The following is a 144,179-nucleotide window of genomic DNA, read 5'->3' as shown; positions in this document are numbered from 1 at the left end:
TAAACAGAAGGAAATGGGATTAATTCTTTCCAGTAAAAATTCTGAGATTCAAAAATATATTTATTGATGCTGATTTTTTGTGTGTCTAGCTGTTCTAATGTTTACAGCTGTTTAAATTCCACACACTTTATCAGAAAATAATCAACAGATGAGCTTTGAGTTTTGTAAGATTTACACTTACATCTCGTGAATCAACAGCAGCATACATAATATCCATCCATCCTTTGAAAGTAGCCTAGAATTAAAACAAAGTTGTTTATCTTCCGCATAAAAATTCATAATATGTACAATAACTAGGTTATTTGTTTATTTATCTAGACCTCCGCTTCTAATAAAATCTCTTCTAAATTTTTAAACCACACTTGACAATAGAGGCATTATAAATATTTTTCATAGTAATACTAGGTTTTAGTAATACTAGGTTTTTAGATTATTTTCTTTTTAGTTATTCAAATAATATTAAAAACCAGGCTCTAAAGATCTCAATAAGTCAGCAGTATTTTTGGAGCTTTTGGAGCTACCAATGTTTACTTTGCAGATGAAGCATGATACATTTAGACAGACATTAATTCTGGAGATATTGAGGTAGGATCTACTAGAATTGTTCATGTTGCTTTGTTAAGTTTACAACATAAATTGATGGAATCAGTAATATAACTTCTGGACAGAAAAGAGCATTCAGATGAATGTGTCTAAGTGGACCTGATATTTTTAGAAATGTTTTAATCCCATGTAGCTAAAAGGAATAGACAGTTCAAAGTAAAAAAATACATTGGTTCCTGAGAGATTTGTTTTACAGAAGACCAAAAAGTGAACTGTGAAAGAGATGTAATTGACATCTGTAAAAATTTGGCTGAGTTCCTACAGAGACTTTTTTTCAAGTAAAGAGTAAAAAAGATCTGCCATCATTGCTCTAAGAAGATGATTTTTATGGATGCAGGATGTCCATTTTCTGAGGAACACCAAAGTTGGTGTGACATGCTAGTTGAAAGTGTGAGTGTGCAACCACTAGCCAGGGTTTCCAAGCTTATCACAACAAAGAGAAAAGAGCTAAAAAGCCTGTGAATTGAACAAAGTGCATCACTCCTGAGGAGGTTCTGGAGAGGAACCATCTCAAGGAGTATATTTCCATCTTTTCTTGCCAGAAGTAGTTTTGGTACTTTGGTACAGCTGCCAGTTTCCACAGCAGAAAACTTGCACTCTGGAAGCCTTCGTATCCTCCTGAATCTTCCAGTGCAATACCAGTTACTAAGAAGGTGTGCTTCAAGCCAAGCTTCACAAATCTGTCTGGCTCAGCTGCAATTGCCAGCCATTCGGTGCACATTGCATAGCAGTATTAGGAAAGGATCAGAGTTAGATAAGAGCAATAAATACAAAAGAGAGGAGGAAAAACGTTAATGAAGGCAATCAAATGAAGACGTGACACAAAACATCCTCAAAGATCCCGTAATCTCTGTGAGGAAAGTAAAGGTCAGAAGGAATATTTGAAAAGGAAAATTTAAAAAATCAGAACCAAAAAGAAATAATAAGAAGAGAAAAATAGAGAGAATAATGAAAGTTTCACAGTAGTGAAGTAGTTATTGAAGACCTAGACTGAAGTAGTTATTGATGACCTAGAATTTCTGGATGTGTGACACAGATGACATTCATACACAGCTTCAAGAGAAGCAGTTTTTCTTACACGTTTTCAGAGGCAAGGGTAGCAATGAGATCTGAAGCCAAAGAATCAGAGTCATCGTTCAGTACTACTACTCAGCATGTAAGAGTCACATTGCCTTTACAGAAAAACATTTTAACTTAGGTAGTTAATTTTGGAATTAAGGTCAGCTGGAGATACTGACCTGTTCTGAGATAGAAGGGACAAGCATATAATTCTTAGATAACTATCAGAGCTGTAAAGACATTTTCATTCAGTGAAGCTGTATGTTGAGTTAGAGACAAGTGATTCTACAGAGTTCAATCATTTAAATGTAATTATGCGCTTTTTTGCTTGTGTTTTGGATCAGATCCCAGCTTTCAGAAGCTCCATTCTAAGCAAGGAACCTGTAAAGAGCTAAGGTCTTTATTCTAGGTAAGGAGTATATTTTATTTGTGTCAAAGATATAAAGGCAGTTCTGAACACAGTGCATAAGATAAGGAATTGAAGGAGAAATGCAATTTACAGATTTTGAATAAGTAGCAGTAATTCATGGAATGATTATGCTATGCAATTACATCCAATACTTCACAAGGATAATACTATAAGTAACATAATACTTATTTTGTATACTATAATGACTCTTAATAAGCATTAAAGAATATGATAGTTCTATACTGTGTGCCACTAAAGAGATTCTTTTATTTTCTACACTTACTATTTTACATTATTGTTATCATCATCATGAGACTGTATTCCATAGTCTTGGAAAGGAAAATTACTCTACTATCATTAACAAAGAAATTACAACAAACAATGTAATAGAGTTTTGTGAGCTATATATTATTGCTATGAAGAACTTACTGTTCTACTTAACATTCTTAACTTGCCCATTTTTCCTAGATATCTTTAAAAAGAGCAAAAAGAAAATAAATACATTTACTTACTACTTGAAGCAGAGCAAGATATCCAGCTCCTACATTATCGAAGTTTACTTTCACATTCTTCCATCGAGCACTTTGATTGCTTTTTATGAGTTCCGCACACTGAGTATAATTGTTGACATCACTGATATCAAACATCTCACCAGTTGTGGTGTTGACACAGTGATAGAATTTTCCAGCAAAAAGATTTACTCCCATGATGCTGAAGATTAGCCAGAATATAAGACATACCAGCAATACATTCATGATAGATGGGATTGCTCCTACAAGGGCATTTACAACCACCTAGTGTACAAATTAGACAAAATAACAACTTAGCTTATGGAAAGAAAATGAAAAATACTTTAAAATACTTTAAAAATGTCAAAACAGTATTATTATTATGGGATGAACAATTAAAATATTACAATTAAATTTGTGGGGGAAATTTTAATTATGGTTTAATAAAATGCTAATGAGATTGCAAAAAGCAAGAATTAAAATGAGATGGAAACAAAGTCAATGCAAAAGTCTGAAAAAAAATCAAAATGCAAAAGAAAACCTGTTAGTAGCAAGATGGATTCTTAGAATTTGTGTGCTCTAGAGAAAAAGAGAGAAATAAATGTTAAATTCCAGCAATATAAAATAAAATCTATAAATAGAAAATAAACCAGAAAAAGCTCAAAGAATGATGATGCGGAAGACTGAATAAAAATGTCTGCATGTAAAACTATCATTACTAATGATTTTATTCTTAGAAATATTATGTATATATTTCTATTAGGGTATTTTAGTGTCCACATAGAATGCAATAATTAAGGATATCTTATTTAATCTTTATTAACAGCATCTGCTCTAAGTCTTGGTTTGTACATTGCCTGGGTCACTACAGTTGCTCTTACACTTATCCTTCTTTTTATTTTTAATTAGTTGCATTTAATTCCCTTAAACTACTGTGGGTGGGCAAGTGGCAGTAAAATACCATATACAATCCTTGGACCAAAATTTTCTTTTAGTTATTGTGGTTCAACTAAAAGAAAGCTGCAGATATTCAAACAATAATTTTCTAGCGAATCAGTAGACACTGCAGTAGTCTTTTGTGTATAGTTTTGAAAAAGGCAGTAGTTTTCATTTCACTGAGTTGACCAAAAGTAGTCTAGCATCAATAGAAGTTTTGCTTATTTATTAGATAGGCACTTAACGTGTTGTTTGGATTGCAAATCATGTAAAACAAAGTGGTGATGGTGATGTGCACTGGACACACTTCCCTACACTGGCAGTCATGGCCATCTCTAGGATATCAGCAGCCTTGCCTAGACAGGAACCACATTCTTTATTTGGCAAATGAAGACCTGTGACTGAACTATAAATATATATTGCAGCATTGGGGTATTTTGAGGTGAAAGATTAAAAGGAGATTTCTCAGTAACAGTTTCTTGTTAATTTTTTATGTGTCAGTTTTTTCAGTCAGTAGCATGGTCTGCTACAGTTTATAATGGGATTTTTCCAGCAAGGTTTTTTGTTGGTTGGTTGGTTGGTTGGTTTTTGTCAGATTGGCAGAATATGAAAATGAAAATCTCCTCAACATGAGGGTTTTAGCTCTCTTTACATTTATATGAAGTAAAAAGTCTCTAGTTGAAAAAATTATATCCCATCTCTCCGATTCTATGCTTCCAAACCTATCCTTATTTTAGGTATCTGTTCAAAAAAACTTTCCATAATACGACAGCATTTACTGTGTGATTTTTTTTCCCCAGGCAGGTACATAGGAAGACACAGTGAAGCTTTAGTTTCTGGTGTATCACTTTTATCAGCTGTTATCAGCTTTTTCACCTTTTGTTGGTTTGTTTTGTTTTCTGGCTAATCATATTCCATCCTGAACCACTGACAAACTAAAACAGAATTGAAGTTAGCTACAGAAACTGAGTGAAAAAATTCCCAGATAAACTGCACAAAAAAACCTCCAAGACTCTACTATAAAATTTGTCATGTCTTTTTGTTTTTCTAGGTCCACAAATCAATGAAAATTTTAACAGTCAGGGGTCTGGGAAAACACAACTATGCAGCGGTAACCAGGCAAATTTAATGAGCTCAAAGTCTAACTTCTAAATGTAAGGCGTACATAGGTCTTGTTTGTAAGGACATGTTAAAAGGCCTTTTTCCACACATTTTTGCATGCCTTCCCTTTTCGGAGTTCTTTGAAGAAAGCGTGAGTGTAACCATTAATACATTAATTTTGTTCAGTCATTCATTTTATCTCACCCTCATTCCTTCAAATCGTGACAAGGCTCTTAAAGGTCTTAAAGCTCTTAATGTCCGTAGCGATTTAATGGCACCAAGTTCAGAATAGCCCAGAGCATTGGCTATTAAACTAACCAATGAAACCTATCAAATACAGAAAGAAAATATTTTAAAAATAGTTCAACACTGTTTATTTAAAAGAATATAAATTCAAGCAACAAATCAACAGTCACAAGTTGTAGAATGCCACCATTTTCATACTTGTCAGAAAGGCAAGAGGTCTCATAAAAGTGAGGTTGAAACTGGGTTATATGCTATTAAATGTCTATTTATTATGGTTGAATAGAGTTTAACAGTCATATGGAAGCATACTGTTGGTGAAGGATAAAATTTTCAGGAATATTTAAAGACAAAATAGCCTTATTTTCTGTAACTTCATTAAGGTTCAACCTTTCAAACAATTTAAAACTCTGAATACATTAAACTATTGTATTAACGTCTGTCAGTATTGTGAATATCTATAAGTGCTAATGATATAGTTAATATTGTAGTATCTGATTACAAATATTTTTTATAAATATTACTTCTAAGTGAAACCATTCATAGCAAGAATAACCAGGATATCTCTGAAATATGTATTTAAAGAGGTGGTACTTTCTCACTTTCCTGGCAAGTCTCTGGGGGTTTTTTTCAATCTTCTAAGTATAGGAAAATATTATGGGATAGATATTAATAGCTGTTCACCTTATAGCAGTACGAGCTTTATTATCTACAACAGTATTAAGCTTCTGATGCATGTTATTGGGATTTTGTTATAAGACAATCCACTTAAGTAAGGAGCAATTAATTTACTTCTCAAATGAAACTGAGCTTTAGACAGTGTTAATATGAAAGGAATTCATTTTCTTCAAGCAGTTTTGGAGACAAGTGTGAGGAAAAATCGTACCTTACTCATATTTTATTCATTTCTACCACCAAAAGCATAGATGACATGTAAATTAACATAGGCATATTTCGCTCCTTAAGAAAATCCCTCAAATGTTCATTTCTGTACCTCAGTTTAAAGAATTCTTCAAAGACTATACAGAAATAGGCATTCACTGATAATGGTGGTAATATTTTGCATATTATATGAAAAGTCGGTTTCCTATGTTACTTATATCTGTAAAGAACAATTAGATGACTCACAAACACAAGAGTTACAAGATCACATCTAAGAAAGACAGTCCAAGAGCAGATACAAATCAATTATTCATTGCTATGTTGCTATGTATATTATCTAACAGAAAGTAGTGTTTTAGTGAATTCGTATTGCTGGACACTTCAACTGGGTTTCATGTCAGAATGTAATTCTTTTTAGCAAAGGAAAGGATTATTTTATTGCTCTAATGGATAAATGGAACTTACTGTGATTTATAAGCATATTAAGAAGAAAATCTTACTGACTTTTTTAGTCTGTAGCTGAAGTCTTTTCACTTACAAGAGATAACATTATTTTTCAGCCATTATATTAACTATTGACATTAGTTAATATTAATAATTATCATAAATACAATTTATTTTTCCTGTGACACTACAGTGAGAGAGATCTTTTTTATTCCTAGCCATGCATAATATGTTCCAGAGATAACAAGACATGGAATTTTCTGTGTTTTTAATAGAATATTCATTTATTCACTCAAATCAACAGGATACCCAGGCATAACAATAAACCTCTGTGCAAAGACAGCACATTTTATGAATTAAAAATAAACAATGAAACAAATATTTTAAAAAAGTATCTCTCTCACTGGGGGAGTGAAGTGTCATATGAAATTGAACTCATATTAATGGCTCCTTCATTTTATACTTTTCTCCCCAAATTTGCACTGTGCCTTACCTATCTTTCTCAAACAAGATCCCTTCCAAACTGTTAGGTAGCAGCAGCTCCTGAAAGCCTTCAGTGACACTGTGTATTGGCAATTCTTAGGTTCAGACTGTACATTTCTTCAATCTTGTTTGTGCTGCCTATTTTAGATTATTGGCAGCTTTCTTAGCAAGGTGATAGTGCTCTTACACCATAAATGTAAAGATTTTTCTCAAATAAATACTTTATCTATTCGAAACAATGTGTTTTCCTCTGGACAGTTCATATAAAATACAAAGTTTTGCTTGGAAATCTATTGTATATAGAGCTGTTCTGTACTTCTCTGGTAATCTCAGTCTTGTTAACTTGATCTTCTCTTATCTGTTCCACCTGTTTTGTTGCTAGTACATGAGAAAATAAATGTCTCTGTACACTGATAAACAGATAATGCATGCAAATTCAGCAATTTTGAGAAACAAAAATGAACTCAAAATGGTAGAAAGATATGTCTCCTAAAATTAAAGGACTGTATGCCCTCATTTGTGTTTGTCTTCTAAAATCTGTTGCAAAAAAAACCCAAAAAAAAAACCCCACCAAAAACGTTTAGAAGCTGAGCAGTGACAGCCCTGCTCAAGATCTTTGGTCAGGCCATACAGTAGGATGGCATGATAGAGTGTTAAACTGAGGTAGGCAGATGTACCAAGAGTCATCTGTCACAGTTGTGACAGAGCTGAAAATTACCATTTTTTAGTGTAATTATCAAAATCGAATTTAGTCACAATCAGTAAGAGCAACTATATTGCTCCTTATCACAGTGAGAGACTCATGTATATGAGATATTAAAGGTCAAAGCCCTAAAGGACTATCTGTGTTTACTCTCGAATAATTTTAGAGAATGGAATTAAACAGTGTGATTAACTTTAGTCGCTTCTAATGAAGAAGGAGAGGCTGGTGTTCTCACTGGCAGAATGCCACCGAATCACACCTGTTTAAACTGCCAGTTAAAGCAGTGCAGAGTTGCTTTTCTATAGGAAGATAACATGAGCTCACGTTTCTTTCAAGTAAGAAAGAAATTGCTGAGTTAGCCTTAAACACAGTAAGGCATTTTTTTACCTCTTGCTAGAACATTGAAAAAATTCCTTCAAAAGCAGAAAGTTCCAATCTCACTTATTCATGTTTTTCTTTATAAAATTACAAACTATGGTAAAAAGTTAGCAACATAAGCTGCATTACTTATAATGATGTGTTTTTACATTTGCAAGCCTGCTCAGATAACAGCATCTTTGAGCCTAAGCTAGGAAATCATAGAGTATGGCTTAGAATAATCTGGTTAGGTTTAAGATACAAAAAGAATAATTAAAACATGAGTTGTAGTTTATCTAAAAAAAAAATCCATTTTTAACACAATCCTGTAAGACTGCATCTCTCTACTTCATTAACATCCTCTTAGGAAAACCATTCACACTGCTTCGTTCTAGTGTAGATTTTCAGGACAGAGCTAGAGATTAACTATGTAACAAAACTAACTCGGGAAGGTTAGAAAACAGATGAGATTGTCCAGTTTGAATTATGGGCCAATCTAGTTAGGAAGTTTTTTTTTCCTGTGGGATTTACAAACATGATAAATTTCTATATATATATGGAATAAGTATAAATGAGACCAGAATTTATGCAAATATCTCAATAAATATGGTAGCATGGGCAAAAATTACTACAAAAACGACAATTGTCCTGAGATGCCATCTCTCAGTTCCACAGTGAGGACATGTATTGCCAATGAACTGGGTCAGATAATGTGTGAGGCAAGAGACCAAAATATTCTGGGAGCAAAACCAGCTTTGATCCCTTCCGACAACATAAGCAAGGCCTTTGCACAGAAGTGTATCACAGCTGGGAAGGCAGCCAAGAAGCCTTGTATTCTCCTCTATCATGAACCCTGCCAAGTCATAGCTGATTTAGCTATTGCAGATTGTCAGTCCATTAAAACCAATTATTTTTTTGAGCAAATAACCACTGTCTTTCTGTTTTTACTAGAAATTATTACAGGATAGTTTTCAGTGAGAGAGTTCTGAGAACTTAACTGAAATCTGTAACAAGTGAATTGTTTCATTTGTTAGCTGCAGTATTTGAAGAAGAAACTTGAACAATGAACTGTCTTATTTTCTAAGGAATAAGGTAGCATGGTCAGAGTCTAATAATGATGGCATGCTTAAAAACTAGTTTTTTACTCATAAAATCTCAAGTTTGATACATCTGTTTTATGAAAATACTAACCAAGAATGGACAAACTGATAGGCAGCCAAACTTTTCCTTTTGGCATATGAATGGAATTTAAATAATGCCTCCAAATCACTGCAGGCATTACTAATGCAGTATAACTATAATATGGGAATTATTTTTGCACATTTATAATATTAATCTAGTACTAATGAATTTTACAACACAGAAACTGTACTATAGGGAATTTTACAATATTAATTTGTACTTACATCAACAATCAGGAAGTCCAGCCAGCACCAGGCATTAGTAAAATATATTTGAAAACCATACGCTACCCATTTTAAAAGCATTTCCAAAATGAAAATATATGTAAAAACTTTGTCAGCATATTCCAGCATGGTCTTGATAGTTTTGCGTTGTTCAATATATATATCTTCAAAAGCCTATTAAAAATATATTCAGGTATTACTACTGTTTCACAGAATATGCATGATAAAATTAAAGAATAAACAATAAAAAATAGAGCAGAGCTAATATTTCCCCTTGTTTTTCTTCATTCTCTTATTTTATATGTTTTCCATCTTTAACCATACTACTAATTGGAACAACAGGAGACCTGTCTGGAGTTGAAAAAAAAATTTAAAATTCTATTTTACTAATGAATGAAGAAAGAAACATCATGATTTTTTATCCTCTGTGGTATTAGAAAACTTTCACATAGACACAAACCCCCCATTTTCTTATATATCTGTTCCAGATATTTATATTGCTTTCCAGAAAGCACTTAGATCAAACTTATATCTAAAAAATCAAATTAAAAAGCAATGTATTTGCTAGAATGTACAACTATGCACATTGATATTGTAGCAAATGTTCAGCTTGAGTAAAGCTGGAAAGGTGGGTAATGCAAATCTTTTTGGATAGTGGTCGTTATGTTCAATTTGCTGCTGCACTTTTCCATATCACCTAAAATAGGTCTTCAAAATAGGAATAGAATGAAGTAATTATTTCATTTTTTAGCATGGTCTTCCACAAGCAAAATTCAAAAAGTGGCTCAGCCTAGGAGGAATTAAAGAGTTAAACCCATAAATTTAGCTATATATTCACAGCTAACAATAGTCCTTTATACTCAAATCTCCTGACAAACATGCTGAAAATTGGCAAGCAATTTAAACTTACTAGTGCTCCACTGCTGAGGAGAATCATGAATACAATGAAAGTCTCAAACCAGTTGTGTTCAACTATGCTGTAGCAGGTTTTTCTAAGATTCCACCAAGTTTTTCCTTTGCCATCTTCTATACTTACTTGACAACATGGAAATTTCTGCACACAGCCTGCATTAGATTAAGAGATGTTAATATCCAGAAACCAATTATTTCAAAGTCAATATTTACTGTGATATATATTATTAGTGGTTTTTACTAATTTTATAAGATTTTTAAAAAGTAATTTTAAAAGTAATTTTTTAAAAGGGGAAGGCTGAATAGGCTGTCACATCACACAGGATGATGAATATCTGAATTAAGAAAACTAATCTGGAGAGAAACTAGACAATAGTATACTTAATTATGAAATAAGTCAATCCAGAAAACATCGGTATTTTTGACTGTTGGCATGTAACTGTTCTGTTTGTTGATGGACTCACACAACAATTTATTTCTTCCAATTTCAAGGGCCCTTTCAAATAGCTGAAAAACATTTTACCAATAGAAAAGTTAAGGAAGTTTCTTAGTTACAAGTTGTAGGCCGATCATATCATATCAGTATGATATGAAGTTACTTAAAGCCAGGGAAAACCCTGTTTTTTGATCTGATTTCCAGCATTCTGGGCGGAAAATATTTTCTTTTGATTTTTGAGGACATGAATGCACACCATATTTGAAACCCTCAAGAACCTAAATATACCTAGTAACAGTATCGTTTTAGTAATACATCTCTTAAGTCAACAGTTATTCTACAACCTTCAGTAAAACAGGCTTCTGGTTCAAGAGCTTCTTCACTTTCAATTTCTGCTTGCTCGCCCTCTCCAGGAGGAGCAATATCAACAGTGCTGCCTTCTGATGAGCTTGATGCATTTAGTTTCTGTAAGTAAAGTTCCACAGAACAATTTTTTCTCATTAGATACATATTCTGTAAAAAATGGTACTGAAACAAATCATGCCAGTCTAACTTTAAAAAATGGCAAATTTATAGATATGCATCATTGAAAGTAAAACCACAGTAATGACATGTAAATTTTATAGTTCTGTTTCTCGGTTTATCTTCTCATAGGGAACAATTAAATATAATTTGGCTACTAACCTGATCCTTGTATATGACTGGTGAAGTGTTCTGAGTAGCAGTAATACCAGAGAGCTCGCATGCACCACATTCTCAAGTTATTTCATTTTCTTTACTATTATGCTGGATTACACTGAAAGTGTGTCTTAATTTTCCTAGCAAAATGAACTAACACAGATCTGCACATATGTCTTCATAAAGTCCAATATTAATAGTACTTTCAAAAAAATACGTGTTATCTGGATGAAAAAGGTGTAAATTTAATTGTATTTAATGGCAAATTTCTGCACAATTTAACTTTTGCAGAAAGCACAAATTACCAGAGCTGAAACATCTTCTTTGCATTCTGGTCTCCTGTGCTTATTGAGACCTCCTGTTGTACTTTCCATGCCAAATTTTTCTATCATTCTGCTGCTTTTTTGTACAGTGGAATACTATAGTCCTTACTACAGTAAAAGCACTTCTAGATCTGAAAACTGCAAAAACTGGAGAGTGATAGAAAATAACCCAAATTAAGAAAAATTTTACCAACTACATTAAAAATCCAATCAGATCATACAGTATCAATCACACAAGACTGCCCATAATTTTGCCCTTTTAAGAAAACATACTTTGAAAGGAATATCCTGCTAAAGATGCAAACAGCAAATGCAATAATCAGACATAGTGTTTGTAACTTGTTTTCAGTTGACAGTACTGTTGTACTGTTGTAATTTTTTTTTCATCCGAAATACTTTCTCTTTTACTGTGCAATAAGGCTTGTAATCAGTAAACAACATTAAAGTGGCAGTGAAATTCTTCTGATTTATCACACATAGCAGTTGTTCATAGAAGTTTCACAAGGGATGAAGAATGCACCTCTCACTTAAATACTTTAAATTGTACAGGTACTGATGTAACAAAAAGGCATTCCAGCACTGAGCAGATTTGTGCTTTTAGCTAAGCAGAACTGATTATGTCCTTTGGAGGAAGGTCATGTTTAGAAAGTATGAAGACCTTTCTATACAATTTTGTTGAGAGAGTGCTTAATGTCAACTACTTTTCACATTTCATTTCCAAGATAGTGACATTTTTAGAATATAAGAATCTCCTACTGTTCAGATTTTGAAACAAATAATAAACAGTAACTTGTTTCATGAAACAGGCACTTCCATGCATTCTCTTCCTCTTCAGAGACACTCCTGAAAATTAAAACTACTTATTTAACTCTTCAGTTGAAACCCAGTCTCTTCAGGAAAATGTATTGGCAGCTAAGGGCTTTTTCTGCCAGAAATTAAGTAAGTGGCACATATATCTTAATACAGCTTTGTAAGGAATTATTTCCTCATATTTAACTTTTACATTATATGAATGATGTTTCAAACAAAAATCATGTTGAATGCTGGATAATTTCAGGGATAATTTTCAAGAAGCTGCCTTTTGTATACACAATATGTAGTCAATATAAGGTCTCTCAGACCTCAGGTCCCATGGTTGTTACTGCATTGTGACCAAAAATAGCGTGTTTCACTTCTCATACTTCATCTATGATTTCCAAGATTTATATATGTAAAATATTTACAGCCATGTTGCCTCTATATGGAATACTCTTATTACTGGTCTTGTAAATCTGTGAGTCTGAGATAAAATACTGTGCGTCTCCTTGTGAGAGTATTTTAAATTTCACTTTCTCTGTTACATTTACAACCAAAATATCCAATAATGTTCACTATATTAAGCATTATTAGCACAACCTTATTATCCACACATAAGTCTCTCTCTCTTTTAAAAATAATACTTGTGAATTAAATCTCTTATTATATATCATTGAAATACCAAGAAATAAGAAACCTTCCATTGAAATGATAGGCAGTTTCTTCATTAAATAAAACCCAAATATTGTAAAAATAATATTCTGTCACATTCAACTTAGGAAAAGTAAAACTATTTCATGGCCTAATCTGCCATCATTAAATAAATTACTGACATAGTAGTAGCAAGATAAAGGTTCATAGTAAGCATCTGTTAAATCTGTGAGTGTAAATTAAAAGGCAAAATTTTAAACTGCATCTTCCCATGGAAACTCTGCTGCAGATAGTTCTGTCAGCATAGTTGCTAAAAGCCAAGTGACAGAAGTAGAATTTATAACCAGTACAAATAAAAACTACGATAATTGTTTTCAGTAATTTTCACATAAAGCATTATTTTCATTATTCTTCATATAAACTCAAACAACAGCATTATTAAGAGAAAAACCTCATTATATAATAAAACTCCTCTTCTTTGCTTCAAGACCCTAAAGTAGGAAAGAACCAATACATTTTAAATAAAGTGACATTAATGATATTCTTTCTAGCAATAAAGCTAATAAAACTAATAGGAAGCTTGAGATACACGATGGATTAGCACAATCTTCTTATCAGCTCATAAATGTGATTATCAACCTCTAGAAGACACCATGCCCTGTAAATATTTATTTGCATCTTCAATGATATCACATTTTCCTCTATAAGGAAACACTTGAAAGCAATTGCTTATGATGCAGCATTCTCAAGGCCCGAATCAGCAGAACAACATGCTTGACTAGAGCAGAAGCCTGAGCAATACTGTGGAAGTCACACACAAAAATAAAAAACAATCAGACTACCTCAGTGGGATTATATTTTTCTGAAAGCAATATTATAAATATTATTGTGTAGGATAGAAAAGAAAAAATGCTTCATCACCCACCCAAATACTTGGCTAATGTATGTATAATCAGCCTCCATAATGTTCTTTCAGAGCAGTGCATCTCTTATCAACAGCTTCGATCATTAAAACAAGCTTTGACCAACAGCGTGTTAATGTGCCCATTTACAAGAAAATGCATTCACTTAAGACCCAGTCTTGCTCTCATTTGATTCTATTATAGATTTCAATAAGAGCAAGAGCAGGCTACTGAAGTTTTAAGCTTTACAAACGGCTTCATGATTCAAGTGACAATAAAATAAAAGGATTCAGCCATTACAAATTGCCTTTAGTAATTCAGCCATGTGGTTTTATCCTTTCAGTCTTGAAAGCTGCACTGTAATTGAGTGAAAAAAATATAAAATAATGGAGATTGATAATTCCAAAGTGATCCTAAACTGACTTTAAATCTCAGATCTTAGGATATTTGACTTTTGTACGATGTTAAGAATGTAATTTTAAAATCTTAGTTTTATTTGGTGTTTCAAGCATATCTTGGTTTAAAATTTACTCATTAAAATCTGAGAATTTTCAGAATGCCCACCAATCTTAATTTTTTTGCATTTCCAGGCCATTTAGACCAAAATATAATATAGGTAGATCATGCCCCACTATAATCAAGAGTATAAAATGAACCACTTGGTGATCCTTTTGAAGCCAGCGAAACTCTGCCTGAAGGAAACAGCTTTCAATCCTGCTACAGGACTGAAATCTCAATCTCCTCCAAATTTTGATGGCTAGTTTTACTACAATCATTTAACCTCCTTAGATTCATGTAACTTTGGCTCCTGTGCAATAATTCCTGTTGCTATTCTTGAAGGCTCTGCCAATTACTCATCAATGGAGGGCATGTCTGCCTATAATGAAAAAATCCCTAGGATAAATAGATATACATGCGATTTTATAAAAAGGATGCTGACTACTCAGTAGTCTTTCTAATTTACACAAACAAGTTCCCTAACTCATTTATGGAACACTATCATGAAACACATTGCAAACACCACTATTTATAAAGGGGTTTAAGATAGGAGGAGTTGTAAAATGTTTAGCTTTTGAGGGTTCTTTAAGGAGTTATTGCCTAAGTATAATTTAGCAATTATCAAACTGTTTGTCTTGCTTCCAGTTTATAAAACTCAAGATATGCACTGTCCAAATGAATATAGACTGTAGTTTGTAGCATCTTGAAGATCTGCATTACAGTGCATTGTAGATTTAAAAGTATAACTGTAATTTTTACACCAGTAGCTACTGCAATAATTCAAATGCTATTCATTAAGGAGTTGAACTCATGGCAGTAATTATTTCAAAATCACTTAAGACATTTCATTAAATATTTACATTTATAAGGGCTGAATCAAAAAGGGTTGTTTTTATTTTTTAAAAACTATGCATGCTCCCTTTTTCTTTGGCTTCTTTAGCATAAAACATTCCAGTACTTTTATGATCCATACTTCAAAACCTGAAGAGCATGCAGTTATTGCAAAATACTGTATTTAAATATTCAGAAAAAACTATTAGCAGAGTTAAAAAAAGTATGTTCGGTTTGCCAATCCCACCTGACCATGCTGTGATGTGAGTCCCATGACTCAGCAGAGAGCAGCTGTGCATGTTTCTACTCTTGCAATGGACAGGGGAGGTACATAGCTGAATAGCATGCAGGCCAGTCAAAATCCATTAAAAAGTGATTATATATATATATACATATATATGTATAACTTGCTTAGGTAACCTGTGTGAAAGTGGTGACACGTTGCTCTACCTGGTTAAAAAGCACCAGAGCTGCATTCTTGATTGCTCCAGCTTGGTTTTACCCCTGTGAGAAGTAAGAATGGTAGGTAGTGAAGTTCAAGACACAGGATCACTAGTTTTTCTCTTTTTTGGAATCTCTAATTCATACATGGCTTTAACACAATTAAAACATAATTATTAAATATTTTATCATTAGCTGGAAAGAGGGAAATACATACCACCTGAAATATTCAACAAACTTTTCTACATAACTTGTTAGTTTATTTTAGAGAAATTAGAAATATAGAAGCTAGAACTAATACTCTGCCCACAAATATTGTAATTCATAAATAAAAATGGAATTAATAAAATTAACAAAGACATGGTTAGCAGATCTGGAGACTATCCCTGTATTTATATAGTCCTTAATGCTTATTTATTAAAATTTTAAGGGTTTTGTTTGTTTCTTTCATGTCTTAGTCTTTGTTTAACTGGCCATGTGATTCTCTTTTTTTTTTTTTTTTTTTTTAATGTACATACAGGAAGCAAAATACTTTGAAAATGTATGCTTTCCCATTCCTCCTTCATTCTCTAATAATGGTAGAATGGTAAAACTCCTTGATCTTGATGAAAATAAGCATTTTTAATTTCTCTTCAACTTAAATGTGATGAATTATCACATTGTGTAAGTTTCTAGTTTAGATTTAGTGTGCTATACAATTCTGAATCTATAATCTTTATCTCATTGTTTCAAAAGAGGATTGTCTGGACAGTGGAGCATCAGTATCCAGAGAGAGATATGGTTAGTCCATAACTTAAATAATTTGTCACTTCTGAAGAACCTGTCCCAGAACTGGTCAATTCTAGAAAAAAAAAATTAGAATGTTGGACATTTTAAACATGATTAAAAAATCATCCAACGGATTGATGACATCCTGCTGAGTCTGTTTTGGCTAAGGAATTTATTGGAGCCCAATGAAAATGCTTATCTTTTGGGAACACGTTAACTCTGTTCTTGTCTTTTTCACTTCATCTAGACACAAAGGCCTGAATGAAGCCAATCAGAAAACTGAATTTATTCATTGTTTTAAAATTCACTAGATTCAATGATGAGGGATATTTTTAATTTTCTCAAAATCATCTGTTTTGATCATCAAAAGTCAATTGAGTAGCCTTTGTTAACAATCTGAATTTGTATTAACTGTACATAACACTGTAGATAGAAAGATTTTTGGAATTTTGAATTATTGAAGCCTGTAAGTATATGTATTTCTTTAGTTGTAAAATAAGTTTTCCATAACTGAGAATTATAGTTAAAATTATTTTCCCATGTTGAAATGCAAAACTATATTTGTAAAGTTGTCAATCAGCTATAACGAACAGTTGTTAAGTGGTATACAATATACAATAGTTAGGAGTCTTATGTTTTGTAAGATTAACATAGTTACGCATTTCCCAACAGAAATAGCATCCTCATGCTAATGTTAAAATCCACGGAATTACTACCTTCAGCTATTTCTAATTTTTTTATCTTCAAAGCTAATGATCTTGAGTATCTTTTTTTCAGAGCAGAAATCTGTTTATTTTCTGATGATTATCGCATTGGGTATTGCACCTCTCTTTTTTGATTATTAAAAAAAAAATCCTCCTTCAAAGTATCAACTAAATGTTCACTTCTTGCAAGTACTTTCAGCCAATTATTACTCTAAAGCAGTAAGTAACTTTATAATCTAGTAAGTGGTGTCATTCTCTCTCATCCAAAAAGAGATTTCCTCACATTTCTAGTGTTACGTATTAGAACGATCTTGTTTAGTTCTGGAATTTGCAACCAGGTTCCAGAATAGGTTCTGGCAGATTTTGGAGGTTATTAACTAGCAAATTAATTAGAAAGTGTTTCCATGAAAGCAGGGAAGAGGAAAAAAATAGAAAAGAGCTAGCCTTCCAAAAGAAGGCTAGAGTTATTTTCTACTATAGTATAGTTGATTAAAAAATAGGAAATATTACAATTTGTTCCTCACTCATGCACAATTACAACATCTATAGTAATTACCTGCTCCTGGTATAATCCTTAGAAAAACACAGGCTATGCCCTACTTCTAGCATGACAGACTTCAAATAATCATTCTGCTCTTAACATCACTGACAGTCAGTAAGACACCAGAAGAAAAAAGATTCATTTTACAGTTCCTGTGCAGATCTAGGTTTCCACAGCTCTGTGGTTAAATAAAATGTTATAGGGGATACTGCCTCAGGGTATTTTAAGTGCTAAGTACTGCCACAGTTATGGCAGGGAAAGTTCTGACCCATCTCTTACCCCTCCTTTTGCAGACCAGGCCTTCTAGCAGGAATGTTTTCTCAGTGGGACCCCTTGAGAGGCAAAACAAAGCAAGTGATGGTGTACTGTTCTAGAGAGGTGACTTAAACACTGCACCAATGTACTCTTTATCTTCCTTAAAAGACAATCAGAAGGCAGCAAAAGATTTAACAGTACTGTTGACTTGGTAGGAGAAGATTGGGAAACTTCACAAATTCCTGTCACACACCAGAACTTCTGTTCCTATATTCCAAAAGCCGGTGGATTTTTATACACACAATAAAATAACCCCACTTTATTATTTCCATAGAAATCATTCAGAAGGAATGGAATAAGGAATCCAGAGCAGAAAGTGAAATTAATATAGAATTCACAATTTTCAGGATACTGTCTGATTAGATACTGTTCACAATATGCACACTTGCTGTATGAATACATCAGACATCAGACAGTTAAACAATAAACAGTTGTGTTTGAGCAGAACTTGATGGAAGTATTATTGCTCCAGTTTCCCAATGGTATCGAATACTACAGTCTACAAAAATACTGAAGCAGTATGGAAGTCCTAAAGCTATCTTAACCCCATTGAAAATTTCTCCACAATTTCTTAATATAAATACCATCCATCATTTACTGCTAGATTTCCCACAGCCACCTGAAATGTTCACTGTCAAATTGCTTATTAATTGGTTTCTCTTCGTGAAGACATATAGATACCAGTCCATTTTAAAAAAGACATAATCCCTTTTGATTTATTATCATCCAGAACCTTCAGGATGGCCTTAGAAGATAAAGGCACGATGTCTGAGCCAGGCAAAGCTGGGGTTGAACAGAACAATTGACTTACAAAAGTCACCTTGAAATTGGTACTCAGAGCTTGTCAGCACATCAAAAAGGGCTTTTATTACATTTTCTTGGGGTGTACATGCATCACATATTCACCTGGAAAGCAGAGAAGTTTCTGCCTTTGCATTGCATTTCGTTTTTTCCTCAGCTGTTCTGACAATATACGGCAGTATGTTGTAAACTGAGTCATTCAATCTACCCCACGGGAGAAATAAACCAATTATACCTATGGCACAACCAGTGACCTGCCTTCTCTGAGGCAGAGAAAGAGGCAGAGACTGCCAGGGGATCACTAGCCAAGTGTGGATGGGAACTTCCCAAGTTCCTTTAGTGCAGAGGCTAATATGTCATGTAACCACAAATTCAGGATCTGCACTGCCCCTCCCAATTTCTTAATGCATATTACAAACCTTTCAAAAAGTAACATATTCGAAAAATTTTTAGGGTTGTAACTTCACGGAGTTAATAGGAAGGCACTCATAATTGTATTTATCAAAGTTAGCCACAAGACAGCAGAAAATATATAGTGTAATGTCATTTTAAAAAACATCAGAATATATTAAAGTAATAAACATCAGAATATATTAAAGACTTTGCTAAAGGTTCATTGGAAATGGAAACCAACTTTTATTAGATTAGCATATATGAAAAATACTTAACTTTCAGACCCAGAATCACTCTGAATGTTTTGGGGGTTTTTTAATACTAGTTGAGCTCCTAATTTACACTGCTTTACACTTCCTGTATCTCTTATATTCTAAATTTAGCATGGATAAGCACTACTGCTATACTACCTTATACATCTGCATTGAAACTGTTTGTCTCATAACTGAGCAGCTCAGACGATAGAATATCTCGCTCTTCATCTTACAGTTGTTACATAGAGCAGCACTTTTTGCAGCTGCAAATAAACACACACTCTTTATGTTCTCTAGCAAAAAACCCCATACCATCATTACCTGGATCATGGCTATGCATTAATGTACTGTGGTGTAGTTTGATATTGCTGAGGAATACATCATTATTGCAAATATGTAAGATATACAGCTATGATAAAGTCATGAATGCAGGCCTTCTTTATAAGAGAGCTTTCTTCATGGTAAACAAACTCTTTTGGACTAATGAGTTATTACATTATATCACAGCTTCTAATCTAATTGAAAACAAATTTATCTATAGTTCCTGATCCCTGAAACTTCACAGTTCCTAATTTTCTAATGGCACTGAATAGAATTAGATTCTGCTAATGCATTTATTAGCTTGTCATTGATCACTACCCCAATATACAAAGTTTTCCTTAAGTATCATTAGCACCTGATCATAATCACTTCTGGTATTTGAGCCCCTTAGATTTTGAAACACACGGCATTGGTTTTTTAGACAAATTTCTATCACTTTTCACAATAATAACAGCGTAAAGCCTTCAAGTAAGCTGTTTCAGCATGCATCTATATCACAAGGTCATTCTGTTCTCCAGGAAAACTTGAGCTGCTGCTTTACCATGACATTCCCTGGTACCTAGATTACTTTCTTTCAGCCGGCCATGGTCTCTGAACCCAAATTCTGTACAAATATTACTCACAAAACTTCTTACATAATCTAGAATACATTCCTGATTTGTGTTGTCTCAGGATTAATTTTTAGAACTACCCTAAATATTGAAAGAAATATGTTTCCTTTGGTATGCAAAGCTCCTTAATTGTTCTTTAGCCTTCTACCTTTATTCCATTATATCTTATCGCATGTAGGTATTACAGAAAGAATGCTTTATCAAGTGATTACTAGTCCTAAAACCTCATAAAACTGTAAAAGAAATAATCATATTTAAAATCAAATATATTCCAAATTTTAGTAACAGAAATACTAAAAATTTAAACTCCAAGGTTCCCCTACTATATCATTATATATTTTTTCTTGAATGGTAATACATAAAATTCTAAAACTTAAAATATATTTACATGGGATATCACAGTTTTTTAAAAACTTCTAAATATTAAGTCATTAAAACATCTAAATGTATGACTACAATTTAATAGGATATGAAAAATCCTACCTGTTTGCTTTCTTCCATATCAGATTCACTGCTAAATTCTTCTGTATTTAAATTTTCAAAATCTGATTCTCCAAGTGCAATGGGCACTGTCACAGTGAGGCCTGGGTTGTTTATGAATGACATGTAATCATTTTCATCAATTACATATTTTTCCACACTGCTGCCTGTGCCTACACCACTGGTGGTTCCATTCCCATCTTTAAGGTAATTCAGATCTTTGCTTATTTCAACAGCAGTATGATTGGAAATACAGCTGTCTTTCTTGTTGTTTAGCTCTTCAAGTGCTTTGATTTCCTCTAAAGATTTCTGCTTTCTAACAAAGGCTTTTCGGATGAACTCCTGTATCTTTTTTTTAACATAATCTATGCCTTTCTGAATTCTTGCCACAGCAATCTGGAGATTGTTCATTTCATTATCATCGTCTGTAGCAGCAAGGTTGTCTGAACTAAATGAGCTCAGCAGCAAGGCCAGAAATAGGTTCAATACCTAAAAGATGAGAGAATACAGTTATATAGTAAATACAATCATATCAGAAGTGTTAAATTTGGCAGTGCTAGATTAACAGTTGTACTTGATGATCTCAAAGGCCTTTTCCAATGTAAATGATTCTATGATTCTAAAAAAATCAGTAGAGCAGGTTGTGGATCATAAATAACTTTTTGGGGTTCTGCACATTTTTGCTGGTAAAATGTCAAGATTGCAAGGTCAGGTAAATGACTAAGATACAAACATTCTGAATTCTATTCTATAAAATTTAAATCATGTTAAAAGTATCACTAAAGGAAGAGAATTTTGATAGGAAATTTTGACTGCAAATTTTAGTAATAAAAGAAATTTAAAATAAAAGTGTAAATGGTGCATTCCTTTTATAACACTTATTTCTAAAAAGTTCTCATCAGTTCAATATTTTCCTATTGAAATTTTGCATTTTAACTTGTCAGCTTGAATTTAAAATTTTCTACAAAGGTTTCTTGTACAGTGTTGAGTTAGAAGCTTTTTAACACCTTTTTAAGCCAGATGACAAATCACTCTGGGTTTCATTTTTTTTACACGTAAACAATCCAAAAACTTTGGTACTAAAAACTAAACAGCACCTCTTTTCAGTACTAAAAATTAGCTGCAGCACTCCCATTATGGGATGATGGATTTGATATTTTAGTTTCCTTCTAAATGCTTGTACCCATAGTAAGAGTACTTCAATGAATAGAAATGTATGAAAAAGAGGAAAAGAGAATCTTCATATGTTTGTACCCAAAAATTAACACATTCAGATCAATTGTTTAATTCTAAACAGAAGGATAACAAACATTTTCATTGCCCAGCTGTAAGTCTGCGTCAGAGTTAATGTTAAAAAAATGTTCATCACGTACCACGAGGTTTCCAATCACCATGACCAGCATGAAAACAATAAGGCACATGGTTTGGCCTGCAACCTCCATGCAGTCCCACATGGTTTCTATCCATTCTCCACATAACACTCGGAATACAATCAGGAAAGAGTGGAAAAAGTCATGCATGTGCCAGCGAGGAAGTTCACAGTCACTGGAGATCTTGCAGACACATTCCTTGTAGCTTTTCCCAAACAGCTGCATCCCAACCACAGCGAAAATGAACACAATGATGGCCAGCACCAGGGTCAGATTCCCCAGAGCCCCCACAGAGTTGCCAATAATTTTAATCAGCATGTTTAGGGTTGGCCAAGATTTTGCCAGTTTGAAAACTCGAAGCTGCAAAACAAAAATGCAGATGAACCATTAGTGTATTTAGAAAGTAGAAGCTAGGCCCATGTTGTTTAACAGAGCGTACCAATTTCTGTAGATTAATCTTTTCTTCAGTAGAACCACATTATTATTTTAGTGTAAAGCAGGGAACACAAAGTATTTGCCAAAAATGCATTGTTTTTAATTTCGTTTCAGTGATGCACATATTAAAAAAGTCATAATTTGTATGAAATTTTATTTTACTATTTTTAAATGTCCACTTACAGATGATTCCCAAGCAATTCTTAAAGAAATTTTAGAAGTTTCTACTCTTTTCATCCCCGTCACTACACCCTCTTTGCTGGCTTGGTTCCACATTTCCCTCAGCACCACACTAACACTTCCATGCTTAGATAGAGGCCAATTTTTTAAGCAAAAACTTGATGCAGACATTGCAATGTCCATTCAAATTGTAAACACTTAACTTAAAAATAATATTCATTACCCAAACTATTATGTTATGTGAAGTTGGGTACCATTGCAATTAGTGCTAAATAAGTCACTTCTTCCTGCTATGTGAATTAGGAGATAAGATTTTCGAGTAATGTGGTAACTATTGGTAATAAAGACTTTTAAATCATTAATCTTGTGCCTCTAGTAAACGTATTTATAAACTAGTTTGTGCACAATAGTAATTGCTATTAAAAATAAATTTCTAGTAGAAGCTCAATAATATTTTGATTTAAATGTTATCTCAAAGTCAGCTTGTTACTACTGTTACATGTAATGGAGTGACTAAAAGTTTATTTTTGGTGCCCATTAAAATAAATGTGAAGAGAGTGCTTAAGGTCTTTACAAGTAACACAAAGTAATGCTCACAATATAATGACTAAAAATGATATGATTCTTTTTGCTGGTGACAATGTGTATGTTTTCACACATATTTAGCTTTTGTTATTCTTAATGAGATCAGTGTAAAGATTCACAAAATTCTTAAAAGGCAGTAGTTAGTGTTGCATTGGCAAAGGAAATGAGTTGGATCAATAGGATAATTTAATACTAAAAGGTATCAAACAACTTAAATTTGTACTTACCGTAAATGGCTTGCAAATTAAGCATATATGAAAAATAATGTGAGTCACTGAAGTATGTAATATATATTTACAAAATACGATAATTATTACAGGCACCAGCACTTTCATTTTTTGAGTGAGATATTTGCATGCAAATATTTATTATCAAGGTATTTACCAATCTGAATGACCGAAGAACAGATAATCCTTCAACATTTGCAAGACCAAGCTCCATTAAACTAAGGCTAACGATAATACCATCAAAAATATTCCAGCCTTCTTGGAAATAATAGTAAGGGTCCATGGCAATAATCTTTAGTACCATTTCTGCTGTAAATATTCCAGTGAATACCTGAAACAAAATGTAATGAATTTTTATGAGAAATTTATTTTTTAATCCAATGTGTTCTCTTACCTGTTACTATAAAAGACAACTGATTGCTATCTCCAAATGACATCTAAGTATTTCTAAAGACTGGAAACAAGTAACTAAATCAGGATATATAGTAGGACAGAAGTTTGATAAACATATAAAAAGCTATTGAAGCAGTCAGCAGCTCAGCTTCCTGGTATGTGCTGGACTGTTCATCCAGCAGATGATAATGTGACCTGGTGTTTTAAGTCCTCTTTGATGAGGATAGTTCCAATAAGAAGACTTGACAGCAAGTATTTTCCTAGCTTGTCTAAAAAGATGATAGATTCTAATGTCAGACTGTCTAACTACAGACTCTCGAAAGTCTGTCTTGTAGAGAGGGGAAGTTGAAGTTTCTTGTATGGTGCTTTTTATAAGAATATAGAGGTTTCACACGTAGTTACCATGCTGTGGGACAGCTATTTCCTTTTAGGAAAATGAACTTCAGCATGATAATGTTATTTAAAATATCTCCAAGCACCAAATGTGAAATTATCAATGCATCTTAGTGTTTTTAAGTTCAGAATTTAACTCAACGATTTCTTGCACTGCATAGTGATCTGTGGTTTGTGCAGCACAACAAAAAGTTTGGGATCATACCTTTCTTTTAAAAGTATTTTCACTGTAGTGTAACTGAAAAAAAATCCAAGAGAAAGTCTGATTTTGAATATTTTATCAATTTTGTACAGAATAAAAATATTTTGTGTGATGTTATATCAGTACCATGGTAAAAATAGCATAATCTACCTTAACGTTTGAAAGAAAAAAACCCAGGATAGATGTCAAGAAATCTGGCATTCCAGTGAAGACTGCACTTCCAAACATATTCATTTATTTCATTATAGTAGTTAAAAATATGTATTCATGAAAGATAAAGGCTCCAGTAAAAAAAAAATCACTTTACCTGTGAAATTCATACCATTTCTAAACTGATTATAAAAAGATATTCTGTAATAGATTTAAACAAATACAATACATTTATAAGTTTCTTCTTTCTTTTATATTATTTTCTTTCTTTTATATTTTTACATGAAGGAGTGCATGACAAACTACTTACCAGGTTCCCCACAGAAAGGACACTGCTAAACTGATCTGTCATTGGGTAATGTTCCATGGCCATAAACAAGGTGTTTAAAACAATACAAATAGTTATAGCAAGGTCAACAAATGGATCCATCACAACTAAATTGACGACATGCTTTACTTTTAACCACGGACTCCAGCAATCCCAGATCAAGAAAGTATTTGCAAATCTGTACCAGCAGGGTGGGCATTTCTGTCTGGATTCTTCAAGCTCTGAAATAAAATAGAAAAAAAAATAATATTACAAATGTATCTTCTGGAAGTTTTTGTTTAAAAAATGGAAGAAGATTATATCAATCAAATAAACTGCTCTCGCTAACATGAGATTTCCCTCACCCATGTTTATCCACCTTGAAATGAGGCATTTAATTTATTTAAGATCCTCTACCACCAGTGGACTGTGATTTCCATTCACTAAAGAGTAAAACATCTGAGACAGCTGTCTAAAGGGAGAAATGTGTTCATCTTTCACAGGATAGCAGGGAGAATCTAGACATTTAGTTTAGGTTACTTGACTTGCTTACAACAGATACCTTAATTTCAGATATTAAAAGTCAACATGACTCACTCATTACTGACCTACTATATATAAACAGGACAAGCTTCATAAACGATTCACATTTTTGTGGTATGGAACATGAGAACAGATTTTGATTTGAGATACTAAAAGGGTTATATTTGCTACTACGCTGAACCACTACAATATCAGCTAAATGATTTGGAGTGCATACCTATAATTTCTTTTTTGAATTGATATATTTAATATATTGCACGCCTGTTTTCTTATTTTTAAATTATAATTTAATTTGCTTTGAAATGTCTTGTATAGTTGCAGTGGCTATCGACTGAGCAACAGAACGACATATCTGTATTAGCAAAACAACTGTTAAGCAACTGCTCTCAATTAGAATTTTTGGAAACTATTTTTTCTTCCATTTCACTGTCAATATTGTCAAAGTTACAGAATAATAGTAACTTATTCTAAGTTGATAATAACAAGGATGAATATCTTATGCAATGGGATGTTTGAAGGCAGCATAGAAGGAAGACTGTTGATTGTTCAAGTAAGAAATATTTAGACTACAAAATATGTAAGAAATGTCCACAGCAGTTTTGATTAAATTTCTGCATAGTGGCATCAACCCAAGTTTGAAATTTCCCATTTTTCAGGCATCCCTTAGAGCATAGAGAGAATTCCATCATCATGATGCTTATGGATGATTTTGCTGCAATAGGTGCTTCAGAGTCTTGCTAATAAAGATTTACTGCAAAAATATACACTTTGAAGATAGTGGATTGATTTCTGCCTCTAATATTGCCCTATTTGGGTGGAATTACTGGAAGTTAAAAGCTTTCAAACTACTGAAACAAACAAGTTCTCCAGGTACAAAACGATATGATAAGTAGCTAAAGTTTTCTATAGTATTTATGAACCATAACAAATTCAGTACTGCTGAAGGAATATACAGATTGGATGCTATAATCACATTTCTGAACATGCAACTCAGAATGCTGAAAGGCAGAAAAGGACCAGCCTTGGACAAAAGTGAGCACTCATTCTGGATGCTGAGTTGGCACAGACTCCTTTGCTGCACATAGCAATTCTGAAGTGGTGGAAACCACAGATATGGGGAAGGATGTGAACTATCACGAAAATTTTGTTTACACTGACACTTTTTTTTTCTGGTCAGGAGACTAGAAGGACTAACTATTTAACTGGAGGAAGAATGCAGCACTTTCTAAGGAGATATCCTGTTTACAGAGAGGAAAACCAAGATTTAAAAGGTACCAACAGAGCACACTTGCACTAAAGTAGGAAGACATAAAGATAGATGTTTGTAAGAACAATTTTCTTTAAAAGAAAATAGGTGATGTAAGCCTATTATTTCTGACTACAATTAGTTTGTGATCTGTTTGTTTATCTGAGAGCAAAGGGCTTCAGAACTCACTTTAAAATTATATTTCAATGCTGGCTTAATAACATGGTAAAGTTTCTTGGTAATTTCTTGTCTTTTTAGAATATATGTTGAATCTGCAAGGTTGGTCTGATTATAACACTTGCCACACTTTGCCACTATCCAGTAGACAGATCCTTCAAGCTTATAAAAATACTTTAATGGCATATGTATGGAGAGTGAGCATACTTATTTTCCATTAAAAAAAAAAGTCCCCAAAGTATGCTTTTTCATACAAAAAATATAATTTTTTTTATCTTTGATAAGTATGAAAATTTAAGAAACACTTAAGACACTTTGTGGACATTGGCATGGGTTGATTACCCTCGGGTTTTTTCCCTTTATATTTCTCACTCTAATTTCCTTTTGTCTATCCTTGGATTTAAAGCCTAAGAGAAATGACTTTTCTAACATATCACTGCCTTTATCATGGCAATTCCTGGGTTATCTTAATTGATTTTTCCTGCTGGAAAAAAATACCTATATTTTCTGTTTGAGGCTCTAGCAAACTCCTAGCTACCATTATTTTCTCTCTGTTAGTCCACTCAGTAGAGTAATATTTTGGAAAGTGTCATGAAACATGGTTAAGCATTCAGATTGTGTAAACGACCTTAGAAATGCTCAAAAGCCTTTTGTATCTGATGTTCAGATACTCCACATGTCCAGTTTTACATTTACAAAGGAAATTATGTAAATAATTTCTCTGTACATGTAGTTAGCAGAACTTCAGTGAACTGCCTGTCAGACAAAATGCAAAAATACCTTCCATTGTATTTGTAAGTATGCTGGCTATGCTCATTGCTCTTTGTCTTGCAGCAGACTCTTCCAGCATTTCCATAGAAATTTGGTATGAACTCAGTCTTCTTTTCCTTATCTCTGTTTCTGTAGTGGTGCCCTGTAAATGAAAAACTGAGGAATTAGACCATCCTTTTCAACAACCAATTAACAGTATTTACTGCATAAATATTGTAGTGATAATCAAATCAGCTTTGTGCAATGTGCTGTGCTTTTCACTGAATGTTTCTGTTCTTGTCAGGATTTCTTTTTTTTTTTTTAACTGAGGAATTCAGGAATTTTTACAGTACTACAACTAATCAACTGGAGGACACAATACCAACACAGTGTGGGACCAAAGGTGGTTCACATTTCAATGACTGGCTGAACAAAATTTTTCCTCAGTACCTCCTTGATAGTGATGATAATAATAATAACAATAATAATAATAATAATGATAATAATAATAAGAATAATATGTATGGAAGAACATCTTAGTTTTCAGAAGTCTTAAACTGAGACTAAAATGTTATGTAAATTCAAAGGTACATGGGAATTGTACCTACTTTTCTCATTAAAGGTATGAGAAAAAAGCCTTTGAGAAAATTCAGAGTGATGTTTCTAATAACTATCATGACAATAGTAACCACCTTCTGTTTAATTTTATAGGAGTTTTCCTATACATATTTCCAAGCTATAGCCTTATTTATATATTGAAAATCTCTTTTGCTGAAGTGAAACTATATAAAAACTGTCAAGTTCAATTAATCTTTTTTTCCCTATGTGTTGTTCTCTTGCTGAAAGCAAGAAGAATATAATACTTTACTAAGGCTTAGACATAGGAGGTTGAGGACTTCTTTTTCCTTTATGTTCTCTTATTTAGAAAGTACTACAAATTATTTCTTTAAGAAATTATAAGGAATGCAGAGATGAGGAATAAGAGAAAATTCTGTGCCTGAACCAAAAAGTAATAAATACTGGCTTATTTACAATTACCTCTGGTATAAGCTGACCAGTAGGTGAAGTTAGAGTTGAAGGTCCTCCAACCAAGGAAACCACTCCATTGCAATCCACAGTGCTGTGCATCTTCCCATTTACTGGAAGGGCTGGTATCATTCTAGATGACACACTGCCCTGACTAATGTTACTGTTGCGCCTTTCTCCATGTCGATTTGGAACAAAGAGAGAATCTCTTCTGCTCTCATTGTCTTCAAGAGTGCTGTGTTCATCATCAGCAAAGTCATTTTCAGATCCTACATCCTTTGCATGACCTCTGAAACTGAAAATGCTGGTTTTGCTGTTGCGCCTTGGTGAGAACAGAGAACCACGAATGCTTAACAAAGACTGTAAAAGATTTTAAACAAACCAAACAAAACAGCATTAGAACTAAAGTTGCATGTTCTTGGCTTTTCAAAGAATAGTTATAGTGCTGGAGGAAGGATAGTCACTTCTTTTCTTCTATAGTATTAGTGTGTCCTCTAGGGGAATATGTTCACCAGGGGAAAAATTCTTTAAGGTAATGTAGCAGGACTGAGGAAAAGTTGTGCAGAAGACATAAGCAAGATTGAACAGTTCTGAGTGAAGAAGGTGTATTGAACTGGCATGGACTGTGCTGGACACAGTTTTCAATATCACTATCAAGATTTTGAAAGCACTTGTCTTTTATTCCTTCAATTACGGTACAGAGCTAAGAGTCTTTTACTTCTCTTCTTCATCCCCTGGATTCCTAGGGATAGCAACTAATAATGCTCACCCTCACTCTTTTCTGTTTTATTTGGTAGATGGAGAAGTGATCTTAAGTTTGCCATTGAAATCCTTCTAAACTGATGTAAGGAACTTGACTGACCTCTTCCCAATAGTCTCAATAGTGTGGGAGTAACTAGAAGACAGAGGGGGCAGCTTGGGGAAGCTTTGGAGGTACAGCAGCAGCACTCTTAGGCATAGCTCTCCAGGGGTCAGAGTAGGTTGCACACACCTGCCAGAAGGTATCACTTGGTTATCAAGCAGCTCAAAGCTAGTATTCACCAGGGACACCATTACCTAAAGATATTCTCTTACAAGAGAAAAATAAATCAGTGGTTGTTGGTAATTCATCTTTTAATTACAGTAGAATGAAGTGTTCTTCTCTCTTGCTACATATTTTATTAACAGCATTCATGAATAAATAAAATGAGTACTAATTGTGGAGAAAAGACACCTGGCATGCAGCCTTCTTCAGTTGTGCATTTGTACAAATCTTCACATCTTGATTCATCAAAATCTGGTTTGAAACTATTGTCCCTTTTTCACTATTTCTGTAGGTGGAAAGTCCTCATATGCAATAGCAATGGGTTTGATCCCAGGATAATTAAAGTGAAAGTAAAAACTGTCCTAAATTATATAAACCTATGTTAATACTTTGAAAATCAAGCACTGTATATATACATATATTCACCCATATGCATCTCTGTATATGCATAGTCAGATACATAAATTCACATACATTATGTGTGTGCTGAACTGGTAGAAATACCTATTATAAGGCTGGCAGGTGTTTACCATTACAAGATGTATTTTTTCTGCTCTTCCAGCTATACCAAATTTTAATAGTTTGGACTGAAATTTTCTATGCTGGCTGTCAGCCTCAGGCTGAGTTACTTGAAAATTATCAGCCAAATGATTTTGCTAATCCATTTATGTAAACTTGGCTGGAGAAAAAGTGCTGTTTTGCTTATACTGAAAGATAATTTTATCCAAAAAACCCTACCCTAGCTTCTATGTAATATAACAGTGAATACTGACAAAGCAGTAAACTAATTACTACACCCTTTTTACATTTCCTTGTAAAAATATCTGGCCAACCTACAGTCCTTCAAAAATGACATGCTCACCAGGGTTTCATCTGACTACGAGTGATACCCTTGTTCTTTTAGAGAGTGTTCCCATGGCTGCTATGTTTTATTTGCAGGCCAATCTTTCCAATATGTGTTACCACGGTTTGAGCACAGCTAATTGGATCGGCCCCCTCTGGGATTTGGGAGAAGTAATGTCTGTTCTGCAAGTCCCTGCTGCATTGAGACAAAAGATATAAGCCAAAATGGCTGCAATTTTAACACATGTAGAGACAGAAATATATGCATCTACATGCTATTGGAAAGTAAGGACTGAAAGGAAGGTTTGACTTTTCTGGCAAACTGCATCATTCATCTGCATATGGAATATGGTATCAAAGGACAAAACCTCTTACAGGGGCCAACTGAGCAGATTATCTCCCCTTACCATTCTGCCTGACTGTTTCATGCTCTAGACCCTGTCTCACTAGAAAGATTCTCCATGGCTAACAAAATAAATGAGCTCTTCCTTTACCAATTCTACTGTTTGCAATTCTTTCACTCTTGTGGCACCTAAGTTTTAGTTGCATGCTGTCAACTTTTGCCCCAAAGCTTTGTTACAACTGCAAAAGAAATTATCAAAAGCATCTTTAATTAAAAAGTTATTCCTAACCTTGGTGGTATTCATAGGTAGAAGTCATCTATTGGCTCAGACTACACATTATTATTTTGAAGAGATGCATTTTTGAGTGATTCTTTCTAAAAATGCCATAACTGTGTGTAGCCTTGAAATAAGCAAAGATAGCACAGAATCATTTAGGCTAGAAAAGACCTCCAAGATCATCAACCCCAGCCTTTAAATCATCACCACCTTGTCAACTAAACCATGGCACTGAATGCTACTTCAAATGATGCTGACTCCACCACCTCCCAGGGTAGTCCATCCCATTTTTTTTACAAACCTTTCCATGCAGGAATACCTCCTGAGGTCCAGCCTGAAATTCCCATGGCACATTTTGAGGCTATTTCCTCTTATTCTGTTACTGGTTACCTGGGAGAAAAGCCTGACCTCCACCCGGCCACAATCTTCTTTCAGGGAGTTGTAGGGTGATAAGGTGCCCCCCAAACCTCTTTGTTTCCAGGTTAAACACCCTCAGCTTTCTCAGCTGCTCATGTAACTCACTCTCTAGACCTTCACTAGCCCTTCTCTGGACCTGCTCCAGCACCCCCATATCTGTCTTGTACTGAAGGGACCCAGGACTGGACACAGGATTCAAGGTGCGGCTTCATCAGTGCCAAGAATAGAGGGCATATCCTTAAGTGACAGAAAAGACTCTTTGATTTATGGGAGTAGAGCTTAGAATTTTGGATTAAATGATTTCCAGAGGTCCTTCATAAACTGCTTTTTTCTATGATTCCAATGATTTTCCATCATGGATAATGGATTTCTAATGAAAAAGCACAGTATGACTAAATTGTTACACACACAGGCCCAAAAGATCCTTGTGTAGTTTGGCCTTACTGTGCAGTACTAGTGCTACTTTTCTCATTATCTTCACATTGAAGAAACTAATTAAGGAAAATAATAGAAATTAATGGTAATGTGAGATTTCCTGTGCAGAGTATTTTGATCTTGCAGTATGCTAAAAACCCCACTTATTTGTATAGCATTGGAATGGATCCAGAACAGAGAACATACGGTTCAACAATGCATATATATGAATATTAATCTTTTTTTCTCCAGTCTACTAAACACATCCTCAGAAATACATTTTCAGAAATGTGTTAATTAAGTTTATATATACGTATTCTTGATACATTGTTTTTATCAGTTTGCTAATGGAATGGGTCAAACCATCTCAAACTTTTACTGTGAATGGTACTATCATGGATTTTTCCTTCACTTACCATTTACATAAGTTCCAATATATAAACCTGCTGTAACATCAGTTAAAATAAAAGTAGAGTGGACACACATGACTTAGTAAAATAGAGTGCTGTACCTGGTGAGGAGAAGTGAGCCTTTTTTCATACGTCAGTTGACTTCCTTCTGTGGAGAAGCGGAAACTTTTCCTTCTGATACTGTCTTCTGACTCAGACTTGGGGAACTTATCGATATCTCCTTTGTCCTCTGCTTCAGACATTTCTTTCTGTCTTCTTTTCTTCCTTCTATTTCTTCTTTCTTTAGCACTCTTTGAGCTCAACTTTGATGCTTCTGAAGAGCTTTCCAAGAGTTCTCCTAATCCCCCTACACCACTGAAATCTCTTGAGGCAACTGATGCTGCTGCTACTGCTGCTGTTGTCTGTCAGGTTACAAAGCAAGATATTCTTAGTAGGTCAAAAAAGAGAATAATTTTATAGTCTTTTATCAACTGGTTTTTATTATCACTGTGATAATAATGCTCTTCATACACTCATGAGTGTGTAAGTATACCCAAAAAAATTGTATTGAAGATAAGCTACTGAGTCGTGCAGGTCCTCACTGTTTAGCAGCATGAGCTATTTGGAGCACCAACTTCAGCAGAAAAATAGCTACAGTATTTGTTAAAGAATTGCTGCATGAGACATTTGTCTGAAATAAAGGTAGTCAAAAAAGTGTTACCATAGTGCTTTTTCATGTATTTCAGACCTGTTATTCGATTTTCTCTTGAGAAAAGCCCCACATCATGGTCTAATTCAGCTGATTCCTTCTGTGCTTTTACAGAGAAGCCTAACATTCATCATCTGAGTTAATGTATCAAATTCCAGCTAGTACCTGAAAGCAGTTGAATCCAGCCTTTCCTCACTATCTTCACAGCAAGAACACTCCCTTTACTTTCCTTCTGCCTTTGCTGGTACAAGGCAGAATCTCTAGACACATCTTCAAGCCCTTCCTCTCTCTTCCCATTTTCCCTTCCACGTGTCCCACTGTATCTGCTCTCTAGGTCTTTGTTATAGGTATGCAAAGGTACATTTACTGCCTGTTGGTGCTGTAGCCTGAGAGATGAAAAAAGTTTTGATTTCTTCTCTGATGGAAAGGGGTGAGATGACTTACTGGAGCAGAGTCATCCCAAAACTCAGGATCAGTATCTTTAACTACAGTGGTCAGCCTGTTTGTTTTGGTTCATTAGAGAAAGGTTCTTTTACTCATCAAAAAAAGAAGAATTCAGAGTATGTCCAGTGCTGTTCCTTGAAATCACTGTGGGAGATTGTGATGAAATTCTGTAATGGAAATGTCTTTAGGGAGATGATAAGCTGCTCTTAGCTTACAAAAAAGGGTGGTGTGATAAATGGCAAGAGACTAGGGTTATATAACAAAGATGACTAGTAATTATCCAGCAAAACATATTATATTCACTGCCAAGTATTTCAGGAATGATGACATATCTCTTTATAGCAGGAAAGGATAGTTTGAAGGCACATAGTATGAATTAATGTCTTTCTTTGCTACAATATACAACCCAGGCTATAGAAGTTGACTTGATACAGACTTTTTCTGCTAAATGGAGTATTGAAAGGATTCTGAAGTGTTTATAAAATAAAAAAGCAATACTCAAAGTTTTGTCATGCTGGTTCAGAATATGATCCTTCAAAGACTCTAACAGAAACAAAGGCAGCAGATGCTGAGTCATCACCCATCTACTTCATAATACTAACAGTAAAGGTCAAACAAGTAGAGCAATCCAAAGACCACTGTGATGCCTTAGGTTTGTGGATGAATAGGTTGAGTGTCAAGGGAGTGAAGAGATAAACTAATTTCTGCCTTAGCAACAAATTCAACACTTCAGTGATCCACCTTGTACTCCCTACTTTCTGCTAATGTTTTCACAAACAAAAGAGACCCTGACTGTAATAATGCTTTACTTATAATGAATGTAGTGGTTGCTCATTTAAAAAAACATGACTTTCCAGGGTCTTTATTCAACCTTACTTATTATCTCTGTTTCTTATGCTATTCTGCTTTCTTAGTCAGGATCAGCTTCATTTTTCCCCACTCCCAGATACACAAACATCTAGATTAATCTGCTGATATCTTTTAGTATAATGTGCTTTAGTGCCTTTAAGGCATAAAAATACCAAATTTAAGAAAAACCCAGCACTATACACTTTGCTGACATTCAACCTTTCTAAATTTGAATTTTGCAGGATTCTGCTCTTCCTTTAGTAATTTGGAAGGGATAAAGTGTAATGACTAAAATAAAGATATGCTAATTAGATTTCACAAGTTGTACATAAAGGTTTCTTTTCAAGCAAAAGACAGAGAGTTTGTCTTTTTGTTAGCACTTTAGGGAGTCATTCTAACTTAGTGAAAGTACCTGTAAAGTACTACCAAAAATAGAGTTTCATAGGAGTTTCAAATTTGCTAGCATTTTATAAACACTGTTCTGTTGAAAATGACTAAATGCCACTTGAAAAGCAGTGGAAAATCAGTCCAGAAATTAGACAGATGGCTGACTCACAGATCTGAACTCCTGCATATATTTTTTTTCAGATAAGAAAATCTTTCACATAAGTATCTATTAAAATGTCTTTTTCTCATAAAACTTTAAATAATTTTCTTCTCTTTTCAAAGAAAACAAAGATTACTTTAAATGAATTCTGAAGTAATATCTTTGTTATGAATATTGCTCATCTGGATTTGAATATTGGTTGTCTGTTATAAGAATGCATAAACTTCTGATTTTCTACAGTGTCAGTTAAGATATTTTTAATTATCTTGCTGGATAGAAACCTAGAAGAACACTGATTACATTCATTCTCTCTATTTGATGAATATTTGTGGAAAATTATTAAGTACATCAAGCTTGGCAATTCTAACTCAGATATAAACCAGAAGTAACATCACTAGACTTGGTTCATGCTATTTATAAGATCTGTAACATAAAAGCACCATTCTTTATGACTATTTAAGTCAGGTTTCTAGAATACTCTTATTACAAACATTTTACTTTTACAGTCTTTTGGTGAATGAAATAACATTCTTTTTTGTGCTATTAGCTTGCTTTTTTTACTATTTTGTTAGTTCCTGGTTTTCATTGGCTATTTTCACTTTTATAACTTGCATAGTAAACAAGACCTTTTATTTTCTGTAATTCATTGCACAATTTGTTCATGTTGTTAATCAAAAAAGATGTTTTTCCTTGCCATAAGAACAAGACTGTTCAGAAAGTACAATTTCATCATCACCTGAGCTTCTTCCTGTTGCTTCTTCAGTTGTTCCAGCATTTGCTGAAATTCTGCCTCTTTCTGCTCCGCTTCTTCCATTGTTGCTTGATTCTGTTCTTCATAGGCCATGGCAACCACAGCCAGGATCAGGTTGATCAGATAGAAAGAGCCCAGAAAAATCACCAGAACAAAAAATATCATGTATGTCTTCCCAGCAGCACGCAGTGTCTAGAAAGTAAAAAGCATGTCTATATATTATCCCACAACTTATCTTTTTCAGCTCAGGCAAAAAGAAGCATATATATTATATAATTTTGGATGTCACCAACAGTTTACTATTCATGTCTTAAAAATTTCCTACCAGCTGATAGAGGTTTTCCCAGAAGTCCTGAGTCATTAGCCGAAACAGTGACAAAAAAGCCCAACTGAAGGTGTCAAAACTTGTGTAGCCATAGTTGGGGTTTCTGCCAGCTTTCACACATATATATCCTTCTGGGCATTGCCTATGTAAAAATCAGACAGAAGGCACTTAGTTGTAACTTTTATTCCCTTCCATAAAATATGTATTATCTTTTGGAAGACTGTGCATTATTTTTCAACAGAAAATCCATAAATTAATTTAGAAAAACAAATTCCCAAGAATTGAACTAATTACATAGTAAATGAAAGATATCCTTTTCATCCACTCTCTGGTTGAAATGACTTAAATATTAAAATTCTCCTCTATTACATTTTTCAAATAGAATCTTTATTCCAAATGAATTATTTCCTGGCAGAAATTGCTAAAATGTTGTTAAGGTTACAGACAAATTAAAAAATATTATTAGCTAAATTCAATTGTAATATTAGGGATTTCCTACACAATGCTGATAACATATGTATTTTAATAAACCTCTTCAGTGCTGCCAGTCAGGAATCTAAGTTCAGCTAACAATTCTAGGCTCATAATTTGGCACATGTAAATGACAGAATTTGCCAGAAGTGAAAGAGTTAGGCTTGAAAAAGCAGATTTAATGTTGGACTACGAAGTCACTGCTGTGCTTTCTTAATATTTTCCATGTTCTCTTTCTCACTTTTAACTTTTGTTTCCTTGTACTTTCTTCAACCAGTAAATCACCAAAAGAGACTTAAAAAAATCAGATCTTATAAAACCAACTTCATTTTCCAATCAAGCAGCAAAAAGACTGTTAATAAGTATTTTTTTTAGCCAGAGTGTAAAACATTTTGACTCCAGTAAGAAATTCTCACTTAGTTGCAAAACTCCATAAGTTCTGTAACCCTGCTAAATATGGAGTTGCAAATAGATCTTATGTTACTTCTTTTTCTACAGAGCATAACAGAGAATTTTTGAAAGGGTCTTACCCTGCATCAGAGCTATTACCACAAAGTAGGGCATCTCTTTGTCCTTCCAAAATGTAAAAATGAGCTGTGTAGAAAGCATTAGAAATATATATGAATGGATCAAATAAACCTGAAAGTGCTACAAAGCAAAATAAAAATAAATTATGTTAAATCATAGTGGCTAGCTACTGATCACTTTGTAGCTTGTTTAGGAGCTTTTCTGGTTCTTGTATTTTTTTATTGTATGTATTTGATCTCTGTAAATCAGTGCCTGTAAGCAGCTTTATGTAAGGCAGAAACATAAACCCCTCAATGTTCTTTGTTTGGTCACAAATAATTACATATTTTAGCCACAAATATATTAAAATAGTTATATCAGAAATTCTTACTTTCATCCTCAATGTAATCCTTCCAGTTAAAGGTGCTCACTGTCATGTTAACAAATGTACCGTTTTCATTCATTGTGCTGTTAAAGTAGGAAATAATGTTTATCTCAAAAGTAGAATTGTCTGGAGGCCACTGGAGGCATTTATTCCTCAGGTTGCCCATGAACAGCTGCAGCCCTATCAGTGCAAATACACTCAGACAAAACACAGTCAGGATCATCACATCTGAGAGCTTCTTCACAGACTGAATTAGGGCTCCTACAATAGTCTTCAGGCCTGCAAAGAGAAAAGATCCATAGAATTATCAAAGAGTATCTTTGCCCTTCCCATATTATTAAGAAGCCATGCAGACACTTAAAAATAAATTATTATTTTATTTTTCAAAAGGTAAAGCTTCATGAGCAGCCTCAGAGCTTGTGAAGATGAATGAAAAAAATCCTTTTTATGAATATGCAATGTACATATATTCCAATAAATCAAATATATAATATTCTCAAGCAGGAAACTTTATCAATCATGCTTTCTTAGTACAGATTCGATTTCATTTCCTACTTTTTCTCTACATTAAATATTCTGCCAATAATTCAGTTTCCAGTTAATTCTAAACATGAATCCACAACAGTGCAAAGCAGCGTGAGATAGAGGTGCTAGTAATTTTGAATGAAAAAAATCTTTCGCATTTGATAAATTTTCCTGTGCATCATTTATTTCTTCTTTGGTATCTTCTTTTGTTGTTACTTGCTTATTTTTAAGATTACTGTCAATTTTAAGTGATTAAAAAAAGGAAAAATTTCAAAACCAAGAAAGCCATAGCACTAAGCTTTTGTAATGTAGAGGCAATTTGTCACAATAAAATGCAGAAAAACAAAGCAAAGTAACCCATAGACCTCATATTTCATGTTTCATGCAAGACTCTGTTAAACTCAAAGGCTGATTTTGCAAAAGAAAAGAAGCTAATGCTGAAAAGGCAAAGAATCATAAACTAGGTTAATGATCCATGCCTTTTTTTTTTTTTTTTTTTTTTTTTTTTTGCAATATGAGCAACAAACAGCAAGACTTATGCTCAAAGGAAGTGAATTCAATGGAACGAAAGTCAGCCTCAGTGTTTAACCTTGCTCTCACCTGGAATGACTGATATTGTTTTCAAAGCTCGGAGAACTCTGAATGTTCTCAACGCTGAGACATTGCCCAGGTCCACAAACTCTGTCACATATCTGTAATAGGGGAGTTCACACACAAACACAATGACAGCACACAAATAACAGTTGGAGATACGAGGGGCCTAACACCTTACACCAACTACTTCTTACCTGGAATTACAGAAATAGTTTTCAAAGCTCTCAATACTCTGAAAGTTCGAAGAGCTGAAACATTGCCTAGGTTTACAAATTCTGTTACATACCTGTAGGATTAAATCACAGTTATTCAGAATTGAGGCAGAGCTTATACTAATTATGTGGGTCTTCAAAACCTCTGTGGCAATACTAGCAATCATACTTCCAAATTTACCTGTCTTCTCAATACATTTCGCTTTAATAATTGTTTTCATCAATTTCACTTAAATGTCATTGAAGTGAAACTCACTGATTTGTATTTGAACATCTAGTTAAACTAATTAGCTTGTAATGGGACGGTAACATGAAGTCAAAGGAATGGCTTCATTTCTGGTGAGCAGAAAAATGTAGGACATGAAATTAGTGTCCCTCAGCAGTAATTACACCAGTGGCTGACACTCCATTTCGGCTTCTGCCGTATTTTACTTTGAATACTAAAATACAATGTCCAAACTTCAAAGGTTGCAAAAATTAAATATGATTAAATAAATACATTTATTATAATAATATTTACTACTAATTTCATGCCCAAAAAGCTTAAAAAGTTCTTGAACCACTTACGCCATTAAAATGACGCTGAAGTCAAGCCAGTTCCATGGGTCTCGCAGAAAAGTAAAACCTTCTAAGCAGAAGCCCCTTGCAAGAATTTTGATAAGTGATTCAAAGGTATAAATTCCAGTGAAAGTGTACCTGAAAATCATCAGAGCAGGAATAATGGATTTTTGCATACTTACAGACAGTGCCAATCTTTAGCAAAGATGACTTAAAAGAGAAGAAAAAGTATTTAAAAGTGAAAGGAGTGAATTATTAACTTCCCTTGCCCTAAATATTGTAGTTGCTGTTCAGTCATTGTGGAAATTTGAACCTGATATATATGCTACTCATTTTCTAAAAGGTTGGTTTAATCTCAGTTCTTGTGCTTACAAGTAATTTCTGACTTTAGTATTTATGGATATATTTCAGACTTTTATATGTATATTCTATGGCACTCACAGGGTTGCCTCTTTGTTTGCATTCATAAATCAGGTAGATGTCTAAGCATTACAAAAACTGAAGATTTTTTTTTTATGTTTAAATCAGAGTTTTGTGAAAATCAGTTCTGGATAATAACTATAGTAATGCCTGTATTACATGTTTATTTCATAAATAATCATCAAATATAAGAAAGCATACCCAGACTGTTATTCTGAAAGATGGGGAGCATGATTACCAGCTTACCTGGTGTGGGAACAGCTATTCATTTAACAACATAGAATAGTCAGTTATAACCAGCATAAAATGCAGGCACTTCCTGAGACCCACATGGATCTCTGTGGACCTCTAGAATAAAGGAACTCTACCTACAGACCCTACTGCTCTCCTTTCAGACTCTCAGCAACTCTTACCAGCCATCATCACTGTTAGCTGGGAATGGGTTAATGGCAGTTGTTTCTTAACAGGGCTCAGTTTAAGGTTCATTAATGCAGAGAAATAAGTAAATAAAAACCAGTAATGGCTCTCTGAGAAAAGGAGGGAATGAAAGTAGCAACAAGTGAGTAGAAACAGGTTTTTCATGAGTAGTATAATTTCAAATGAAAAAAGAAGGCTTTGAGGAACATGACCTAGTGGGAGTGTCTCTGCATGCCAGGGGGCTGGAACTGGATGATCTCTAAGATCCCTTCCAACCCAAACCATTCTATGATTCTAAAGTATTTCAGAGGAAAACATTTGTTAAAGAATAAACACACACTTATAACCATGAACAAGAAAGATAAATATTCCTTATTTAGGTCAGGTCTTTGTTACTCTTTCATAGATAAGGCCTTTTTCCCAGCAATTTGAGTTTCTTGTGGTTTGTGGGTTGTTTTCCCTTGTGGCAGGCACTTATGAGGTCAAATCAGTAAGGCATGATAAAAGTCCCACTGTGCTGAGATCATGGATACTCAAGAAAGGTATGGCAACAATTTTACATGCACAAGTTTACATGCATATCTGTAGCTCTTGTCAGATTTACAGCTTAAAATTTCCAAGGACAAGAGCTCCTGTTTCTACTACACAGCAGAAGTTCCGATATTCCTCAGGCATAATTTAAACAAACATGGTGTTACTCTTAAATCATTTAAGTTATTCAGGAGAAAACAGGAAAGATATTAATGATCTCATGGAATCTGATTCTTCCTGACTCTGGACAAGCCCATTCTGGCATTCACATTTTTTAAATACTTCTTGTTTGGACACACACACAAACAAAACAAAGACATAAAAATAAAGAAGTAAAAATGTTTAACTTACTCTACATTCTTTGTCCAGTCTGGAGGGTTACTCATGGTCATAAATACGCAGTTGGTCAAAATAGTGCACATGATAAGCATGCTGAATAATGTAGGTTATAGTTAAGGCACATAGGTCAAAAAAATAGGACAGCTTTATAACACTGAAATAACTTAAAAATATTAAGTGTTTACAAATGTCAACAAATAATGTGACACTAATTAAAGCCTAAAAATAAATCTTTGCATATAATTTTATGTATTTTAAATGGTGTGCCATCTGGCATATTATGGTGCACTTCTGTAAAAAAAAATTCAATACTTTTGTAACTATAGCAGATTTAGGTTTTAAATTAAGTTTAAACATATCTTTAACTCTGTAAATCATGAAATGACTACCCAAATGGAATTACTCATTTAATAGAGGTGGATCATTCTAAAAGATGTTTAGTCAGAGGTTGGTTGTTTAGGCCCGAGGTTTTTTTTTTGAACATGACTGAAATATATTTGAAAACATTCTCCTTTATTCCAAATCTTTTATAGGACACCTTTCCCAATGCTGAAAACACAACGCTGAAAAAAGCTGTTCTTTACCCATGCTCTTTTGTCCTTGCTAAGTGAGTCTAGTTCATGAATAGTACTACTGGTCTTGGTAAAAGTGTGACCTTAGAGATGTTCAAGTGCAATGGTTTGTTACTAATGTGGCCTTAGCTGCAGGGCTTAGTATGGGATCAGGTCTCCTTTCAGATATAAAGCCTGATATTTAAACTCTGACAGATTTAGGTGGTTCAGTAGAGAATTTGCTCAGCAGGGATGAAGATCATACTGCAATTCACATGTGATATTGCTCCTTTTTTAAGTGTGAGCAACATATATTTGTTTAGCATAGTTCATTCCCATGGACACAATTTGTATAGCCACATGAAAAGTATTAGTTCAGTCATTAAGTGTTTTTAAATAGCAACATTTAAATCAACATTAAAAAAAAAAAGGATATGAATGTACCAAAATCTTGATAGCAATTTTTCTGATGGGATTAAAAGGAGTTAACATATACAAGGCAGATGTGGCACTGAACCGGAAAATTGCTTTTCCTTTATTCAATACTATGAAAGTCTGCAAAAAAGAAATACAAAATTAAAATACAATGTTGACTATATATATATCTTCACCTCCTACTAAAAGTTTCCATTTTCCACCTGAGACATACAAGTTCCATTCTACTCTCACGAAAATAACTGATTTCTATTAATACAATGGAGTAAGCCTTCCACAGCCTATTCTCCAATCTGCAAAATTTGCCAGGATGTGGAATGAATTATGATGTAATTAAAATGGGTGGGGATCACACAAAACAATGGCAGGTTATAAATAAAAGCAAAATGGAGGATTTTGCCACCTAAATATTTCAATTTTATTTCGTATGAAGTCTTTGATTAAAGTGGGAGCTTCAAATTTATCAAATACATTCCACCTTGTGAGCAACACAAACAAAACCAAAATAGCAAAAGGACAATTCTAAGTGCCACTTTGTATTTGGAACAAATACTTGACAGAATTATATACACACATATATATAGTGACAAGAAGAAATTGTCATTACAAAACCAACCACAATTTAAAAACAATTTTCCTTTCATTTTCTATTTTATATACTACCAGTATGAATTATATACATCTTCTAAAACATATATCTGGGAAAAAATTAGAATTATTAATATATTGCCAGATGACATAGTTCTGAGCCATGTGAGACAAACATACACCAGAATTTGGCATCCTATCACAACAAATATTTTTTTTAAAAAAATTGCTGGTTTTCCTGTGAACAATGTGCTCTTACTTTCCCTGTATGTAAGCAGAAAAGTTAGCTAGTGATTGTCTTTTAAAATTTGGTCTGATAAACCTATGGCTTGTGTTCAGTTTATTTTGTTTCTGTGGGCAGTCATTGCCTAAGTGCATTGTCTGTGAATGAGGTTTACTTGCATTTTTGGTGCTGCTTGAAATTTCTTCAGGACATAACTATTCTTCATTCCTTTTGCTCTTTGTTGGTGGTAATGGCTCTGCTTTGTGTTAGGATAACAGAGTCTTTGTTATGCTCTCAGCAGAGTGATATAGTATCACTGTTCTCCATGTTGATTTCCATTCTCTGTAAAAACTTGGCTGTGATCACAAAAATTCAGCCCTCTCTGTGGCCTTTGCTGCCTATTTGGACAGTCATCTCGGGCAAGGAAAGCAAACCTCTCCACGGTGGGAAAGAAATAGGTAAAGGACTGTTGGAGTGTTGCTGGTGGCTGGTGCCTTTTCAAAGAATAACATCAAGCTAACACTGAGGGTGGCAGAAAATGGACACACACTCCTTGGCATTTCTCCCTGCCCTACAGTCCTTCACCCAGCTGGAAATGCTAAAAAGATGTTGCCTGTCCCAAGGTCACTGCTGCAGCTGAGCCTGAAGACAGACTAAATTCACATATGATCTCCTCTGCACTGACAAGTCAATGATTAAGGGTAGTTTCTACTATACACCAGAGGAGGAATGACTAACTCTAGTCGATGATTTAAGATGTCCATTTGTTTTCTCTTGAGCATAATTATACTGCTAGGTAATATAAACACAGATGTCACCAGTGACTAAAGATCCTACAGTTTACTAATTGCTCTTATATACTAAGAAATGCATCATTAGTGTGAGTTTTTACACTTTTGTTCCAAAAAATCTGACTACTTTTTCTGATCAATGGAGGTTAGATATGATACTTCAGAACTTCTCAGACTTTCTGAAATCTCACTTGTTCAGACAGCTTTATCCCTTTACTTTTTTATGCAACTTTATTCCTGAAGTTTTGCATCTAGTCCAGAAAAGAGCTTAGTACTGACAATTATACTGTAATTAAGAATTTGCACGGAACTGTTGTTATAACCCAAACCATATAAATTTAAATAGCCCTTGGAAATGCTACTTCTTTGAGCTGTAATTTCTTTACATTTCCTTAAAAATATACATGCTTGTATTATCTACGGCATTGTTTATTTAACTTTGGCAACTGTTAGGTTATGCAATTACATACAGATTCTGCTTTATTTTCTGTTCCTATTACTGAGGCCATAATTTTTAAATCTGTTTTACAAACCAAAGGCAAACACAAATTTAGCCACAAAAGTGAGAGTATTATTTGCATGATTTTTTCTATCAAAGTTTCTTTGGAGTTTAAAGTATTTTATGCCTTGATTTTTTTTTATAGTGGCTCAACATCAAGTTTCTTATCTTGCTGGCAGCCTGGAATGCTTTGAGCTGTCAATAGAGCAACTGTGTCCAGTTCCTTCTCTGTTTCAGAGAGATGGGAAAAGACTGTCCCAAGTACTTCTCCATAAAACACCTTCTGCATTTTTTAATTTAGGGGTGTTATCCACCTCTTCATCTTCCTTCTCTCTCCCTACCCACAATGCTTTGAGGCCTATCAGAATCTGGGAGAACATCTTGATGCTGCTAAAGGAGCACACAGAAATAAACAAGAATATGGTGGAAAACTGGCTCTTACTGTCGCCTGTAATTTCACTAATCAATGCAGGACCTAAGATACTTTTACCTGTTCCCAGGATGGAAAATTTCAGACCCTGGAGGATTTTAAAACAGTCTACAACTAACCCCAGCTATGGAAATATACATGTTTCTTCCTCATCTTTCTCTTAACTTACACCAGTCTACTTCCAATTGTATGCATCATTGCTACAAGACATAAACCCATACAACTCTACTAAAGATCCTGACTTTTAAAAATTCAATCTTTTTATTTGAATGGATCTGTCTGAACTACCTTTTCTATCTTCAAGTCCCTGACTGTGTATGACTCTGCAAATTGGAAGGGAAAATGCACCTTTTTTAGGAGTCTGCATTCTTCATGGAGCACAACTTTTCTACTAATGGTCCCACTGTGTTACAGCCCCACATAACTTAGATACATTGCTTTTATTTTGTAACTCTTTGCTCTGGCCTTTCTGTATGAAAACTCTTCAGAACACCAAAAATGTCTTTTTTTGATTCCTTCCTCAAAAGAGGAAGCTTTTCCATGGTCTGCCAGAGACTTCTAATTGACAGCTCTGCAGTAGACATCTATCATAACAAACCCAAGCACCTCCAGCAATAGTTTGCTTTGTGGTAGTTTCATATGAGCCCACATTTACAGAGTCTTTATATGCTACATATATAGATATACGTGTATTTCATATGTATGTTTGCATATGTTATATAGCTGTACAGAAACAAAGGATATGATTACAGTCCTCTATTTCACTAACTTGAGTAGATGCTACCTTGTTATCTGCAACTATTTCCATTGCAAAACCATGCTTGGAACATCACTTTTGTCATATCCAGTCTTACTATTATATTGAAATCAAGATAATTCATCCTGTGCTCAAGTTCAGGAAAGATCAAGGAAGAAACATCTTCCTTACAGTGAAGTAAATAGTAAGTAACTCAACAGAATTGAAGCAGTCAAAATATGAAAGAGCATAAATCAGTTCTGTTAAATAAATGGATGATTCTGGATATTTAGCAGATTGATAGTTCTAACTATCACATTTTGTGATTAAACTTTTCTAATGTATAATATTATGTGCCATTTTGTTCAAAACATAATTCACTCACTTTTTTATTGATATAATATGGGTCCAGGTCTTCCAAAGGTTCAGATACCATTCCTGGAGGTATGTCACCATAAATAAATGGCAGTGTCTTTCCTGCCTCCAAGTCACTGTTTGGTTTTGGACCATTTTCATCATCATCATCTGTATGTTCTTGTTTGGGCTTTTTAGCTTTTTCTTCTGCACAACGCTTTTCAATAGCTGCGAGAGAATCTCTAGTAAAATAGCGGAAACTTTCAGGTCCGGGTGGTACCAGCAGTGCCTGTGCCATGTTTTCATCCTGCAAATTTAATTACTTTTAGCTTCTTGCATAAGAATGACCTATAAAAGAAAATTAAATAATTTAGGCAAGCTAGATTGTACCAATAGGAAAAACTGAAACATTTGGTCAGAAACTCTTTCCAGGCTTAAATAGAAATAGAAGAAGCATATTTCAAGGCTGAATGGCAGTTAAAAGCAACTGTTTAGAATTTATTTAGATATTTTATAAATTATTTTTCAGTTTTCTCCTGCTGATCCAGAAAAATACAGTTTCTGCCCACACATACTGCTTTGCCTGTGTCCTTGGACACTCCCAGTTAGAGCAAATTGCTGATACAAGTATTTTAACAGTACAGCTATTTTTTTTTAACAGCAAGTATAAATGCATATTCTGTGAGGTACTGCTGAAAATTGTAAACCTACATTCTACCACTTAATAGATTTTATCTTTCCATATTTTTTGAGTATCAGTAATACAAATCCCCAAATGTCAATTCTTTCATTAAACTAAAAGATTTTGCGTAACTGGTGCTGTTTAAATGACAGCAAATGAATTATGGGAGGAACAAGCATAATTCTTTCTTATTGACACTTAACTGTGGTGAAGGCTAATATTAGATATCAGAGCAGCTTGTGTTTATTGATGGTTATCTGTGAATCAAAACCACAGGCCTTTTAAATAAAAGGAAACAGCATGTACAATCAAGGCCATGTAGGAAAAGATGCTGCTTCTGATTCTTTGCAAGGCAAGTGTCATAGTATTATTTCAGACTGAAACTAGTCCAAAACCTAAGACTGGTTCCCTGTGAATGTGTTTAGTACCAGTGGTGGGTGATACTACTTTTTCCTGCTCTCTGCATTGAACTCTCTAGTGTACAGCAGGTCTCTTTATGAAGTCCTGCAGTGCATCAACTGAAAGCACTGTTATTTTATTCTCTTCCAAGTCCTTCTGCAGCAGGATCAGTTATTTAAAGTGATGTACTGTAGAGCACAGTTGAGAGGTTTGAATAGCTGGAGGGAGAGAATGGCAAAATGAAGGCAGATATGGTTAAAGAGTGCTGCCACCAGGGAAGAAATTAAAGCCTTACTTGGTGTCTACTCTGTAAGAGTTTATGGCATACTGTTGTAAAAATTTAAATTATGAGAACCAATTTTAAGAGTGAGTTTCAATGCTTAACTAATGAGCTTTAATTATGTTTTCTGTTACATGAAGCATGTAACCTTTGCTACATTACTTCATGAATGTGCAACATCTGATCCTGGAGATCAGATGTGGAGATGCCACATTTAAATTTGAGACATAATATTCTGATCATTTGCACTCATTCAATAGTCCTTCTCCTAAAGCTTCTTGCCTGTCTGAAGCAGTCTGTAGAAATACACACACACAGACACACAAAGTGGTAGTACTTTGTGTGTAGTAATGATCTTATGAAATAAGATATGTGAAGGCAGAAGGGGATGCTAAAAAGTGCTTGAAAAACCTAGAGTAAAAAACTGGAGGAAAGAAATGAAACAGCATACTCCTAAATCCAAATTACCAATCCAATGACATGGTTAGGGCTCATGTTCCTGTGCCACCTCAAGTCTTTATCTCTGGAGTGGGTTCACAGACAGCATCAGTGTGTATGATCAGCACTGAGGTCACTGAAATAATTTAGTCAGTAGATTATAGCACCAAGCAGATAAGTAATACAAGACCAGAACCAAGATACCTGACCATAAATTCAGAATTAAAATACACTGTACTGTAGACATGAAGAAGAAATTTTCTCTCAAGGAATGTCCTGGAGAACTATGAGTTAATGTAATGTGCAGAATGACAGAGATCTTGGAGTGGCTGGAGATACAGATGCAGTATAAAAGGAAAAATAAATTATAAACCCACCCTGAGTCTCCAGCCCGCAACCTTATCACTTCTATGTTGAAATAGGCTTCTATGTTGAAATTTCTACTACTAGTTTTTTCTTTGTACAAGATGGATGCCTTTGCTAATCCCTTTTTTTAATTAATGTAACTCCCAATTATAAGGATCCTAAACTCAAACTTGTCCCTTCTATTTAGAATTAAAAGCACACTCATTTTCTGGATACAGTCCTTTGATTACTACTTTTGCTCATGCAGGATTAATGAACTAAGAAGATGTCTGAGGTTTCTCTTTGGTCTTTCTGAATAATTCATTTCTTTATTCCTCATTTTGCAGGTCTGTGATTCAGCTTGTCACCCTAGGTGCCTTTTCTATGAAACTAGTCTCAAAAGATGCATCCAAATCAAGTCATCAGTGTGTCTGTTTCATCTTTATAGTTCAGTGCATTTGTTTAGGCTGCTTTTCGTCCATTAACAGTTACAGCTATGAATGCTGTAACAAAATCCATTGTCCTCACTTAAAAATACATGTATTTGTATTGCTAGAAATCCATGAAGGAGGCCAATTACTGACTGGGGAAAGTATTGGTAGACTTAGGGATTCACTGTATTTCTCAGGGAAAAAAACATGCCCTAAAAAAAGTTTTCCTGACGAGTTGCAAACATTACTTGAGATCTGCCTCCACTGTCTAGTGCAATTATATCTTTTCTTTGCTGCTGCTGTTACACAAGAAGGTTTTTCCTATACTAAATATGCCCCCAGCATTTTTATTTAGATTACAGAGCTTAACAGAAAAACACAGAAATAGGTATCTGATTACTGTTGCTATACATACATTAATTAATAGAACAATGACACAAAAGTTGTGCTGTTGCCTGTAGTGAGCCCTGAACAAGCTCGTAGCAATCCTTGCATCATGAACTGCTCATTTGTAAGTGATAGTTTCCCTTTCCTTCCTTCACTGGTTTTAAAATCTCTTGTTATTTGGTAACTAAACTGCCAGGATATGAATGGTATTAGGCAGAATTCAGACATTCTGTATATCCAAAAATTCAGAATAAGTGTCATTAAAAAACAATTTTTAAAGAAAGAGTCTCAAAACTACATGTGGTCCAGGCCCTTCAGTACTTTCTGCTGCTCAGAGTAGACAGTTTCAAGTATTTGAAATACAATTCTGCTCTATATATCATATATGTAATGCTCTATAATTTAATACATTTCATTAAAAAATGAAGTTCCTATTTATTAAAGACATGCTTTTGCCATTTAGTTGTAATTGAGCATTGTATTCTGTAAGTCCTTCTCCAGTTTTCCTTTAGTTCCTACCTTTAAATAATAAGATTGAGCAATAAACAGTATCTATATGTTTTTAATTTTATACATATTTCAGCTAGTTATGTCCACAGATAACTTGTTAAATTTTATTTTTAATATAATAATCTTCTCATCATTTACAGAAGATGAGTCAGAAAGTAAGTAAAATATCTTTGCTAACAATGTCAAATTAATTTTTCTGTGTCTCTGAAAAAGCCAGAAGAAGTAGCCTGAAGGTATCTATTTTTATGATATCTTAAATAGGGCAAATGGTAAAAGTGAAAGTACCAGTAGTAGTACCAGAAAGTACCAGGTAGATACCATGATTGTTTATTGAAATCTTCAGGTTATCTAACAGGTTATCTGCATTTTGCATGAAACTGCACACATCCCCTTCAAAGTTTTCAAGATGGAGAAATAGCAAACATTGCTGGTATTTTTTCCCTTTAGAGTACTGCCTGCTAAAACCTTGAAAAAGCTGACTACTGAGATTTTCAATCCATTAAAACTGAAACAGTTGACTAGGGTTGGAGTAAGTGCAAGGATAGCAAATGGAATCTGTAAAATGACCAGCTATCCTAATTTTCGTATGCTAATCTTTTATTTGAGAAGCTGTAATTTGGAACTATCTTCCCCTGTGCCAAACCCTGCAACAACCTCTCAGATGCTAAAGCCTGGATTAAAAACTTTCCTCTAAATCACTAGTGTTAATGAGACCAGCTGTCTCAGCGGAAGTAAAGCTATTTGTCTAAATCAAAAGGGTGTGCCTCCCACAGTAGGACAGACAGAAATTAGTGGCACCACCTCAGCATCAGCTAGAGATTATTTTCTGCAGTTTAGAAATAAAACGTGTAGCTCTTGTCTGCTGATATCAGAAAAATAACTCAACTCAAGCTCTTACTGTCCTGAGGAGGAAAGAGATACAAGAGGGAGTATGCTGGGACAGTCTGAAAAAATGAGTCATCTTAGCTCCCTCTCTTAGTGTTTGGGAAGTTGCTTTGCAAAATTCAGGTACTGGTTTTGTTTTCTGGAAGTGAAGATAAATTACATTTAAGTTACTGTGCTCTGATCAAATTCCAAATCAGGAAATAGTGCCTTTAATTTGTCCTAGAATAAAAAGGAGTGGTAAATACTAGTTTCTTATGAAGAAAAACTAAAATTAATTTTTGATTGACATTTCTCATTGTTTTTGTGCACAGAGATTAATTTCATGAAGAAAAATGTGGTCTGAAATTTTTTTTCAGTTACAGATCATTATTTTTTCATAACTGACATTTACCATTATTTACCATTTATCCCGGCATATTTACTATATTTTTTTAGTGCTTTAAAATATTCTAGTAAAAAAACAGAATTACAAAAAGATCAAAAGAGACTCAAAATGTCACTGCTGTAGTTCACAGTGGTAAATGCAATGCAATGCAGATTTCTTTGAGATATCTAAAGAGACATTCAGTTAAAATTCTTCATGGGTCCTAAAGCAAGGAATACAGGAAAGTTGGTTTCATAAAAATAGATATTTCAAGGAAAGGAGTGATTTCTTCAAAGGTGAAAAAAGCCCCCAGAACTTAGCACCTGGTCAGAATCTGCCTGTTTAATCTGTAATCTAGTAATTTAACTTTGGCAATTTGTTTTTATAGGTCCTCCCTGACTACTAAATAGGATTTATTTTCCTTTTTCATATTAAATTCAACATTTACTATTAATCCATTGTGTCATTTTTTTTAGATTATAATTTATCTGTAGTAATTACTGTATTTGTATTTTTTGGTTTTGTCTGTGTTTGTACAGTCAGCCTCAGTAGCCCATAGGCATTAGTGTTATATAACTATTCAAAATAAAATAATGAAATAAACACCAGGTTTTTATTAATAAAATTAATAAATCCCAAAAGACAAAAATACTTGTTATGAGAATATGAAATCAACTAATAAGAGTATGTCACAGAAACAATATTCCTCAATAAAAACTTGCTTTAATATTATTTAGAATGAGGTGATTTAAAATAAGTGGCTGAATGTGAACTGGTAGTTCGCATTGGCTGAAACCTGGCCAAAGAACAGTAAATGTAGTAAAAGCTTCAGGTGTTTCAGGGGTATTACATGCAGTTTTATTTCATGTTCTCAAGTAATTACTTGAAATTAGGTGTGAAAATACATAAACTAAGCCTTAAGAACCCCAACCTCAGCATAAGAAAACACTGTAAGACTAGAAATCTGTGTAGAATATATTTCATGAGGTTCAATCTGATTGGTGAAAGACCAGGCAGATGGGAAAACACTGAAAACAGATTAGATTACAGACTGGAAGCAATTTCAGACCTGTCTGAAACATCCAGAAGCTGCTTCTTGGAAAAATATTGTTGGACACTACTCCCTCTCACCAGACACTGCTATGGATAGCTTTTCCCCCACTTATTTGTCTGTGCCCATTACCATTCCAGTCACCCCTTTTCTTCCTTCAACCTTAATTATTTGTTCCTATTTCTTATCTTAGTTCTTAGTAATCAAACATTGATAGACTATGTAAAAGGATAAACCTGAATTCCTCAGACACCTACCTGCAAGCTGTAGAACTCCCAAAATAAATTATCTGACCCATTTATCTTATAGATAAAATTTTGGTCTTATAGACCAAAACCTCTAGGAATTCTTTAAATGTAACCCTACCTTGTATTTTCTTTAACACCATGAGTTGCCTCTGAGAATGTGTGAAAAGCGATCAAGTGTCAATATTTGAAGTATTGGAGAAACCTGAAGGACAAATGAAAACTTTATGCAACTTAAGAGGAAGAGGAAGGGTCTCTTTCTTGGTCTATCAACCTAATTGGAATACTGTACTCTAATCAACATTTTGCAAATACCTTCCAACATTAGAGATCCTTATATTCTAAAGAAAAATAGCTACAATATACGTAACACAAATTTCTACAGCTAGACCTCATAAAGGTGTTAATTCCATTTTTCCACTGGTATTTTAGTGAAGATATGTAGCAGAATATCAACTAGCCATTTTTTGCAGTGAAATATGATTTCTGGCTGAGAAGAAAAGACAGTCTTACCTTTATTTTTCTAAGAAATGCCAAATCTCAGAATTTAACCTCTGCATCTTTTGCTAATGTGAAAAGAAAAAGGCTGCATTTCTAGCAGAAAATGAATTGGTAAGGAAGGCTTCTCCTTGGAACCTAAAGCTTCTCCAAGATGGCAGTTCCTTTAGGACTGTCTCATTCTTTGTTCCTGTGTCCAAAGCTTCTCAAAAATTAATTGCAGTAGACAAGGGTAAGTCTACATATTCACGCAGGCATATTTTTCCAACCTAAGAACATGGAGAAGTAAGAAAAACAGGATTGAAAATTAGTTATTTCACTAAACCTAATACAGAACAAAAGTACATTTGAGGATATTTTTAAGTGTGTATTTCAAAGACACCACCTCATCTTTTACCTGCATGCTTTCACTAAAAGAGAAAAATAGGTCTTGTTGGAATTACTGCATCACTAGTACAGTCTTTGGTAGACATGGGGTAAGCCATGGTAGATAGTACCTCCCAGACTAACAGGAGTGTTCTCACCTGTCATTTGGGGAACTGAACAGTGTATCATTACTCCCAATGGATTTATTGTCCTTAAGCAGGTGTGGAAGTTAATTAACTCTATATTTGCATGAACATATAGGTACTTCTTCAAGTTATCTATCATAGTGATTGTTGGTACGAATGCTTTTCTTTGTGCAACAAAAACTTTTCTTCCCTACCAAGTAATATAATATCAGAAAAATGCAGTATCTTCAGGTTTTTCAGTATAAATTACTTGCATCATTACAAGAGCTGGCCAAAGGTGGGCCATGTCTTCCTCAGTCTTTAATAATCTGGGTATCCAGTTCATTAAATTTAAATAGTCTACTTACATCTTACACATTGTCTTCAGCCACTGAGATTCAGACGAGCTGTCTTTGAGACATTTATTCTCTTTTGGATGTCTCATCTAGATATATTTCTGGCTTTTTTTTATTATTATTTATTTATTTATTTATTTACTATTTTATGTTGTTACTTTGCTTTTACTCCTAGAGAAGAAAAGAAGAAGACATCCCTCTCTTTTAGGTCTCTGCTCTTGCCAAAGCAGCTCTTTATTCTTTTGTCCAAATACAGTGAGAATGAACAGCCACTGTAGAAACTCTGTAGATAAAATAAAGAAAATCTGAGTAGGCACAGATCAGGTCAGAGAGAACAAAAAAGGTGGGAAAACAAAAAGTGAAAGCTTTCTTTTAGACCACTGCTTCTCTTACTCTTAAAGACAGAGGATCTCCAAGTACTTCAAGCATAGAGAATGTTTCAAAAACTAACCTAGAATTTGCCTAGTACTATTTCCGATCAATCTAGAATTGCATTTTCCCAAATATTCAATAAGTGGTAACATAATTAGAGCTTTCATTGTTTAATAAAGTAACACAAACTCATCCCAATGATGGCTAAGAGCAAATTCTTTGAATGCCTTGGTAATTTTGAGTGAATCACTGATTCAGCACATTTCGCTGTGGTGAGTCACTACTGGAGAGGCTCCACTGAAGACATCTGAGAGCTGTGTCTCCAGTACTGACCTCAGGGAATCATGACTCTGCCACCATTGATACTTATTCACCAATGCATATTTTACACTGAATACAGCTTTCCCTGCGGGTACAGATGGGACTTCCCCATCCCTTTGACTATTGAGTGCATCTGGATTCTGCCTCTCAAGCAGCACTGTGGCTGAAATTTGATCTCATGGTCAGATACAGCAAAATGTTTAAGTGCTTTTGTTCACAAGTTGCAAAATAATATGAAAGGGATTCTAGAAGTTCCTAATAAAAGAATAATCACTAACACTAAACATTCATATGACATTTATTTTTAAAAAAGGAAGTGTTACTTCTCTCCAGTTGTAAAATATATCTGGTAGTCTGCAAAATGTTGAGGAATTAATTTTTAATGTGAGAATTACTAATAACACTAGCAGATAATTTCAACAAATCTGTATTTTGAATTAAAGCACAAGGCAGAGAATCCTTTTTCACATGTAACCCAAACTTAGTCTCTACCTCTATGCATCATGGTAATATAAGTGGTGGTTACAGCAAAACTTGAAGGAAACAGGTTGGCTGAATTGTGTGTCCTTTGTCCTGAATTTATAGTAGACCTAGGCCATGTCAGTGTAATTTCATTTCAAGATTTTAACCAATATCTTATTTCATATAGTTTTCAACATATTTTTTCTGCATAATTTGCAATAAATAAAAATCAACAACAACAAGAAGAAACTAACCAAGCAATCAAATAAAAAAGACCTGCCCCAAAACAAACAAACAAACAAACCCCCTCTAAGCAAAAAAAAAAAAAAAAAAAAAAAAAAAAAAAAAAAAAAAAAAAAAAAAAAAAAAATTAAAAAAACCCAAACCTCTAGGGTTTTTTCTTTGATCTAGTATCTTTGGTTCTCACTCCAATACCAGAAATTTTTATAGATGAGTCCAGATTACACAGTTTTACTGTAGCTGATGATAGAAAATTATTTGGGCTAATAATTTGTTGACCAAAATATTTTTATTTAGAGTAGCTAATCTTAGTTCATCTCCCAAGAATGAATCATAGGTAAAATGTCAGGCCTAGTCAGACGTGATTCCTGAAGGACAGATTACATAGATCTTTCATGCAGGGCTCTTTCCCAAAGTCTTCTGCATATATGGCATGAGCCTTTAATCTAAAACTAGTTAGAATATGTTTCAAATTCTGAGACATGATATTGCTTCAAATAATATTTCAAACTATATCCTCATGTTCTTTAGCTCCCTTTCAATGTAACAATAAACTGAAAAAGAAATGAATGGGGTTATTCAAAATGAGATTTTCTTTAAAGACCATTATTGGATAATATGCCAGTGGTGGTGCCACCTAAGTGAAATCTCATGTTAGAGGTAAATGCAATGGAAGAAATTCTGGGCAGCTGTATGGATATTTAGTGTTAAGCAATTATAGAAGTTTAGTTCTAGATTAACAAGATTTTAGTTCTAGATTAACAAGATTAACAAGAAACAGAGTTATCCACAAAATGAATTGTCCAAATTCAACTAATTCCTAATATTTTGTGTATTCAAAATTTAAATGTGCTGACAAGTGAAACACTGGTACATTCAACAGTATCCACAGGAAAGGTGTTAAAGAAGTTACAATAAAACATCAGTGAGCAATATCTAAATACATCACAATATTGATTTTTCTGTATAAAACAAATAAAAAGCTCTGTTTGTAAAGTAGTACTTTTCTAAATTTTTATAGAGAAACTTACAAAAATGCATTTGCAACAGAAAACATTGTTTATGAATTTAAGAAAAAATAAGCAAACTAAACTTCAAAAATTAGTTTAATCATTAAGAACTATGCAGCTGAAACATCTACTTTCCTAGTCTTACTATGCCACAGAAACCAGTCAATACAACATACGAAAGAATAAACTTCATATAACACAAGATTAATGGACTGTATTTGGAATTTGACAGTTGCCTAGGAAACCAGAGGAGAAAAATTGGAACTTCTGTTTGAGAGGCTTACACAGAGTCCTTGGCTGAATGTGATCGTTACTACACAAGGAATAAAATGTACATAAAGTCAACACGAAAATAGAATGCTTTATACCCAAGGTTTAACACAGCACATGAAAAATGTGCATGGATTTCTCCAAAGCATTTATTCAGGTGTCATGAAATTATCTAATAAACATAATCAAGCCTTAATTCTGGAATGTTTTCCAAATGGAGTATAGAAGTATGACTTAAATGTAGTCTCTAACTGCATGTAATAAATCTAAAGGTGCAAAGGCTGTAAGTTAAAACTTCTACCTCTTCTAACTTCTACCTCTTCTAACCTTTAAAAGTTATCACTTATAATGTTAAAATTTCAGTATATTAACAAAATATTGTACTAAATAGGGGTCTATAGCTTTAAATTATATATGCTATGGAATGATAGCTAGTGCTGTAGCAGCTACTAGAATTCTAGTATTCTACCTATTATAATACTAACTAAAGCAAATTGATATGTAGGAAATACATGGCAAGTAACTTAAACTGGTGTTAGCAAAATCCTTTCAGGAAGACTTTTTTAATGCTCAGTTACAGCTTCACTCAGTAGGTAAGAAATTCCTTCATAATACAGGTTGAATTTTATTTATATTGATTTTGGTCAGAACTTCTGTCTCAGGTCAGATTTCTTCATGCGAGCATTTTGGCTTTCAGTATTAGTGACAGGCTTTTCCTTAGACATTTCATTTAAATGACAGTAAACATTAGGATTGCCCTCCTTCAGTTCAGTCTGACCTTGGACTCTTGGGCCCTTTTGAAATTGCCTACTTATTTCTGTCATCAAGTTTACACCACTCAGACATAAAAATAACATTAATGATTGCCTTTCTAACTGTAAGGCCTAGTACTTTTGCTTCCATCTGTCATAAAGAAGTTTTGAAGATTATTGGACTATTAAGTAAGAATAAACTTAAAGAAAACTTTTTAAAAATATTCAAAGCTGTTTGTGATCAGGGGAATTTATTTTGCTCCTTGATAAGGTGCAAGAGTGTAAGTTAGGGGTATACCTTCACTCATCATTTAAAAGTGCCCTCTATGTAATGCAACTTAGATTTAGAGCATTATTTTTCTTTAAAGAGTGCTTTTCAATTGAAAACCCACTCAAATATCTGCTGAAAATAAGAATAATTTTCTATCTGTCTATCTCTGAGTGTCAATGTGGAGTTATGTTAACTTTACTAAAATGTATAGGGAATCTTCATTCCTATGGCTTAATATCCTAATTTTGTAGTCTACCAGTTTTATCCTTATAAATTAACCACTGCACAGAATGTATACATTCAAAAGTAAATTTTCTTGGTAGTAATAACTGTGGAAAAAATTCTGTGCTCAAGGAAATCAAGTTAGTATCATGTTAATTGCATCTGAGAAAAAATATTCTGTGTTTTTCAGTGGGACATAGACAAATTCATATTCAGGTTTCCATGTATATTTCAAATATTAATAAAAAGGGATAAAAATATTCTTGTATCAGAGTCTTGATACAGTTACATGGTTTTCCTCTGTGACTGGCTTTTGAAAAGGCAAATGAAGGTTGTTTGTTAAGCAAGCACATTCATTTAACATCTGAAAACTTTGTTTGGACATATTTAAAACTGAAGCAAGAAATTTAGGTTCCTATGAGTATATTTTTAACCAAGACAAATTTGGAATTCCTCAGTGTGTCCAAAATTTAAGAGATAGTACCATAAGGCCAAAGAAAGGACAGAGTTTTCAGGACATGCAAACTTAGGCAGGCAAGAAATTGTGACATGTAGGCCTGAATTCAGGCTACATGGACTCAGAAAATTTCTGCTTCTATTCCAGGACTACCAGGCAGTGAAAGGACATAATTTATGAGAAATGGTGACAGATTTTTCTTCAATTAATACAGTAGCCAGGCCACATAGTGCTATGTTGCCCTACATAAAAGGAACTATTTTTCCTGTGAACATTTAAATTCCTCGTTTACTTCTTCATCTGCATTTCTGTAGTGATTTTGAATACAAACTTGTAACTTCCTAGAATCCTATATAATCCTATATAATAATATTTCATCGTTAAGCAGCTAAAGAAAGTCTCTTGTTTCACATTGTTCTTAAAAAAACATTATGCTAAAAGACCATGAACACTGATCCTCTCTCACACTGAAAAGAGGGGCCTTAAAATTAAATAAGCAAAATCTAACGTAAGTATAAATAATCTATAAATGGAAATTGCCTGCAGTGTATACTTATCCCAAGACCTTCCAGTTGTATGGTTATAATGAGTATGTATGGTAAGGGGGATCACAGAACCAGGAGTGCTGATGCTCATCCCAGCCATTTTCCTTACCGGAATCTGTGATATCCTCTCAGATTTTCCAGTGTGCCTCATTACTTTCATTCAGGAAATCTTGTAAAGAAATGTGAGGATGTGAGTGATGCATCTCATGGACAGGGAGTCAGCTGTACATGTTCTTCAGGTGATCTGTACACACACAGTGACTTCAGCACCTGTGAAACAGCAGCTTTGCTGAGCAGGTACAGCATGTATGCAATTGATGTATCTGCCATGTGCCAGACCCATGCATATGGACTATACATTCAATATATGCATATTCAAAATGTGACTATTTGATAAGGGTATATGACATCCAGAAGGCTGACCCAAAGAAGTAGTAGGAAAAACAATTCCAGTTTGGAAAAAGACCTGTGCACATGGTAGCTCCATGATTACACTTACCTAAGTAAAACTACTCAGTCAAAAAAAGATCAATAGCAATAAAAATTATTAACTAGACAAATAATTAATCTGATCATAAGTAACCTTTTCCTTAAGCTTTTACATGTGAAAAAGCCTCATAAGCTCTTTAATAAGATACTAAATTTTTTAGTTGCATTTTTCAATGTAAAACATATTCTGTCTTAATTGATAGAGTAAGTGAACAGCAATTTTTCATAAGAAGATGTTTCCAAGACTGGGGATCACATTAAAGTTCTGCAACAATTTGAAATCACCATTTTGGGGTGGATTATCTGGTACATTTTGTTTGAGATTTGGATCTTAGGCAAGGTTTTTTCCTGTTGTTAGGTGGTTTGTTGTGTTTGTTTGTTTGTTTATGCTGTGAAGAGAAATTGGATACTTTTGTGACCTCGAATTTAATTGCTTATCCTGTTTAGGATTACAGTGGTAGCACACATACATTATAGTTACTCAAGAGCATATGCTGTACCTACTCTATATTTTGAAGTATCACAGTCTCTGCCTGAGCTGCTCTTAACCCTATTCCCTCTGCTTTACCTCATCATAAGGCAAGGAAGGCTAAGCAATAGCACTATCACAGTAAAATACTGGAGACTCCAGCTGCTCATAAAGAGAATTTTTATGAAAGTAGATGAATAGGTTGCATGATGCCAGCTCCAGTATCAAGGTCCTATGGGTGTCTTATTGGTCAATATCAAACTTAGACATGCCATTGCAAGGTGCTTAACAGCTTTTAATCAGGAGTAGATGTAATGAATAATATCAGGTTTCCAGTTAAGAGGACACCTTTTTCCTACAGGTGGTTGGTGATTTTATGGTGGTTGGAAGTTGATTTGATGGACTGATTGACACCACAGCTCAGAGCATGTACTTGTATTCTGTAAGCAGCCTGAACTAGTGGGCATCAATTTTACTATAATGCTTTGAACCATTTATTTATTCAAGTGCAGATGAAAAAACCAATATATCTGGCAAATAGAAATTTGTGATAAAGAACAGAGTAAATATAACTTTCTGAAACTAATTTTTAATTATCATTGTCAGAATTCAGAAAATATACAAATAAAGTACCAAATATCAGAAACTTGCATTTATTCTTCTGAGGTTTAACTGAAGCAGAGTCCATACAGTTCTTTTCCTTTGTCACCCTATGGCAAGAAGAGCATATAGATAAAAGGGGCCAATATTTGTACTTTAGAGAACAAGGTCACAGCTTGCTTGCCTTGTACAAAGATCTCTTTTTGTATCTGCTATTTACTGATTCATTAAAAGTCGTGGGACTCCAGTAATGTCATTAGTATATAGCATACACACAGCAAATGATATTGGGCTGAAATGGGAACAGCAGAAGGAAATGGATATCATCAGTCAGAAAGTTCTATCTTACATCCCAATATCCTTTTTTTCTTCAAAAATCATTGCTCTTTTGAGGGCAAATGAATTTCTCTCCATGCCTAAACTTCATAAGGTAAAAGTTAAGTCATCTAATGCCATTTGTGAAGAAAAAGATGTGAAAGCACAAAAGGTGTCACCAGCATATTGATTAAACACACCCTGCTTTTTATGTTTTCTTCTTTCCCCTGATACTTCCCATTCCAGGGTACCTGATAATAAAGGGAAATGACCAAACTACCACTCTGACAATCTTAGAGGACACAGGGGAATTGTTTCATGTTTTTCATTGAAAATGTGAAATTGTCTTTCTTTGTTAACATCTAGTATTACCTGTACAGAATTTTGCAATACTGAGCTTAATTAGCACAGCTCAGAAAATCAGTACAGGGACCTAATGTCTGCTCATTGAGGGAAAAATTGTAAACTGACGACACAAGCACAATTTCTGTAAATATCACGGCCTAATAAACAACATATCTGTTTAACAGGTGCTATGAAGCTTCACATTACTGCAGCAGCTCACATTCCTATCTTTAACAACCTTCCATCCTAAAATGGAGATGGGCAAGAGAGCAAACATTAAATTTTAAACTGTTAGAGTTAAAAAGTCCCTTCTGAATCTGCTTTCTTGACAAGTCAATTATGAAAGCATAAACACGATATGTTTCTAAAGCAAGCATCATTACTACTGATTCTTTATCTTGGAGTTAAACAAGGATACCCCAGGCACCATAAAGAATACAAATTAAAAACTTCGCATCACTACTTCAGGTACAGGCCTTGCTTGCTACTCTGAATATCACCTGAGAGCCAATCCTGCATTTTTCTATATATATGGACTGAGGTGGTGATTTGTGAACTATGGGCTCCTTATTATGCTGTATGGGGGTTTTTTTGGCTTTTTTTTTTTCCCTACTGTTTTCTTTTGGAATAATTTACAAACCAGTACTAACATAACACATGTATCTCTAGTGTCTATGTGTGTCTGTAGAACCGCTAGTGAAAAAAAGAATTCACGTATCAAAGTGCTCTTCAATAGATATTTTCCTTTTACCTTTTAATAACTGACAGCTTTAATTATTATGATAACAATGAATGAGACAATAGATGAATGGACAATGAAATGAAGAAATATAATAATTCTTGTGTTGATATCTTCAAACAGACCTATTAAGAAGCATATATTAAGCTTGACATTAATGTTACAGACAAAATGTGAACTATACATTTGGTGTGGACCTCTGGTTAATTAACATTGGTCAATCCATTCTCTCCTACAGACAACCATGCAAAAAATAGCACAGAAAGAAAATATTTCCTTATATATTTTTTACAAAATTTAGCTAATAAAGGAATTTCTTCAAATACCACATATACATATAAAAACAGCAGTAAACAACAATGTAGATTTTATCCCTGAATCATCAGAACCTGAGAGGCTCAGAATCTTATGAGACATTCTCTTCCTGAGTCTGAATATCACCAGATTTTTCTTCCTAGGAAACAAGGTCACTTCTATAAAATGCTTGGAATTAATGTTGTACATCTTGATTATAAAATGTTCTGATCTTGTGAGGAAGACTACTGCATTACAACATCACATTAAGAGTAAGAGAACAGATATCAGATTTAACAGGGTTAAAAACAAAACAAAAAAAATCACACCATCATCACAATCAGTCAGTACAAAATGGCTTTGAATTCCCCGTTCCATCTTTGACTCTACCTTAACAGGAAACCAGGGGGGAAAATCCAATTCCAAAATGTGGGAAAGATCACGTTGCCATGATTGATTATGGGTAAAATGAAATGTTTTGCCAGCTTACCTGATTGAAAGAGAATGAACAATCACTGCAAAGCCCAGCATCCAAAAATAATGCAATATATGTCTCCTCCTGAAACAGTCCAGATTTTCATCCACAAAGCCTTACTAATTGATCGTAATTTTTGTATTCTCGGTGGAAAACACAGAGACCTTTCCAGAATCCTCCCTGCTTCTGCCTCCGCTTCCTGTTCTCAGTCACTCTATGGTACCCAACATATACGAGAAAACAGCTTATTCCGCGGAGGGGGGCCGGGGAGGGGGATGCAGGGGCGCAGTGACGAGCCCGCAGCACCTGACGTGGCAGCTCCACCTACTGGTGGCGATCCCGAGCCGGAGCGGGCGCCGCCAGCCCGCCCTGCCCTGCCCTGCCCTGCCCTGCCCGCCCCGCCGGCCCCGCTCCCACCGCCCCGCATCCTGCACCGCTTAGAGCACAGCCCTTCAAACACACCTTCTTCTTAAAGTAATTACATTTTAAAACAGCTGTCTGTAAAAACTGAGCAGAGCGTTCCATCTTAAATGCGCTGTTTCCTTTAAAAATGCATGGGAACAGGGGAATGTGTAAATGACAGCATAGACACCGACTGCCTCCCTAACTGGTGCATGCAGAACTTGCTAATTATCTTGATGCTTCCTTTTTCATTAAATACTACCATGTATTTTTGGCACCATGTTAATGACTTTCAAGTGTGTAAAATGTAGTATTCTTATGTAAAAAGCAAAGCTCCAAGTCTTTCCCTTCGACAGGCTTCCTGGGCACGAGCAGATTTGTATCTGCTTACCTAAGATTCCTCTGGCCATCCTAGGAAGAATTATTACAGCAGTGGCTCCAGTACCACCATGGGCAGCAGTATTGAGTAAATAATGTCCTTCGGGCAGGATATTGTTTTGCCCTGCCTGGCAGCCTGAGGAGTTTTGGTCTGTGGAAAGTGAAGTGTAGAAATGCTGAGCAGTGTCAGCAAGTGTGTGCAATATAATGACTCACAGCCTTGGGGTAGAGGCCACTACGGATCCCACCTAATTGAAAATCAAGCTACCAGCTTTGTTCAGTCATGTGGGATTTAATAAACAAACGTGATCCCACAAAACAAGAATAAATTAGTATAAGAAGCAATTCATATCTTGCTTTCATTTAGCTCCTGTAGTTCCTTTAAGTGCCTCTTCTGCAGAGCTTAGAAACAGTCCCATTCTCTGTCCCTGCTCACACAGTTCGTTTTGGAAGCAAAGACCCCCAGGGCAGCCAGCACGTATCCACCCCGATGGCCCCCACCAAGTCACAACCCCACAAAGGAGTGGAGACAACTGCTTACAACTCATGTCCCATATCCCTCACATCAATTTATATCCCCTTTTCAGTTACCATGTATCCTAAAACATTTGTGTCAATTTGTGAGTAGTCCTTTTGATTTTAGTTACACTTGCTGTGTGCTTGACAGATATAAAAACCAAATTCCTGAATCTGACGGCAGGAAAGAGAAATAAATTTTCAGAGGATGTATGTATTCTGTATGCACAGAATAATATCTGTATACTAAGCAAAAGAGATGTATCCTTACCTTCAAAATGTTTGGGTTTTGTAAACCTGGGGCATACAGAGACACTCCTGATCATACTGTTCACGCAAGTCCCCCATTTGCTTCAACGAGACTTTATGAGTGTGACCACATATCACAGTCCTATAAAAAAAAAGTAGAAAAATATTTTTATTTTAAAATTATTTATTATAAATTATATTTTTAGAATTATTTATTATAAACTTCCAGAAGTTAAGAAGGAATATATTTTTAATTAAAAAGTGTTCATTGTCTCTACAGCATAGATTTTGCTTTCATGGGGTTATGTTGACTTAGCAAACCCATGAATGATGAGAAGCTTGCGTCTGCATTTTAAACTGCTTAGGAAGGTTTTTTTGCAAACACATCATGTTTTGGAAATCCTTGAATAAGACTTTCATTTGCTTACATTTCTTTTATTTATAATTCTTAATCTTAAAAAAAAATCTTAGAGGTCTTTGGAAGTTTTCTTTAGAAAGTCTTTATGTCATTGTCCAAAGGTAATCATCATCTAGTAACATCAGAGTCAAAAAGGAATAATCTGTTGAATCTGTTTCTCCTGGAAAAATTAAGAAAATTGAATCTAAATAACAAACTATTTCAACTTTGTTAAAAATTAAGAAGCATAGTTCCTTAATACCAGCTGTGTAATTCCAACAGAAAGGGGTATATGAAAAACAGTTTTGAAACTGAGCTGGTTCAGAGATTTGATTCTTTGTTAAGTTTTATAAGAGTGTAGTTTTAGAATAGCTTATTTTTTTGAACAAATGTTCCACAAGATGGTTAGATTAATGTCAAATTACTAGAGACCCTCAGTCCTGCTTTTCTGTGGTAGTGTCCTTATATCTATTGTGATCTTCTATGACATGCCAGTTCACACAATGACTATACTTAATGTTTTTTTTGTCTGTACCAAGACAGTCTTCTCATCGGTGTGGGTGTGCTATTAGAGAAATGTTATGTCACTGATACAAACAGTTCAATTATTAATCTTCACACTAAAAGAAGAATCCAGAAAATCTAAGTTTTGTTTGTAAAGCTGCTCATGCCACACAAAGTCATAGTAAATGTTCATTTACAGAATCACAGAATGGTTGTGTTGGATTTACAGAATCACAGAATAGTGTTGGAAGGGACCTCTGGAGATCATGTAACCCAAACCCTCTGCTAAAGCAGGCTCACCTAGACCAAGTTGCAGGATCACATACAGCTGGGTTTTGAATATCTCCAGACAAAGAGACTCCACAGCCTCTCTAGGCAGTCTGTTCCAGTGCTCTGTCACACTCAAAGTAAAGAAGCTCCTCCTCATGTTCAGATGGAACTTCAGTGTTTCAGTTTGTGTCCACTGTGCCTTGTTCTGTCACTGGGCACCACTGGAAGGAGTCTGGTCTCATCTTCTTGACATTTGTGCTTAAAATATTGTATGCGTTGATAAGATCCCCTCTCAGTCATCTCTTCCCCAGGCTAACCAGGCCCAGATCATACATCATGTATGGCTTATATTCTTCTTTTATCATGTACAGACTTTGAATAATGTTCTTAAGAACGTTTAAAACCTATCAGTGGAACAACAGGGCACAAACAAGTAGCTTTATACATTTTAATATAAATGCATCAAACCATCTATATAGAATACCTCCCCCCAAAACCCTGAATCTTTAAATATGAAAATTTCATTGTAAAAAACCCTCTATATAAAATGTATATATGTGATACATAGTATATATACAAAATCTCTCTCCTCCCTTTCCTCTGCCTCACTAGATCCCACTGCCAGATCTGAAAATCAGAAGTAGCCATTCAAAAGACAACAACAAATAGGCTGCTTTGACAAAAGTAATTTATAACAATTCCAGGCTGACACTTGTTTCAGTTTAAATTAGGATTACAACTTTTAATGAATCATCACTGAATATTCAACGCAGAAATTACATTTTAAAATGTAACATGAAAAGCCCTGACATTTCTAAATAATCTGTCTGGGAATCCTGCCCCAGGTGCAGTTTTACTCCCAGTAAAGACTGAATAAATGCAAAGCTATCCAGTCACTTTTAACTAAATGGCTGAAATACAAATGTTGATATATCTTAGTTCCAAAGAGAAAAATAATTTTGAAGTGTTAAATATGAATGAATATAGCCCCTGTATGGGGTTTCATAAGGGCATGCCCTGTACATAGCTCACATGTAAGTTTCAGCAATTAAGTCATCAACTTGTTTTAACATCAAATATTTTATTTGATTAATACAATTATTTTTTGACAACAATTCTCCATAGTAATTCTCAGGCACTTTTGTGAACTAACATACTTAAAGGCACCAAAATATAAAACATGATAGCTATTCCTTCAGCTACTTACCAATGTTACCTTTAGAAAGAGATCAAAATTGCAGTATTTAGCTAAGTGTAATGAACAAGATGTTAATTCAAGTTCAACACTGGCTGATATATATGCATAAATATCTTTAGTTTCCCTCTTTTTCACCTCCCTTTATCCTTAGTGGGCCAAATAAAAAACCCCCCTGCTTTTAATAAATTTTGCACCAGCTACTAAAGCATATTTACAAGCCATGGACCCAACACAGTAGCTTTTCAACTAATAATTTGCACTTTTACTTAAGAATCTATTTTAACAGGACATAGAACATACTATCCGAAAAATTACCTGCTTTGAATTATTCCTAACATCGTAATAAAGATCTTTGATCAGCAATCTGTACCTTAATGCTAATAGATTTTAATAATAACAGAATTGTTTTAACATTATCTTATTAAATAATAGTTAAACCTCTCCAACTCTTGAAGAAGAACCAATAAGAAGGCAAATGGACTTGGTTGTGATAACTCCATTCATTCAGTAAAAATGAACTAAAAATAAGTCACAAAGCATAAAACACCCCAACCACCTTCCATATGTGCCTAAGTGCTTCTAAAATATTGATCTCAGGTTACAAGTTTCCTGTCATTAAGATGAACTAAAATCACAATCATGAGCTTAAGTTATCATGAGCTGAAAAAAATGAACAATAATCACAGCTTAGAGATATCTTTAAATGTTCATTTTATAAATGCGCATACTCTGTTCATATATTTAGAAAGAGTAGGACTCTTGTGTATCTACATTTTGAAGAAATAAAATCATTGTACGAAACTGTCTAAGTTCAAGATAATTACCAGCAGACAATAATAAAATAATTGATCAATATAATTTTTTTTCTTATGCTAGTGATCCTGGAGGTAGAGGTGGGCCTAACTGCATCCCTACTGGTCTTCAGGAGCTTCACAGCCAAACTCACTTGGCATTGTTCACTACTTAGTGAGAGATTTGGTGAGAAGTTCCATAGATTAACTGGAAAGATGTGCCTTTCCCACCATATGTGTTCTAGATGTTTCTATCCTCTAGTATGTCGTAGGCACTGCATCTGCTGCCACTGCAGAAGTGGTTTACAAATTTCTGAGTGCTAAAAGCAATATTTCTTCTAATTTTGCTAATCTTGCTTGATAAGTTTTTGTTTGTTTGTTTGTTTGTTTTTAAATTTTATGTCTATTTCATCATAACACCAAAGAATTATAGAAGGCAGCTAATTTATTAGGAGATATATTTTTTGTATGACATATGCCTCAAGAACTAACAGAGATACAGGTAAACAGGTTAGGAGGATTCTAAAAAATACTAGATATTTATCTGAGTAATAAAAGTTAGAACAGGGGACAGGCACTGACTCAGATAATAAGGGTTCAATATGTAAGGCTTGCAATTTTCTTGTGTAACTTCTAGAACTTAATGTATGTATGTGTGTCAGTTCCTCTCCTATGAAATGGGGGTAATTCCTGAGGTCAGAAGGGACTATAGGATAAATTAATTTTGTTAGACGACAAAGCTTTAGAGATCAAGAGTCAATAAATATTTTTTTTTATTCCTTGCAATGTTCAAAGAGGCCAGCCAGGCCTAGGAAGCTATTATTTTGAGCACCATATGTTCACAGGACATGGACCATATTCAAAAGGATCTAACATATATACAACAAGACCAATAAACAAAGATGAAATGAAAGCAATCGATTTCAGAGTGAACAAATACAATTTAAGGTAGGCAGATTTTAAGAGGTGGAGAAATGAATTAAATGATACCTCAGCAACAAGTGCACTAGTGTGCTCTCAGAGCTAGTAACAAAATCTAATAATGCTCTCCCAGGACACCTATAAACAGAGAGATTGCATTCATATGTTTTCATTCCATTTATTGCTACTGAGTCATGTGGTTTAATTGGTCAGATGAAGGGTAATCATCACTTGGAGAGAGGGGAGGTTTTGTTAAGCAAACCTCAAGTTATGATTTATTTATTTGCTAGTCTTTAAAAGCTGGAATGCCTAGAATAATTGCTCTGTTTAATAACATATGCTTGCCAAGTTGATTTTGCTTTAGAAAGTTTCTCTGCATCTCATAGTACATGTAGCAGTTATCTGTACTAAAAATAGTACCTTTATAACTAGACTATGAAAATATATTGCACTGCAGGAGATGACAAAACATTTCAAACAATCTACTAGCATGTTAAAGAAAAATAATTGTATCTTGCTTTTGTCCAAGAATGATAAGGATACAGAACATGCAAACAGTTTGCTGCTCTGAATTGTAAAGTACAGGCATACAATGTCGCCAAGAGCAAAGATGGAAGTGATATGTTCTTTCAAAAACCATTGTACTTATTCTTTGTCAAATCTGTATCCACCATTGGTCATTAAAAGGGACTTCAGTGTTAGTCTCAGGCAGCAAAGAAATTACTGGCTTTAAAGTTTAAAAATATTATATGGTATAAAATAATCCCTTCTTCAAAAGTAGCTACCAAGACCAAAGAGTTTTTATTATGTAGCAAAATGTTCAGAAATCTTTTAAATTCCAAAGCTTTTTTTTTCAGGCAGAAGTATAATCTGGCACCCTGCACTAATACACCTCAGATGCAAAGATTTTAGATCTGAAAGCAATGTAACAAAATTCAAAGATTGCTAATGATTAGTAGTAACCAAAGCAGTTCCTCTTAAAGTAACTGGAACTGGGAAAATAATATATTTCATATTTAGAATAACATTAAAGTTCAGTTTCAGTTCAATGAGTAATTTGCAAAGGTGACTCTCAGACATTAAAGGCAAGAATAATAGCTTTATGATTTCATAAGAATTAAACAAAGGTTAATAACTTTTTGAGATTAATTTATGTCTTTTGAAAAGATGACACATCAATAAACCACTGTTCAATCTTCAGACCTGTCTTTTGCCTAGCAATTTACGAGAGTTTGAGCATTTGAGATTTGTGGATTAAAAAAGATAAAAAGGAAAAAGAGAGGGTTCTACATATGTGAAACAGCAATTTTTTTGAGGCATGTAAACGACAGGCGTACATAAGTATCTGTTGGCCAGAATAGCTCCAAGCATTGCTCCTTAAGCTTAACATCCCATGCGCTGTCGAAACTGGAGTTTGACCTTTTGCTCCATCTCTTCTGGGCAAATGTTTTTGCATGATTTAATAGAATGGTTATTTTTTATGCAGATGACTGTTAGCCATGCTCTAAGAGGCAAAGAGAAATTTCTGGTAGAAATGAGCTCTATCAGCATGGTTGAATAAGCAGAAAGATTCTTCCAGCTATCCTAGTTTTAGGACACTTGAAAAAAAATCAGAAAATTAAATTTGTTCAACACATATTTGTTTTCATTCCTATGGAGTTCCTATAATTACTATTAAAATTATTACTAAAACCATGAATGAATCATGTTTGTAGGTATTGCTAGACAGCTTCAGGAAATTTAGAATCAGCTTGGATAGATTTGCTAGGATCTGTCTGGATATCTTCTGAAATTTTCTTTGAGAAACTCTACTTTCTCACAGATATGTAACTATTTGAAAGTTTGTGCCACTTTGTGAAAAATCCACTTTTTAAGGGAACTTAGAAAACTCCTGAGGATCTCAGTAGTTAAGTCTATTGTCTTTCATTTACTATGGTACTTTATTGTGGTATATATGAGATCTTATCATATCTCATTTTAATTGTACTTTTCATGGAAGATACAGAAAATCAAATCTCACTTTGCCAATGAGCTTTACCACTAGGATGTAATTGCCATATACCTACAGATTATAGAAGTGAGGAGTGAGTATAAGGATTAAGATTATAGAATAAAGCTTCTCTGGGTTTGTGCGTATTTTTTATAATGCAGCTGAAACTCATGTTTATTACCAGCACACCTTTAACTAAATTGCTAGTCTACTGCAAAGAATTACATATTAGTGCTATTATAAGTAATAAAAATTAATATAATTTCCAAATTTCTTGTAATAGTTTTATCTCACTTTCAATATTACAGATTTTATTAATTCAAATTGTATTTATTTTTTCTTAGATAGCATAGAAGTTCTTGGTTAGTTTATGAAGTTTAATTAATATCCAAAACTTTAATATTACAAGTTCCAATGAAATTATAATTTTGCAAAAAATACATTCAAAAAGTGACTTTAGAATTAGGCTTTCGAATATCAGCTTCAGCATTTCTGTTCTCAAGTAGGCCTAAATGCATTCATGATGTATTTCCGTATTTATAGAAAGTTGTCAAAGTATATTGCAAAGCGTGTGGTGCTGCGTGCGGTGCTGGGGCGGGCGGGCCCTGGGGAGAGGAGTGCCCGTGCAGCCGGGCCGCGCTCCAGCACCGCGGACAGCGCCGGCTGGAGCCAACACCGGCCGCACTCCGCGGGGAAACCCCTTACAACTATGAGCACTTCTGTATAAACTAGTATTTTAAGGAAAAATTCCCTTAAAGTCAAACTAGAGCACAGTTTTTGGTGACAACAGGACTTCTAAGATGCTCAGTCCATGTTCACACTATAGGTGTTTTGACGTATTATTATCACTGCTTGCACTATTTTGGTATTTTGGAGTCCTTACAGGGTCCAAGATCCCATTGTAGGGCTTGAAAAAGCATGAAAATTGATCATTTTCCTGGGACGCTCCAAAGCTCTGGTGTAACCGTGATGAATGGTTTAAGCTGACACAAATATCTGTCATTACTCAAGCCGACTGTCTCTTCAGCTACTCCCTTGTGTCAACAACACTGATTTTTGTGATGAGTTAGAGCATGGATCCCAATTATAAAGTCCATGGTTTTCATCTAGATCCTTTCCTAGTTTGCACTTTTTCCTCCCCCAGGCCCCATGTTTTGGTATGATTAAATTTTCCTCCACAGCTGAGAATTGCTGAGCCAACCCCACATGCAGGTGGCTGCTGGCTGTGTGATGTGACAGAGCAGGTGTACGTGATAGAAATAGAAGATAAAAGTAGAAACAGTCAGCTACACAGCATTCCAGTATGAGGTATCCTCTAGTAACACTAAATCCAACACTGCTATTATAGGAATTGTGGCCAGAGACAACTGGGGTGAGGCAGTCAATTTGCACATTAGTCTTTTACAACCGATAGTATACGGAACAACAAAGATCAGTTCTAAGATGCTATAAAATGCAATGGAGTCTTTGATTAAATAAGTAAACCAGATCACCCTAAAAACTCATATTGAACAATAATGTAATAGTCCTGGCTACATCCAAGCATCCATTCCTTCTGTCTTACTTAACAACATTTTTTTCATTCTGGCTTTCAATATACATATAAGTGTCATTTGTGGTTTGCAGTATCAATAATCAAAGGGAAAAAACAAGCACTCTTATTTTCTACTGTTCTGTAGTGGAGAGTTCTGCATAAAGAATGATTTTCTAATTTCTAAACATGCATTAGTACATAGTAAAATAAAGATATCAGGCAGAACCTTGAGTTGTCTGCAATTACGTGTATACTAATGTATTAAAATACTTCATTGTTTAAAAAAAAAATCATGTTGCGTACTTTAAATGTTAAGCCAGTTTTCAAGAACTGGTAAGCACTGCTCACTGTTCCCGTATTTAAAGCCGTGTACCGAGGGTAACGCGGTGCCCAGGCTGTGCGGGCAGGGTGTGCGGGCTCCAGCGCTCGGTCCTGCCAGGAGGTGGAGCCAGCACGGAATCCGCTGCCGCTTCGTTTCCTCCCTCTCCGCTCTCCCCCCTCCTTTTTTTTTCTCCCACAACCAATTTTCTGATCGATGCTGCGATTCAAGGAGTGAATCTCAGTACAGGAAGCAGGCGAAGAGACTACAGAATACTGCAGAGGTTCCTTTGTTGCTTTTATGGGGAGGTTCTTTATTTCTGTCCTTTTTCATTTCAGTGAAATCAAGAGTTTACAAGCTTCTTTGCCCAGGAACCTGTACCTGCAGTAGGAGCCTCTCATCATCTATCTACAAGTGTATGGATATTTCTTATGCTATGATTTTTAATTCTCTTTTAATCAGGTAAGGCAACATTATATTTGACTAGAATGCTACAAACCAACAAATTCTAGCTGGTTTTTACCAAGATTCTTCTATTGTGGTGCCACACCTAGTTTTCAATTAATATTAATAGAGCAAGAGGAGAGGAAATAATAGCCATCTTTGCCACTGCATGGATTTTTCATAGCATTTAATTGGGTCTTAGCACAATAATGAAAAATTATGTTGCTCTTTGCAGCTTTCTGGTCCTATATTTTTAAGCTTGCATGTTTGTAATAAGAATTACTTTTGAGTTTGCGTTTCTCATCTTAATTGTGGTAATTTGTTGCTGTTATTTTAAGGTGGTCATCCACAAGTGTTTTCTTTTTCTACTGGAGGCTATATTGGTGCTGTATTCTGAATACAAATTGGAGTGTGTTTTAAAGCACACAATTGCATCCCTGGGATTGCACAATTTTGATGCAGAGATGTACTGTTGCTTCTTTATAGCCTTTTCAGTGTGAGGCTCTCTTTACTTCCTAAATTCGTCATTTTTTTTCTGTGAGGCATAGGAGATTTATAGGATTCTCCCCTCCCTCATCTCCCAAAACAGCCTCTCCCTGATGGAAGACAGAATGGAGGACTTGTCTGTGACTAAACATGGTTTTGCACTGCTGCATATACCATATGAAACACATATGTTTTGTGAATTGTTTTATATATATAAGAATGAAATTTTTATTTTAAAACTTCATTCCATATTGCATGAGAGAAAAAATATTCCTTTCATTATTTTTTTAGAAGCATGATACCCACTGGGAGAGACAGCAGAATGACTCAGGAGGTGGGAAGCTCATGCAGCACCCCCTGACTCTTCTTTCAAACCTTCTGGTCTTTTTGCTTACCTTCTCTTATTTACACTAATAATGGTTTTAGTTGGAAAAAGCAACATAGAAATGCATTGACTTACAAAGTCATAGATCAGAGAAAGGGCTCAGTCACCAGTTGGGGAAAAAAACAGAGAATGTGCAATCAGTTTTTTCCCTGTTGCTTTCTATTATAAGGTGGTAAGTAGCACTTCATCAAAATTTTCACACACCTGTGTAAAGGCAAACTTTTTCTTTTTGTGGTGATTAGTGAAGCAACAGAAAATTGCCTGTTGGGATTTGAATGCTCGATGCTGTGTTGGCTTTAGATGATTCCATAGATACAGATGAAACATTACGAAGGTTCACACACATCCTCGCCATCTCTGCAGGTTGCCTGCTTAGCTGCATTTTTCTGATCAATGTTTTCAGTATGCATATCTGGGTATGGCTGAGCCATTGCAATGTCTGAAGGTCTCTTTGCTAGATGGTAAAGGTTCCTTCGTTATTGAATGGATCTGGAGAAATGATGAATGATAATGTCCAAATGATCTGCAATTTCCTCTGGTGACAAATGCATTAAATAAATGATGCTCTCATATGTCTATAGGCCCCACTTCAACAACAAACAGACATGTCAATGGGATGACTCACATTCTCAATATTAGGCAAGTGGATAAATACCTGGCTCTGTCCCCTTGATTTTTAGACTGCACCAGTTTTCAGAGAAAAATAATATTTGTAATCACAGAAATTTTGCAGTGTTCATAAAATGCAGTTAGTAGGTCAAATGGGCATGTAGCTTCAAAGGGAATCTTTAGATTAACTCTTCTGTTTAAAAAAATAGAAAGAAAATCAATTGAGTTATTATAGCCCTTAAAGGAAAATATTGAAGCAAAACTCTTACAGATTTTGAGTATATTTATTATGAACATTAGGTCTTGGGAAATAGAGACACATAAATGGCTGTATTATATCAAAGCACGATACAGTTACCCTTCACTAGGAATAAAGTTGGGTATTTCTGAAGGAGTTCAAACAAAACTTGACCCTAAGAGAAACTGACTCTCCCTAAGTTTTGTGAAACTTAAGTATAGGGGCTATTGAAGCCTTCTTGTTATTTTTGAATACTGAATTACTCTATTTGTACTCATATAAGCATCAGATCTCAACAGCAGAGGCCAGTGTACCCACCCTGCAGCAAGAGCAAGAGCTCAGCATCAGTTATGCTGCCAATGCTGCTTCCTTGACTTCATCTCAGACCTCGATGAATAGATTTGTGTGGTCACTACCTGCAGCCCTGCTCCACCCCCAGGTAGCCCCAAAAAATCTCCCACCAAGGGGTGGAGAGGACACTGAAATCTAATATAGTCTATCTGCTTGACTCATACCTGGTAGCAAGAAATGCAACCGTAATCCTGTTATGCTCTCAGCTCTTGGCTGGAGCACGAAAAATCTCAAGCGAGATTTTTACTGTGTTGTTTCCAATATTCTAAGCCCATAGAGGTGCTTCCACTGGCTTCTCCAAACCACATTGTGGATCCTTTGCAGCTGCAGACCCTGGTCCTGCACTTCCCTTGAGTAGAAGGAGGCTCTTGCCTACCCGAGCCTTCCTGTTCCTCTCTCTTTGCCCTCAGTCCCAGCTTGCCAAGCAGGTGTCAGGAATCTCAGGGCCTCCTTCTAGAGGCTTCCTGAAGTCACTTGAATAAACCCATTTCTCGTACCTTCTCTCATCTTGCAGACACCCACCAGTCTTAGAAATGCTGGGTGAGAAGACATTTTTACCAATGGTCACTTGTATCTCCTGTTCCTCTGTATCCTCTGTTCCTCTGTCTTTGAAAGACAAATAATGTACATCCTTTCCCAGAGGTGATAATGAGGAGAGGCAAATGATGTTTGAATTACTAAATGCCTTAAGGATTAAAAAAAAAGATGAGGAAATTAATCATTCTGTACTTAATGCATGCTTGAGAAGATACACTGCAAAGAAGGTTTGGGACCAAAATACTGACAGAGGACAATTTAAAGAAACATTGAAATACTATATTCATGCTCTTCATTTGAAATTCTGACTTTGCAACTTTACCTCTCTTATTTTTGCTTCTGAATCTACTATTGTTCCTTTTCCAACCCTCACCTCCAAATGAAGTTCAGCAGCTTCTTCTTTCTGCCTCTGACTGGTTTGGGACCAGAAGGGCTTTGCTCCCACTCCTGCTTTCAGTGTTGGGTGCCTTAGCAGTTCTCACTATTAACTGTGCTGAAGGGGCTGCTAATGTAGAAACACAGCCAACACATGGCAGCACTCTGAGTATTTATTACAAGCTCCTAAGAAGCTTTTTCTGAGCATATCTAGAAATTATTTTAGAGAAGTGTTGAATGGCCAGATTTCAATAAATTTAAACAGGAGCAACAAGACTGAAACTCATATATTTGCCTGAGCAGCCTACTTAACACAATCCAGAATAAAGAGATTGTAGCAAAAGTTCTCAAAACCACTGGCTGGAAATGCATTTTAATGCTGCAGTATTACCACCATGCTTATTAAATAAACACAAAACCAGTTTTTGATCTTCCTATTAAAAAACCCAACAACATAGATTCATCATTTATGCCTGCTGTTTTTTGAACTTGTAGATTAGGGAAATAATACTGTCAAACTTTTTCCAATAACCAGACTAAAAATGTACTTTTTCTATTAAATGGTAAGGTTTTTGTTGTTATAAGCATTCAAACTGAAAGAGGATACATGAATCTGCATTGTGAATCTGATATTTTTCCTTCGAATTTAATTGAAAGAAATATCTCACCATTAATAGTGCCATTAACGAAATAAATTAAGTCTCAACAATTAATATTTGGCAAAGCTGAAAGCATTATGAAGTGATTCACATGATGGAAACATTAGGCAAACAAAACTCTGTCAGGTTGTTCATACTGTAAGGGAAAAAATCAAAAATAAAATAAATTAGCAATAACTTATTTTTGTGTTTCTCAAGCTGAAGTTCAGTAATTGTTCTATGTGAAATTTTCTTAGGCTTTGTGTAATTGTGATACCACTTGCTGCTTCATTCTTTGCTTGGTTTCTGCTGATTTTGGCCAGATGAATTGTTGTAACAATTCATCTAGTTGGTTCTCACCATCTTTCTGGAGATCCTCACACGTGGTTGCCATTATGCATTAAAAATGCAAACTTCCTTCACCAAGAAAGAGTCTTATGTTCAATAAGATAATGATTGCTACCTGCAGGGTGCAGCTACCTTTCCTGCACAAACTGATAACAAATAGCGTGAGCAGGCACATGTTTTAAGATGATGGCTGTCCAGGTTTTGAATGTACAGCAAGTGGTCTTCTGATGTGGCCTTGTCATATGAGAGGGGATGCCTGGGTTTTATGTGGTGCTCATTGTCTGGTCTTAAATGGAGTTGTAACATACAGCTTTTGAGTAATTCAGATGTCAAACCACCTGCTCTAGCCAAAATATTGGGTACTGTTCAACGTTGCAGTAAAAAGCAGGGTGGCAGCAGGTCCAGCCAACCCTTAGCTTAGCACTTTGGTTTCAAAGGCAGCATTTGAACCATATGGAACTGTACAAGCCTACCTAATGATTTTGGCCTGCTACCTTCTGACTCCATAGCTTTCTGGACACTGATACAGAGCTAACTTAGTTAAAGCTGCAATGCTTCCCCATCTACTGCTGTCATTCCTCTCACACAGGGTCAAGTGTTCCTTTAGTTGAATTATTATCTGCGGACTTTTAGAGTGGGGTAGAAAAAGTCTTCCTATCTGAATGGGAGGTAATTATATATGGTTTTTTTCTATACCATCTTCACCATGTCTCACCATCCTCTGTGTAATTGCAAAATCCTCTACAGACTTTGACCCGCATGTAGTTTTGTTTGATGATAAATGTAAATGACTCACTCTGAAATTAGGAGTCTGACTCAAGTTCTCTAAAGCAATACACTGTGTTCTAGACTCACCCGTTTGTCTCAGTAGGATAACAGATCTATTAGGAGCTGGATTCCATACATGTATATGAGAGACAGATAGATGTTGAAATATTTGACAGTCTGTGATCTCAAGAAAAGCAGTGTCCAGAGTTTAATGGATCACAAACTGTGGGGAGCAAGGTTAGAAACAAATGTCCTTTGCCTAGACACTGTGATCTGAATTTACTGATTAGAAATTAGTTCCATAAACAGGTGCCAGCACCCAAGTATCTAAACAAACCATGTGCTTGTAGGCAGTATATGGCAAATTTCTAAATGAACTCTATAATGAAACAAAGACTCTGCCCAGGATAGTTGAAATTTGATGGCCTATCTCCAAGTATGCTAATTATATTGTGTGTATAAGGAAACATTTGTATCAAAGGCAAACTAGTAGAAAATCCTACTTCTTGGGCCACAAGGCAAACTTTGTTAGATAAGTCTTCCCTCCTGGAAGTGTCTGGCAAAGTTATTTTAACTGGCACTGTAGCACGCAAGGTTGTATCCTAAGAGTTTAACAGGTGTACTTGTGAGCGTGTGAGCTCCATGTGTTTTCTCTTTGCTGAAAGTCAATAATGCAACCATGGAAACTAAAAGATAAGTACTGACACCAGGCAGGATGAAAAAATCTTCCATCTGTAGTTGTGTTAACCTGAAAGCAGACATGGGGCAAACACTGCACGATTGTTTGCAGATTGAGACTTCAGTGATGGCTGCACAAACACCCTGTGCTAATGCATTCACACAGGTTAGATTTTTCAGTGTAGAGGCTGGTTTCCATTTTATAAAATAAGAAGCAACACAAAAGTGTTGTTAGTAAACAGCCTCCCAAGTACCATAATAATACTACTGAAAAGTTCTCAAAGTGAAGCAATGAGAATGTGCTTTGAAAATACTGGGGGGCAGGTTGAGGTCTACGTTCCTTTGGCTTCTGGAAAATTCTAATAGATGAAATGGAAAGCACAGAATTTTACTCTCAGAAGCAATGGGAAGATGGAAATCTTTAGAGTTATTAAGAAAGTCAGTTTGATTAGAAAGAAATGTAAATGTTACTGGGCCACACTTAAAAGAGTCACTTTTCAACAGAATAATGTTTTACATCTTGCAAACAGTTTGATTTTGTAGTTATGTTGGCTAAGCATATGCAATAGTCATAACATTTTCAAGACTTATTGTTTCAAATATTTTTATGATATTTTCAGTTAGAGTTGACATTTAAAGCACTTCACAGCCTTTACATTTGTGACCATAAAAAGATATTTGTGCATTTGCCAGATGAAATTTTTTATGAACATCATGATCTTTGATGTGAAGCAAAGCTTTGGCCCTCGAAGCCAAGCTGAAGGCAGGCTTCTCTCAAACAGAGAAATCTGGTACTTGACTCCACTGGTATTCTTCAGGGGGGAAAAAAGTGAACATAAGCCTCAGGGAATGATAATGGTGATGACCTTTAACGTTATATGGGATACTTGGGTGTTATTACTCATGCTGATATCTTGTAGAGTGGCAGAGGCTGGGAACTCTGGAGAAATGTTCCCCATTGCTGGGAAAGGGATTATATAGCTTTTCTTGGTATTGACCTCACTTCCAAATTAGTTCACGAATTCACACATTCTCAAAATAATCTGTCCTTAGTGAGAAAGATGAAGGATATGATGCAGAAATGGAGTGAGCTAGTGAGGTGGTATAAATATTGTGAGGATGGGCAAACAGCTCTGGAATTGTGGTAAGAGGAAATATCATCTGGGAATCTAGAGAAGAGTGACTGATGAGCAAGAAGCAGTCAAATGTAAGGTAGGGGAAAGAGAAATTTTAGACAGGTATGCAACTTGATTTTATATTAAAAAAAGAGTGGAATACGTTGTAAAGGAAATATTGCCATGTGTATCCATGTTTCTGTATGGAAACAAGCAGTGTGGCATGCACGGCTCCTGTTGGAAAACGTCCTTGCAGTGGTACAGCTCCAAGTTGCAGGTGATGCTGTGAGCAAGGAAAATGCTTCTAAGAACTCTTTGGGGAGCTCCTGTACTCCCTCTAATCAGAACCTGTTTTGCTGGCTCAGACATAGTGAGAATGGAAAAACTCTCCTGAGGAGGTTTTCAACATCTGCTCTGTTGTTTTATTCATACGTACCAACAAATGCAAATGGAGTATATAAAAAATCCGTACACTTAGAAAATTATTCTGAACTGGAAAAAAATTATCAAAATCCACTGAACAATTTTCAGTTCCAAGTAGTCCAGTTACAATTGGATGCAGTTGTATTTTAGCCTAGAATTTTGTAGATAGCATTCAGCAATCTTTCTTTTTTCCATAGTTAAAAAATATTACAATGAACAGGCCTCCACTCCTTTTTTTTAAGTTACCTTGAAACAGAATCTGCATTTTTTAACAAAGTGACTGAACTTTAAAGCTAATTGTTAATTGTTTTCTACCTGTTATGAAAAAAAATCAGGAGCTATAAAAATTTGGGGCAGGTATATGATGTAAGTATTTAGCTTTCCGTTTCTGGCACATTGCCGTACTTCTGGCCATACTTCTGGCACCACTACCCAGGAAAGTGATGTCCAAGTATGAAACAAGGCACCCATGTTATTGCAATAATACTTTGCCATAAGGTAACTTACTAAGGATTTCTCATGAATTTGGTGTGTTTCAGCTGAGACTCTTTTTAAATCAGGAGACTTGTATAATCCACACTGGGCAGAATGTCAGAATAAACACTCATGACCATCTCCTCTGATCCTACACTTCTGAATTTGCATTGCTCCCTCAGGCCTTTTAAGTTTCTTGATGGAATAGTGATACTACCTTCCTGTTCTTACTTAACTGTATGTGTCAGCCATAGGCACTTTGTCCCTTAGGATAAATTGGTCCATACAGATGTTCTCATAGTGTTCAGAATAAACTCAGTTTATGCCTTAATATAACAGGTTTTGAGGACACTATAAAAGGCAAACAGAAACTGGGCCTCGCAAACTGTTTCAGGATTTTTTAATGGCATTTCTATTTAATTGTGGGCCAATTAACTACTCTGTTTCCTTTCAGATCAAACAAAATCTTCTAAATTTAATAGAGACTTGTTTAATGCTTTCTAATGTTATATATCTGACTGAGCTTTTCATTACCCAGGGAAACAAACATGCTGGTCAAGTCACCAGGGAATAGTGATGATATTTGCTCTCTGCCTTTGCATGGGATGTGGAGGAGATGAAGGTGCAGCTCTAAAGTTCTAACAGTTCCTGTATGACAGTCTGGGAAATCCTATATAACCATTTGGCTGTGTTCTGCACAAACCACCAACCATATTACTCATCATAGGATCTAATTTCATGCTGTTTGGTTTAATTTTTCCCTTTTGGTTGCCAAATTTTGAATATACATCCAGCCTTATGTGTCTCCCACTGGTGACATCTTCATTTAAAATATATAGTTACTCAACTGTAGAGTTGCCTGTAGTGTGAAGCTTTGGACAGTTGGCAGAACTGTAATACATAAAAACTATTAAAATTACAGTAACTAATACATATTGTTGAGTACTACAACAGGAATATTCAGTTCTTCCCCTGTCTCTGTTAATGTGTATCAACCCGTATATTTTCACACATCATTCTGATTCCCAAATCACACATGGTTCTGCTTCTCAAAACACAAAATAGGAACAATGGTAATAGGTACAAAATAAGTGGCTGATATTTTGTAGGAGGTATGGAAGTAAGAGGATCCATTAAATATTTCACATTTAAAAAATCACATTAAAAGTATGCTAGTAAGAGGCAGAATCAAGTCAAACAATCAATCGGTTGTGGAACACTGAATTAAGGCTGTCTTTACCTTCTAGAAATCACACATATGATTTGCAGCCACCTGTGAAAACAGCAGTTTGAGTGAACTGCCTGCCATCAGGCAGTACTGAGTACTCATCTCTTGCCCCTTCTAGGCACTTCTAGGGCACAACTTGCCTCATCTTAAGGTAGATATCTGAAATAGTCAGAAGAATTTCCCTCTACAGGACCTATTTTTCTGCAGAAATATGAAAGGCTTAGATGCAGATGGCAATAGATACAGGCATTTGATGCCAGAGAAGGCAAACCCTACTTGCGGCATGGCCAGTTCTCAAAGACAGCATACAGATCTTGCATGAAGAACACAGGGTTACCATCCTTCTTTTCCCCTTCCCACTAGTCACTTCTGATCCCTGTGCAGCACCAACGAATCAAGGAAGTCTCCTACAAAACAAATCTCACTGCTTTTAAGAGCTCATCCATATTGCATACTACATCAGGCAGTGAATATTGCATTACAGTATCTACTGACAAATGCACCAAAACTAAAGCAGATCTCAAGTCTATGCTGTTATTTCAGTCCTTCTTCCTACAGTAAAGGTGTTTTTTATTGGAGTGTTCATACACAATTTTAGGGAGACCATATTGATACACATACGAATGAGTTATTGAATGTGTATTTACACATACTTCACAGAGCTCTTGTCACATTTATAAACTCAGTTTCACATCTTTTTGTCCATCCTTCCAATTAATTCCAGTCCAGTTATCTCAAGTTTTTATTCCCTCTCTTGCCCATTCATCCCAAGCTTTTTTGCTTTCTCCTATTTCTGCTTGCTCCATTATACTGCCTCCCCTGCTTGCTCCACTATACTGCCTTCCCTTTTCCTTGACTACTCCCCAGCCTGGTCTCCTTTGATTTCAAATTGATAAACCTAGATGAATTTCTTGATCATAATAATCTGCAAGTCTTTGAGTTTTTCATGTCTCTCCAACCAGCCTGCAGGACTACTGCAGCCAATTTTGAGACAGTTGCTTTATCCAGGCAGACAGTTCTTACACGTATCATTTCCCTGGAGGTTTCTTATGCTGCCGGTCTTCAGTCTGAGATATGTCTCCCTTTTTTCCTAAATGCTTCTTTTTCCTTCTATATTTCCTTCTGGGGTTTTATGGTTTTGTTTTGTTTTTCTTGTTTGCTTGGTTTGGTTTCTTTAATAACCAACATACAGAATGATTTAGAACAAAAAGATGAAAACATCCCACTCCTGGGTCAGCACAGTCCACAAAGACAGACTTCAGTTGAAGGAAAATCCCCTCTGATAGACAATGTAACAACAGAAAAAATGCATTATCTCTGTAATTCACACCTTTAAATTTCTGGGGTGTTTTTTCAAATACATGCAAACTAATTTTTCAATTTTTTTCAACTCTAGGCAAGTATTATAGATACCATTCCAAAAGAGAAAAAGGCCCAAATTCAGAATTTGACTTATTCATGCTTTGAGAAAATTGGCAGCTATAAATTTTTAAGGGTAAATACATATACGTAGCCTTTTTCTTAGAAATAGTTTCATTTGAGTTGAAGCTTCCCTCCAAAAATTAGTGTGAGGCAAAAATGTAAAATTTTAGCCCCAGCACTTTAAGTTTGGCATAACTGAGCAAGGGGGGGAATAAAAAAAAAAAAAAAAGAAAAACTGGACAGGTCAATGTCAAGTATCTCAGTAATAAGCAGCACCATCAGCCCCATCTGCAATTACCATGAGACATCACAACCTGTAACTAGTAGCTGGCTTGGACCCATCTGCACTCTGTCCCTAAGGATATAGTAAGAACTGCTAACCATAAACCATCATAAGACTAAAAGAATATTTAAAAGTAAATATGGGACCTCATCTGTGACTTAATTTCCAGAATCACTGAAACCACTTTGCCTCTGGTTTATTTGAAGTGGCATTTTACTGAAACAAAGCCAACTCCTCCATTCCAGTGCCAAAGGGAATCTGGTGGGGACCATGTATGAGGAAGGAAGTTGTGCTGTGTAGTTGTACTTTTTTGTAGTTGTGCCTTTTTGTTTGTGATTCTATCTCCTTTAGAGACCCTGATATGTTTCCAGGTGCAGCTACATAGTAGGGGCATGAGTAGTGCTTATGAGGAAACATTTTGTGGCATCCTGCCCTTGAAGGTTGATAGTTATCCAGGGAGTTAATGCTTCTTTCAAGCTGCATTAACTCCTGCAGGATCCCCTTGGCAGCTGGTGCTGTGCAGCTGCAGGGAGCCTGTCAGCGTCAGTACAGCTCCCGGGGGGGAAATTCTCATCTGTTATCCATGGAGATATTTGTTTCCCCCATGTGGGATGGTCCTCATGCTTTCTGTGCCTATTGTGTTTTGGGTTTGGAAGTTTCTCAAGAGGCAGTTGTGTTAGTCACTAGTCAGCTATCTTTGAAAATGCAAGCTTATTTAGAAAATTCTCCATTTAGATCCAGGTTCTCTTTGTTTATTTTGCAAAATTAAATTGGACATGTACCCCCTCGTCCTCTCCTATCTACCAAGTCGAAACCCAGGGGTTTTGACATGTAGTGGATGCAGTTAATTTTTAATCAAAAATATACCAACAGCTTGAAATGAGTGGAGATGATGTAAAAAAAACTGTCGCAGCACCCCACTCTCCAGGTCCGTTTCTATGGTTTTACAGTCACCGTTTCCTATTTAAAAAAGCCCCACAACACTCCCGCCCACCCGGAGCAGGGAATTGGCTGGCTGCTGGCAGTGGGCAGCATGGCTGACTCTGTATGCACTACAGACGGCACAGAAATTTAACTGAAGGAGGGATGGTGATCCCCCGGTTCCTTCCCGCCCTGATGGTAAAGCCCGAATTTGGCTCCATGGCTGCTCAGCTCAGCTCAGCTCAGCTCAGCTCATCTCCTGGGGACAGCAGGGAGGGACCCCGCCCGGCGGGGCTCTGCTGTCCCCAAGAGCTGCGGGCCCTGAAGGGCGGGTTCCCTCAGCACCCCCTCCACTGCTGCCTCTCCTGCCGGTATCTGCCCCAAACACCTGTTCCTTCCCTCCTGTTTCTCGCGTGTGACGGGCCCGGCGGGGCAGCTGTCCGTGTGCGGCAGGCCGTGTGTCGGGGGCGGCTTTTCGGGCGGCGCTCCCCCCGCGCTCCCCCCGCGCAGCGCTGCCGCAGCCGCCGGACCGGTTGCCTGGCAACCTCCCCTGGGCGCCGCGCCATTGCGGAGCCGGCAGCTCCGGGCCGCCTCCCCGGCCGTCTTGGCACTCGGGCTCCTCGCTCCCGGCGACACCGCGCCGCCCGGCCTCCCTCGCTGCGGCAACCACCGGGGGTGCCGGGGCTCGGGGCGGGGGCTCGGCTCGGCTCGGCTCGGCTCGGCTGCCGCACCTGCGGGGCCGCCGGCGGGGCGGGCTGGGCGGTGGCGCCGGGCGGGCTCCGCCCTGATTCCCCCCTGCCTTCTCCCCTGCTTTCCTCCCCTGCCTTCCCCCTCTGCCTGCTCCCGGCTCGCCGCAGCGCCCGGCGTGTGGCCTGTTGGCGCAGCCGGGTTACGAGGAGGGTGGAAGTGTTTAGTGTGGGAAGCGGGGGCTGCCCGCAGCAGCTCGTGGCGATGGAGGGCCCGGCCCCTTGCCCTTTGTCCCTGCTCGGGGGAAGCCTCGCCCGGCTCCCCTGTCGGAGCCTGACTCGGGCTTACGTAAGCGATAACTGAGAAGGCACAGTCTTATTCACAGGTTGTGTTTGCAATAGGAGACAGTAAGAGGCTGTAAAAGTGGAATCACAGATATTGCCCACAGTAATTTGTCAGTAGGTTCAGAATCATGATTTATGTTGTTCATCCAAAACTTCTAGACAGATGTTTGGGGGATGTTAGAATCTCCCATCTACCCGGTGCCTTGTATCCAGAAGAAAATAAATTATATATGAGTTTTCTGTAACCAGGCTGTAGTTAAGATTAATTGGAGATTTCATTCTAAACATCTTTGCATAATGCCCATACTGGGAATGCTTAATTCTGAGTTCTGGTTTTGTCAGGAAAGAAATCACAGCATGTTTTATTAACAGCATAAGTAGTCAGCACATTCTCCTATTCAGGCATCTGGAAATATCTAGCTCATCCCATACATATGGCACTTCTGTTATCATTACATCTTTAAATTGTATATTCACTCTCCCCACACAAACACACTAAAAATGGATATATCTCTAGCCTGACACTTACACAAGACTCTGCTTGTGGGGATAGTTTCTCACGATGTGTATCGGGGCAAAGATTGATTTGAAGAAGAGCCCACTTTAGCTAGATAGCTGAAATGGCTGTAATCACTTGATCAGATTCATTAGGGATTTGGTGAATACTCTTGCATTGTCTTCTCACACTGCTGTTTGATTTGGAGACAGTATTTCTCTTTCTGTCAAGGAAGCTTCAACTATTGTTTTGAACCTTTCTTGGATTTAAACCAGCTTTGTTTTTTTTGCTGTGGTGGAGGAGCACTGGAGGAGTTCATTACAGTCTGGCATAAAGTTTATCTCACAGTACTAAATAAAAAAAGTTAAGAATGGTATTTTCATCAAGTGACAAATCCAAATTGTCTAATACTAGAAGGAAGGATTTAAGGGCCTCTTATCTGGAAAGACAAGAAGCTTTTTTGTTCGTGCACTGACATATGATTGAAAATCAGCAATTTTTCAAAGGCCGTTTCTGATAAAAGAGGAAAATGGATTAACTTTAACAAATGCAAGTCATTGCCAATTATTGGCTAACAGAAAGTAAGTAAAAGATAACAAAGTAAAAGAAAGTAAGTAAAGATAACAACTGATTTTTACCAATGTGTTTTACATACTTCTTTGGAGTACATCTTGCCAGAGATCTATGGGTAGTTTCCTGAAATAAGTTTTAAAGAGAGTAAGAAAATTGATTTGAAGGAACCCCAAACTTTGCCAATATGGGTCTTTGTGTATCTATTTTCACATTATATGATCCTTGCATATTTTTCTCAAAATGCTGTCCTGATGTCCGTGTTGAAAGGAAACAAGTGATCCTGGTCACCTTCTGATCTTGGAAGAGCAATCCTGAGGCTTCTTTAACTGAATGGTGGCCTAATTTTATCCTTAGATTTGCTAGCATTTAGGCATTTTAATTACCCTTTTTGCAGTTTTATTCTACTTATACTGGGTTCTACACCAGGCACAGGATCTGTGCCAACATTTGTTGACTATAGTTGTTAGATCCCTGTTCTGCTCCATTGTTCAAGCTCTGGAGATCCATCAGTTCATACTCTGGTGCCTTAAGCCTTTTGAGCTTTCACTTAGGTCAAGCACTACAATTTGGAAGACACTGGAGGTAGTCAGCTAGTCCTTTTCACTCTAAAGTGAGAGGACATCTTGAGATATTAAGACTCCTAATTTCTTAAGTGTGATGGACCAGCTTTCTCATCTTTCTGAAATCTTCCCAGTTATTTACAGTTTTCAGCTAGCCTTGTGATCTGATCTGGCTAAAATGCAGAAATGCTCAGGCCAACACAGTGGGAAACGAGCAGGGTAAGAGTGGGTGGAAAATGCGTCTGTCCTTTCTGACAGAACGATCTCATATTGGCTTAAGGTTTCAAGTAACTGCATTTTCAAAGGTGACTTGCTAGTTATATATCCATCTAAAATGTTGGAAAATGTGTAGGAAGCTGTATTTTTATATAACTCTTCTAAGAGCCATTTGGAAAGATTTGTTTTGCAGGAACACCTACTGTTTAAAGTGCACAATTCAGTACATCGATATTGTATGAAGGGACCTCTGTCTCAGCTGTGGCTACTGAACAGACAGTGTAGTATTGTGTAAAACACAAAAACCTCAAGCACAGGAAAAATGACGTTTATTTGCTGTCTCATTTCAGCAGTGGAGCAGTGAAAACATAAATCTTGGCAGAGGTACTGCACCAGCTCTAAACCTTACACCTTCCAACAGGGCAATCCCATGTTACACAATCTTTCCTGCAGTTCCGTGGAGTGCTAGCAGCTTCCTTGAGGCCTGGGGAGAAACATAACAGATGAAGCAGCACAAAACAACGAGAAACCTACACTTATTAAGACCCTAAAACAGTGAAGGCCTGTTACGAATTTCTTGAGTCTCATCCTGATCAGTTTGGCTACAAAACTCACACTCACCACTGATGATTTTCTTCCAAGGTCTAGCTTTTCTTAAAGTCCTTGAAAGATTGTGATGTGTCTACTCAGTTAATTGTCTTTTTCAACTGGTAAAAAGTTTTCCTAACAAACCCTCATGCTGCAATTTAATGCCACAACCTGTTTATCTCTATGCTAGATGAAAAGAAAACAAATTCCTTTGCTTCCTTTGAAGAGCTTTTTGAACATACAAAGATAGTCATTGTGTCTTCAATCGATCTTTTCAATGTAAAATTAAGGCAGAAAGAGAAATCCTACATCTCCTTCGAAGCTTTCAAATGTAGGATCTCTTGGATCCTGTGTTTCTTTGGATGTTTTATTTCTGTGGTCTAAATTATTTCCGTATGGTCTAAGTAGAAAATGTAGAACTTACATATTTTGAATTGCATGACTTTTGGAGCCTGTTTTGTTGTTTGTCAGGACATTTTAAATTCTAATACTGTCCTCCTATTTACTTGTTGCCCTCCCAGTTTCATGTCACCTCAAAGCTAGCAAACATGTTTTTCAGTCACCTAGATCACCATGATTGATTTAGTGGTATAGTAAGTATTTTAGGTATCATGGGGGGGAAGAGATGACAGGAATTCTTTAGATTCAATGTATTTGATTAAATGGATACTATTTACAAGAAGAAAAAGCTCCATTTAGGTCTCTTTTCCTCTTTCAATTAAAACAGTATTTCATTTTAGAGCATAAACTTAATGTTGGAGTTTTTTAAAAAAAATTAAGGGTCTTAGAGTAGTATTAACATATTTTGCAAACTACAGCAAGTATGACAGTAACCTACACTTTGGTCAAAGTTGCTTGCCACTGTTTTAATTTTGGCACAGATTTTATTTAAAGTTTAATTTATTGTTTCAGCAAAGAAATGGAAATATGCCAATGTAATTTGCTCCTGTCACAAAGTTGTAAAGTATTGTCAAAGACTGACCAAGCTATTATACAGAAAGGACTAGATGAGCTTGATGACTGGTGTTACTAGAACAAGATGAAATTCAGAACTGTAAATGAAAAGTCATGCAATTAGGGACAATCTAATATAATACAGGGACACACAGCTGGAGAGTAAAATGATCACAGAACCACAGAGAATGATGGCAGGTTGCCAGTTGTGCATTTTAATGCTTTGCCTCACCATTGAACCAAGACAGTTTTTTACACATTTCTGAGGAAAACCTGGTAATCTATTTTCCCTCTGATTTTATTAATCAGGAATATCTGTAAATAAGGGCTCCTATGATGTTAGGAAAAGATTTTGAGGTTTCTCTTGGCTCTATCCTGTCAAAAATCATTCACCCTCATATAGAGTTTCTTTACATATGACATTGAACACTTCTTCATCTCTACCCTCTTTTTGGGCCTTGTGTTTTACCAGATGATTAAATGACCAGGTCCAGTTCAAGCTTTCACACATGTCACAGTACAGGGAAGATGGATACCATCAGTGATAAAATTGTTTGTAAAATATGCCCGTGGCTGTAGGTGGGAAGCTAGACAGCAGTTGGAATGACTTATTACCAGAATTGCCATTCTTATTTCATTTTATGTTTTGGGTAAGTTTTTACGATGTTTACACAATAGTTCTTAAACACAGGCTATGTTGGATGGGTTTTCATTGATACTTGCTATTTGATTTAATAATTTTCCCTTTCTATCTAATAATTTTATCTGTTACATTTACTATAGCTATGTGTAGTACCTAATATATTTTAAGGATTGTTACATGCTTCTCTAGATGTATTACTGTTGTCTTCTTTTTATAAGTATATATATCTCTCTTTTAGACTGCAAAGCTGATATTGTATTTCCTGTCTAGTCTGCCTCTCTAAAATACTTGTTCATTTTTCCTTACAGCCTAGTAAGACTGTAGACCCAAGCCTCTTAGGCAGTGGGAGGCAATGTCCCCTGGCTATTTCCTTTTTGTCTTCTCTCTCCACTGTCCTTCCTATCACTGTGCATGTAGATTGTATAGCACTGGTGGAAATCAAAATGAGATCTCTCATAATTTCAGACCGTTACAATAAGAAACAAATCAGATGCTTTAACTTTATATATATATATATATATGTTAATGAAAAAACACATATATATGTGTGTTAATGGAAGAATGAAGCTCCTTTTCCATGTTATATGGATTAGCCCAGCTTTTCAGGTACTTTATGTACTGTAACTTTCATACATAATCAGTTTCCTATCCATACAAATAAATAATCAAAGTGCTTTAGAAGTGTAGTTAGAAGCTCCTCTACTCCTCTTGTGGATCTGTGTTGCCTCACAATCCTCTTATTTTGAGACTTCAGAACAGCCACAAGTAAACCTAAAGTCCTAATTAGAGCCAGCAAGAAGTTTTCATCCAAAGCTTTTTAACCAAAAAGATTGATTACATGGAATTATTTGTAAACTTTTTGTTGATTTCTTTGAATCATCTGTGAAAACAGAAAACCCTATCAAATGAAACGCTTTTCTGAAAGGGCTTTTAACATGATTTTAAAATATTGTGTAACATTTAAATGAATCAAAACCAAATTGATACTTTTGATGTTGTTCAATTATAGTTCTCATTTGGCACATTTTTTCTTAGTTGCTGAAAATTTCAAAAACCTTATTTTGACCAAGTCAAACTCATAATTTTCTCACCACAATTGCAAAAGGAAAAAATTATCAATATTTTCCCCTCTCTTCACTTTCTGGTTTTCAAAGCCACAGTGACATTTCTTCAGCCACTCTATTAATTCCTTCTCCAATATCTCTCACTTTAGACTGACCTTTTCCTTTCTATAATTTTTCACGCCTTTTTTTTGTCTTCTTCGTGGCTGAAGGAAAGGAGATGGCAGAGAGTAAATATGGCAGAGAGTAAATAACTGCCAGAAGATCTGAAAGTAAAAATACAGCAATGTGCCTTGCTTGAAAAGTTTGGAAGAGATTTGTGTATGTGTGAAAGAAGGAGGGAAGGGCAGAAGGTTGATGGTGAGGTAGGAGAGAGATAAAATAGTTTTATTGGTGCAGCAGGAGGAAAAAGCACAAAAATCGGTAAGCATGGCAAATACAGGGCAAGCAGAAGAGTGGAAAGAAGTAGGTTGGTGTTTTGGTGTAGTAGTGCCTGAAATGGGTGTTTTACTGATTTGCCACAGAGAGTGGCTTATAGTGCTCCCAACCACCTGCTGCATCAGGGAGCAAGAACAGATGACTTCTGTACAGGAACTCGCTGCTGCAGTGAACACTCAGAAGTGCCCTCCTTCCCTCCCATTGCTGGCCGATCTGCATTTAGAAAGAATGCACAGTGAACATATTGTATACATTTATTTTAGAATATTTACACAACCTATAGTTTAAAATAATCCAAACGGCTGATAATACAGTTTCAGCAATTGCTTAGGTTGTACTCTGACTGTGTAACCTCCATTTTTTGATTTCTCTTACTTTGCTATCCCTCCTACTTTCTTTCTATTTCACCTTCACAGTTTTAACAGCTATGGTCACATCAACATGAGCTGCTATGTATTCAGAAGAATTTTTGAGAATCTTGGGAATTGACTGGTTATATAAAATCATATATTTTAGTCCAAGAGTCTCAGTTTAAGCAAGTGTTCAAGCATGCAAAAATTCTTTACCATTTCTGAGAAGAATTTATGAGTATATATCAGTACCATCTACTGGCAATAAGAGTTACAGCACTTGTAGGCTTACACAGGAAATGCCAGACCTTACTTCAATAACCAGGATCCTTCAGTAGGAAGTTAGGTGTGGTCTGTAAAAGGAGAATTTAAAAAAAAAAAAAAAAAAAAAAAAAAAAAAAAAAAAAAAAAAAAAAGCATGATGGAATTTTAACTGCAGTCTTCCCTGCTTCCCTGGTGCCATTCCAAACCCACATAACTGGAAGATTCTTCACTGGTAATGAATTTTTAATTGTTTCCTGCAGTATTAAAACAGAATTAAGCTGCTTTTTTTTTTATTTTTATTTTTTTTTCCTCCTGTAATTAGAAATGAAATCTAACAGGATTCTGCTGCAGGACCACTTTCATTTTCCTAATGAACCCTTTTGCTGGTGGTAGTCAGTACAGCTTCCAGCAGCAGTTTGGAACAGACCATCCATGACAGAATGCACCAGGTGCATTTGCCTGCAGTGGAAGAGCATGCTCACAGGGAGACCTGCAGGAGTTGGGATGTGTGTGGATGTTTGTGTAGGTGTAAGTGGCTGTGTGCATATGGTTGAAAAGGAGGAGAAAGCATCGTGTTGCAGCTTATTTAACAGCCTTCAAAAATATTAATTTGTTGCGGCTGTGCTGGAGTATGTGTGCAAAGTGAGACTGTAAAATAGGATCAGGCTGATTGTATTCAAACTGTTGTATCATTTTAATCTGATAATTGTTTCTGGGTATATTGTCTTACTCAGAATTCATTACTTTATTGCATTTGCTGTATTTTTAATGGGCTTACTCAGAAGGACACGAGAAAAATTCTTGTAGGCTACAGCAGATATCCTGTTTGCGATTTCAGATCAAAGTATTTGCATTGGGAATATTTTCCACTTGTTCTTTTTAACTGAACTGCCTGGAGACATTAAGAAGAGATGGTCCTGCTCTTGCTAGTGGGATTTGTGAAAAATATATACAATTGTTTTATTGGACATAAAAGATGTAAGTGCAGTATGTAATGATTAAAAATCAGTTTTGTTTAATTCAGCAATTCTTCCAGTGCACAGTGTGTTGCCAGGCAGGGGATCTGAATACAGGTGCTTATGCCTGATCCTCGTTTCCTGAGCTGGCAGTTCAGCAAAGGCAGCATATTTGTACTCAAAGAGAAGGAGCATCTTGTATTGCTTTCAACTGATCCTTCTGGCCTTACGAGGCAATAGTGGATTCTGGTCCGTATAGCTAGAGGGAGGACTGGTCCAAGATGCAGCTTTCAGGATAATAAGAAGCTACATTGTCTGGAGTCTCACTCCTCAAGACTGGACCAAATACTTCAGAACTGTATGTAGTGGAATGTACACTGAATGTAGTGGAAAACATCTCCTGCTTTATTCCTGGGAGTGGGTAACATTACCTTTGATAAAGGTGAAAAATGTTATTATATTGTATGTGACTTTTTTTATCAGCCTTTAGAATTGACAATCTATTGGTGCAAACACTAAGTGAATTTTAAACTAAATGTTTGAAGAATTGATACCTCTGAGACAACTCTAAGAGGCAAGCTGCAAAGGAAAATGGTTTGTCTTGAAATAAAAACAAATTTAAAAAGTCATTTCACAGCAGCCTCCTCTTGGATGATAATTAATGAATTTAACAAGATGTCCCACACAAAATTCTGTCATGGTGTATTACTTTACATTGTTTTTAACTGTGTTGCCCTAAATTTTTTTCTGTGTTTTTTTAATATTTTTAGCACTTTTTTTATGAGAGAGGCTAAACAGTAATTAAGAGGTGCAGGATGAAAAGATGGCACAATCGGTGCTGGTACCACCAGGACCTGACAGCTTCCGCTATTTCACACGAGAATCACTCGCAGCTATTGAACAGCGCATCAACGAAGAGAAAGCTCAAAAATCCAAACAAGAACGCAAAGATGATGATGATGAAGATGGCCCGAAGCCAAACAGTGACTTGGAGGCAGGAAAGACACTGCCATTTATTTACGGCGACATACCTCCAGGAATGGTGTCCGAGCCCTTGGAAGACCTGGACCCATATTATATCAATAAAAAAGTGAGTGTGTTCTATATTTCCATCAGGCTTTAAGAAGAATAAATAACAAAGAACCCTTCAAAGGCATAGTATTTCTGTTATTTTTTCCATATAATAATTCCCCCAACAGCTGATGTGATTGGCAGAAATCTCCACTCTTAAGAACAGAAATTAGTAATACAAGTTTGTGAGATCTTCTAGATCAGTAGATTTTTTTTTTTAATAAACCTGGCATTTTATTAAAACCTATAATTTTCAGTGGTTTACACACAGGAGAATTAAAGCAGTAGCACAGGGGTTATCTTTAGAATAATTTCTAATCCCTGTTTTAGAGTTGTGAAAGGAGCAGGTCTTCAATATGAAATCCATCTCAAAGGTACTACACATCTTCTTACTAGATTTCTTTACTGTTGTCAAAAGCTTGGGTTGGATTCTCTTGTCACTGGGAAGGATAGGGAAGTATGTAAAGGTAATTTCTCAGGATGTGATAATGATCATCCTGATCCATATTTACTCTGTAGAGGCATCATATATCCAAGTTAGTCTGGGTGATTTTTTTTTTTTAAATCCAGTTCTATTGTCTTCTATGATTGTTTTCAAAGAGGAGGTGTTTGAAAGAGGGACGTAAATAAAGAGGAGGTAGCAATTGCACTTGGAGTGTTGACAGAATGTTACATAATTAAAAAATATTTTTATGGAGATGTTAATTAAAAAAATATTTGCTTTGATTTAAAGTAACAACAACTGCTGTGGCCAGCACAAAAGTGTTGAACTTTAGACTAGTGTCCAGATGGCCTTGGATTTCCTCCAGATTTTAAGTCCCTTTGATTTTGGCATCATATGTATTGCAGTCTCATTATTCTACTAGTAAAGAAGAAATAATTTTTTTTCTGTTTTCATAATTTTTTTCTCCTGCTTTCTTTTCTTTCCTGTGGAAACTAGCTAGCTAACAAAAACAAGTGAATTAAAAAACAAAACCCATGAAAGTGAAGAAACCGCTTCAAAGAAAAATGAAGAAAAGCTCCAAGAATTGTTATGATTCAAACTCAGGCTAAGAGAAAAAAATGCAAATGAAGATATTTCCTGCAGGAATTAGGGGTATGCCTCATCAGTAATATGTTGAAACAATAACAATATAGGCATACCATGAAGAACTAAGCAGAACAACTCAAAAAAAAAACCCTAGTTGTACCTAAAGTGTTCATTTCAGAATTTCTAAAACTGAATTCATGTATGGAGAATCATGAGTTAATTTTGAAAACAAGGTTTTCAATTAATTATCAAGTTTTGCTCCCTTTACTCAAGGGATTTACCCTGTTGAAGTCTGAAAGGCAAATAGAATTTGGGTCAAAGTACCAATTCCTTTCTGCATTCTGTAGTAGTAAAAATCTAAATTCAGTGCCATAAATCCTAAAGTTAGAGCATCTATTATCATGCTCTAGAAACTAGAAGAGTAATTCTGCAATTAAGTGTGGACGTGAAGTAAAATCCTGCTGAATTGCTTGTTCCTGATTGAGAAATGCATAGCAGTTGTCATCTTTTCCAAAAGCATTGTGGTTTCCAGTAGGAGAAGCAAGACTTCAAGCTGCATGTTGCAATAACTCCTCCTATTATTTTTCTTAGCATTCTTTCCATATTTTTGAGCATCATTTTTTGGGTCAGGCTCCATTTTCATTTTTTAATGTAACTTGATGAGTCAGCATAGTACAAATGCTACTTGATCAGAGGTTTTGTCAGAGTAAAGGGAACAGAAAACAAAAGAACTCTGATTATTAGAAGTCCTGTTTTCATTAACTCCAGGACTAATAGTAAGAGAGTTGAAAAATCTTCACAGGAAAGAGCATGTTACAGACTCCTGTACAATAAAAGATCGAAGTGCAGTTTGAGAGTCACTAAGTATGGGAGAATACAAACGTGTTAAGTTTGGAAGCACTGACTTATTATAATTTATTATTTCAGGCAGGGAGAGGCATTGTGGTTTCAGCTGCTCTATTTGCCACACCTGCTCCGAAAGTAGAGCATAATCTTGACAAATGCTGCCCTCTGATTTCAGCTGAGGCAGATCATGACTGCTGGCAGTGTTCCAGGTCTGCATGGTTTATGTGCCCTTTGGGCTTCGTAGGACTGCCACATTGCTGTCTAGATCCACTTCCTTTCAGAAAGCATGAACTTTCATCCATGTGTAGAAAGAAGAGATGATGGAAATAGACAGGACTTTTCCCAGATATGTGGGAATCAATGTATTTTTTAAAAAAACTTACAGGTTTTATTCTTTATTTCTTGGATTTTAAAAACACTGTTACATTAAAAAATGCCTTTAAAAATGTTGGTAATATACATGAGTTATTGCTCAAACTGTGGAGAGGCAGTGAAAATACATGGATATAGTGAATAGAGTTATTCTGTATTAGGTGAAAGTAAAGTATGACAAGGAAAATAGATTTGCAGGTACAGAACTAACGCAAGCAATAGTTGAGAAGGGGGGGTAATACATTACTCTCAGAGTACAGCAAAAATTGAGTACATTACTGTTATGTTCAAAAATGGTGTTTGAACACTCTTGATTTCCATATTTTCATAATCACTTGAAACGTAGATCACTTCGAGTTACTTTTGTCCTAGTACTTTGATTTGATGATTTATCGTGGTTATTTGATTTAGGGATTGAAGTTTTAATGGCTCTCCTTCTGGTTGCACTTACACAACTTAGTGTATATATTATACCGTACAAAATGTATACTAATTCTTCAAATATTGCCTACATTTCTTTTATATTTGTCTATTTCTATTACTAGCTAGCAATATCAGGATTACTTATGATTTCTAAATAGATGCATTTAAGTGTTCGTTTAACTGTATTTACAGTAATTTGGCTGGACTCTACAATGTATGAATGGACAAGGGGATTTTGTCAATGAAAAAAGAGCATATTGACCAAATATGATTAATGATTAAATGAAAATGTTTCAGGGTTTGTATCTTGGTATCATCTAAATGCTATTTTTCATTCTGTTTTTCTTTTTCCAGACCTTTATAGTATTGAATAAAGGGAAGGCAATATTCCGATTCAGTGCCACCTCTGCCCTGTACATGTTAACTCCTTTCAATCCTCTTAGAAAAATAGCTATTAAGATTTTGGTACATTCATATCCTTTTCAAGTGGTTAGTCTAAAACTGTAATGAATGAGATGTTACTTAGTATTTAAATGATTCTCTGGCATATGTCCCAGGATCAATATGATCTGTAGTGCTTTGTCCGTCTTCTCTCTACTATTTCTGTCTTCTGTTCTTTTTCTCATTCTCTTTTTACATTTCTGTTCATTGCTGGATCCTAATATAGTAATACCAGAAGCCAGACAACCAGTCATCGTCCCTTACAATTTCTGTGTCTTCTTTCTTCCCCCACATAATTTTTCCTTCCCTCTTATTTTTTTCTGTAATCATCACATCTTTTTTTCATCTTCTCCCCTCCTCCACATTTTTTATAAACTGCAGATATATTGCTCAGAATACTTTCAGTTCTTCCCTGACACTGTGTATTAAAATGAAATCTTTGATCCCAGGTCTGTGCTTGTATGAATATTTAGTGAAAACACAGTTTCATTATTCCTTTTCATTTTCTGATTCAGATAACACTTACAGAAAGAGTGATTCATAAACCAGCATAGGTTTCTTGTTTTGTTACACGTTCTCAGTCCTGTATGCATCTCCCCTGTCTGTTTTATTTCTTGATCATTATTGCATTATGCACTTGTAAGCCTGTTGATGTTTTAATTTCAGTCTTCAGGAAGGTCATGAGATTTCCACATGCAGGTAGAAATTTGAAAAGCTAGATTATAATTACTTCACCATTATTTTGTCCTTTTCAGTGATTTAATAGCTGACTGTAGTAGGCATCCCTCTGCTCTGATCCTGAATACCAATATGAGCAATGAGGGCATTGACTTCAGAAAGTCAGGTAAATAATAAGGAACAAATACAAATGTTTGCACACTTGTATTTACAGAAGTCGAACATAAGTAGTTTTGTGTTAGCATTCATTATAGGGATCCTAAGATTATGTGGACTAAATCTTGAAAGGTCTTTTTTCCGTCTTGGTATACTGGAAGACTGATAAATACAATGGTTGGTATGTGTTAGATGTGGTTATCAATCGCTAGCCTACAAATGACTTCCAAAACTATCATGATACTACATAGCCTGTTTTAAATTTTCTTGCTACAGGTGCCACTACAAATAATTATTTTTCAATTATATGACAGTCTTTACCATATTCTGGAGCATTATTGAGTTATGGGAAATAATAGACTATTGTAAGACTGAGGTGGTGGTGAAGAGATAGTCACCAAAGTCGGAATGCCAAAACAGATTGTTTAAATTTATGGTGAGGTATACTATAAATATTTTTCCACTAACGAAAGCATAGTGAGGATTCGCAATTCTAAGTGGACATTTCATCAAAAAAGATTTTGAAAGCTTATCTAAGGTACAGGCTGGTTAAACACTTGTAGCATGTTTTTTAATGTTAAAAAAATATTTATTTTGCTCTGTTCATATGTGAATTACATAAAGAGAAGCTAGGCTCTCAGTAAAGGATTTTAAATATATTCATTGTGCAGAAAACCCAAGGAATTGTTGAATGTATCGCCACAGTTTTTTGACATCTCAGAAGGTAGAGGTATCATTATCACTTGAAGGTTTTTTAGTTAATGTAGACATGCAAAGAAAAGTTTTCAAGGGGAACCTCACAGTACTTCTCACCCCATTATATTCAGATTTCTATTTAGGAGCACCACATGAACCTGCAGCTGTTCTCAAACTTGAGCTTTGTCCTCTCTGTAGCTTTAGGTGTTAGTGCCATCATGTGGGCGTTTTGTGGTTCATCTGTATGGTTTTCATTTTGGTGATTGTATTTTTTTTGTATCTTAGAAGAATGTCAGCAGTTCTGGGAGTAAATGGTTGTAGCTTTAGAGTGATTCTCTTCAAATATATGAAATTATTTATGACTTGGACCTGTTCTGGAATTCTATTTGGATTTTTTTGAGAATCACATGTGCCTTCCCCTCCCAACAGCATTTATATTACAAAAGCAGCAGTAAAATACTTTTCTCATGAAGATTTCCTTATGTTATCTTCTACTATGTGGCAGCTGGCTTTCAGTATATCATAGTGATAAGGAAAAATGTTGATATATGCCTAATTTTATGGTAAAACATTAAAGTGAAAAAAATGGATTTTTCATTGCTTTGCATGCATGAAGCTGATCAGATTTGTCTAGATCATCTAAAAGAAGTACTTTTTGTGTTATTCTATGAAATTAGAAGCCAATGCTTCAAATGTAAAAATTTTTATTCAATAAGCAAAAATAATTTTGAGTTGGGGCACTTTTGAAAATACATTTAAGATTTTCTAATTTTTAGCGTATGATTGCTTTCTTTTAGCTATAAAGCAGTGAATGAAAACTTTAATATATTCAGGACTTTTCCCTGGGTATTAAAAGAGCAGTGGAGGGATAGATAGCTCCTGATAATGAAAATCTACCAAAGCAGTGTGTTATTTGATACTCCTTTTATGAGATTTTCTGGCTTACATTCCTTAACTCTTAGCCTACATTATTCAGCATGCTTATCATGTGCACTATTTTGACCAACTGCGTATTTATGACCATGAGTAACCCTCCAGACTGGACAAAGAATGTAGAGTAAGTTAAATGGATTTTCTCTGAATTATATCCAGTAAACAGAAATAAACTACTGTAAATCATATTAGGATGGCTTCCACTGGCAGCAGCTACCTTGTTGGGACGTCCTATCAATAGTTATTCCGATGCTATTTCCTTTGCTGTAACATTAAATACATATAATTGTCTCATGACAAGTTCTTTAATGTCCTTCCTCTGACTGCAGTGCTAGATGGAAAACGTAAGAAAAGCTTTTCTTATGATCACACAGAAAGAGTGAATTATAAATATTTTTTGACTGTGTTCTGTCACATCTGTGCACGAATGCAGGGAAATGCAGTCTTTCATCTCTGTTGCAATAACCGTTACAGATAAAGGAATCATCTTATGGATGGCTGTGTTGATCACAGTGCAGCTTTCTCTTACCAAAACCAATGGAAAACTTGTATGCAAAATGAGCTCAAAAAAAAGTATTGAAATGGTTAGCTAATAATTTGTGCAATGTGATGTCAGCTTGACTAATTGGTCCAGTATGATGTCAGCTGTGAGATACATGATGACAGTTCCAAAGCTGCAGGCCACAGTGTGAAACACTCTTGGTGCTTCCTTTCTGCTGTTTCTTCATTCCTTACTGCTTGGGCTGATTCATACCTGTTTAATCTTCAGAAATCAAAAGTGAAATCATAGGGCTATTATGATCAATGAAGACATTCTGATTTTGAGTTTGGTGTGAGCATCTATGTATTCAGGATATCTAGCTTGTAGTAAATATTTATGATAAAGATTCATTGCTTGAATATTTCTTCATGTCTGTATATTGTGCGATTTAGAGTTACAACCATGTCCTCATCAGTGGAGTAAAGTTTTGCAGGAAATAATTTTTTAGTAATTGAATGGAAAACTTCCATATCAGAAAACTGTTTTCAGGTTAGCTGAGTTAGAGTAAATTTTTTAAGCAGTTTAATTTGAGATCCTTTCCATTAAAGATATAAATTAAACTTGATTTCAAGATGATACCACTTGGACACAGAAGATTGAAATTACTCAGAATGCCAGAATTAAATATTTTTTCAATTCACATTTCAACTACATTTTTTAGTCAAAATGAATACCTGAATTTTACTGGCATTTGTAAATAATTTTTATTGTTCTTGCATTTGATTCCAGCACTACATCTGTCTTGCTGAAGGTGAAATAGTGGATATACCTACTCTGTAACACAGTTATAAAAATAACATTGAAGAAAGGAAATTTTAGCCTGAAAGTAACTTCTAAATTCCTAACATAATCCATCTGTGTGTTTTGTTATGGCATGGATTAAGACTGGTCATAAACATGCACCAATGAAGAAACTGGGAATTTTGCATCTCTCTTATTGTAAAGATTATAGAAGTTGAATTTAAGATGTAGGTTATTGGTCTTCCAAGCCTAATTTCATTTTTCTTTCCTTATGGTATAAATTATGCAGATATTAAAGTTGGTTGTAACTGCCATTATTTCTTATGCCACTTAAAGAGAAGAAAATGAGAATAAAACAACCAGAGAGCATAAACTGTAAAAATAACGTGATCTATAAATTCTGTCTTGCGTATTTTCCTCAGATACACATTCACTGGAATTTATACCTTTGAATCACTTATTAAAATTCTTGCAAGGGGCTTCTGTTTAGAAGATTTTACATTTCTCCGAGACCCATGGAATTGGCTAGATTTCACTGTCATTACATTTGCGTAAGTCTTCTACTTATTTTTTTTTAAAAAAAATTTTTTCTGGTAGCATGAGATTAGTGACTAAAAATTGCCTCATATCTTGTCAGCCAGAATATTTGGAGCCTGGACTTCCTGCAGTTTCAATATGTTTCTTCTACCTCTTTTACACATTTTAGTATTTCTAGCCAAGCCTGTGCTGCGGAGGCCAGCATGGTGTGCCAGCCCATTAGGATTGTGAATGCCATCACCCTGAACTGTTCATATCCTGTCTCCTTTCTGCATACCAGAATTAAAGGAATCCTTTTGACTCCCTGATAATAGCTGACCAGATTAGTTTTCAAACATCAAGTCAATGTGGTTTATTATGATAAAACTTAATTTAATTTTATGGCCAGAAGCATATTTTTAACACAGGCAAAATACAGTGAACGGTGAAAAGGTCTTGCTCAAAGACCCAAGCAAATAGAATAAAATCTGCCTCAATTCTGAGTAATTGTGATTTAATCCTACAGGTATGTAACAGAATTTGTAAACCTAGGCAATGTTTCAGCTCTTCGAACTTTCAGAGTATTGAGAGCTTTGAAAACTATTTCTGTAATTCCAGGTAAGAAGTAGTTGGTGTAAGGTGTTAGGCCCCTCGTATCTCCAACTGTTATTTGTGTGCTGTCATTGTGTTTGTGTGTGAACTCCCCTATTACAGATATGTGACAGAGTTTGTGGACCTGGGCAATGTCTCAGCGTTGAGAACATTCAGAGTTCTCCGAGCTTTGAAAACAATATCAGTCATTCCAGGTGAGAGCAAGGTTAAACACCGAGGCTGACTTTTGTTGTACAAAGGCTGTACTCACATTTTCAAAACATAAGCCTTGTTTGCTACACATTGCCAACAAACCAAAAAAGCAAGAATCAAGACATGTAATTTTATTTAAATTGATTCATGCTTGTATTAGCTATATTTTCTTCTAAAAAAAAAAATTCAGCCTTTGAGTTTAACAAATTCTTGCATGAGATATTTGCAGTAAACAGCCTATGTGATTTGCATCTTATAACATCAAGCTTTCCTTTACATGTTTTAAATATAAGTTAATTTTAAGCTTTCATACTGATGCAAATTTTCTCATTTATTGAAGGCACTTTATATAGCAACTTAATTCAGTTTTAAGTTATGTCAAAAAAATTAAACTCTAACGGATAGCATGGGCCATGCATGGGGTACCGTTCTAAAGATGTCTTTCTTCTCCAAACCCTTATATATTGTAACAAGATTATTTTGATATCATTTCAATGTGCGCGTATAATCTCTTTACAATGGGGTTACATTATCATGGAATATATTGCAAAAATTCATAAAAGAAAGGTTTGGGCAAGAAGCATCAGCAAAAGCAAAATTGCTATTCTATGCAGGGTTGAGATATAGCATGAATTATGAAATCACTTGTTTTGGCATAAACAATGTGTTTGGTATTATCTACTTCTTATTTTTGTACACTAGAAAATAAGGATAAACTTACATCTTTTCATTCATCTTCCCAAATAATAAGGCTTTTTAAAATTACTGTGTCACAAATTACTAGTCTTTTTGCATGAAATTTTTATCAGAAAAAAAGTCTCATGATTTTTTGTGTGTGTATCTATTTAACATCATAATAAAAATCTTATCTCTTTGCAGGCCTGAAGACTATTGTAGGAGCCCTGATTCAGTCTGTGAAGAAGCTCTCAGATGTGATGATCCTGACTGTGTTTTGTCTGAGTGTATTTGCACTGATAGGGCTGCAGCTGTTCATGGGCAACCTGAGGAATAAATGCCTCCAGTGGCCTCCAGACAATTCTACTTTCGAAACAACTGTTATTTCCATCTTTAATAGCTCTATAGGTGAAAATGGTACATTTATTAATGCAACAATGACAACATTTAACTGGGATGAATACATCGAGGACAAAAGTAAGAGTTAATTATATCATTTACTGCATTGATTTTCTGGTATTGATTTAAACACATTTGAGAACATCTTTTCCTTGCCTTTAAAAGTGTGAAATATGGCCAAGAAACATAAAAGCACTCATTTTTCTCTAGTAAATAAAAGCACAGTCATTATATAGTTTAACACTCATAATATTATACTGGGTAGCAAAATATGTTTTTCTTTCACTGAATATGACTTTTTGAGTAAAATCACATTGCATCATGAACCAGAAATTTCTGTGTTAGCTTCAAGCCTCCTGAAATAGTGTGACAGCCCTAACATGGGATCTGAAATGTAATAGCTAGGTTAGTGCAAGATGGTGCCTAATATCATAAGCCCACATCTGAACATCAACTGGCCCAGGAATCCTGCCAGAGCATGTAATTGTGGCTGCCTTGTTCCTTCTGGAGTTGGGTGAATGGCTCTGCACCACACGCCTTGCACAGCACACACACACCTTTAAGAGAGTACTGGTGGTTTACCCCAAGATTCTCTCTTGCAAAATAAGAACTAGATTCCATGTTTCTGTCTTTTAATTTGTTTTTTATCTTTGGAAAATCAAGAAATGAGCACTTTTTTCTGTTTTTTACCTCGTAATACAAGATTCCCATCATTTTAAGTAGTTAATGTTTAGTACTGTGTTAACAAAACTTGTTTAAAAATTCAGATAGAACAACTCTGAACATATCTATAGTAGATTGCTATTCTGTGTTTCATAATAGTATTGTTAGTCTCTCCCATTTATCTGTTCAGCCCTTTCCATTTATTTTAGTGTACATAGTATATTTGGTGTAATCATAATTAGGTGTAGTAGGTTTTTTATAAAGTCTGTATATATATTTTAACTGGTGGATATATCAATGAAAGTTAGGAAACCTCAGTTAAAGAACTAACTAAATGCTTTTGGATCCAAGTCTCATTGCCTTATAATCTTTTAATATACTTATCATCTCAGCATGCTTGAAATATACAAATGTTATGCAGAAATTTTGGTTGATAACCTATTTTTAAAGTCATCTGAAGAACAGATTCCATTCCCCTTTAGTTTTTTCTGGTACTATGTCACACAAATAGAAAGGGTTTTTTTCTAAATATCTGACCTCCAATTTCCTAATTTCTGATTGAATGTATTACTACATCTGCTGTGGACTTAGAAATAAGATAATCATAGACTACTTTATGTTAGTCTTTATGCACTCTAAAAACTATTATCCTCTACATTTCTGGTCTTTCCTAAGCCAAGCAATCCTATTTTCTGTTTTGCATTTTCTATACCTATTTCCTTTTTTCTTTCCTTTATTTCAATCTTTCCAATTCTAATGGCATTTTTTTTTTCTCGTTGTTGTTTTTATTTTGTCTTTTTAGGTTACAGTTTTTGCTTGCATGGTTTTTTTTATGAGATCCTCAAGTTGGGTGCTAACTTCTCTAGTAATTACTTCTAATTTGTGTCTTTACCTCATGCCATATGTGCAACATTCTTATTAACTATTTCAAAATTACCTCATTTTTATGTTAGCACTGTATTGTTGATTCACAGTCGATTTGTATTTTGCAGCAGTTATTGCATCTTTTTGTACAGTGGCAGCTGCAGCTGCATCCTGTATTTACGTGTTTGATTTTGCCTTGTGAAGTGTAGCATTTTGCACTCTGTTGAAATAAATCCAATTGCTTTTGGTCAAACTTCAATTTGTAAAGGTCATTCTAAATTTCAAATACCTTTTCTCCTAGCCTTATGTCTTCAGAATACTTGATGCATTTTTTTCTATTGTTTCATGTCTCAAGTTGGTAATGAAAGTTGTTAGAAAACTATGTCTAGCACAGATGCCTGGGAGATCTTCAGAGAGATGCCCTTATGAATTGACATTGCATCACTGGCAGCTGCTCTTTGAGAACTTTTTTCAAGTATTTTGTGATAATTCCAGCCAGAACCTATCTCCTGTATTTGTATCTGGGAGTGTCATGTAGGATTTGTAACCATGACTGTTCTGTTATTAAGTTGGCAGGATACAGGAATAGTTTTGTATATGGCATATTTTCTACAGACTCATATTTACTACTTTTATTACTTTATCATTATTATTTTTGTATTTAAAAAAATGTTATTTGTTTTCCAAAGTAGTGGGCTGAAAGTGAAGCTGTGCCACATATGAATCTGAATTAGGCCCACAGAATTTTGTAAGTTCTGCTTGGAGCCTGTCTGCATCTTTAAACTTCTTTTTAAGTAGGGGTCAGATGTCTCACAGGGTCTGACTCTGTAATCACCAGAATGTCTGAAAATGCACTGTTCTCTTATATCTGAGACTAAAATTGCAGACATATAAATTATGGACAGTATTTCTCTCTTTAAAATAAGCAGATTTTATGCTGTCTCTATCGGATACTGGTGGTGACAGAGTAGAAGCAGTCAGTAGGAACTGGTTGCAATTCCCTGGTTGTCTGTTTAGCATTAGCCCTCAGTTAGTTCATGCCAGCTAACTATGTCCATGCCAGCTGGCAGTGACTCTCAGGGAACCATCTGCTTCCTGGGAACAGCCAGAACATACCTAGTTCTGGCAACTTCAGCTTAATGTGCCACCTGACCCAAAAATCTCCATTAGAGAATCCCATTTTACCCTAAGAATTGCAAACTAGGAATTGATGGCAAAATGTGTTTCCCTTTCTGCTGCAAAGAAAGAAAAAAAAAAAAAAAATAGAAGAGCATGTTGGGGGCTTCTAGGCCTTCTGTCTCTTTAAATTAGATTTTACCTCATCTTAATAGTTAGCCTAAATGTTCAAGTACATTCCCCTGCTACAGAATCTTGTGTATTGGTTTTGTATAAGGTACAATAAATGCTTGGTTTCTCCCCCAGCTGCTCAAATCAAGATCCAATTAGAAATTTCTTGAGCACATTATGTTAACACACACCAATGAATGAATGGGGTTGGAAAAGACCTTTGAGATCATCTAGCCCAACCTATGACCTAACACCACCTTGTCCACTTGACCATGGCCCTGAGTGCCACATCCAGTCTTTCCTTAAACACCCCCAATGAAGGTGACTCCACCACCTCCCTGGGCAGTCCATTCCAATGCTCAGTCACCCTTTCTGTGAAGAAATTGTTCCTTCTGTCCAACCTAAATCTCCCCTGGCACAGCTTAAGGCTGTCTCCTCTCATCCTGTCACTGGGTGCCTGGGAGAAGAGGCTGACCCCCATCTGGCTACAGCCTCCTTCCAGGGAATTGTAGAGGGTGACAAGGCCTCCCCTGGTCCTTCCATTCTCCAGCTGAAACATCCCCAGCTCCCTCAGCTGTTTATTGATAGTTATAAATGAATGCTACTAAATGTTATGTATCAAAATGCATGAATGGAGGCACAGAATTGCCCTCATCCTTTGCCTCATTTTTATGGTATTTTTTGATTTGCTAACATACACAATTTGGTATTCCACCCCTTGTATCTTATAATTTGGCTAGGTTGCTAAGAATTAACTGCATAACTAACTTTGTATTTTCTAAAGAAAGGCTAACTTGAAGATTCTGTAGAAAGTAATTTTCCTGTCAAAATTATACTTTCCATGCATTTTTCATTCCTAACCACTATATATTGCAGTTGAACAGTTTGTTAGGTCTGCTAATTTATTTCAAATGTAGAAGTCTATATAATTGCTCAATTTTCTTTCTTATCACCTTTTTGATTTTTTTTAAACAGGTCACTTCTACTTCTTGGAAGGACAAAATGATGCCCTGCTGTGTGGCAATAGCTCAGATGCAGGGTAAGAAAATTATCAAAATTTTTCATTATGCATCAAAGAAAAATAATTAGCTACTTAGAATAGCTCAGGTAGTCAACTTTAATATCAAGTGTACTGTAGAGTTGAAAATTACCGAAGATTTGCATTTGAAGCTGTACCTAAATACAGCCATCTCTGTGATTTGAATTTACACAGGCACTTCCATCAGCCTCTTAGGCTACTTTGTAAAGGTAACTACATGAATGATCTGTGCATAAATGTCGCTGCCAGCTTGCTAACAACTGTTTATCAGCCATGCTACTTGATGTTCTTCTCTTGTCCTGATGGAAATGTGTTATGACAAATTGTGGGGAAGGGTTAGAATTGAATACTATTAGTTATGCTATTAAAGCATTCAAATATCATTAGGAAGTGAAATTAAAAAGTGAAAAATAATAAGCTATATATTTTTATCTTAGTTATGTAGAATAACATTTTACTTGTTCATAATTTCGTTAGCTACTGGTACTCCTGAACAATTTTGTTTTACTGCAGCATATCGTAATGTAGAGTAGTTGTTAAAAATAGCATTTCCTCTTCTTTTGTAGTCAATGCCCAGAAGGATATATATGTGTGAAAGCTGGTAGAAACCCCAACTATGGCTACACAAGTTTTGATACATTCAGTTGGGCATTCTTGTCACTGTTTCGATTGATGACTCAGGACTTTTGGGAGAATCTTTACCAGCTGGTGAGGACTTACTAAAGTAAACGGCACCATCACCAATACCATTACTACATAGTACTTGCATAGTTATTTTCATTTACTTATCCCTAAGGCCTTTGGAACAGAAATCATCTTTAATTTCATATATGTAAACTGTTGTCTAAAACAATAAGGCCCTTATTAATGATTTTGGTTCCCCTGTGCTTCTTAAATACATTAATAAGGAATAGCTGTGATTTTATGAAGATGCATTATTAAGCATTATTGTTTGTTTATCTAAATGAATAAATGAATTTAAGTTGTTAAAGTTTCTTACCCAAACATGCTGTAAATAGATGTTATGTTAAATTGATGTGCAGTCAAGTAAAAAATATGTTTTGTTTGAAAAGGTTACATCTTGTCCCTGAACTATGCATATCCTTACCTGAAGGACTGTAATTTTCTCCACTGTAACATTTTGTAAAATGCACTATTTCTGTTGCAGTGTAGTTTGGGATTGATGAGACAAGAAGGTAAGATGCTGATCAGTGGCCCCACCTACTGTTAAATTTAAAGGCTGTAATGTAGATGTATAGATTTTTATTGATATAAGTTCTGAACTGTTCAGAATTGGATTTGCCTTGACAACAGTAGATATAAAACTTTTTATATGTATTCAGGGTATAATATTATTTTTATAAGGAAAAAGTAACTAAATAACCTTCTGCTATCATAAATAAATCTTTTAACATATTTCTAAATTATAACACAGAGGTTAACTTATTATGCAACAGTAGTTAATGTCTGTTAAAAAGATGTATTATCTCTTTTTCTCCAGACTCTGCGTGCTGCTGGGAAGACATACATGATATTTTTTGTTTTGGTCATTTTCCTGGGTTCTTTCTACCTGATCAACTTGATCCTGGCTGTGGTTGCCATGGCCTATGAAGAACAGAATCAAGCAACAATGGAAGAAGCGGAGCAGAAAGAGGCAGAATTTCAGCAAATGCTGGAACAACTAAAAAAGCAACAGGAAGAAGCTCAGGTATCCCTGTAAAGTAAAATTTCTTCTTTCGTTCATGACTGTGAACAGATGCTTTATGTCCACATGTGAGAATACTTACTCCCCTACTCCTAACAATATATTATGTTGTCTCATAGGTTCCTTCATATTGTAAACAATCTCTTATCTTCTCCATTGCACTGTTTTTGCTGGTTTGAGTGAACCTGTTAATTTTGTGACAAAAATAATAACCAACAAGCTAAAGCACTGGATTTTCAAATTGGAGATGGAAATTAATTCTTTACTGGAGCACTTGAACAAGTTGCCCAGAGTGCTTGTGGAGATAATCAAAAGGCATCTGGATGTGGTCCTTGGGAAACCTGCTTTAGGTGACCCTGTCTGCTGAAGTGTGGACACTATGACCTCCAGAGGTTCCCTTCCAACCTCTACCATTCTGTGATTGTCTGAAATGGAGCTGGAGATGGGAAAAAAAAATCCAAAGAGTAATTGTGCTTATATTAGTAACAGAAGCAAAACTATTGTAGGTGATAATGCTTCACCAGTATTTGGCTTTTTCTACTCCTTGCCCATCTCTCACAGCATAAAGCTATAGCTTTCCAGTTTGAAAGAGAGTTGGAAAAAGTGGAGAAACAAAAGAAAACACTTTTGTGGTACAAATGTAATGATAACATACTGCTTTGAAATTATTTTTCATTTTTTGAAGGCTCTCAAATCTTTAATAAAAAAAATTATAATGTCTGCTTGTCATATGGCCACATAGAGCAGAAGTTGAACTATGTTTTCCATATAAGCACATGACTAAAGTCAACAGTCAGGGTTTTTTTGTTTCTTTGGTCAATTGCTAGTTCTTGGAGGGGAATTGTGGGAATTTGTTTGGTTTTTTGGGTGTGGGTTTGTTTGGGTTTTTTTTGTTTTTTTTTTTTTTAACCACAGCTTGTAAATGAATGTGAATAAAATGCTCCATATGTTTTGAAAATCAAACAGCAACAAGTATGTAATAGTGTGTAGTTTAACACAAATCTCTGATTATTATTTGCAAAACAGATTTCAATGTTACACAAGATCTTTAATAGACTCGGGAGTATTCAAAACCCATCAAAATGTTGTAAGAAAGTCTTGCTTCCTGTTAACAGGGATTTTGCCACTTGTTTGAGCCCTGATTCTTTATTTTTACGTAGTACTTCAGATGAAAAATTCATTGCAACATATTGCTTCAATCTGAAACAGATGCTTTTTAACTTGGTTTTTTGTCAGCACAGTTTTCCCTTGGGTTACTCTTGCTCCTGGTTTATGGAGCAGTGGCAAATTATGGTTCCTGTGGTATTTCACAGATTATACTTCTTATGATATCATGGGTTTGGTGAAGTGGAAACATTGCTTTTATTTCAAAATAACAATTTTTTAAAGAGTGGCAATAAATTTGAAATAGTGGTGTATATATTTGTAAAAATGCTGAAAATTGCAAATGTGCTTGTATGTATAGGCGGCGGCAGCAGCTGCAGCAGCTGACTCAAGAGATTATAGTGGAGTGGGTGGAATAGGTGGATTCTCTGAAAGTTCTTCTGAGGCATCAAAACTGAGCTCAAAGAGTGCTAAAGAGAGAAGGAATAGAAGAAAGAAAAAAAAGCAAAAAGAACAGTCTGAAGGCGAGGAGAAGGATGGGGAAGAATTTCACAAATCTGAATCAGAGGACAGCATCAAAAAGAAAGGTTTCCGATTTTCCATTGAGGGGAATAGATTGACGTACGAAAAGAGATTCTCTTCCCCACACCAGGTACCACAGTATTATTACCTCTTAAACACCTTTTTTGTCTACTCATCATATAAAGAAAGCCCTGTATGGTAGTTTGGTTAATTCTTGCGAGATACCACAGATTCTTTAATATCCTAAATCAAAAACTAACCAAGTAAAAACTTGCAGCCAAATATGAAACTGCAAGAATTTGAGAGATTTTGGTTTTACTCTGAATTCCTGTGTGAAAAATAAAAATTACATACATTAATTATTATGAGCTGTATTTCAAGCTTCTTAATTAAAATGGACCTATCTCCCCACCAAGTTGGATTTATTAAGCATGATGAGTAGCTTCAAAACATGGTGCATACATATAAAATGTAATGTTTCAAATGAGAAGACTATTAAAATTTGGGATGCAAAAACCTCAGTAGAAATTACATTAATGCTCATGTGAAATTTGAGAAATTAATTGATGTGAGACCATTAATTGTGTTATTTTAAAGAATGTGGAAATGTGTGTGACAATGTGTCTTTTGCATGTGTTCTCTTACATTTAAACATTAGTGACTCAGAGTGCCATCTGCATCTCCCATCCAGACATTTATTTCATTTGATGGTTGTGTAATGTTATCTCCTACAGTTTTCAAAGCTCCTCTTCATTTGCCCACTTCTCACTCTCCCCTTAGCACTGCAAATCCAGATCTTGCATACATTCTCTCCTTTTTCTGCCCCTTTTTGTGCCTCAATATGCTTCTTCCTTTTATCCCCACCTTCTCAATTTTCCCTGGTCTTGATGGCTTGCTTTCTCCCTCTTTTTAGTCATTATTACTAAACTCATTCCTGCCTTTTGAATCCTCTTCTATTTCTGGAAAGCCTGTTTCATCCCTCAATAAATCATGAATAGTCATACTTTCTTCATGTATTGTTTTCTCTGGCCTCCCATTCTCAAAGAAGCTCAGACCTCTTCATCCAATATTTTCTTACTAAGGACTGTCCTCCTTAGACCAGCCTGTGGTGGGAGTATAATGTTTCTGGCTTTCTGTTTCTGCCACTCCTTCCACTCACTTCCTAATGTATTTCCTTTATCAATGGTAATGCATCCTTCCCCCCACCCCACCTCCTTGGTCTGCCACTGTTTTATGTTGTTAACTGTCTAACTAATCTCTGTGAGGCTTCATTGCTGAATTTAGTTCATGATTCATTCTGTTCCTTATACAAATTTTCACACATGTCAATTGACTTCAACTTCATGTTGAAGATCCATCTGATCTCCTCGGTGCATATTCTTGCCTATCTCTTCATTCAAACTGCAGCCTTATTCAACTGCAGCTCAATTCATCCATCTTGTAAGAAATTAGGCATTCCTCATAAAACTTGTTCTCCTAACATTTTCATCTCCAAGTTCATTTACAGTTGTTTGACTATGACAGACTAGAAATCACCTCCCTTCTGGTTTTCCAACCCTAGTTCCTTTTCACTCTGGATTCTAACCACTAAACAGAAGTTCCACTCACCAGTTTTTAATACCATTTCCCTGGAGAAAACTCAGGCTTATATATCGTCTTTGACTTTTTCCTTGGCATTTCATTTTCTTTCAATGTAAATGACCATTTGATTCCACTTGAAATCTTATTCTTCCTAACATTCATAACTTTGTCTCTTCTCAATTCTCCTGGTTTAGTTGTGCTTTAGAAGATCCTTTAACCCCTTTCACAGTTTTCCAAGGGATTTCCACAAGGCCTTTTGCTATATCCCTTTTCTCTCTCTTTTATTTTATTTTATTTTTTAACTCTATTCTGGACTCACAACTGTGAATCATTTTTGACTTGGACCTCTTTACTGCTGTATTCATCAAGAATGTTGTTACAAAGAGCACTAACCTGTCCCATTGCTTTTCTCTAATTTGCTAGTAAATATATTTACCTAATTTTTTTTTTAATATCATAAAACATACTGTACCTAAAGTTCCTCCCAACCCACCTTGTCTACTTACAGTAAACTAGTCCCAGCTTTGACTGACCCAACCCAGCATTCATAACCTCCTGTTAATTTTTCAAACTAGTTTCTTTGAGCTCTTTCTGGTATGCTGCCCTTCATGCTTGGAAGAAGCTCCCATGAGTTTTCACAGAACACTTCATTGCTTTCCTCAAATCCCTCTTTAAAACTCTTTTTTACCATGCTGCCTACAGAAAGCTTGACAGGGAAGTGACTTCAGGTGAGCTAAGATGACTGTTTATCATATTCATCAATTATGCCTCTGTGTATTCCCTCTCTTTTTGTATCCATTTGTTGTGTTACATTTAAATGATAAGTTCTTTGCAGATTGCCTTTTTGTTCTGCATTTTGCAGTTCCTAGTACAGTGGGGCTCAGGTCCACAAAGATAAGTTGCAGAAGAGAAACAGACACTGCTTTGTTATGTGTCATCTCTGCTGTTCCTAGAGGTCTTGGGTGAAATCAGGTGCTAATACTTACCCATCAAGTCAAGGCAATTACTGATATTAATTGCAAGGCAATTACTGATATAATTAAGAATCTGTGTAATAATAGATGTAAGATTAGAGCATTTTGACTCTAATACTGGAGATCCTTCAATAGCAGAACATTTACTACTATGAGTAAACTGATGAAGATTAGCAAACCTGTTTATACAAAATTACAGGCAAATTGTTACATATTCAGGATATTAGATATAAGACTTAAAAAAAAAAAGAGAAAGCTATTATGGCCTACTTGATTAATATCTGAAAAGCTATCTATGTTTTTTAAACATTTTAAAGGCAATAGGGGAACTACGTCTGTGTGCAGACTGAGTCCCAGAAAATTTGCCTAAAATTTTATTTACTCAGCCTGTCATACTAATGCCAGCCTGGGGTGAAGAGTGTCTAGATATACTTATTCAGTTTATGAACAGTTGGCAATTACATAGGCAGAGTAGCAGAAGAAACAATTCTGTCAAGCAGTTTCTTTTACTCTAATTAAACTGATCGATTTCATATATCCAAAGCAGTAAAATAACTAGTCTTTGTCTGTCACTTATGTGCTCTTTGTTTACTACCCAAAAGGGAGTGTATTAGGGGGGACTCTGTACCAGTTCATTTCTTTGTAGATGACCTTACCCTTTAAGACATTGTGGGTTTTTCCTCTGTATGAAAATGTTGTATTTTAAAGGATTTTTGTCTGATAATAATAATTTTTATTTACCTGCAGTCTTTGCTGAGCATTCGCGGCTCCCTGTTTTCCCCAAGGCGCAACAGCAGAACAAGTCTTTTCAGCTTCAGAGGTCGAGCAAAGGATGTAGGATCAGAAAATGACTTTGCTGATGATGAGCACAGCACTTTCGAAGACAATGAGAGCAGAAGAGATTCTCTCTTTGTTCCTCATAGACACGGTGAACGGCGCAACAGTAATATTAGCCAGGCCAGTAGGTCATCCAGAACAGTACCTGCACTTCCAGCAAATGGGAAGATGCACAGCACTGTGGATTGCAATGGAGTGGTTTCTTTAGTTGGTGGGCCGCCAGCTCTGACATCGCCTACGGGACAGCTTCTGCCAGAGGTGATGATTGATAAAGCAGCCACTGCTAGCAATGTAAGAAAGTCTGCAATAGCTCAGGCATGATGTTCTCTCCCTGTATGATCAGTCACTCTTTCCACAAAATGTAGGCACATGGTAATGATGACCTTTCTGGCTAAACTGTGAATGCTCCTTTCATGTATTCCAGCCATAAGCTAAAGGAGAAAATGAAATTGTCCAGCTCTCATTAATTAAATATGTGAAAAAGCATGTGAATTGACTGGGAATTAACAGAATAGCACAGTAAACCATTAAATAAATTTAATTTGTGTAGTCTTACACTCATTGATTCATTATGCTTAACTTAACTGGATGGCTTTGTACTTGTATATCAGAAAAGATATCAAAATGGAAAAAAAAATTACATTTGCTTAATGGAATATAGTAAATGAGTATTTAGCTTCCTGCTGTCCATACGTGAAACTTTTGATGTTACCCTTGTAGTACAACAAACGAGGATTGTGATAGTGTTCCTGTAATAGAGCTAATTTTTCTATGGGTTTTTTTTATGTCAACATTACTAAATATTTTTTTCATTTGTTTGAAAAATGTGCTAGGAAATTCATCGGTTTTTCTAAAATAAGAGTTATCTTAAGAAAATCCTCTTACTCTTAGTTCTTGTACTGCTAGCTGTGTGGGCTGTGCATTTTCATGTTTAGAAAAAGACTTCCCTGCCTAAATAGGAAGATATTTACAGTACAGCTCATTGACAAGCATTGTGAAACAATTTTTTAGTCTGAAATCTGCTTTAATATCTCAGCCCTGTTTCAGCAAAATTCTTAAAAACATATTCTTCATGTTTGACTATTTGTTCTGTACAGAGTCAGGCATACCGTAGTCTCTGGTGATGCCTCAGTATAACTGGAACACGCTATGGGACAGCAGTGTTTTAAACCAGTAGAGCTCTACAGTGACTTACAATGTTATTAAATGTAAAATCAATTAGCTATTTCATCAGTGTTTTATTTTCAGGGCACTACTACAGAAACTGACTTAAGAAAGAGACATTCTAGTTCTTACCATGTTCCTATGGACTACCTAACAGACCCTAGTGCAAGGCAAAGAGCAATGAGTATAGCCAGCATGCTCACAAACACAATGGAAGGTATGTAACACAGATTTTTTTTTTTTTTTTTATGACAGTGCCTTAAAAGCGCTGTTAAATGTGTGACGCATTAAGTAGTAATGATGTTTTACAGCAGCTATTTCGGCTTAGAGGGTACAGACAAGAGATTTCTATATGGAGTCAGAGATGGGATTCTTTGGTTTTGGGGGTTTTTTTGTGGTTTTGTTGGCTTTTTTTTCTTGGGTTTTTTGTTGTGGTGGTGCTGGTTTTTGTTTTGGTTTGGTTTTTTCTTGGTCTTTTTTTGGTTGGGTTTTTGTTTTGTTGGTTTTTTTTCTTTTGATTTAGGACTGATAAATTTGGAAAAAGAGTCGAGCTTGCAACAAACTGATAAGTTTGAGGTAGAAGTAGGAAGTTTCCAACTGAGATGCAAGCAAAACTAATTATTCAATGAATTCTTTCTCTAATGAAGCTATGTTTTGGAGTAAGCTCTTTTTAGATTACTGAAATGACTATGTTTCTTGCAATAGAACAATCCCCTTCCACCCATTCAACAGACTTGCTGTTTCACAAAGGAGGGATCATGTTCTTCTTTCTGTAAGGCTAAATACAACTACTTTGAATCATGGAATTAAGCAAGTATTTGTTAAAAAGTGTGAAACACTATGTTGAGGCTTAAATGACTATGCTCAAAATAGAAAATCGGAAGGTAATAATGAGTTGTTGTACACATGTGGACCACAATGCTGCCTAAATACTTGTCTGACTTCAGGCTTGTTCTAAATGCTTATCTTTCATAAGGAAATCTTAAAATATTTTATTGGAAGGAACCAAAAAGATCACTTAATTCCAACTCCCCTGCCATGGACAAGAACACCTTTCACCTGATCAGATTTCTCAAAGCCCCATCCAACCTGGCCTTGAACATGTCCAGGGATAGGACATCTACACCTTCCCTGGGCAACCTGTGCCAGGGGCTCACCACTGTCACAGAAAAGAATTTTTACTACTACCTAATCTAAACCTTCCCTCTTTCTGTTTAAAACTATAAACCCTCACCCTATCACTCCACTCCCAGATAAAGGCTGCCTCTCCATCTTTCCTGCAGGCCCTCTGTAAGTACAGGAAGGCTGCAATAAGGTCTCCTTGGAGCCTTGTCTTCTCTAGATAAGTGTCCTGGGTTGACAGTGCTTCCTATCCCATATTGTGGACTACCTTGTTATGTCTAACAGCTGTCCTTGTCCAGGACAATAAGCAACCCCAGTTCTCTCAGCCTGTCTTCATAGGCCATGTGCTCTGGTCCCTGAGTATCTTTCTGCCTTCCTCTGAAGCTGCTCTTATGCTGGGAACCCTAGAGCTGAACACAGCACTCCAGCTGGAGAAGAGGCAGAGAACCCCTTCCCTCAGCCTGCTGGCCATGCTGCCTTTGATACTGCCCAGGAGGATATTGGCTCTCCGGGCTGTGACTGACACTGGTGGCTCACACTCAATTTTTCAGCTACCAATAACCCCAAGGCTTTGTCTGCTGGGCTGCTTTCAATCCCCTCATCACCCAGGCTTATGACAGATTTTGAAGACAAATTTCTCTTTTACATTCTATATAGCATTAGCTTGTGAATGGTTCTTTTATCTATTGAATCTTTAGTAGAGTTGTTTCAGGGTGGGTTTTTTTTGTGGTTTTTTTTGGTGTGGTTTTTTTTGTTGTTGTTTTTTTTAATATAGATTATTTTAAATTGTAATTTCTTTTAGCTGAAAGCAGTTTTAGTTTCAAAATATCAGCAGTTTATCAACAGTACCTTGGAAAACAGCATTTAGGCTTCAAGGAAATATCCAGGTGATTCTGGAATAGAGAAATATGTTTAAAATGTTATTTTCATTTTTCTCTCTAGAACTGGAAGAATCCAGACAGAAATGTCCACCATGCTGGTATAAATTTGCTAACACTTGCTTGATTTGGGACTGCTGTACTCCCTGGCTGAAAGTCAAACATATTGTAAACTTGATTGTGATGGACCCGTTTGTTGATCTGGCCATTACCATCTGCATTGTCCTCAACACCCTGTTCATGGCCATGGAGCACTACCCAATGACGGAACAGTTTAGTGGTGTGCTTTCAGTAGGAAACCTTGTAAGTCTTTCATGATCGACCATGTATGTAAAATGCATTTTTCTTTAATTCTTTTGTGACTAATGGACATTCATGTAAAAGAAAAAGTTGACTATTTAGAGGTTTGGGATTGTTGAACCTAAATTTAAGTTGATGTTTTTAAATTTTACCACTCTTACTTTACAGAGTAATAATCTACTAAGTCAATATGCATTTCTTCATCTTCTGTCATTGAAGCTCATTAAAGTATTTTTTTTTTCTTGATGGATAGTTACAAATCGTAAGAACTTTCAGTTCCATTCTCACACCCATTCTGCTCCTCACTAGCACCTCCTAAGGATCTGGGTGTTCAAGGAATTTTAGAGGGGAAAGACCCAGTAAGCATGACGTAAGGAAATGATGAAGTGCAATGACAGTGTCTTCCACAGGCCATCCTGAAGAACAGTTCTGCTCAACTTCCTGTATAATTTTTTTCTTAATAAAATAGGTTTATGATAGGAACAATTATCTTTATCTCTAGAAGTAAAAAGGTGGTCTAAGTGTCTAAGCAAAGATGAGCTCTAAGGAGATAAAAATGAGCTTTGAAATCAGATTATATTCTGTGTATTGGCATACATACATATTAGCAGGCTGGATAAAAACCACATTTTCCCATTTTCCTCTTTTTCTTTGGGACCCAAACATTGTGGTGCATTTGTAAGCTTCAAGTATGAATTTTATTCCTAACCCAAGTGTGTGGAAATATAGAGAAGATATTCAGATTTACATTACTTTCTTGCCAAAAATATAACTTAGTACATGCTGATACCATTAGTTTTACTTTTTAAATATTTTCTTCCTAAGCTGGAGTAATAAACTGTATTTTCCTTGCAGGTGTTTACTGGAATTTTCACAGCAGAAATGTTTCTCAAGATAATTGCCATGGATCCTTATTATTACTTCCAAGAGGGCTGGAATATTTTTGATGGTTTTATTGTGAGTCTTAGTTTAATGGAACTTGGCCTTGCTAATGTAGAAGGATTATCTGTCCTTCGATCATTCAGATTGGTAAATATACTATTTAAAATATGCTTCTATATTACAATTTTGTATTTTGTGCATTTTTTCCTTGCAAGTTAAATATTTGGCTGAGACAGAAGACCCTTTCAGAACTTACAAAATGCTACATTGCATACTCACTACATGGCATGTATATATTATGTCAAGTTTGTTTTGCATATTATCTCAGTAATGTCTATTTCTCCTTCAAGATATTGTCAACATCGATTCTATTTTTGCCGAAAGTATGCTAAAGGATTAACTCTTATAATAGAAGTATTTCTTAGAGTCTTCTCTGTAGATGAGGGAGTAAAAAAAAAGCAAGAGCTACAGGGCCCTCACTGCCTGTGACTGAAGATTAGTGATTGCTTGGTAAATAATGGGTTAATTAATGAAAGTTTCTTGACAATTTTAGCTTATAGACTTCCATTACCAATTGCCTTTCTTGGTTAGTTTTAAAAGAGAATAGTGTTAAGATTTCTCATTGTCCAGGGCTTTTCATCCCTACCAGCCTTCTCCGTACTGTCTTCTGCAAGGGTCTGTCTGCTGTGTAACAGTCACTGCAGTGTCTCTCTCTGTTATTAGATATTTCTTTTGTGAACAGGAACTGGTCTTGCTGCAGACTAGGCTAGCATGTAATTCAGTGTCCAAATGCTCTTCTGAAAAGATCTACACAGTGAGAGACATGAAGCTAGAGTTCCTGGTCATCAAGTTCAACTTCTGGCTTAAATAAAAAAAGATATTTAACTTGAAATTAAAGTTAAATACATTCCCTTTAAAAAATAAGGGGTTTTAAATAAGTGCTTTCTCGTTTTCTGCATAGCATTATATTGTACTTTGTCTAAAGTCTAAAATCTGTCTGGATTGACTTCTCTCTCAGTAGTAGATTCTTGTTTTAACGTGAGGTTTATGTGTTTTCTTTACAAAACATAAAATTGTCACATGAAATAATATTTAGTTTTATATTCATTTTAGTATTCTCCTCTTTCAATTACATGCACAATTGCTGTATCTTTCCAATAATTTCATTTTTGTCTGTCTCATGTTGTACTTATAATACTTTTCCTTTGTTTGTCTCAATGTTGTATGACAAGCTTTGTAAGACACATTCCATTTATTTTAAAAGACAGAAAATATATTGTTAAAGATACTTACAAGCTATTGTATGTCTGTCATTAACAACTACAACTCTAGCTTGTTTCTCTTTTTAGGAAAACCATTTTCTCCATCTCACTGCCTGTTAAAAATAAAGAATCAGGAAGTGCCTATACACTTATGGTCCTGTTAAAGTGATCACACTTTATATTTATTTTTAGCAATATTTTCTCAAAGTTTACAGGAGAAAGACTGTTTTGTCCAACTTCTTTAACAAGTACAACTTCTTTATAAATACCTAAAGTCACCAAAAGAGTCAAAGTCTGAATTGAGTCTTTGTGATAATTTCAATGTAATTGAAATGAGCATAGAGACATTGGTTTCTATTTCTTATCACTTGAATCAGGACTTAACACTGCTGATGTGTAGTATTGTACAAAAAACTGGAAACAAAAATTTTGTAACTAAAACTTCTAAAGGTTACAAGAGACATGATACAGACACAGGGTAACTGAAATATGGAATGCATAGCAGTAATTTCATTACAATTGGATGACGAAAAACTATATACCATTCTTCTGTTTTGCAGCTTCGAGTTTTCAAACTGGCAAAATCTTGGCCAACCCTAAACATGCTGATTAAAATTATTGGCAACTCTGTGGGGGCTCTGGGGAATCTGACCCTGGTGCTGGCCATCATTGTGTTCATTTTCGCTGTGGTTGGGATGCAGCTGTTTGGGAAAAGCTACAAGGAATGTGTCTGCAAGATCTCCAGTGACTGTGAACTTCCTCGCTGGCACATGCATGACTTTTTCCACTCTTTCTTGATTGTATTCCGAGTGTTGTGTGGAGAATGGATAGAAACCATGTGGGACTGCATGGAGGTTGCAGGCCAAACAATGTGCCTTACAGTCTTCATGATGGTCATGGTGATTGGAAACCTAGTGGTATGTAATCAGTGGGAATTTTTCTCTACGCCCCTTTCTGCAGGGCTTCCACCTTGCCCGTTTTCACACTTTCTATTATATATATATATTTCATTTTTCTTACTAGTCCTTTCCACAACAGTGCTTCAGAATTAAACACTATATTGATTTTGAATCATTTCACCAATTTGCCATAAACCACAGTTAAGTTTAATTTTAGCTCTTTCTCCTTGAGTGCTGGCATCCTTTCTCTTTTTGGTATGATCCACAAATTTTATAAATATGCTTATCCACAATCATCACTACCAAGTCTCACCAGACTAATGTGAGTCCTGTGGCATATCATATAAAATATTCTGCAAGTATCAACAGGAAGAACTGACAAATATAATTTAACTGATTTTTAATTAAATTATTTTTCATCAGTTTTGCATATGGTCTGCTATAGTTGCATGCAATCCAAATTTCTCTTGTATGTTTGTAAAATGTCATGCAAAAAAGTCTGAAACAGCTTCTTGAAATTGAGGTGAAATAGTTTCTTGAAATTGAGATGTGTCACAGCTGTGGACTCTATCTCTTAGCTTGTGTTCCTCCCGTAAGCTAAGATAGACTCATATATACTTGCCAAACACAAAATTTTACTGTATTCTGAATTGGAGATACTAGAACTGTGGTCTGTTGAACTGTAGAAGACTGGCATTTGCCTACATTCCCCTGGCCTATGAACACTACAGTGCACATAACTTGTGCAAATCACATTATGTTAGTCTCTGCCTCATTATGGTATTCTCCATTTTGAGGACCAGATCTGCACTACTGCCGATTGTGGAGGAGACAGTCAAGGAAGGAACAGCTCAGATTTTAATCTATATTAGTGAAGTTAAACCAGTTAAAAGTGCTTTTGGAAAGATAATAAAATGCTGGGGACAGGGATTATGAACTGAAAAGAATAGAAGGAAGGTGCATAGAAATAAAGTGTTACATGTGAAATAAAAATTATCTAATATTGAAAAACTCATAATGACATTGCTTTTATGACTTAAAAATAGGAGTATTTTTCCCTTATTTTCTTTTAGGTACTCAACCTATTTCTGGCCTTGCTGCTGAGCTCATTTAGCTCAGACAACCTTGCTGCTACAGATGATGATAATGAAATGAACAATCTCCAGATTGCTGTGGCAAGGATTCAAAAAGGCATAGATTATGTGAAGAGAAAAGTGCGTGAATTCATCCAAAAAGCCTTTGTTAGAAAACAGAAAGTTTTAGATGAAATCAAACCTCTTGAAGACCTAAACAATAAAAAAGACAGCTGTATTTCCAACCATACAATAGTAGACATAGGTAAAAACCTTGCCTATCTCAAAGATGGGAATGGAACTACCAGTGGCATAGGCAGCAGTGTGGAAAAATACGTTGTTGATGAAAGTGATTACATGTCATTCATAAACAACCCAAGTCTCACTGTGACAGTGCCCATTGCTGTTGGAGAATCAGATTTTGAAAATTTAAACACAGAGGAGTTCAGCAGTGAATCAGACCTGGAAGAAAGCAAAGAGGTAAGCTTGTTTCAAATTTTGAAATACTCTGATGGTTTTTGTTTTGTTTTTTTTCCTGAGATTACTAGGTTTGAATTCAAATCTTTCTTTAATTCCTTTACAACAGCATATACAAACTCAATATTAAAGGTAAATTGATGTAAGGTTGTGAGTTTTGAAAGATGGTGATACAATATTACATTTACAGTAACAATCAAGATGTGTAAGAAAAGGTTTTAGAAAATGAATATTTTTGTCTATTTTTTATTTAGTTAAATCCTTTACAAGCAAAGGAACCAGTTTAATAGTCCTGGATAACAGAAGTCATAAAAAGTGTATATGGCTGGTGGAAATTTCTCCATGCATATTTCATTAGAGCAGTTTATTTTTTAATCTCTTTTTTAACAGTTAATTCTGATGTTTTAAAACTTTTTTTATATAATGAAAATGCATCCATATACATCATAGACAGGTACATTTGAATACTGGACCAGCATCACTAAACAATGTCATATAAATCACTAATAATCCATCTGATGGTAGCAGAAGTGAAGTAATGGCCTTATGGCAAAAAAGTTACAAAGCTTAATATCCCAGTATAAGATCCTTTCATTTGACTACTCATTGTTATTTTCAAAGCTTTAAGATATTTGAATCTGTTACCTACTGTGACTAATAAAATGTACCTCTTTCTGGCACAATGTGGTGCCAAGTGGATAAATCCAAGCTAGCACTGAGAGTTATTATGGATGCCAAGGCATTATTATTGTGTGTGTATTATTAACCCACTGCTTTGTCCTGCACAACTGAAAGTGTTGGAGGCACATCAGCTCGAGTGGAGTAAGTCTGTGCAATGCTTAGTACTGAAGCTACTTCATTCAGCATTAACATGGGTATTTTTGAAAAGTATTGCATGCTGTGGAGTAGACATAAACTAAAATAAAAGCTTTCATTAGTGATTTTCTCTTACTTGAATCTGAGGGTATAAATATGGGTAAGATTCTAGTAATTTTCCACCTGAGATCCTTTTTTTCCCAACTGCATTACACATTTAGTCATATTTTCTAGTTCCTTATCACGAATGTCTTTATTGTTCTTATAAAAGTATTTGCTTTTTTTCCAGATTGATTGTATTATTATTTATCTTACTCTTCAAAACTAGTACTTGGGTGTAGAACAAATGAGTTGTAGTTTAACCTTCAGTTGTTCTGTTCTTCACTGCACAAGAGCACTATGTCAGTAGGAGAGGTGGAGGATGAGCTTTATACAAACCTCTGTGCTGGTGGTTCGCAGGGCTGAGTATGACAATGGTGCATCTCTTACTTCACTGTAGAACTGGATGATGTGACTGCTGACTGTTTTCATTAGCCAAATCTTTCTTTTCTTCCCACGGAAGGATCCTCATTGGGTTATTCTACAAGATGACAAAAATACGCACTTACTATAGGAAAAGTTTTAAAGCAGATTGTTCCACATTTGAGCCATTGAACTCCAGTCATTAAGCTTCAACCATAAAAGAAAGGCTTTCTACTCCACCTACCATATTTAAAAGAAAACAGTGTCTTCATTGCATTCTTGGAGGCACTTAATGCTGTTGTGCTTCAGGAACTGCAAACTGATTAGGTGATAAGACAAAGAAATGCATATTAAGTCAGGGATAAACTAGTGCCAAGCAGTTTTGACTGGCCAAGTCTGAAATTCTGCTGAGCATATTCGGGGCCAAAATTTCTTATTAATGCAGATGCTGAAGATGAAAAAGTGAAGGGAATATTTATCAGTTTCAGAGATTTTCAAGAGAGACACAGCAGTAAGCAAATATTGTGAGCATATTTCTTATAAAAGTGCCTAAATTCCAAGTAGATTTGAGTCACAGAAGCGTGACATAAAAGGATTAAAATCTTAAACCTAGTTCCTACTCTTCACTAGATACTCTTAACCATCATGGCTTTTTTGATACAGTGGAGTGTTGGCTTATTAGTCAGATGACCAACACTCCTGTAATTAAAATGATCCATAGGGAAAGAAGGCATTTTTTTAAATCAAAAAATTGACTACAAATGGCTTTTTTACATGGCTCCCTCCGTTTTGCCATGCTATAATGTGCGTTGCATTTCTGGCCTCTCATGTTTTCCTATATATATGACACTGCTGTTGCCAAGATGATCCGCCAGTCACTTCATTGCTTACACCAAAAATGAAAAAAATCTAAGTCAGGAACTGCCATCAAACTGTGTTCAATTAGCAGATTTGCAGATGAAAGGCCGCTGAGGTCTCCAGGTGCTGTGAGGACACTGCACAAGACAGCCAGAGGCTGATGAGTGTGTGTCTGTGCTTCTGCTTGCTTCTGTGTCTACAACCAAGTACATGTATTCACTGTTGTATAGGCCAATAAGCTGAATTCCAGCAAAATAATTATTATTTATTAGCAAGTTTTAATTACGCATGTTAATGTTTGGTGAATTCTTTATTATAGCACATGTGTCTTCCAGTAGTTTGATAAAACTGTTAACTAGATTATGCCTTTAGAAACAATATGTACAATGTTGTACATGCTTAGTAGGTGTGAATTAATGAGGAATTTTCTAGAAAGTAACTGAAACCTAAAATAAATTTAATTATAAAAACACTGTGTCCATAAGAATGTTGGTGGGTCGATACAAGAAATAATACAGGAATAAGGAAATTAGAGGACAAATACTAAATAAAACTTTATCATGGAAGTAGGCCATTAATAATTGTAGGACCACTGTGCTGAGTCCATTGTCCCATAAATAAAGGTCTGTGGATCTGAGCTGCCGTACTGCTGTTTAGTGTAGAAACTGTAAATAAATTTTTTCCATTTTAGGTTCTTAAGTACTATGAGGATGGTTTATATGGAAAATTTTGTAGTACATGTATGATTGTATAATAAGTAGTTAAAATAATCATAATAGCTGGTAATAATTAATTTATGTTAAATGTAACTTATAGGCCAATAATAACACCAAGACATACCAATGACAAAATATTTTTCAATGCTTTGAAAAAAATGGGATCTCCTAATGCTATTGCAGACACATTAATAATGTATATTTTACTTTAAGCAATATTCAGCGCAAAAAATCAGAGGTGCTGTGTCCTGAACTTCATTTCCTGCCATTCTTACTTCTCACAGGAGTAGAACCAAGCTGGATCAGTCAAGCGGGCAGCTCTGGTGCCTTTTAGCGAGGCAGAGCATCGTGTCACCAGTTTTACACAGGTTACCTAAGCAAGTTATACATCTCTCTATATCCTATTTAATCACCTTCTAGCGGATATTGACTGGCCTGCATGCTCTTCAGCTATGATCCTGTCCCATTCATTGCAATAAGTACCAACATGCACAGCTGCTCCCTGCTGAGCCACGGGACTCGCATCACAGCATGGTCAGGCAAGAGCGGCAGCCCCAAGATTTCTGTGGTTCCAATACTCTTCATAACATTTTAGTAATATTTTGCAGTGCATGCTATGTACCCTTTCCAATCTTGATTATATAGAATTCAGAATTCTGTTTTTTAGGGGTTTTCTTTTGTTTTGAGGGAAGGCGGAATATGTAACACATATGCCACGTTTCTCGTCGGAAGCTTACATTTATATATAAGTCCAGCTGTGAATTGTGCTGATAATGAAAAGCTGCTAGCTGTTTTAGAAAACTTTCATACGATTGTATTTTAACTTATAATGGAAGTAACCTGTGAACTCATCACTGTCATGTTTTTATTTTTCACTTTTTTTTTTTAGAAGTGCTTTTATTTAGTACTTGTATAAGCATTTAGTTCTTTTGGAGATTAATATGCAGTACTTGGAGCACCATTAAGCATGAAATTAATTTAATTTCTGCAGTCAAAGCATGTGACCATAATTTGGTTGAAAGAATTCATACAAAACTGTTATTTGGCTGGTTAAACATTCAGAGATCAGTTCTGCTCTTACTTACACTCACACTTAGGTGTAGAGGTGCAAAGAGAACACTGATTGCAAGATGTGGCCCAACTCAATCTTACTATAGCTCTTTAATTTATGGTCAAAAAATTATTACCTCCCCAAACATCTAAAATTGTCTGCCTTAAGAAACTTATTCTCATCTCATCAGTAATAAAACATAAATAAAGTTCAGCATTCAAGTAATAAGCTACTGAGTTTGGATTAAAATGTCCAGAAGTTCCCCAGCTTCAGTGTGATTCACATCTCACCTATTAAATAATGCCATAATATTTACAACACCACAGCTGCTGCTTTGATTTCTGTAAATCAGTGGAATTAAAGTATACTTGCTCCAGAGCTTTTCCTCTTATATTTTGTAAAGAATAATTATTCTGATAAGACGTATATTGATTTTAAAATATTCATTATTTAAAATCCTTTGATATTCTGAAGAATTTAGGCTTTGTATTGTGAATTGGTCATACTGTATTGGCATACTGTGATTCGCTGTGGATGATATTAAGTTGTTAATGTTAGAGTTAACTGAAGTTTGCTTAATTAATATTTGCAAACAGCAGTCCCTTACTGTATTTCAGAAATATCCTGTCACTATGGCTTGTATGAATTAAAGAGCCTTTTTAAGTAGGTTCTGGTGGAAGAGCTTTTTCCCACTGGAGCATATTTCCACTGCTACTTAAAATGCTTTTGCTTTCATACAACTTTTTTTGCAAATATTTTCATTTAATAAATTCTCATGAATAAGTAGATCAAAAGAATTATGAATATCAATAAAGTCCAGAGTGGACTATAATTTAGGAATACTGGATTTTTGCAGTATTTGCAACTAAAAATCACCACAAAATGGTTTTGCTTTGATTTACAGTGTTCTGGGTTTTTGTATTCATAGAGTTATTCTGCCTAACTGTATAAGCATTAGAAAGAGTGACATCCAGATTCCACTTAATTACACCAGTGGAATTATGGTATCTACCACTTTGAAGATTTTATAGGTGATTAGCTGTACCGAAAAAGACTGGATAGTTTGGATATAATATTGCCATTTATATCACAGAACATTTCATTTCGTACTGACATCTGCATAGCACTGAGAAAATAAAACCAGATTAATTCCCATTATTTAGCATTTTTGCAGGTATTTGGGAGGAAAGGAAATTGAAGGCAAAATCAAAATAGTGTTTTCTCTTGGCACCATCTTTCTGCTTATGTCTATCCTGCTCTTTGCTCCTTCAGTACCTTACATTATGATTTCAACTTCTATTAGTGGCATCCTGGCCAATCATGAAATTTCAGGCTTTGTTTAAAATGTTAAGCTAAGAGCTGTCCAGCTACTCTTTGATAATCATCTTTGGAAAAACAAAGAAATGTTAGAAGTTAAAAGTGGCCTGGCTGTAAGTGAAGCAGAATTGTATGAATCTATGCGATGTTGTCAAGGTTCAGAAAGTAATTATGTCATAAACTTCCTGACCTAATCTTGGCTGCTGCTTTTTGCAATGCTCCTCTGATAGGCAAGCTGCTTTCCTATCTTGAAAGCTAAACTAAAATCTGTATCTCATACCGTTCTGTATTGCTGACTAAAGCATGACTGGCAAGGCTGTTGGTACATGTGATGTAAAAGATATTTAAATCTCTATGATAATCAGTATATTGCTGCTTTAGAAACATGTAACTACTTTTGTCCCCTTACTGTTTTCTTCAAAAAGGACGTGGAGTATGTACATTTTGAAGTTTCGAAAAACAGATTTCTCTGAGAATAATTTTCTTAGCATACCATTCAGAAAATGTCTATCTTCGTAACTCTCAAAGAGTGTCTAATGCTTGATCCTGATAAATCTTTTACAATCTGCATGACTGAATCCTTTTGGAATTTAGAATCATGGTATAAAAAAGCTTAAAATGGACTTATTAGATCAACACTAATGCTTGGGTTTGATGATTATCTTGTTTCTATAGGTTCATTTTTTTAAAAAAAGCTATATACATGTTAAGGAAATAGCCTAAATCCAGTTTTTGTAATGCTGGTAAGCAGAGAGCAATTTACAAGGTGCAAAGGTAACTTTCAGATATGTTTAGGTAAAGAACTGGGATATATGCTACATACCTAACATATCAGGGTCTGCAGCCAGCTGGATTCCATATGTTTGAACACTGGCACACCACAGTAAGTGCTAGAAAAAGTCTTCCTATGTATTAAGGCATGGACAAACATAATAGCAATAACATGGTCCATTTCCAGGTCTTGTGTTGAATACATAGAAATCAGTACAAAGTCCATGGGTCAGTTGCTTTATACCAAAGCATAAGTTTGCTGTGGAAATATGTCAATGTTACTGAAACGTTTTCCTAGCGTACTGAACTTAATTGATTTGATAAAATCTTGTGATGCTGTTTCATGAAATCCTCCTAGCTCTTTCTAATGCATAGTAAATTTTATAAATTTTGTACATAATGCCATACAATAACTTCAATGATAAAAATAACCAAGAAAAATTTAGAAGTAAGTTATACTGTTGAAAATTTCTAGTTTTTGTTCTTTCCCAAATGATGCTGAATTCTTACACACTGAATTTATTGGATAATTTTTATGATATTCTTCTTTAAATACTGATCTGATTGTGGCCAAATTCAGGTATAACAGAGCAGTGTGCTAAGGAAATATTCGGTTACATCGACAGAAGAGTAACTGAGTTCAGTGGGATAAGGCATTTAATTGTTGCATTTCTGGCATCAGTTGCTGTTGATTCAGTTTAGGATTTTTCTGTTCAGGTTAATCCCTGTGATTATTGTTACAGCTCTGTAAATGAAGCATACCAGATTTTTAGTGAGAAGAGACTTGAAAGATACATCTCACCATACATAGTGCCCCACATAAATAAAGTTGTCTTTTTGATGTTCCTGATAATTGACAGTTCTATTGACAATTTTTTTACGTTTCTATCTGATATTTGTGATCTCTCCTTATAGTGGCTATATCTAATCTTCCACGTTGAGTTAACTGTTAGTCTTAAGCAATTTCAATGATAGGAATTCATTACCCTTTTGTTCTTATTAAACTAACTGCATAATATCTGAGTCACTGAACTCTTCATTTTCCTGTAAAAGAATGGACAGTAGGTCTTTAAAACTTACGGTTCAGCCAGTTCATAATTTTTGTTTGCTCTGCTACTACTACAGCATTCTGCTAAAAATGCTCTCCAGATTGGAATGATGCAAGCAACATTTCAAGAAAACACTATGCAATAAAAACAGTCACTTCTCAGTTTAAAAATTATTCACTGCATTGTATTAATAAATGGTCATTTTTAACACAATTTTTTTTAATGTACCTTCCATTTATGGTATTTCTGGCCTTTCCTCAAACTGATGATTGACTTCCACTGATGTTTAAATGCTGTGGTCCTTACTTGAGGACTACAGTATTTATTCCATACTTTCCAGTTTCTCCATTTTAGAGGCAGTATTCCACAATGACCAAACTGCCATGCATTATCTATAATTCCAATATATTGCAATGTGAAATTTGTCAGTAATAATCTGCGCAAAAGTGTGCATCCATCTCTTTGTACAGTGGACCTGACCTCAACAGATGTTAAAACTCATGCAGAAATATGAGACATGAATGTCTTAGCTGGGATTTTCAAAAAAAGCATAGATGAAATGGGTGTGTAGATATCACTGAAACTAGGTGCATAATACACCCTCCAATAGATATTTCCATTTGTTCAGCCTTCCTCTGAAATGTGCTCTATAGTTAAACGTGGAACACAAAAATCAAAGTTAAGCTTATGTCAGAATCACAACACAGTATATTTTCAGTGTGATTCAATAGAATCAGAATGGGGGAGAAAGGAATGAATCTTTTTTTTTTGTTTGTTTGAAGAACATACTGAATATTTGTTGCTATGTAAAATTCCATTAATGTCTCAAGTTACTTTCTGTATTCACAGACTAATTCTGTTTACATTTCCTTTACAAAAAACTGTGTAGAATTTGAAGCAACTCAGAAATATTTTAAAGGAATAATGCCTCTAACTTCAGATTTAAATGTCAGCAAATATATATATCTTTAATGTTATCATAGAACATCTCTGTCTAATATTAATTCCCTATAGACTCTATTTTAAATCTGCTTACATCATTCCCTTTATAAGATTAGCTACTTATCAATGCAGCCATTTTACTGATGTTATACTCCATCTAGTGATAACATTAGAAGAGTCATAGAATGCTGTAATCAAACTACTTTTACTTATTATAGTACTCATATTTGTCTGTTGCCAACATCATATGATGGTGTGAAAGAAGAATTTGTAAGTTTTGGATTATAATATTGCTATGATTTATTGGTGCAGTATAATTTTATTACAGTGTTTTTTAAAAGCATTTGTTTTCACTTAATTCATTCAAATTTTTTTTGGCCTTTTGTAGTAATTGGACATCTATGTGTACTGTACCAAAGTAATAAGTAGTTTCAAAATGCACAATAAATTCAGAAAATGCATTGGCAAGTGAGTATGCAAAATATCAGCTACTGCTCCTAAAGTAATGTGCTGCTCTTTCAGAAATAAAGATAATTAAATTATCCTATAAAACTCCCATCATGTGTTTTCATGTCAATAATGGAAAAATTATATTCAAACTTTTTAGATTTAGCTTTTTACAGACCTGCTAGAATAATATTTACTTAAGACATGAAAATACATCTGTGCAGCTTGCTGTTGGTTTGGTCATGATGTTGGAAATTTATTTGTATTAACACATGCAATCTGAAGTGTAACCTAAAATGCAGCCACATGATTGGAATAATTAAACAATACAAAATGTGGAAAGGACCCATTCTTAGCTTACTGAAATTTCACTTCAAAATTCTCATGTGTGGCTCAGAATAATACTCTAGTAATTTCAGCAATTCCTTGTATGAAAATATCAAAATATTTTCAATAGGGAAAATGCACGTTATGTAGTTTCTAATCTTGTGACCTCACCTGTAGTAGAGCAATTTGGCTTTGTAGATTAGAAGGTTTTTTAGTATCACAGCACTGAATACATTCAAACTATTTTGATATACATTTCCAACATTAATTTCTCTTCAAAATAATAAAACTGGAAAAAAATAATTATGTGGGGTTTTGTTCGCAGAAATTGAATGCATCCAGTTCATCAGAAGGCAGCACAGTTGATATTGGACTACCTCCAGAAGGTGAACAGCCAGAAGCAGAACCTGAAGAAGTTCTAGAGCCAGAAGCTTGTTTTACAGAAGGTAGGCAAAGCAAACTAAAGGCAAGATAAAGACCTAATCGTGTTGACTTCAGCGGGATTCTCTTTTTATTCAAAATAAAAAGAAGTTTAGTGATTATAGTTGTAATATCTGTTTGTATTAGTAATTCTTTCAGTGTTGCTGCCATAGATTTACTGTTTTCCTGTGTTCTCTCTCTCTCTTTGGAGGGCATTGTGAAAGATACAGACCTTTAAATTCAAATACTAAACAAAAATGCTCGAAGAGGAATTACAAGGATCTAATGCAGTAGCAGTGAAATAAGTCAAATGATTGCCATCCATTGTGATTCCTAATAAATATTTACTTTATACTGACATCTCGAAATTTATTACCACATTTAGGGTGTGTGCGGAGATTCAAATGCTGCCAAGTCAGCGTAGAAGAAGGAAAGGGGAAAATCTGGTGGAATCTTAGGAAAACCTGCTATAAGATTGTTGAACACAACTGGTTTGAGACCTTCATAGTCTTCATGATTCTTCTCAGCAGTGGTGCTCTGGTAAATTAAGTGTGGAACTATTGTGACTATTGTGATTTTAAACAGCAAGCATTTAAAATTACAGTTAATCACATAGCTACAGGTAACAAATTAGAATTTGATATTAAATAATGAATGTTCTAATATTAACATATATCTGCATGTATTTGGCATATATTGTAGGACATATAAGAGTTTGCTTGTGGGCTGTGAAACAAATTGTTTGGCAAGTTCAAAATGTAGTGTTAATGGAAATAAGAAATTAGTTTTATCGGATTGGTGTTCATATGGTGTTTATATTGATAATAGCTTTTTTTTAAATACACTTTTCAATAAAAACACAGTTGAGCTATGAACTTAGCAGCAGCAACTTGAATTGTCAAACTGAGGGGAAGGTGCCAACACAATTCCATCAGATATTTTACAGATTGATGTTAAATCAGGTGCACTGAGTTGGTATTGAAGTAATTAGTTTCTCATAGCAGGGGCAAAATATAATATTCTTGCTACACTTGGCTCAATGCACAGTGATTCACTGTCAATGTATACATTTTCTTTTGACAAGACACTTCTCTCTATTTAGGATTGCTTTGTGCATTAGTGTGCTTCATTTGGTTTCAATTATTCCTCAAAATACTGTATCACAGAGTAATTTTTAAATCCCTCTGCAGAGCTGTTCCTCTCACATATTCTCACTCCACTCTTCTCTGCCTGCAGTTCCCCCTGTGCAATATTTTTTTTTTTCCTTCTTAAATATATTGTCACAGAGGTGTTATTATCATTCCTGATTGGCCTGGCCTTGGCCATCAGTGGCTCTGTCCTGGAGCCATCTGGCATTGGCTCTGCTGGACATGGAGGAAGCTTCTAGGAGCTTCCCACAGAAGCCACAGCTCTAGCTCCCCCACTACCAAAATGTGGCCACATAAATATTATCCCTGGAAGAAAAAAAAAGTTTCAGGATTGGTCTTACAGTAAGTTTTGTGTATTGCTGTTCAGCTCAGCTGAACAATGAATATTTGGACTCAGCTTTATGAAAAGTTTTAAGTGAGAGCCAAAGTTATACTTGAGGGAAAGATACATGCCTTATCATCATGTATATTTTTTCAATTCTGTTTTTTCCTGGCCGTTCCTATATGACACTGCAAATTGTGAAGACATTTAATTATATCTTCAAAAATCTTTTTCACAGGCATTTGAAGATATCTACATAGAGCAACGTAAAACTATCAAGACCATGCTGGAATATGCTGACAAAGTTTTCACCTATATCTTCATTCTGGAAATGCTTTTAAAATGGGTTGCTTATGGCTTTCAAACCTATTTCACTAATGCATGGTGCTGGCTGGACTTCCTGATTGTTGATGTATGTATTCTTTTTCATGTTCTGTATGACAGGCTTTAAAAATCAGAATATTATGTTTTCAGGATAAGATTTCTGTTCTATTCAACAAAAACTGTATTTTAACTGTGACAGTATGGTTTATTTTCCATTTTTTCACCTTATTTTCCATTCTGTTCAGAATGGAAAAAATATTTCTCTAGAGATGTTTTGTTGAAATTCTCTACTTTTATGAAGTTGTAATTCCTGCTTGAAATTATGCTTTTTACTATCTTTTTTTGGTGGTATAGAAAAGATGCTGCTCATCCTCTTTAGTTTTTTTTTTTTTTAATATGGAAGCAATTTCTCAAACTGTTTCTAATATTCTAATCAATTACTGTAAGTGTCCTGTCACTTACTCTGTGTAATATGAAAGGCAAATACTGCTAGGAATTTTCAGTTCCATTGTGCTATTGAGTACCCTTGCTCTTTTCACTATACCATGGGGGTGACCTTCAGAGAACCGTAGATGAGCCCCATTAGAATGGGTTCCCACATATTCTCCAAAGGCTGCACTACCAAGGAGCAGACACACCTTGTCTGAAAGAGACCTAGTGAGAAGTGCATTGTAATTTCAAGTCTACATGCTCAACAGTGTGTGTAAAGTACTGGGTAACATAAATGGAAGACCACAGATCTTTGACCATATAGCAGATATTCATTTCCCTTCCATTCTCCAATACCCTGACTTACCTCTGTTTGTGTTAATAGACATCTCTCAGTTCCACAGATGTAATTCTGATTGAGTGCAAGTTAAGAATAAGCCTTAAACCACCTATTTTCACAAAACAAAAAGCACCAGAATTCTACAGAAATTGCTATATATCTCCCTAAACTACAGTGATAGATCATGAGGTCTTTACTACACAGAGGCTGGAAAATACTGTACCTTGTAAATCCAGACCACCATTGCAAATCCTCTGATAAGACATGACTATATACTCATATAATATTTTATGATTGAGTCTGTATCTTTGTAAAACATGTATTGGCTCAATCATCCAATGTGTAAATTGCCATGACCAGTAGAGCTTGTATTTATCAATAAATATTTAATTCTTAGTTGTTAATCTGTGGTTTAGTTACTTCTGTGACCCTTATAAATACCTTTATTAGTTTTCCATGTCACTCTTACCTTGGTGCAATTTTTTTTTAAATAAAAAAATTAATATCTGAAGCATTTTTAAAAATCTTTAGTGAGGGGATTGAAATAAAAAAAAAGAAAACAACAATTTGGAGATGAAGGAATTGAGAGAACAGGAAGGATGGAAGGGAAGGGCATTGGAAATGGTTGGAAATAGAAGGTGATTTGTTTTATTTTTGATGTATTAGGGCCACTTCTTCCCAATGGCTATTAGAAATACATTTCCAAGGATTATTGATGAAAGATAATTGTATTATTTATTTTGCAGCTATTCTAGTTTATTTACTCATCTGCCTGCAGACCAGACCAGCGTTATGCAAGCCAGAATTGATGAAGTGGTTAAAGGAGTCACAGGGAATGTAATGAAGTGTGGATATGCCTTACAGTGAAGCTTCTACCATTGTCTAACAAACAGTTGGTTCTCAATCTTGATTAGTCTGGTTAAATATGAACAGCACTGGTAGCTATGGCTGTTGAATAAGATTTTTTTTTTTGGACACTAGAAAGTTACATTTGACCAAAAGCAAGGTCTGGATGTGGTTTTTGAGAGCTTGTACATTCTCATCAAGTTCTGAAGATACCATGGGAAGTCCTGACCTAAATTGTCCATTCCAATTCACCCAGCTTTTGGGTGTTTTGTTTTTGCATGTGACTTCAGTTTTCTTTAAATCCCACCAAATGTTGACTGGTTTATGTGAATATAGAAGGCACTTTTTTATACCATTCTACCAACATGATTTCATCAACAGGTATCTAGAATATACTTTTACTCTACTTTGTCTGACATAAAAATTTTTCTGCATTATAGAGGGTTTCCTGGAGAAAGAGGTCCAGCCTTGAATCTTCTTGAGAAGTTCAGGGCACACATCATTCCCACCATATGTATCGGAAGGATATAAAGATGAATGAGCAATATTGCCTTTCTGTTTTTGTGTAGGTCTCTTTGGTTAGCTTAACAGCTAATGCCTTGGGCTACTCAGAACTTGGTGCGATTAAATCCCTTAGGACACTAAGAGCTTTGAGACCTCTGAGAGCCTTGTCGCGATTTGAAGGGATGAGGGTAAGACAACGTGAAAGAATCTGAAATAATGCATGCATCCACGGAAACAATGCATGCAGAATAATCAATGACCAATCCATGCAGAAATGCCACACTACCATCCTATATATTTCACGTTTATCACTAACATATAAGCAAAAGGCTTCACTGCTTATATGAATTCATGTGTTACTGCACATATTGTTACACTTAATGAGGGTCCTTGGCCTTTCACCATTTTTCATATTTTCATGGAAGGCCCAAGGATTTATCAACTGCATGGATCTATGCAATATTACTGAATTTATCTTATACAAACACATATAGTCAGAAAAGTTTAAAAAAAACCCTCCAATACTTCCTTTTAAAAGAGTGTGCACATACACCCATGTATGCATGCACGTTTATTTTGTACCACTTTAGACTATCATACATAGTCTCTATCTTTTAACATAGTATTCTGTATATATAAATTGGGAAGCTCTTCTAGAACTAAAAGATTTTGTAATTAATTTGTATGTTGATAAGTAAATTGGCACTATTGAAATACCTTCTCTCTTTCATATTAGAATCATTGCATTCTATTTAAGAAAAGTTTTCTAGCATATCAGAGATCAAGCTGATTTTATGATTTCTGGTTGCTTACTGCTTTCCATATTGATTGTAAAATGTTGATTATAATCTATAGAGCACTAAGCAGCCTGAAAACATATTAGACTTTTGCTGGATATTTGAGAAGTTACTGTCCTTAGCTGTTCATTATCATTTTATCAGTTACCACAGCTAAGACCCTCAGCTGCCCAACAGGGCACCTTCAATCTGCCTCAGTGCAAAGTCAAAGTGGTTAGTTTAAATCACTTCTTCAGTGCACTGAAATGGATAAAGACCCATACATAGCAGATGTACTCTGCTATGACTTGAAAGCTCTAGAAATGTTTCTCTCAGAGGCAGTAGTGGACAACCAGATATGGTAGATATTTCTTGCTCTAGCCACAGGAAGATGTCTGGCTTACACCTTCAGAGTCCATCTGTCTCTCTTGGACATACTGCCATAGTGGGCATCAGCAGATGCACCTGAACTGGGACCCTACTGCCATAATTAAGAGGGATCCTTGTATGAGCTCCCTCCTGCAAACTATTCTTTGGCACCCCAGGTGATAAGCTGATTAGCTAATTTGTAAGTCAACTAGAATTTGGTAAGCTTCTGAAGAAAATGTCATGCCTCTGTGTGTTGAAAGTAAGAGAAGACTTCAACCAAAAAGGAAATGGGCTTTGATGAAATATTATAAATTCAAACAGGAAATAGTATTTCTCTGCCTCCAAAAATTTTCTGGACCTTTACTAAAGCAAATTTGAAAATTTGGGATGATTATATCAGAGGTAAGGCCTGTCAAAAGCATCAGTATTATCTCACTAAATCCACATTAACTGTTGGGGGATTTTTTATGACAATGATTAGCAAAATAAAAACCCAAAATGAAAATATTTCAATTTTTATATAAAATTGCTTAAGTGGCAATTTATTGTTGCAAGGAAAAAACCAATAACCTTGTCATGAAGCTTTATGGATGATTGTCAATCCCATGACGTCCATGTTGGTGTAAACTTCACCTGCAGATTGGATCCTGATCTGCCAGCTGTATCTCTTTGTACAATACCCAGTTGAGGAGAAGATTTATAAGTTTAGCAAAAAATACAATAAAAAGTAGTAGATTAAGTTAGATTTATTAAAGCTAGAAATGTGATGTATAATTTCATTAATTAGGCAATTAACCATTTAAATATTCCAGTGGATGTAATGAATTTTGCCCTTATTTGAAGCAATTAATTCCAAGTTTAGTACCTTTAAAGACACGGTTGCTCAAGTTGATGAAGAGATTAATATGAGAACATTTTAAGGTCTGATACATGAAAATTCAAGATGTGTGTTCATAACATAATCATTCCATTGGTGCTTATCATTTATGAACCTGAAAATATGACAATACAGTACAATGCATATATTTGCATAGATGCTTAAACTTACTTCCATTGAGCATTATACTTCCCTTATACAAGCAGGAAATTCTGTTCAATACATATAAAATTTTTAATTCACTGTACTATTCTCTAGGATTTGGACTTGTGCCTGCTCAAATAGTAATTAATAGAAAAAAAATTGCCCCTATGAAAACCATGATTTTTTTTTCCCCCAGCATTTTCCCACCACTGTTACTGCTAGGAAAGTTATACTTTAATTTGCACTTGGTAATTCATTAAAATAGCCTGTGGGAATATAATTGATCAGTCCATGCTCTGTCCCAAGCAGTATCACTCACTGCTGTCTGGTGCTAGGCACTCATACCTTTTTCTTTCAACTAGAAAACAAGGGGTTTGATGTCTTTCTTATGCTTCCCCTGCTTTCATATGCTGTCAGGCCTACTCCCCTTTGCTCACACCCTACTACCAGTGGAAGCTGGAAGGTGTCAGGATCAGTGCTTTCAGTGATGCTCAACCATATGTTTTGAGTGTCTTCAAATGATTTGTATCACAGGCTGGTTCTCTATAGCTTCAGGACTCAGACTGATACCAGAGAAAGTAGGTCAGCTGTAGAAATCCAGCAATTAAAGAAAGGACATGACTGGACCTGCAGCTGCAGCAAAAAGAGGAACAAAAATCTTGGGTGTACTGAGACTGAAAGCTCGAGGACAAATATTTTCACTTCATTAACTATCTCTTTATATCTCAAGAATCGTTCCTGATGGATGATATTATTACATTTAAGAAATCTACTTATATTTTTGAGTAGAAAAATTAAGATAACTTTCAATTTAAAAAAACCTATATATTGGAAAAAAAATTGATAAATATTCCCAAATTGAGAAAAAATGATCTTGCCATTTATTATTCCAGTCAAATTGCTGTAAAAATAAATGAGTTCATGATTTCCCAATTTAAACTAATTCAGTATTTTAATTAGACTGTTCATTTGCTTAGGTCAAACAACATCTTATGGCCTTCCACAATCATGTGGTTCACAGTGCTGAGTACAAGCTTGACAATATAAGACAGCACTGTTGAAATAGTCAGAAAATATTTATCCATCAGTTAGGGAATCCCCTCTACCCAGCTGCTGCTGGCTTTTTTTTTTTGTTTTGTTTTGGGTTTTTTTGGGTTTGTTTTGTTTTGTTTTGTTTTTTGGCTTATTAATTTATAATAGGTAATGCTAAGGAGATTTTTAGTATGATTAAGAAAATATTCTGATTTGTTTTAAATTTCCTGACTAGAAATAACCACTTGTTAAAACACTTGATTTACAATATGTGGGAAAAAAGGTACAAACAAACAAAAAACCATGAAAGATTTGGACTTCATGCACCATTCTGTGCTTTTATAGAATCACAGAGTAGTTTACGTTGAAAGAAACTTCAATTCACTGAACAATTTCACTGAAGACTCTCAAATGTTGTCCAAAGCATGTATCACCCAAAAGAGGTAGTGTTTTGGCAGGAATAGGGCCCTGAGAGTAAAACAGGAATTTCTCCTCTCCTTCAGCCCAATTCTACTTTATAGTACACATGATGCTGGTTCATCACCTATCTGATATTCAAAGGATTTATTTCCTGTTCTGTAAAAGGGCAAGGAATGAAAGCCCACCTACCTGGATGACTGATTTTATAATTCATTGATTCTGCGGATGGTATTAGTTGCAGATATATCTGTACTGCCAAAATACTTCACAGACCTTCACTACATATTTGTATTTCAAACAGAAACAATAAGTTTTTTATAGTAGAGGATCTACCCTAGTACTAACATCATATAAACTAAATTGATTATAAAAAAGTCCATCAAAGTAATAGCTCGTGTTTGCATTATTAAAGAAAAAAAAGCAAACTTCACTAAGTTTTAAGGATGTGATTCAGTTGTTTTGGCAAAGTTGGCAGTGCTCTATACTTAACAAATTTTATATTCTTAGAGTTATTTACAGAGAGATTTAAAATGGGAATTAATTAATTTATCATCATTGATTCCATCATTAAATTAATAATTCTCATTCATAATGGACCTGCTTTCTCCCAAATTTTATTTTCTTTAGTGTTTTATTTTTATTCTGGCATGTTTTTAATCATTTCTCATTGTCACACATTAACTCATTTTCACATTTTTCTTTCCTGAAGCCTGATATTTCCCAAAATTCAGTTGGGAATTAAATCAAGTCTCTTTTTCAAGTTTTATCTGCCGGTTGTCTAAACGCTAACAGCTCTGGTGTGTTCAGATACTCAGTAGTTTTCCTGGTTTGACCATTTCTACTTTTCTGATTCTGTATGTAAACATCCAAAGGAACATGCTTACATCACTGGGTATTATTTTTAAAAAGACTCCATGTTCATTTCGATTAGAAATTTGCCCAGTAATAGCTTTGAACTTACTTGGATTTGTTTATCCAGTAAACATGTAATATTAAAATTGTGGTTTGTTAGATTCAATCAGTGATTATTACGATTTTGCAGACATATATTAAGTAAATATTCTAAAAAGCAATGATAAATACTTCTTTTTCCCTATTTTTTTAAACTGGTTCTTATTTTACCCATTATTTAAAACAACTATTTGCTACTATTTGTATTTTTTCCTTCTAATTAAGTTTGGCATTTTATCTTTTCTCTATACTGGTTTTCTGGCTTGTTATTCCCAATGATTGAAGTATAACACAGATATTAGAATTATAATAGCATTTTACATTTGAGAGAGGCTGATGAAGCATTTGTAAGATTGTGGTGCCTGTGTTCTTACAGTGTTTCTCTTTGGTTTCATTTGTACTCCAGGTTGTGGTGAATGCCCTGTTAGGAGCAATTCCATCTATTATGAATGTGCTTCTTGTTTGCCTTATATTCTGGCTGATATTTAGTATCATGGGCGTAAATTTATTTGCTGGAAAGTTTTACTACTGTGTTAACACTACAACTGATGAGAGATTTGATATCAGCCAAATTAATAACTTTAGTCAATGTGAGGAGCTCATACAAAACAATGAGACTGCCCGGTGGAAGAATGTGAAGGTTAACTTTGACAACGTAGGCCTTGGTTACCTTTCTCTGCTCCAAGTGGTAAGTCACCAGTCCTTACTTTCTATTTCTGTATCTCGGTTGTTTACAGTAAAAATCCTTGACTCTACAGAAATAACACAAAGCCTAGAGAACATATTGAATATGAGAAAATAATACTTAATCAAACCTAATGCACCTTAGCTGTATCAGGTGAATCTGTATCAGCCTTTAATGCTCATCCACAGAAAAAAATAACTTTTGTATCAGATATTATTCATAATAGACAAAAGTTCTTAATAGATGCTGTGTTCTCTATAGTCAGATATCAGAACTGGCTTGCAATTCTTGTACATGAATAAAGCATACAATAGAAGGCAAGAGTCAGATATTAGGATTGCACTCTGCTGGTTTCGATGATGACTGCTAAGTCTTCAGCTCCTAGAAAATGCTTCTGAAAAGCCACCTTCCAGAAAAGTGTGACTGAAACACCTTTTTTTCTTTTTATAGGCTACATTTAAAGGATGGATGGATATCATGTACGCAGCTGTGGATTCTCGTAATGTAAGTAGTCCCTTGACTCCATTTGTTTTGATTGTATGAGCTCCAAAATTTGGGAATGTAATTTTAACATCTTTCAGAAATTACAGTAAACATGAAAGTACAAAGAGTTAATATTACTCTGTAGTTAAGGAAAATGAAAACCATGGGAAAAGTACAAGAATTGAGGAAAGTAGAGGAGCAGTCCTAAAGGATTACATGTTTTCTATTGGTACACTTGAATCACAATTCCTCAATCCTACAACACACTTACCTGTTGCCATGAAATACCTTTTCTTCCTCTCATTATGCATGGAGACATTATTTATATTTGGAAACAGACACCAATACAGAGAGGGGTTTTTTTGTAACACTGATCTTTTTTATAGTTAAGACTTTCATTGTGTTCTGCAAGTCTACTGACTCCTTTCTTTAGGACACAGTGCTTAGTTTTAATTAGACCTGTACATTTTCTTACCCTTTGGCCTGTCCCTTGTTCCCTTGGTGCAAGTTTTCTCTAGTTCTAAGTAGACAATTGAATGAAATATACTAGTTAAGCTCCATCTTTTTTTGGTAAGCAGCACTCACAGAAGGAGGCATGTTGAGTATAGTGAAAGTTATAGCCTAGCTATACCAAGAAAATATGTTTAGCCTAAATATGGCTTGGATGCCTCTCTTCCACAATCCTGTGCACATAGTCTCCTATGTGCCTGTAGCAGTGAAATCTCCACAAGCCCACAACTCCAGCCTTCCACAAGATTTACAAAAAATTCTGCAGATGTAAAACTTGGTGTTTCTGGTTGTCTGTAGACTCAGACTAGTTTAACCAACTGTGTTTTCAGTACTTATTCTACATTCATACAGGCCAGTTATATTTTTTTAAATGAAATATCAGGTTTGATAGCAAAGTCCTTTTTCAAGAATGTAACTTCTTGTAGATTGAAGACCACTGGAATATATGTCAGGCTTTGACCATAAGAACCAAAGGTCACAATGATAGAGCACTAAATTCTATCTAACAGATATTTTGTGTTCACTTTTAAACTAATGTGTAGTTTCTGTGCCTTTTTTGCAGGTTTTGGATCAGCCGAAGTATGAAGATAACCTGTACATGTATCTTTACTTTGTCATCTTTATCATCTTTGGATCATTTTTTACCTTGAACCTTTTTATTGGTGTCATCATAGACAATTTCAACCAGCAGAAAAAGAAGATAAGTATTTCACTGTTATTCTAAAAAGAACATTAAAAAAAATCTTATTTTTGGTCCACTGAGGACGACTTTATTCATATTTTTTTAAATGATAAATTAGTTGAGTGCTGCATAGTAAATACATTAAATTATTAAAGCTTATGGTTTGGCTTGATGAGGTTTGATGATAAATGACAATCTATGACTCTCCATGGTTAGTTAAATGCTCAATGTCATCTTTGTAAAGATATGGATTTGAGACTGAAGCCTTAATTGACTCATAAAAAGGCTAAATTGAAATAGCTAAATATAGCTATAAAAACTCTGCTATACTACCTTCATGTCACAGAAGGTAGTATAGTCAGCAGTATAGATTTCTGAACTTTGATAATAAACATTGTATTATCTTTTTTCATATCCTCTTTCCAGGCAGTGTCAACACTGCCTGGAAAGGTATCAGTGTTCCAGCTGCCAAACTCAACACTTTCTGTAGTTTAATACTTAATATAAAAATCATAAAACATAAAAGAGGATTTTTATGTCTGTCCTAAATTTTCCCACAGATGAGAATGTGAACAAGAGTGATCATTAGTATTATTTATCAGTAATCAGTAAGTTACCTGATTGTAACCAGTTTTTTTCTCTTGGGTTTACTTTGGAGGTCAAGATATTTTTATGACAGAAGAACAGAAGAAATACTACAATGCAATGAAAAAATTGGGTTCAAAGAAACCACAAAAGCCTATACCTCGACCAGCAGTAAGAATAAAAATATTTTCTGTTATTTTTACATCTATTTAAAAATCAGATTTTTTCTATCATGCCTTAGGCTGAAATAAGTTGTAAGCTAAAAAATATGTGATATAAGAAAAGCTTTATTAATCTGAAATACCTTTTTTCCTTTTTTTTCTGCTACAACAGAATAAATTCCAAGGCATGGTCTTCGATTTTGTAACAAAACAAGCATTTGATATCAGTATCATGATACTTATCTGCCTTAATATGGTCACAATGATGGTAGAAACAGATGATCAGAGTGAAGACATGGAAAACATTTTATATTGGATTAACCTAGTGTTTATCGTACTTTTCACTGGAGAATTTGTCCTGAAATTGATTTCACTTCGTCATTACTACTTTACTATAGGTTGGAATATTTTTGATTTTGTGGTTGTCATTCTCTCCATAGTAGGTAAGAGCAACTCATTTTTATGAAATGTCTCATTCTGTGAAAATGTAAATATTTTTGGCATGTAAAATTTATTTATATTTTGGTTCAACTTTGTCACTATAAATCTTATCCCTAGGATAACTGAAAAATATGGTAAAAATTTTTTCAGCAAGAGATTTCACATACTCCTACTTTTTTACTGATTGAAATTAGATCTTTAATCTAAAATCAGCAGGGATTCCTACACATACATGAAAAGCAATTTTGATATAAACTTACAGTGACAGTTGCAGGTGAAAGAGTCCAGCCATCCAAAATCCAAGAGCAAACTCTGTATGGGACTACTATGAGGGTAGGATGCATACCCAGAAAGCAGGGTAAAACACTTTGCTTACTTCAGTTTTGTTTGATCCTGAGAGGCTTTGTGCCTGAGCTAGAGTGAGCACTGGATAAGCAGAGCTGAAGTGGATGTGGTAGCAAATAATGACTCCACTGATCTTTGCTTTATCTAGAGCAGCAAACTTGAAAGAACTTGAGTAAAAATTGTGTTATTTTAACTTTTAAGTACTCCTTAATATGCAAATCAGTTTTGCTAATTTTGTATCAAAAAAGTTTTTTTCTGCTTTGAGGCACATAATACAATGCTCAGTTCTTTTATTTTCCTGTGAATTATAACAAACCTTTTTATCAGTTTTTTTATGTTACGAATTTCTGTGTTATTAGTAATAAACCTGTGTTTATGTTATTTTATATATGTTAAGAAGTCACAGTTCTCTTCAAATATACATATTCTTTTGAATAACCTAACTTGATTACATGGAATTTTAATGCTGTTGTGCATATGATCTTTCTTAACTGATATTATTTTTGTTACAATTAAACAAAAGGGTATTCCTCTGATCTCAGCATTTGATAATATACATACACTAGTTACCAGTTTGTCCTAAAAAAGTATACCAAAAACAAAAGTTTTGTAAAAAAAACTGAATGGCTAATTCCTAAAAATCTGTTTAAGTATCCTACTCTTCTTGAAGTTCTATAATCCTTATAGAATATATCTTTAGCAGTGTTTATTAAATCTAATAATACTCTTTACTGATTTAACTTTTTCTTTTCTAGGTATGTTCTTAGCTGAGATGATTGAGAAGTACTTTGTATCTCCCACACTATTCAGAGTCATCCGGCTTGCCAGAATCGGTCGAATCCTGCGCCTCATTAAAGGCGCCAAGGGAATCCGCACTCTGCTTTTTGCTTTGATGATGTCTCTTCCTGCTTTGTTCAACATTGGGCTGCTGCTCTTCCTGGTCATGTTCATCTACGCCATATTTGGCATGTCCAACTTTGCCTATGTCAAGAGGGAAGTTGGGATCGATGACATGTTCAACTTTGAAACGTTTGGCAACAGCATGATCTGCCTGTTTCAGATCACCACGTCCGCTGGCTGGGACGGTTTGCTCGCCCCAATTCTGAACAGTGGGGAGCCAGACTGTGACCCCCATAAAGATCATCCAGGGAGCTCTGTGAAAGGTGACTGTGGCAACCCCTCTGTTGGGATTTTCTTCTTTGTCAGCTACATTATCATATCCTTTCTGGTGGTGGTGAACATGTACATTGCTGTGATTTTGGAGAACTTCAGTGTTGCTACTGAGGAAAGCGCTGAACCCTTGAGCGAGGATGACTTTGAGATGTTCTATGAAGTCTGGGAGAAGTTTGATCCCGATGCAACACAATTCATAGAGTTCAGTAAATTATCAGATTTTGCAGCTTCATTAGATCCACCTCTTCTCATAGCAAAACCAAACAAAGTCCAGCTTATTGCAATGGATCTGCCCATGGTGAGCGGTGACAGAATTCACTGCCTTGACATCTTGTTTGCTTTCACAAAGCGTGTATTGGGGGAAAGTGGGGAGATGGACGCCCTCAGAATACAGATGGAAGATCGGTTTATGGCAGCCAATCCCTCTAAAGTCTCCTATGAACCAATTACAACCACACTGAAACGAAAGCAGGAGGAAGTGTCTGCTGTCATCATTCAGCGTGCTTACAGACGTCACCTTTTAAGGCAAAAAGTCAAAAAAGTATCATGTATATTTAGTCAGGATAAAGGTAAAGAGGAAGATGATCTGCCCACGAAAGAAGATATGATTATGGATAAACTAAATGAGAACTCCACTCCAGAAAAAACAGATATGACCCCATCCACAACCTCCCCACCTTCTTATGACAGTGTAACAAAGCCAGACAAGGATAAATATGAAAAAGACAAATCAGAAAAAGAAGATAAAGGTAAAGACAGCAGGGAAAATAAAAAGTAACACAGAAAGCTGTTTGTAATAAACTGTTTACAGCCTGAAAAAGTATGTTTTTGTGTCAACAGGACTCCTGTAGGAGGTACATGCCAAACTGTCAGTTTTTACATATATAGATATATATATAATTATATATATATATAAAGGTCAGTGCCTATAGCAAGACAGTGACCCCTCGTCATCAAACTGCAACTCTGTAAAACAGGGTAACATCTTGACAGGAGGTTGTTGTTTTTCGTGCCAGCTGACACTGCTGAAGAGATGATAAAATGGCCAACCAGACTGTAGGGACCAGTTAAAAAAAAAGGTGCAAACCTATGAATCTCCGTGTTTAACATGAAACACACAGTACAAAAATTGTATCCACTGTTAGCATTTCAACAGTCACATTTGCCATATTTTTACAAAAATCAGTGTTGGTGAACTTATCATTTTTTAATTCACAGGTTGTTTACTATTATATGTGACTATTTTTGTAAATGGGTTTTATGTTGGGGAAGGGGGTATGAGGACCAGGTGTTCTACTCTCGGATTCTCTATAATGTACAGACAGAAGTGATTTGCATGAAGGCATGCTGCACTTGTAGTTCATGCATGGGAAAACATGACGTCGCACAAAGCAGCAGTCTGACTACTTCCATGTTTCAGGGTGGCTCTGTATGTTGAGGTGCTTAATAACAGTATCCATCTAGTATCTCATCCAGACAAATCTTAATGTGCCTGTA

General features: G+C 35.3%; 2 protein-coding genes across 23 annotated transcripts in view; one reads left to right on the top strand and one right to left on the bottom strand.

Annotated features, from left to right (window-relative positions):
- Positions 1 to 45,970, bottom strand: part of LOC310911320 (sodium channel protein type 2 subunit alpha) — a gene marked incomplete at its 5' end in the record, with an annotated part of 52,403 nt that extends 6,433 nt beyond the window's left edge. The window contains 22 exons of one of the 14 annotated variants that reach the window (XM_083864733.1): positions 182 to 235; positions 2,584 to 2,865; positions 4,822 to 4,944; positions 9,136 to 9,309; positions 10,046 to 10,200; positions 10,828 to 10,948; positions 20,794 to 21,279; positions 22,164 to 22,520; positions 23,745 to 23,918; positions 25,036 to 25,274; positions 27,779 to 27,911; positions 28,781 to 29,134; positions 32,604 to 32,903; positions 35,767 to 35,973; positions 36,107 to 36,248; positions 37,108 to 37,171; positions 37,476 to 37,748; positions 38,783 to 38,874; positions 39,368 to 39,496; positions 41,078 to 41,158; positions 42,035 to 42,171; positions 45,704 to 45,970. In XM_083864733.1, coding sequence (XP_083720859.1) covers positions 182 to 235; positions 2,584 to 2,865; positions 4,822 to 4,944; positions 9,136 to 9,309; positions 10,046 to 10,200; positions 10,828 to 10,948; positions 20,794 to 21,279; positions 22,164 to 22,520; positions 23,745 to 23,918; positions 25,036 to 25,274; positions 27,779 to 27,911; positions 28,781 to 29,134; positions 32,604 to 32,903; positions 35,767 to 35,973; positions 36,107 to 36,248; positions 37,108 to 37,171; positions 37,476 to 37,748; positions 38,783 to 38,874; positions 39,368 to 39,496; positions 41,078 to 41,158; positions 42,035 to 42,171; positions 45,704 to 45,970 — 4,344 coding nt within the window. Of the gene's footprint in view, positions 1 to 181; positions 236 to 2,583; positions 2,866 to 4,821; positions 4,945 to 9,135; positions 9,310 to 10,045; positions 10,201 to 10,827; positions 10,949 to 20,793; positions 21,280 to 22,163; positions 22,521 to 23,744; positions 23,919 to 25,035; positions 25,275 to 27,778; positions 27,912 to 28,768; positions 29,135 to 32,603; positions 32,904 to 35,766; positions 35,974 to 36,106; positions 36,249 to 37,107; positions 37,172 to 37,475; positions 37,749 to 38,594; positions 38,687 to 38,782; positions 38,875 to 39,367; positions 39,497 to 41,077; positions 41,159 to 42,034; positions 42,172 to 45,703 lie in introns of all 14 variants that reach the window. The other 13 variants (XM_083864739.1, XM_083864741.1, XM_083864736.1 and 10 more) reach the window with 13 other exon arrangements.
- A 45,678-nt stretch (positions 45,971 to 91,648) lies between these two features.
- Positions 91,649 to 143,460, top strand: LOC310911319 (sodium channel protein type 2 subunit alpha; the record flags this gene model as incomplete). 9 transcript variants are annotated; one of them, XM_083864726.1, is made up of 26 exons in its annotated part: positions 91,649 to 92,094; positions 95,101 to 95,211; positions 97,680 to 97,774; positions 99,355 to 99,483; positions 99,975 to 100,066; positions 101,132 to 101,404; positions 105,116 to 105,179; positions 105,746 to 105,887; positions 106,681 to 106,887; positions 108,353 to 108,640; positions 111,813 to 112,193; positions 113,151 to 113,283; positions 115,131 to 115,369; positions 116,222 to 116,395; positions 118,071 to 118,427; positions 119,483 to 119,962; positions 129,041 to 129,161; positions 129,521 to 129,675; positions 130,844 to 131,017; positions 133,114 to 133,236; positions 138,024 to 138,305; positions 138,753 to 138,806; positions 139,858 to 139,999; positions 140,609 to 140,733; positions 140,896 to 141,166; positions 142,265 to 143,460. In XM_083864726.1, exons 1-26 carry the CDS (start codon positions 91,828 to 91,830, stop codon positions 143,458 to 143,460), a joined length of 6,075 nt encoding a protein of 2,024 aa, XP_083720852.1. In that variant the 5' UTR covers positions 91,649 to 91,827. The 9 variants fall into 9 exon arrangements, with proteins under 9 accessions (XP_083720852.1, XP_083720856.1, XP_083720854.1 ...); XM_083864730.1 differs by having other exon boundaries at positions 95,101 to 95,220; positions 97,686 to 97,774; positions 101,132 to 101,344; positions 108,350 to 108,640; positions 111,813 to 112,160; XM_083864728.1 differs by having other exon boundaries at positions 95,101 to 95,220; positions 97,686 to 97,774; positions 101,132 to 101,344; positions 108,350 to 108,640.
- Between the last annotated feature and the right edge of the window lie 719 nt (positions 143,461 to 144,179).

The sequence above is a fragment of the Zosterops lateralis genome (assembly GCF_965231275.1).
Source record: "Zosterops lateralis genome assembly, chromosome: 7".
NCBI classification, from domain to species: Eukaryota; Metazoa; Chordata; class Aves; order Passeriformes; family Zosteropidae; genus Zosterops; species Zosterops lateralis.
This window is presented reverse-complemented; position numbering and strand designations above follow the sequence as displayed.